This window comes from Mustela nivalis (genome assembly GCF_964662115.1).
Source record: "Mustela nivalis genome assembly, chromosome: 10".
Taxonomy (NCBI): Eukaryota; Metazoa; Chordata; class Mammalia; order Carnivora; family Mustelidae; genus Mustela; species Mustela nivalis.
The window spans coordinates 34,456,962-34,595,557 of NC_139029.1; the positions used below are offsets into that span (position 1 = coordinate 34,456,962).

The window sequence follows — 138,596 nt, forward strand, 5'->3', positions numbered from 1 at the left end:
GATTTGTGAGGACTTAGAAAACTGGATCACTCAAACATTGCTGGTGCGAATGTAAAATGGTACAGCCACACTGGAAAATATTTTGTCCGTTTTTAACTTTTAGGTATTTATTTTAAAGATTTATTTATTTATTGGGGAGAGGAAGGGGCAGAGGGAGAGAATATCTAAACAGATTCCTGCTGAGCCCAGAGACGGGTGTGTGTGTGGGGGTGTCTCAATCTCGTGATCTCTTATGAGATCAGAACCTGAGCAGAAACCAAGAGTTAACAGTTGCCATCTTGGGTCTGTACCCCAGAGAATGAAGACATGTTCACACAAAAATCTACACACAAATAATTATAGCAGCTCATAATAGCCAACGTTGCAAACAACCCAGATGTAATTAAATAACCTGAGGTACATCTGTACCATAGAATACTGCTCAGCAATAATAAAGAGCAAATTTTTACATGTAATTCAACAATACAGATGGATCTCTGGAGAATTATGCAGACTGAAAAGCCAATTTTAAAAAGTTGCATACTATATGATTCCATTTATATAACATTTTTGAAATGATGGAAGGATAGAAATGGAGAACAGATTACTGATTGTCAAGGAGTAAGGAGGGGGTAGGGGTGGGAAAGAAGTGGATGTGGTTATGGAAGGTCAACATGATAGATCATTGGGTGGTGATGGAAATGTTCTGTATCATGACTGTATTACTGATAATACCTTGGTTGTGATTGTTGTATGATAGTTTTACAAGATACCATTATGGGTGGGGAAAGGGTATATAGAATCTCTCTGTATTATTTCTCACAACTGCATTTGAATCTGCAATTATCTCAAAATAAGACATTTAATTAAAAAGATCAGGGGCACCTGGGTGGCTCAGTAGTTAAGTGTCTGCCTTCACCTCAAGTCATGATCCCAGGGTCCTGGGATTGAGCCCACATCAGGGTCCTTGCTTGGTGGGAAGCCTGCTTCTCCCTTTCCCACTCTCCCTGCTTGTGTTTCCTTTCTCACTGTGTCTCTCTCTGTCAAATAAATAAATAAATAATCTTTAAAAAAATAAAAAAGATCAGTAAGTGGGGCATCTGGATGGCTCAGTCAGTTGAGGGTCCAACTTTTGGTTTTGGCTCAGGTCATGATCTCAGGGTTGTGAGATGGAGCCAGCATCAGGTTTAGCACTGGGCAGGGAGTCAGCTTGGGATTCTCTCCCTCTCCCTCCCTCCACCATTAGCTCTCAAAAATAAATGAACAAAATCTTTAAAAAGATCAGTAAATAAAACATAATTTATTCTTCACCACCCAAATAATAATAGTTAGCATCCGAGGCAGATTTACCAGGAAGCTGAGGGTAAGTCAGGGCCCACCCACATAAGCCCTGGGAGTGCTGGAAGTTACTAGAGATTTGTAATCAGTGTTCTAACTGGGGAGAAGCCAGACTGTACCACGAAGCATTTCTAATCAATTGCCTAGAGAAATTTCAGAGGAAAGGCACCTAAACTTCCAAGATTCCATAATTGGGTACTCTTTTCCTCATTTCTAACCTAATATTAATATATGCACCTAATTTTATTTTATTAAAGATTATATTTATTTATTTGACAGACAGATATCATAAGTAGTCAGAGAGGCAGGCAGGGAGAGAGAGAGGAGGAAGCAGACTCTCTGCAGAGCAGAGAGGCTGACGTGGGGCTTGACCCTGGGATCATGACCCAAGCCAAAGGCAGAGGCCTTAACCCTCTGAGCCACCCAGGAGCCCCTATGTGCACTTAGTTTTAGAGGGTTCCAACAAGTACTTAACAAAAGGTTCAGGCCCCACCAAATCTGGATCTGACCCTCATTAGCAAGGTGGTTAAGAAGAGTGACCCTGGAGCCATACAACAGGTGTGACTCTAGACACGTTACTGGTTTCTCTGAGCCTGTTTCTTCATCTATAAAATGGGGACAAGAATAAACGTACCTCGTAGTTGTGAGTACTAAATAAATTATTATATCTCAGAAGCTTGGAAGCGCTTGGTAGTAAATGTTTTGTAGACACTATTAGTAAGCACCTAGGTTGTGCCTGGCGCTGTCCTGAGTACTTTATTTATATTTTATTTTTACTTTTTAAAGATTTTGTTTATTTATTTGACACAGAAAGAGATAGAGAGAGAAAGAGAGCATAAATAAAGGGAACAGCAGGCAGGCAGGCCAGCTGAGTGAGAGGGAGAAACAGGCTCCCCGGCCCAGACACGATGTGAGCCTCAATCCCAGGACCCCGGGATCAAGACCTGAGCCGAAGGTAGACACTCAACCAACTGAGCTACCCAGGCGCCCCTATTTATTTTAGAAAGTAAGAAAGAGAGAGAGAGAGAAGGAGGGAGGGGGTGAGGGACAGAGGGAGAGAGTCTTAAGTAAACTCCATGCTGAGTACAGAGGCTGAGATCACCATCGGAGTCAGAGGCTTAACTGCACCACCCAGGCGTCCCTAGAATGTACATTTTAGATATGAAGAAAGCGAAGTGTTGAGAGATTGAGTCATTAAGTCTCCATTCCCAGAATCACACTTCCACCAACATGATTTTGCTTAAGAAACGCAGCTTTCTGCAAGAAATGCCGGATCAAAGAATCACGTCTCCTGAGGGTGCTGTCACTGCCAGAGCAGTCCTGGTGGTAGGTAGTCGGGGCCAAAGACTCCTGCCACCCTCGGGGTGGGTGAGATCTGACTCCGACTCTGCATCACAGTTCCAGCCCCAGCACAGGGGAAGTGCAGACACGTGCAGTGTTTCATAATCCAAAACCTTCAGCAGACTGGCGGCAACTCCTCCACAGCCCAGTCGGATGCAAATGTCACTTCAATAGCCCGACTGCCCGGCTTGCCCCGCCCACCTCGCCCAACCGCTCCATCACTGTTGGCCCCGCCCATCTTCCTAAGTCCCACCTCCTAGCAGGTCCGTTTAGCCGCTACTTCGGCGCCCCCGCTCTGCAGTGACTGGAGCACTAGGCCCGCCCCCTTCCTGGGGTCGCGAGCGCCGAACGCATCGAACGCAGCCAATGGGCGGTGCGGGCGGCAGCACCGCGGGAGGTTCGATTCACTGGGCCTGGCGGGTCCGGAGACTCCTGGCGGCTGTTAACGCGCGTTTTGGGAAGAGGAAGGCTGAAGCTGGAGTGCTAGGGCTGGGATTCACTCTTGGTGTTCTTTCCAGCTCTTCCTGGTATTCTTCTCCCAAGTCCGGGTCTTTTACTTGTCCTGCCTGGACCCCTCCTCGAAATCCCCGAGTCTGGGCCTGGCTTCCGCGCTCCAGACCCGGGAAAAACCCCTGCGGATCGAGCGTCTCCCCTCCCCACGACTGGGATTTTCACCCAGGCCCCTCTCTCCTGGCCTGTGATTTCTTCCCCATCCCCCAGCCGCAACTACCCTTGCCTTCACGTCCACCTGGGACCATTATCCCGACTCCACTCTGCCCAGTCTGGTACTCCCATCTTCCTCTCCCCCGCCCCCTCCCCCATCCCAGTGCTTTACTCACCTTTGCTTGGCTACTTCCTCTTTGGTCTGCTCTTCGGCCTCGACTAACTGGCGACCAACACTCTCAGAGTTTGGGCCCAAACTCCAGCCTCTAGCTGGATTCCCTCCATCCATCCTCCCTCTTTAATTAGCCCATGCTTTCAATAAGACAGCAACAGTCGTTCTGCGTTCTCAACGGCTGGGTGCCTTTGGTCTTTGGCTGATGGATACTTGATGTTTTATGCTCCTGAGCCCAGGATGGTAAGTATGGGCCTAAGGGAGACTGGGTAGCCCTGTGTCTCGGCCTCTGGGTTCAGGCCGTGGGGTCTCTGGAAGTGCTGTTTCCATTTTCCCCTTACAGAGGAAGAGCTTAGCTCCTAGCCAGCTGGCCAAGAGAAAACCGGAAGGCAGATCTGGTGATGATGAAGACTGGCAGCCTGGGACAGTGGTGAGTACCCTGCCCTCCAGGGGACGGGACAGGTAGGGTGGAGGACTGTTTGGGCAGAAGGGAGTCTTGGACTTGGTTTCTGGGGTTATATGGAATGAACCTGGTCACTTCCAGAAAACTCTTTCAGTAAACTTTTACTTAGTGCTTACTATGTGTCAGACACTGAACAAGATAAAAACAACAACAACAAAAAACTTTGTCCTCAAGGTGCCCACTAGAAGTTAATATAGCCTTAGTTTTTCTGGTAGAGAAGCATATTACAAAGTAAAAGAGCAGATTGGGTCTGACCTTTTGGCTCCCTTGGGGAAAAAAATGGCTCCCCAATAGCAACTAGCTGCCTGTTCTTTTGCTCTTTGTCCTTTGCCCAGTATGGCAAAACAGTAGAGTATGTAGGGCCTGCCTTAGGGCCCTGAGCTCACTTGGGCCTAAATTAGAGGAGGGATGCCCTTCTAGTCCCTGCTCATACTCAAGTGCAGTATGTTTGACTTTGGATTGCATCCTGTGCTCTGTTGCTGCTTTTGAGGCTTTCTGGGGCTGACTGTGGGTAGGACCTATGTATACAAAAAAGCATATACTTAAGAGAGAGCAGTTCAAGAAGTAAGGGCTTGGGCACTGGAACTTTGGAGGAAGGGATTCACTAAAGAAGGTCTGGAAGGCAATTTTGGTCAGGGCCTGTATGTGAGAGGTGAAGGGGCTGGTGTTTCAGGTGTTTCTTGTAGGATCACTGACACTTCAAATACCTTGGCAAGCTGCTACAAACTTGCCTGTGGTTCCGTGGGGTCTTGCTCTGTAGTTGCAATGCTGCTGGTATATAGGGGGTTCCTTTTCCTGTGAGGGACAAGGCTGCCTCTTGCTACTTACAAGGATCTCAGACTTGAACTTGGGGCAGCACTTGGTGCAGCTGGGTTTAAATGGTGCTCTTTGCTCCTGAAAATGGTTTCAGTGCTAGTGACCTCCCTTGCCATGCTGTGGCTCACTTTATTCCCCTCATCCAGTGCCCCTCTTCAGATCAGACAAGGTCTGTAACCTCATTAGCTTCCAGTTTTCTCACCTGCTAAATAAGTATAATAATAAACGTTTATCATAGGACTACTATGAAGATGATGCACAATAATATATGTGAAGAATTTACTACAGTGCCCGGCATTTAATAAGCATTTTATTTTTATTTATTTTTTAAAAAGATTTTTAAATTTATTTATTTGACAGAGAGAGAGATCACAGACAGGCAGAGAGGCAGGCAGGGGGGGGGGGCAGGCTCTCCGCTGAGCAGAGAAGAGAGCCTGACATGGGGCTCTGTTCCAGGACCCTGAGGTCATGACCTGAGCCAAAGGCAGAGGCTTAACCCACTGAGCCATCCAGGCTCAGCATTTTAATGTTAATAAGCATTTTAATATAATAAGCATTTTAAATGTTAGCTGCCATTGTGGTGAACTCTGTGGTCTTCCAGACTTGACTCACCTTCCCCAATACTCTTCTAGACTCCCAAGAAACGGAAATCCAGCAGTGGGACTCAGAGCCAGGAGTGTTTCCTGTCTCCTTTTCGGAAACCTGTGATTCAACTAACCAGTCGACCACCCTGTTTGGATAGTAGTCAACATGTAAGTCAGAATTGCACCCTGCTGGTGAATGTGTGTGCCCTATGGAGGTACCTTTCTTGTTTTGTCTAGGGAGGCTTCTCCTGCTGAAGACTCCTCAGTGCTCTACAGAGTGGCCAGTGGTCAGACTTTGGTGGAGGCTTGGGGTCTGCCTTCAGCCTTAAGTGCCTGGCCTCTTTCCTTCAGGATGTGTGCCCGGCTTGGAGTCTCTGTTGTTTATAGTTATTTGGGCACCGGATCTTAGGTGGCTCAGATTCCTGAGGACATGAGGGTATAGGAAAGAGAAGGCTGCGGTAGGGTGTTGGAACCAGGGCCCTTATGCCAGTTTGGTCTCTCACTTAGCATATGGCTTTAAGAAGTATCAAAGTCCTACAGCTTCCACATGTTTCCTCTATTAAATTCAGTGTAATCCTACAGCATGTTCTATGCGTTCTCTCATGCAACTCATTTTTTTAAGATGTGAAAGCTGAGTCTCCAAGGGGTTAAGTAGCTTGCCCAGAATTACAGAGTAGTCACATCTGCTTAGCTTCACCAAAGCTTTTCCACCAAACTTTCTGAGGACAGTGGTATTGAGCTCTGACACTGAGCTCCAAAAACCTTTGGAATTTTTTCTTTCTTTCTTTCTCTCTCTCTCTCTTTCTTTCTTTCTTTTGGTGTGTGTTTTTTAAAAGATTTTATTTGAGAGTGAGAGCCTCTGTGCGCAAATGAGCTAGGGGGAGGGGTAGAGAGAAGCAGGCTCCCTGCTGAGCAGGGAGCCCCATGCAGGGCAATGCAGAGCTCTATCCCAGGACCCTGGAATGACCTGAGCTGAAGGCAGATGCTTAACTGAGCCACCCAAGCGCTCCTAAGAATTTACTGATAGTGAATATCTGGAAGCTTTCACCTTGGTGGGGAGGAGGGATGCTCTCCCTCTTCTGTCAGAAGGAAGGGATGGTATGAATTTGCAGTAACTAAATAAAGAAAGTGAGAGCATGCTCTCTCCCCTGCCTCTGCCAGTTTTATCAGACCAGATTCCTGGAGGCTGGTCATTGCAAGTCTTATAGGCTGCGTCCTCATGTTTTTGGCCAGGGATGCTCACATTGTCCTACACCAGTTGCGCAAGCTTGCAGTTCAAAGTCTTGCTTTTTAAAGCTGGATCACGACCTGAGCGTAAGACAGACCACTTAACTGACTGAGCTACCCAGGTGCCCAACCTTTGGAACTTCTTAAGTGATAAAGCAGTAAAGGTGTCTTTTACTATTTATGAAAAAAAAAAAAACAAAAAAAAACCCTTTTAACCACACCTGAGTTTATGTTAATGCGATTCATTTGTAAAGCAACTAACCTTGGTGGCTGGTTGCCTGGGGAACCAACATACCGGGGGCCAGTGTTTAATCAATTGTGCCTATGTATTGAAGCCTCCATAAAACTCCAAAAGGTCAGGGTTTGGAGAGCTTTTGAGCTGGTGAACAAGAATTCACCCACGAGGAAGAGGCATACCCCAAACTCCACAGGGACAGACTCTCCTGTGCTCAGGACTCTTCTAGACCTCACTCTATGTATTTCTTCATCTGGCTCTACATATCCTTTAGTATAAAGCCTTTGTGATAAATTGGTAATCCAGTAAGTAAACCTTTCCTGAGTTCTGTGGAGCTGCTCTAGAAAATTAATTGAATCCCAGGAGGGGGTTGGGACCCTCCAATTTATAGACTGTTGGTCCCAAGCACAGGGAGTAACGTGGATTTGGGATTGACGTCTGAAGTGGTGGGGGGAGGCAGTCCCATGTGACTGAGCCCCTAACCTTTGGCATTTGATGCTATCTTCAGGTAGGTAATGTTAGAATTAAGTTGTAGGATACGCAGGTGGTGCTTAATAATTGCTTGTGTGCGGAAACGCCATACATCTGGTGTCAAGTACTGTGGCGGAGTCAGGGAGACACAGGAGTCTTGTTTTTACTTTACAGGGACATTTTGAAGGAAAAATGGCAATAAGGTGAAAGGAATATGTAATGGGCATTAGTTATATGTGCATTCAGCAAACATTTTGTTTATTTATTTATTTGCTTATTTAAAATATACTTTTTTTTAAAGATTTTGTTTATTTGACAGAGATCCCAAGTAGGCAGGGAAGCAGTCAGAGAGAGAGAGAGAGGGAAGCAGGCTCCTTGCTGAGCAGAGAGCCTGACTCAGGGCTCTATCCCAGGACCCTGAGATCATGACCTGAGCTGAAGGCAGAGGCTTTAACCCACTGAGCCACCCAGGTGCCCCTAAAATGTACTTTTTAATTATTATTTTCATTTCTATTTATCTTTTTAAAAATATTTTATTTATTTGACAGACAGAGATCACAAGCAGGTAGAGAGGCAGGCAGAGAGAGAGGAGGAAGCAGGTTCCTTGCTGAGCAGAGAGCCCAATGTAGGGCTCCATCCCAGGACCCTGAGATCATGACCTGAGCTGAAGGCAGAGGCTTTAACCCACTGAACCACCCAGGTGCCCCTATTTATTTATTTTTAAAGATTTTTATTTATTTATTTAACAGGGAGAGAGAGAGAGAGAGCTCACAAGTAGGCAGAGAGGCAGGCAGAGAGTGGGGGAAACAGGCTCCTCGCTGAGCAGAAAGCTTGATGTGGGGCTCAATCCCAGGACCCTGAGATCATGACCTGAGCCGAAGGCAGAAGCTTAACCCACTGAGGCACACAGGCGCCCCTGTAATTTTTTTTTTTTTAAGATTTGTTTATTCAGCAGTGTGCAAGAGAGTGCACACATAAGCAGGGGGAGTTTGCAGGGAGAAGGAGAAGCAGGCTTCCTGCTAAGCAGGGAGCCCAGTGTGGGGCTTGATCCCAGAACCCAGGATCATGACCTGTTCTGAAGGCAGATGCTAAACCCACTGAGGCAGGCAAGTGGCCCTTACCAAACATTTAAAAACATTTTTACATAATACTTGATAAATACAAAGGAATATGTATATAACATATGAGATAGAAAACACAGAATAAACACCCATGAACCCACCATCCTGCACTAGAACATCACCAAAGTTATAATCCCTTTTCCCATCTTGACAGGTAACCACTGTCCTGAATCATCTTTATCATCCCTTTTGTGATAGTTGAACTATATATACATAATTCACTAAGTAATACACTGTTTAGTTGTTTACTGAGCCTTAAAAAATGGACACCTGGGTGGCTAGTCTGTTAAGTGTCTAACTCTTGGTTTAGGCTCAGGTCATGATCTAAGGGTAGTGAGATCAATCTCTGAGCTCAACGAAGAGTCTGTTTGAGATTCATTCTCTGTCTGCCCCTCCCCCTGCACACATGCTCTAGCTCTCAAATAATTTTTTTAAAAAGATTTATTTATTTATTTGACAGACAGAGATCACAAGTAGGCAGAGAGGCAGGCAGAGAGAGAGAGGGGAAGCAGGCTCCCCGCCGAGCAGAGAGCCTGATGTGGGACTCAATCCCAGCACCCTGGGATCATGACCTGAGCCGAAGGCAGAGGCTTTAACCCACTGAGCCACTCAGGGGCTCCTCAAATAAATCTTTTTTAAAAAAGCGTGTAAGGGCACCTGGGAGGCTTAGTTGTTAAGTGTCTGCCTTTGGCTCAGGTCACGATCCGAGGGTCCTGGGATCGAGCCCCGTATCAGGCTCTGTGCTTAGCAGAGAGCCTGCTTCTCCCTGTCCCTCTGCCTCTCCCCATGCTTGGGTTCTCTCTCTCACAAATAAATAAATAAATCTAAAAAAAAAAAAAAAGTGTGATTCTATGGGACTCTTTAGTATTCGTTCAAGATGTCCTATGTAAAAGTTATGTCATAATTGTAAGTGCAGTGCGAGTATACAAAAGGGGGTCTAACAGTCTGGAGGTTGGTGAACATGCCGATTAGGTTGAGTCCTCAAGGATAGGGGGATTCAGCCAGGTGGAGAGAGTGGGCAGTGATCTAGATAGAGGGGACCCTAAAGACAAAAGTGTCTCAGGCCCATCAAAATCATATATGCAGCCCTGGGGATGAGAGCACTTAGCCTTAAGGGTGATGAGTCTGCAGTCCTGTAGGACTGGGCTTGGGGATGGTTGCAAATACGGTAGGTGTGGAGCCTAGGAGGGAAGTAGGGTCTGGAAATATATTTGGGCTCCTTAGCATAGCGATGATATTTGACCCCTCCAAAGTGTATTGGAGTGTCAGTGAGCGCAGTCAGAGGAACTGAGGTGCAGCCCTGAGCCCTGAGGTACACTTACCTTTAAGGTAGGTAAGCAGAGAAAGAAGAGCTCCTCAGAGGACTGAGCATGAGGTTCTAAAGAGGCGGAATAGTTGGAAAGTGGCGTCATGGTAGTCGAAGGCAGAGAATATTTGAGAGGAAAGAGTGGCCAGCTCTGTCTAGCTAGGTAAGGATAGAAACAGGTCCACTGGAATTAAGGTCATGTAGGCTATTGGTGATTTTGGCTAGAGTCCTTTCAGAGGAGTGGAAGATTAGAAAGGGGAGACAGACACTCTAGAAGTTTGAAGGGGAGGACATAAGAGGTCAAAGGAATTTTTTTTTTTTTTAATTTATTTTAGAGAGTGTGCATGGGGTGGAGGGTAGAGAGGGAGAGAGAATCTCAAGCAGACTCTCTGCTGAGCATAGGACCCCCCCCATCCCAGCCCCCGATACACACACATAGCGCTTGATCCCAGGACCCTGAGAGTCATGATCTGAACTGAAATCAAGAGTCAGACACTTAACTCACTGAGCTACCCAGGTGCCCCAAAGGAATTTTTGTTTTTAAAATAGTTAAGTATGTTTTAAATGCTGGTGAGAGAGAGCTAGTGGAGAGGGAAAGGTTGAGATGTAGGAGAGTTCAGGCAGGACTGATAGAGTGAACCTCTGGAGGAGGCAGAACTGATAGAGTGAATCTCTGGAAGAGGGAACCTTTGACCTTGGTGGGGAGGAAGGATGCTCTGACCTACCAGAAGGAAGGGATGGTATGAATTTGCAGTAACAAAATAAAGCGAGCGCATGCTCTCTCCCCTGCCTCTGCCAGTTTTATGAGACCAGATTCCCAGAGACTGTCACTGCATGTCTCATAGGCTGTGTCCTCATGCTTTTGGCCAGGGATGCTCACATTCTCCCACACTGGTTACACAAGCTTGCAGTTCAAAGTCTTGCTTTTTAAATCTGGAACATAAATTCTTGGCTACTCAGAACCTCAAATCTAGCCTTATGTATTGACAATTTTGAAAGTAATATTTTAGTTTTGGGGGGCAGCTGGCTGGCTCAGTAGAGCATAAGAATCTCGATCTTGGGGTTATAGGTTCAAGCCCGTGTTGGGTGTAGAGATTACTTAAAACAAAACAAAACAAAACAAAACAAAAAACACCTGAAAATAATATTTCAGGTTTAGAATTGAAGCCAAATTAGAAAGGAAATTAGAATCCATCTCCTTCCTTTCCCTCTCTCTCATTTATTTATTTATGAGAGGGAGAGTGCCTGCCTGTGAGAGCTGGGGGAGGACAGAAGGAGAGAAGCAGACTCTCTGCTAAGTATGGAGCCCAATACGGTGCTGGGGGCTTGAATCAGGAGTCAGATGTTCACCTAGCAGCCACCCACGCACCCCATCCTTTTCTTCTCTTTTGATTTAAGGATGGCTTTGTGTTACCATTGTTCATATACAAGTTTTTCCTTTATCATTGCTATTGATAATTATAATCATGATAATTAAAAATAGTACAAGATTTTATTCAGCTGTAAAAAAACATGCAAATAAAGAATTTGGGCCTTTTTCCAAATACCCCCATCAAGTGGTTTAGTGGGTTGAAGTTCAGTTCTCCACATTTTTTTTTCCTACCTTCCAGTGGATTGTTAAATATATTCATTATGTTTTTCCTATTTAAAGTACACTGAGTTTCTAGAAATTTATAATCTTTATAGAAATGGGTCAGAATAAAAGTTAAAATTTCAGGGCAAGACAGGTTTGCTTTTTTCCCTCATAAAGTGCCTTTTTGCTCGAGGGGAATATTTTTCATTATTTCTTTTTCCACTGATGTATTCCCATTAAAACTACCTTTAGGGTTTCTGTTCTTATTTTCTCAGGCTTCAGCTCTTGTTTTGTTCATAGGCCATTGTAATTCCCCAGAGAGCTCAGGGATATATAGACCTGAAGACCAGGACTTTGTTGGGAGTGTTGGGAGTTGTCAGAGTTTACCCTGAAGCTGGCGCTGTGAACCCCCTCTGGCTGCTCTTCTGGCCCAGCCCCACTACCCAGTGCTGGTTCCAGGCTGAGGTGTTGGCACAGGCTTCCTGTAGGCTCTGAGGTGGAGGCACCAAGGCCACCCTTCTCTAGGAGCTATGTATGTTTGTTTCTTGTCACCCTTGTCCCACTTATTTATTTTGGTGATTTGTTTGCCCGCTCATGTCCTCTTTCTCATGTTGTTCCCTCTCTCACGCCTTCTGATGTGAAGCTGCTGACTCTGGGCTAATCCATATGGCTATCGTCAAACAGATTGTATTAGGAGGCCGCACTGCCCACTGGTTACAAGTAGGGGGTCTTGGAATGAGGGAAGTCCTGCACCTGTCATGATGGTCCTGTGACTTGGGAAAGTGACTTAACCACTCAGTGTCAATATGCCCATCTGGAAAATGGGGATACCAGGACCTCAGACTGCTGGTGGTGAGGATTCAATGGCAGCCTGAGTGCAGGCATCTTGTGAGTGCTTAGCTCTGCATCTGGTGTGCACTGTTAGTCATCGTTCCTGTTGGCATTTTTATTGCTATTAATATTATTTACTAATACTGTTACTATTAGTGAAAAAAAAAAAAGATTTATTTATTTTAGAAAGCAAGAAAGCATGTGTGAGTGGTGGGGGGAGAGGGAGAGAATCTGGAGCAGATTCTCCACTGAACATGGACCCCGATGTGTGGGACTCAATCCACGACCCTCAGATCAAGACTGACCAAAGCCAAGAGTCAGATGCTCAACCGACTAAGCCACCCAGGTGCCCCTAAATAGGCATTTTAGACTACATTTGTAAAAAATATTATCCCATAACATCTTTAATCAGTCCTGAATCCCTGTTTCTTCTCTTTCTTTTCAGGAAGCCTTTATTCGAAGCATTTTGTCAAAGCCTTTTAAAATCCCCATTCCAAATTATCAAGGTAAAAATGGAGACTTTCCTGTTTTTTTTAATCAGTCATGTATGAATGTATCTGAATAATTTAATACCTCTGCTTTTGTTAATACATGCTTACCTTGGAATTGAAGATGCCAGGCCGGTGGTGGTGGTGACACTCTTAGGGGCCTGCATGAAGGCTGTGTTTGATAGCTTCAGCAAGGCCTGCCATGACTAATGGCCCCTCACCTTGTGGGAGATATGTGCACTTGGGCAGCTCCTGGTGGACCCAGGTGGCTGATGGCCTCTGACAGTCAACCTTAGAAATGAGATGCTACTGAATTCACTCAGACTGCATGAAGCCTGGGCTCTGCGTAGGATATAACATTGTGCTAAAACTGGGGCAGGGGAGGGAAGAGACCAACTCTCAAGAGCTCTGTGTCTTGAAGGGCCCCTTTGGGTTCTAGACCTTTCTAGGATTGACTTGAGATGAACAAGACCTAGCCCTCCAGAAGTTTATAGTTAAATGGGAGAGGTCAAATGGGAAGAACCCTGATCTAAGGCAGACTGGAATAATGGTCAGATAGAAGTATGCAGCTGGGTTTGGAAAGGTTCTGGAAGAGAGAAGGTCATATGCAAGCTTGGGAAAGGTTATGTGAAAGATAGGCCTTTGAGCTGGGCCTGCTGATCTCTTTGATATAGATACTTTGATGACAGATTGTTGGTTTCTAGGTCCTCTGGGCTTTCGGGCATTGGGCCTCAAAAGGGCTGGGGTCCGCCGGGCCCTCCATGACCCCTTGGAAGAAGGTGCCTTGGTTTTGTATGAGCCTCCCCCACTGAGTGCCCATGACCAGCTGAAGCTTGACAAGTATGTATATTGATATTTCTTTCTTTCTTTTTTTTTTTTTTTTTTAAAGATTTTTTATTTATTTATTTGACAGAGAGAGATCACAAGTAGGCAGAGAGGCAGGCAGAGAGAGAGAGGAGGAAGCAGGCTCCTGCTGAGCAGAGAGCCCGATGCGGGACTCGATCCCAGGACCCTGAGATCATGACCTGAGCCGAAGGCAGCGGCTTACCCACCGAGCCACCCAGGCGCCCCCTGTATATTGATATTTCTTGAGTAGGTCTGTTAAGTGCACATACCTGGAAGGGCAGAGGGCATTTTGGTGTGATTTTTTTCCTTTGGAACTGGCATGTTTTCAGAGTGTGGGCATGACTGCTGCTCCACCATCCAGAGAGTGGGTAGGTAGAGAAGGAGAGAGTGTGGGGAAGAGCTTGTGGACATGTCTAGTTGATGGAGGTTCCTCACCCTTCCTGCCAGGCTTGTTCAGGGGAGCAGAAGGAATTGATGACATAGGGAACCCTCTCCTCACTTTCTAACTTGTGGAGCAAAATGGGCTGTGGTTTGGATTATCAGGCCACAAAGGCCCTCCCAGGCAGCTGCCTCTGTGGCTTCTGGGTCAGCAGGACACAACTTCCTGGGGGTATATCCTTGCACTTGTCTGAGCTCTATGTTTTCTTTGCTGTGTTTCCTCAGGGAAAAACTCCCTGTCCATGTGGTTGTTGATCCTGTCCTCAGTAAGGTCTTGCGGCCTCATCAGAGAGAGGTAAAGGGAGCTGGGGGGAAAGACATATGGGCTTGGAGGCTGCCACCCTGGGGCAGCAGCAGTGTGAATGCCAAAGTGGTCTGAGTGCTGTTATTCCCCAGGGAGTGAAGTTCCTGTGGGAGTGTGTCACCAGTCGGCGCATCCCCGGCAGCCACGGCTGCATCATGGCTGACGAGATGGGCCTGGGCAAGACGCTGCAGTGCATCACACTGATGTGGACGCTTTTGCGCCAGAGTCCAGAGTGCAAACCAGAAATTGACAAGGCAGTGGTGGTGTCACCCTCCAGCCTAGTGAAGAACTGGTACAATGAAGTTGGAAAATGGCTTGGAGGGAGGATCCAACCTCTGGCCATTGACGGAGGCTCTAAGGAAGAGATAGACCAAAAGCTGGGTATGGAGCCTTAACAGTTGGCCATGCTCTTCATTCAACTTGTTCCTTTCTCGTGTGTGTGCGCCCTGATGGCCAGCAGGCTGAGTGTAATGAGGGGGTGGAAGAGAATTCCCATGCAAAATAGTGGAAGTAGCCCTTTCCGGGCTACATTAAAGAACTGTCAAATTTTTTTTCTTTAAGATAGTCTAAGATTTTTTCCCTTGACGTGTTTCCTGCTGTAGAAGTATTCATGAACCAGCGTGGAGCCCGAGTGCCTTCTCCCATTCTCATCATTTCCTACGAGACGTTCCGTCTTCATGTTGGAGTCCTCCAGAAAGGGAGTGTTGGACTGGTCATATGTGATGAGGTACTTGACTCTCAGCAGTCTGGGTGATAGAAGAAAGTATTGAAATCTCCTCACTAAGAACTGCCAGCCAAGGGCTGTGTCAGTCACTGGGGATTTTTTTTTTTTGAGATTTTATTTATTCATTTAAGAGAGAAAGACCGCATTAATGAGATGAGTCAGGGGGCGGGAAGGGAAGACACCCAACTGACTGAGCCACCCAGGTGCCCTAGTCACTGGGGAATATTAAGGACAGAACTTGTTGCCTTAGAGGATGCAAGTGAGAGGGAGAGCCTTTGACACCAACCTGCCAATAGGGATTAAGCAGTGCTTAGACCTGCAAGGAGGGTGAGGTACTGTGGGCTGCTTGCCAGATAATATTCTTAGACCAAGGAAAGACTTTGAAGGACGAAAGGGATTTGGATGGCTGGGGAGACACAGTACAGTGTTTAGCAGAATAGGTTCTGGAGTCAGAGACTTTTATTCAAATTCTGGCTTTTATACTTACCAGTAAAATGATCTTGGACAAGTTATTTAACCACCTGATCCTCTGTTTCTGAGTCAGGAAAGGGGGTTAATCATACTTGTTTCATGGGATTATTGTGAGGAGTAAATGAGGTGAAGGAAGGAAAGCTTTTATCACAGTGCCTAGTATGTCATTAGACTGGTAATTATCATAAGACTTCTTTTGTTGTAGTGTGGGGGGATGCAAGTGAACAGAAACACAGAGGTAGGAAAGCCCAATGTGGACAGTCCATACACCTTAGAGTAGTCTGTGTTGACTCTCTGGGACAAAGGGAAATGGGGTAATGGTTACTGTTAGCCTTTTCCACTACTATGCATGAGTGGTGGTAGAGATGCTACTACCTAGAAAGGAATGAGGGTGGCTGGGAACTTCCTGGTATAAAGAATTTTCCGGGTTTTCAGGGTGCTTTGCTACTCTGAGGCTGCTACCATTGTTTGCACCTCTTGGGAAGAGTGAAGGCCACTTTGCACACCCCTGGGGCTTTAGTGCAGAGATGGCTGAAAGACTTGGTTCCATTTGTCAACTGATTGGCAAGCTTGACTGTGCTATGGGAACTACAGATTAGCTCAGTTATCTGGGGACTCTTGGGAGGTTGTAGAGAAGAAAGGGTTACTTTTGGAATGCCATCCTTGCTAGTTTTGATTTCTTTCCCAGTTGGGCTTTTGTCCTTAATAAAGAGTCCATCATTGTCAGGCATGGGTACCAACCTGTGACACTTTTTTTTTTCTTTTTAAAGATTTTATTTATTTGACAGAGATCATAAGTAGGCAGAGAGGCAGGCGGGGAGAGAGAGGAGAAGCAGGTTCCCTGCGGAGCAGAGAACCTAATGTGGGGCTCGATCCCAGGACCCTGGGATCCTGACCTGAGCCGAAGGCAGAGGCTTTAACCCACTGAGCCACCCAGATGCCCCCAACCTGTGACACTTTGATGGGCTGTTCCTTCTGGTAGGAGTAAAGGATTTAGCAGGTTGAGGTGGGTTATATGTGTGATAACCCAAAAAGCTCAGGGCCCTGGCCCATCTAGATTTTCTTCTGCTCTGTACTGTTTCTTTCCTTTTTCATTCCGTCCTGTTTTCTGAACTAACTATGCAGGCAAGGGCAGGCTGCTTCTTGGGCCACATTGCAGCATCCTGGCCCTCCTTTTTACTCCTCTACCTTTTTTTGTCAGCAATTTGTCAATTGTCAGAGATATGAGGAAGCCAGTCCTGAAAGATAGTCAGCCTATTGTAGGAGAAGTTTGTCAGTCTGTCCTGTTCAGACCCTGGAAAGAGAAGATGCCACCCCAGACTTTCATGCTCCCAGCACCCACTGTGCTCCTTCCGAGCTGATGCTTCATTTTTTTTTTTTTTTTAAAGATTTTATTTATTTGACTGACAGAGATCACAAGTAGGCAGAGAGGCAGGCAGAGAGAGGGTGGAAGCAGGCTCCCTGATGAATAGAGAGTCTGATGGGATGTGGGGCTCTATCCTAGGACCCTGGGATCATGACCTGAGCTGAAGGCAGAGGTTTAACCCACTGAGCCACCCAGGCGCCCCCTAGCTGATGCATCTTCGTGGCACACAGAAGTGTTGCATAGTAACTCTGTGTACAAAATCTTTGATCCTTACAGTAATGTGAGTTAGGGCAAAGTAGAAGACTTGGGGTCAGCCTTGGCTCTGCCACTTGGAAACATACTGTGCAGGTGAGACTGCTCAGAAACTCAGTTACTTCTCTAGTGAGTGGATGGCACAGGTCTACCCGAAAGGGACACGATCCAGATCAAGAGAGAAGATCTACGAAAGTATTTTGTAAAGTATATGAAGAGGCGAGGGATTGACATTGTTGTCACCTGATCTCAGTTTTAGAGGTTAGAAGAAGTGTGATGACTTGTCGAGTTGCTCCCTGACAGGACCTAGTGAGCTGGGACTTGAATCCAGGCCTGAGATTTTAAGACCTGGCTCTTATCCCTTATGGTCTTGGATATAACCCAAAACTTGGTGTAGGAAGCGTGGCTCAGGTATGGGAGGAGTGGCCCTGTGTGCCTTATCCAAACCCATATATGTTCCTTTATAAGATCTAGAACACACAGCAAGTCAGAAGAAACAGGCTGGGAAGATGCATAAAAAACAAGAATGCTACTCAGGGCTCATGTTTCAGAGAGAAAAGTGGCATTTAATCGTGATATCATTTTTTATTTTTAAAAAGGATAAGTGGAGAACTCTGCCAGAACAGAAATTCAGCAGCAGTTTATTAATAAGAGCTCTGATAGCCTTTCATCTGGCCAAACATTTGATTTGCTGAGTTGCCAGAGTTTGGCTGTTATTTTTATTTTTATTTTATTTTATTTTTAAATATTTTATTTATTTCTTTGTCAGAGAGAGAGAGAGAGAGCAAGAGAGCAAGCACAAGCAAGGAGAACAGTAGGTAGATGGAGAAGCAGGCTCCCTGTGGAGCAAGGAGCCTGATGTGGGACTCGATCCCGGGAACCTGGGATCATGACCTGAGCCAAAGGCAGATGCTTAATGACTGAGCCACCCAGGCATCCCTTTATTTTATTTTTAAAAAATATTTTATATTTATTTGATAGAGATACAGCGAGAGAGGGAATACAAGTAGGGGGTACTGGGATAGAGAGAAGCAGGCTTCCTGCTGAGCAAGGAGCCTGACGTGGTGCTCGATCGCAGGATCCTGGGATCATGACCTGAGTTGAAGGCAGACATGTAACAACTGAGCCACCCAGGTGCCACTTATTTTCATTTTTTAAAAAGATTTTATTTTGGGGGTGCCTCGGTGGCTCAGTCATTGGGCATCTGCCTTTGGTGCTGGTCATGATCCCAGGGACCTGGGATTGAGCCCTGCGTAGGGCTCCCTGATTTGCAGGGAGCCTGATTCTCCTTTTCCCACTCCTCCTGCTTGTATTCCCTCTCTCACAGTCTCTCTCTATCTCTGTTAAATAAATAAGTAAAATCTTTAATTAAAAAAAAAGTCATTAAGCATATCTGCCTTTGGCTTAGGTAATGATCTCATGTCCTGGGATCAAACTCCTTGTCAGGCTCCCTGCTTCCCATCAAGCAGGGAGCCTCTCCCTCAGCCTTTCCCCTTGCTTGTGTTCCCTCTCTCTCTGTCTAATAAATAAATAAAATCTTTAAAAAAAATTTTTTTTTTTAAAAAGATTTTATTTATTTGACAGATCACAAGTAGGCAGAGAGGCAGACAAAGAGAGAGAGAGGAGGAAGCAGGGTCCCTGCTGAGCAGAGATCCCGATGCAGGGCTCGATCCCACAACCCTGGGATCATGACCCGAGCTGAAGGCAGAGGCTTTAACCCCACTGAGCCACCTAGGCGCTCCTAAAAAAATTACAAAAAAAAAAAAAAAAAATTATTTTTAAGGCACCTGGGTGACTCAGTCAGTTGAGTATCTGACTCTTGATCTCAGCTCAGGTCTTGATCTCAGGGTCATGATTTTGGGCTCTGCACTGAGTATGGAGCCTACTTGAAAAAAAAGAAAGGTAATAGATTTTATTTTTAAACTATCTCTACACCCAGCTGGGGTTCAAACTCATTACCCTGAGATCAAGAGTAACATACTCTTCTGACTGAACCAGCCAGGCACCCCAGAGAGTTTGGGTTTTAAGTCTGAATGATGGTGGGAGGAGGTGGGTCTGGAGACCGGGTATTCCTACAGGGAGCTGGGATTGACTTTCCCTTCCACAGAGACCCACAGGAATATTGTGTTAACTCAGCTCATTTATTAGATTATTTATTAAGTGCCTGTTATGTGTCAGGTCCTGGGGGTCCCATGATGCCTGTCCTCAGGGAGCTTCAGTTGAGAGGGACCCAATTGTTGACACCTATTTCCGCATGGTCTTTTAGGTAATTTCCTCAAAAGTTTCATTTCCTTCGTGGGCTCCAGAGTCACAGCCTTCTCTGTTTCAGGGCTGGACCTTGGAGCCTCTAGTCATTTTTTTAATCTTTTTATTTGTTTTGGATGTCTTAAAAATTATTTTTAAATTAAGATGTAATTGACGTATAACATGGTATTCGTTTTAGGTATACAACATCCAGTCATTTTTAAAGTTGAAAATTCTAGGTCTAATAATTCTTTAATAGCAATGGTGGTTATTCGTTCATTTCATTCATCCAACATTTACTGAGTAGTTCTTTGTGTGGGGCTCTGTCCTCTGCACCAAGTTATATAAAGGCAAGTCTGACATGGTCTCTGCCTTAAGAAGTTCCTGTCTAGCTGAGGAGATTAAGTATAGTAGAATGTGATAAGTATTCTAGTATATATAGCGATACATGAGCTGCAGGGTAGTACAGTGCCCAGACTTTGGAAGCACATAGACCTGAGATCAAATCCTAGTTCTGGCACCTGTGTGGCTCATTCAGTTAGGCAGCTGCTTTCAGCTCGGGTCATGATCCCAGGGTCCTGGGATGGAGGCCCACATCAGGCTCCCTGCTTAGTGGAGAGCCTGCTTTTCTCACTCCCTCAGCCTGCCGCTCTGCCTACTTGTGCTCTCTCTCTCTCTCTTTCTATCTCTCTGTCAAATAAAAAAATAAAATCTTAAAAAAAAAAAATTCTAGTTCTGCTACTTTCTACTAGTGTGATTTAGGATAACTATTCACCTCTCCAAACTTCATTTTCTCTAAAATTCCCACTTAGTTGATTGCTCTCTGGATTACAGAAGAGACTATAGAGAAGTGCTTCTTATTAGTACAGTGCCTGCCACTTTGAAAAGATTCAGTAAACAGCTATTATGTTACAGGGTGCCACAGGAGTGTGGAAGTGGGAGAGGCTGACAGCCTGGGGTCACTGAGGAAGGCTTTGCATGGGAGGTGACATCTGAGGAATTTGCCTGTGGGAGAGAATTATGGGCAGAGGAATGACATGGGCAGAGAGGCCTAAGGAAATCCAGCGTTAGGAATGGGAAGGAGTTATAACTTCTTAGACTAAGACAAGCTGTGGAGACTTGTCAAGAGAAGTTACCTAGGGCCTTATTGAGAAGTGCTAAACTAATGAGCTTGGACTTGTTTCTGGAGGCAGGAGGGTCAATGGAGGTTCTGTATCTGATTGCATAGCATAGCACAAGGCTGACCAGAGGGGGAGCATGCTGACTTGTTTGTTCATTCTTTCACAGGTGTTTTCATTTTGAGTGCCTTGCCCGGTATGGACTAAAATGGGGACTTCGGGTAGAAGAGGCACAGGCCTGATCTTGCCCATGTGGTTCTTGGGGAAAGAGGGAGGACCATAGGGTCCTTTACAACTAAGAAAAAGCCTTAAAAAAGAGAGAAGTAACAGTGGTGTGTATGGAGTGGTGAGTGACAGGGAGAATAGGGATTGGAGAACAGATGCAAAAGGAGGCAAAGAGAGGCTCTTCAGGTATATGAGCTGCGGATTCTGCAGGGTGAGGGAAGGAGGAGGCTGGGCTAAAGTCCTTTAGCTCTGACAGCCTAGACATGGCCTCTACACCAATCCAGAAGGCATCTGGCTCAGTAGGGTCTGGGCTGGTTGGGCTGATGGGGAGGGAGGATTCCCTGAAAACAAGGGTCTAGAACAAGGTTGAATGTCTCTGAAGAGGGTAAGCAAACTGCTAAGGCTCTGAAGGTTGGGGCAGGGAAAAGGAGGGGAGGTAACAGAATCCAGGGAATCCTTGCTTTATGAATGTAGCACTGATGGTCTGGAAACTGAAGATCTGACTATTTTCCCTAACAAGCAGGTCAGTTCTCCCTCTTGCTGTGCCTTGCTCGGTTCCCAAGGCCCAGGACCTGTAATGTTTATGATTCCTCTTTTCCTGTCTACACAAGACTTTGCTATCATTAGGGATGCCACATCACGCCTAGGCCTAAGTGAGAATTAATTTCCTTGCAGGGACACAGACTTAAGAACTCTGAGAATCAGACATACCAGGCATTGGACAGCTTGAACACCAGCCGGCGGGTGCTTATCTCTGGGACCCCCATCCAGAATGATCTCCTTGAGTATTTCAGCTTGGTACATTTTGTTAATTCAGGCATTCTGGGTAAGAAACCAGCCTTTTCTGCTACATTGGAGAGGAGCCTTGCTTTGGCCTTGGAAGTGTAACTCTAGTTGAAGAGAGAAAGGGGAGAATGCTATTTATATGTAGGTCACTAGGTACTCTTGGAGGAAAACTCCTTTTGTCACGGAGTAGCTTAGCCACTGGAGACCTTGTTTCTACTGAACAACTCAGCAGGGCCCACACCCGCCAATTTTCCTACCACAGAGGTGGTAGGGCTATGCATGATGTGTCACTATGAGTTGGGCATGGAAATACTACCTCTAGGCATTTTTGCTCATCACATCCTAGCTGCCTTGCAAGAGCTTTGGCCTCAGAGCAGACTGTCCTGGGCAGGTTTTGTTTCTTAACTACTTGTTGATAAACAATTCATTGTCATTAAATGTGCTTACATTGTTGTGCAACCATCACCACTGTCCATCTCCAGAACTTTTTTATCTTGCAGATCTGAACCTCTGCCCATTAAACAATAACTCCCCCTGTCCCATTCCCCTCAGCTTCTGGCAACCACAGGTGGGTAGTTCTTGCACATAAGTATCTGTGGGAGGGTTTGCTAGTGCCACCCCAACTTGTCAGTGCTCAGGAAGATAACTTTAGTAAAGAACCAGCTAAGCAGCAAGAGTTTCATAAAGCGAACACATTTGTGTAACCACTATCAGATCAATTACTGCCACCATCTCTGTGACACCGCTTCTTTTTTTTTTTTTTAAATTAGAGAGCACACAGGTGGGGAGGGGCAGAGGGAGAGGGAGAGAGCAGATGAGCGCAAGCCCAGTGTGGAGCTTGATCCTACAACCCTGATATTATGACCCAAGCCAAAATCCGGAGTCAGATGCCCAACAAACTGAGCCACCCAAGTGCCCCTAGCAGCATGCTTGCCCCCCCCTTTTTAAAGATTTTATTTATTTATTTGACAGAGACACAGTGAGAGAGGAAACACAAGCAGGGGGAGTGGGAGAGGGAGAGGCAGGCTTCCTGCCAAGCAGGGAGCCTGATGCAGGACTTGATCTCAGGACCCTGGGATCATGACCTGAGCCAAAGGCAGGTGCTTAAAGACTGAGCCACCCAGGCACTCTGCCGCAACCCCTTCTCATCGCTGTTCTCTCTTTTTCCCCCAGAAATAAACACTCTTCTGACACTTGAGATTGTTTTGTTGTTGTTGTTTTTAAGATTTTTTATTTATTTATTTGACAGAGATCACAAGTAGGCAGAGAGAGAGGGGGAAGCAGGCTCCCTGCTGAGCAGAGAGCCCGATGTGGGGCTCGATCCCAGGACCCTGGGATCATGACCTGAGCTGAAAGCAGAGGCTTTAACCCACCGAGCCACTCAGGCACCCCTCGAGATTGGTTTTTGCCTATTTTTTACTATACAGTAATATATTCCTAATACAGTATTCCTAATACCATATATATTCCTTGACATCTGGTTACTTTTTTTTTTTTTCAACATTATGTTTATGAGATCCATGTGGTTGCTCATGGCAGTAGTTTGTTTTTCTTCTTTGTATACTATTCCTTTTTTTCTTCTTAAGAGAGGTAGAGAAAGAGGGAAGCAGAAGGGCAGAGGGAGAGGGGGAGAGAAAATCTTAGGTTCTACGCCCAGCATGGGCCCAATGCTGGGTTCCATCCCATAACCCTGAGATCACCACCCGAGCTAAAATCAAGAGTTGGATGCTTAACCTAACTGAGTCACCCATGTGCCCCAGTGCTATTCCATGTTCATGAATATACCAGAATTTATTTATCTGTTCTGTGGATGGACAGTTGAGTTTCCAGTTTTTATTCTTTTGAGCAATGATGCTATGAACATTCTTGTATGTCTTTACTTGAGCATGGTGTGCATTTCTCTTGTGTAAATACACATTCTCTGTCCTACAGGTGGAATTGCTGGGTGATATGTTATGCATGTGTTCAGCTCTAGTAGATAATGATTGTGCTAGTAATTCCAGTGTTGCTCCATCAGAGGTCAGCACATTTTTTCTTAAGGGGCTAAATAGTATTTTAGACTTTCAGGCCACACTGGCTCTGTTATAAGTATTCAGCTCTGCTACTGTAGCATGAAAGCAGCCATTGAATGTAAATGATTGGGCATGGTTGTGTTTTAATAAAACTTTATTTATAGAAACCGGTGCCTGGCCCATGCTGTAGTTTTCTGACCTCTGCTCTATATCATCACCGATATTTATCTTTTTTTTTTTAATTTAAATTTTTATTTTTAAAGATTTTATTTATTTATTTGACAGAGGGAGATCACAAGTAGGCAGAGAGAGAGGAGGAAGCAGGCTCCCTGCTGAGCAGAGAGTCCGATGCGGGGCTCGATCCCAGGACCTGAGATCATGACCTGAGCCGAAGGCAGCGGCTTAACCCACTGAGCCACACAGGCGCCCCCACCGATATTTATCTTAAGAGAAATTTTTAATTTTAGTCACTTTTTAAAAAAAGATTCTATTTATTTATTTGTGAGAGAGCTCGAGTGGGGAGGAGAGGATGAAGCAGGCTCCCGCTGAGCAAGAAGCCCGATATGGGGTTTGATTCTAGGACCCTGGGATCATGACCTGGGCTGAAGGCAGAGGCTTAATTGACTGAGCGGCCCAGGCGCCCCTAAAATTTTAGTCATTTTGGTGGCATTTGCCTAATGTTGAATAAAGCTGAACACCTTTTAATATGTTTATTGGCCATTTGAGATCCTCGTTTGTGAGATATTGGACTTTTTTTTATTCCTGGCCAAAAGAAAACCCTATACCCATTAGGCAGTCACTTCCTATTTCTCCTTACCTTCAAACTCTGATAAATACCAGTCTGTGTTCTGCTCTATGGACTTGCCTATTCTGGACATTTCATATAAATGGAATCATACAATATGTGACCTTTTGTGTTTGCCTTTTTTTTTAACTTAGTACAGTGTTTTGTCCACCATGTGGCGTGTATCTGTACTTCATTGCGCTGAGACCTGCTGCTTCATCTCCTAGAAGCAGCATATAGATGGGCTTTAAAAAAAAATTTGGTCTGACAATTGTATTGTCTTTTTAATTGGATTACTTGGTCCACTTATATTTGATGTAATTAGTTATATATTTGAGTTTTAATCTGTCTATGTGGCCTTTCAAGTCCCCACTTGCTTTGGTAGCTCTCTAATCCATTCAAACAGAGATTGCCTATAATTTGTCTGTCTCTGTTCTTGACAGGAAGGTGATCTGAAACAAAGTAGTCTGCCTCTATTGGCAGTGGGCTAATCATTCCTTTTTTACATTCTTTTTTTTTTTTTAATGATTTTATTTATTTATTAGACAGAGATCACAAGCAGCAGGCAGAGAGGCAGGCAGAGAGAGGGGAGGGAGCAGGCTCCTTGCTGAGCAGAGAGCCCGATGCAGGGCTTGATCCCAGGACCCTGGGATCATGACTTGTGCTGAAGGCAGAGGCTTTAACCCACTGAGCCACCCAGGTGCCCCTCTTTTTTTTTTTTTTAATTAAAAAATTTTTAATACAGTTCAAATCAGTGTGCCAGGTTCATTTCAGCTCCTTCACTGGCAAACCTGGGAGCTGGGATTGCTTTAGTTTCTCTGCCTTCTCTTTGTGATGACCAAGGTCTAAAGGTATCTGCTGATCAGCAGCAAGACCTTCATTTCTTCAGTTTTTTGCAGCATGGCTATCAGGGGCCCCCGGGGGAGCATGTGGCTGGCACAGCAAGTGATTAGAAGCGAGGACAGTAAAGAGTGAGACTCCCCCCATCCCCTCACCTTTTTTTTTTTTTTAACATTCTTTAGTGCTTTAATTTTCCCTTCTGTCTTGTCTTAGGAACTGCCCATGAGTTCAAGAAGCATTTTGAGTTGCCAATTTTGAAGGGTCGAGATGCGGCTGCCAGTGAGGCGGACAGACGGCTAGGAGAGGAGCGGCTGCGGGAGCTCACCAGCATTGTGAATAGGTAGTGGTAGGGCAGGTGGCTGGGCTGGGCAGCAGCACCTTTCTTCAGGATTTTCTCCCAAGTTAGGCCATCAGAATTGCCTCCTAAACCATCCAAGTCCAATCCTTTGGGGCCATGGCCTATAAAGGCTAGGATTCTAGGGAGTGGGATCTGTGTACTCTCCAGAGCCACTGAATAAATAGAGGTGTCTTGCAGGTCAGTTCCCTGCTTTCTTCCTGGCCAGGGCCCTGTAGTCTGTTTTTGGGCTGCTTAGCACCATTGAGGAAGCCTTTTCTGATGTTGCCAGACTCCCTGAGCCTTGAAGCATTGTTAGTACTTCAGACGCTTTCTGTCAGTTAATCTCAGAGCTAAAGCACCTTGTCAGGCCCCATAGCCTACTTTGACAGGTAGAAATAGAATCTGAAGGATGGGTGTAGCTCCCATACTAAGAGGGCTTTTCCATAGGGCCCGCATAGGGGACAAGTATATTTGGGACTGCTCTGTTGTAGATAATACACTTGATGATTTATATCCTGGAGTCCTGCCCCCTCCTCTTCCCAATTTTTTTTAGATGGTAGGAAGGAGAGTACTGTGTTTTAGGTACTACTCCTAGTTCTCAGGAGCTACTCCCTAGGTGCTTGATCCCTGTCCATCCTGGTTTGCCAGGAGGTACGAGCTTAATTTCATTGAACCTTGGACCATGTGGTATTTGCGCGAGTATAAGCAGAAATTCCCCTAAGGACTTAGTGGTTTGCAGCTTGCTTTCCCTGTCTGAATACCAGGCTCAATGGGGAAGTCTTGACCTTCTCTTGAAGACCAACTAAACTTTTGAAGAGGAAGACAAAGCATTGTCAAAAGCTAGATTGTTTGAAAGGGTCTTTGTTTCATGACTGAGACCCTTATAAAGATATATTTGCCATAGGGCTGATGGGTCTCTGACATTTGATACTACAGAAGAGAGATAATCTTTTGGATTATTTGGGTGGTAGCTTTTATTCCAGTAGCTAGCATAGCATTTTTACCAGCCTCTTGCCTTTTTACCTGTCTCCCCAGGTGTCTGATACGGAGGACATCTGATATCCTGTCTAAATATCTGCCTGTGAAGATCGAGCAGGTGGTTTGTTGTAGGTACTGAACTCAACTGAGGGGTGTAGAGTGAGTGTGGTAAGAAAGAAAAAAAAAGCTCAGCCCGTGAGGCATGGCTGGGCTCTCACATTGTCTTCAGGGCAGAAGTATGGTCCACAGCCTTTCCCACTGACCCAGCTACCTTTTTTTCAGGCTGACACCCCTTCAGACTGAATTGTACAAGAGGTTTCTGAGACAAGCCAAGCCAGCCGAAGAGTTGCGTGAGGGCAAAATGACTATGTCATCCCTTTCTTCCATAACCTTACTAAAGAAGCTTTGTAATCGTGAGTTGGGTCCATGTCCTGGGGTTCTCTGAGAGAGTGAGCAAGGCAAGGGTAGGTTCCGGTATGGTTCAGACACCTTCCAGACTTGGCTAGAGTCCTCATAAAGGCCACATGTGATTCTAGCCCTCCCTGAGGTATGAACCCTAATTGTGTACTCTGTAAACCAGACCCTTTGTTTTGAAAGGTTTGGCATATTCCCTGCCCAGCCCATACTTGATGCTTGGTATATGGGACTCTTGTGTGAGTATGCGCACACACATATGTGCAAATAAAATGTTGGACTGGAGGAAAAATAACAAACCTTGCCCTCGCTGGTATAGTTCCCTTTTTGTTGGGAGAGCGCACTAGTGAGCAATGTGGTCCCAGATGGAACTGACTAGATACTGGGATTTGGAGCCAAGCAAGTCTGATGCTGAGGAAGGTCTTGCTGGGTAGGCTTCTAGAGGGGGTTCCAGTGAGCACTGAAGTGGAAACTTCTGAAAGCACTATAGCTGGCATTTTGCATTTTGCTTGTGGTTTGTCCCCCCGCCTCCAGATCCAGCTCTAATCTATGACAAGTGTGTGGAAGAGGAGGATGGCTTTGAAGGTGCTTTGGAAATATTTCCCCCTGGTTATAGCTCCAAGGCTCTAGAGCCCCAGCTGTCGGGTAAGCCAGTCTTTGGGTTCCTCTGAGAGAAGGAGTGGGAGATTGTCTCTGTGCTAGATGTATCCTTGTCTCAAGGTATGATATCAGGAGTAAGACTCCTGGGGCATTGGGATGGCCTGCTGGGGGCTAATAGTTGCTGATTTCTCCAGGTAAGATGCTGGTCCTTGATTACATTCTGGCAGTGACCCGAAGCCGCAGCAGTGACAAAGTAGTGCTGGTGTCCAATTACACTCAGACACTGGATCTCTTTGAGAAGCTCTGCCGGGCCCGAAGGTAGGGAAGGGCCTCATCAGTTTGCCAAAGCAGTGTCTCCCCGACCATCCTGCTATGCAGAGTAGGTGTTCTGACTGGTGCATATGGACCAAGACACGGGTATGGTAGGGGCTTCCCAGAAAATATCTGTTCTCTTATTGTTGTGATGGTCCCAGCTCCATCTTCAGGCAGAATAGCCCCTGGTCCTGCCCCAGGTACTTCCAGAGGACAGAGTTCTGGCTTTTAGCTCCCTGCTCATCCCTTTGTGAATTTAGGGCCTCAAGCTGTAGATGAGTAGCCTCAAGCATGGTTCAGTTCCTTTGGTAGCAGGGCTCTGCTTCCTTTTTGGGTTTTGATCTTTGGATTCCCCTTCAGGTACTTATATGTCCGCTTGGATGGCACAATGTCCATTAAGAAGCGAGCCAAGGTCGTGGAGCGCTTTAACAATCCGTCGGTAAATGTACAGCCCCTGTTCCTACACTACCAGTGCAGTAACACCAGAGTCAAGGGGTGATGGAGAAACTATAAGGGTGCTCTGCTTTAGGGTCTCTTTTCTCCCCCTTTTCGGGTGGGTGTGGTGGGGTTCGGCAAGTTAGTGATAGCTGGGCTGGGAAATTGGCAAGCAGACAAATTGATGGTTCTTACAGCATGAGAGTACAAATGTGTGAGAGAGAACAGTCTGCTGGACTGAATAGGATTCCAGTTCAGGCTCTAAGAGGTTCTTTTTCTCCTGCTTCCTCTCTTTCCAGAGCCCTGACTTTGTCTTCATGCTGAGCAGCAAAGCTGGTGGCTGTGGCCTCAATCTCATTGGGGCTAACCGACTGGTCATGTTTGACCCTGACTGGAACCCGGCCAATGATGAACAAGCCATGGCCCGGGTCTGGCGTGACGGTCAAAAGAAGACATGCTATATCTATCGCCTGCTGTCTGTAAGGATGGTGACAGTGGTCATAGTAGGGGTGGGTCATGGAAGAAGTCCTTCAGGACCTTCTTGGGTTGTTTGTCAGTACCTCTCGTTGGCCCCTCTGCCTCTCGCAGTGGCCAGGCTATGCAGCTTAGCCAGAGCCCTTTATTCTTCTGTTCTTTCTTCCTCTCTCCACCCCATTCCTTCAAAACCTTTACTATGCCATCTGGATACCTGTTCAGTGGTTAACAAACTCTCCTGTGATCACCTTCCTTTCCCAGGACACCTGCTTTGCCTCATGCTTGATTTCTGCCATGCCACTTGCCTTGTAATCTTCTCACACTCCATGTGTCCCATGGGGCTAAGAGGTATTGGCATTCTCCAAGTTCTCAGTCATCATTCAGGCCATCCACACTATAGTTCTCTTTTAAAGCTCATGTTATCTCACTTGACTACTTTTTTTCCTTGTTATACTTCTCTATTCTATGCTATTTTCCTAATTCATTGATGACTTTGGATACCAGTGCAGTCTTCATTTTTCCCCAGATCATCTTGACTTTTAGGGACTATGCAGTTTTCTAGCACTCTGGCCCTCATGTTTCCTTGACCTCCTAATGAGCTCTTTAACTCCCCATTTAATTACTCCCAGGGCCACACTCCAGAACTTTAATAGTGCCAAAACTATACATAGTTCCAAACATTAATAGCTATCTTTCTAGTCTCACTTCCTGTCCTTCCAGCTTTCTCATACCTCCTACATCTGCTTCAAACTAATGTTCCTAGTACCCCACCTTCCCCCAGTCTGGCTCGACTTCTCTTTCTGTTTGGTCTGATTCTTACTGTGTATTCTTTCAGCCACTCTTTCTGTAAAATCTTCTCCACTTGGATCATTACAACTATTTTCAGGTTCTGCACCACGTACAATTTGCAGGTACAGATCAGAACTAGCACAAATTCACATATTCCATTTTGGACTGGGCCATATCACTGCTAGCCTTCACCACTTCCCTCAAGTTTCTTACCTAACCCTGTCTGTCATTCTTTTTGCAGAGACCTTATCTTCTACTTCAAAGAGAAAACATAGGCTACCGGGCTTGAATTCTCTAGCCTCTCTTTTGTAAATCTCTACACCTGGCTCTTCTCCTCCCATCTCAGAGGAAGATCATTTCCTTCTTTTCTGCGGCTCATCATTCTAGCTTTGCCCTAGACTCTTTCCTTTCCTTTCTTAGTTGATTAAGTTTTCTTTTATTTCCCTGGGTCTACAAACATGCTCAAGTAGCTCTCATCTGAAAACAGTTTCTTAAGCCTCCATCCAATTGTAGCTACTACTTTGGGTTACTTTCCATTCATTCATAGTCACGTTTTTCCAAAGCTAACATAAAAACTACAAACTAACTTCACTTCCTCATCTTCTACTCACTCATCAGACCAGTTATGCCACCAAACCTGCTTTTGAATGTACTACTGGCTTCCTAATTGCCAAAACAATTGTGTTTTTTCCTATGAATCTGACACTGTTTACCACTAATCCTCAAAATTCTATTCTCTCTAGAAATTCCACTCTGGTTTTCCCACCTCTTGTGATTACATACACTCATTATATTGGCAAATCTCTAAATTTTTAGCCTGGATCTCTTACCTGAGTTCTAGACCCATATTTCCATTACCTGTTTTACAATTCCACTTGCCTGTTTTATGAACACTTTAGATGTATGGTGGACTAAATTCATTTTCTTTCTGAATTCTGTCATTTAATGGCTCCATTATCCAGCCAACCCAAATCTGGGTATCATCCTACTAGACCATTCTGTTTCCTAAAAACAAATTGTTATTTTTACTTTCTGGAAATTTCTTTAACTTGCTCTCTGTACCATGCTAAGGTCACAGTCCTATCACTTGGATATTGCAGCAGCTTCCTAATTCTTTACCTTTGGTCTTAATCTGTTCTTCATATATTGCTTCCAGAATAAACTTGGCAAAAATTCTGATTTTGCTTTTCATCACTTGCAGAACAATGCCAACCTCTCTCAGCCCGGCATCCATTATTTCTCCAGTATGACTTCTGCTGACTCTCAATCCCAGCTTGAGATTCCCACTCTACATTCCCACTGTCCCCCAGACAGGCTCAAGTTCTCACTCCTCTAGTAGGCCAGGCTTATTCCTTTGTTCCTACGTGGGACCTAGGAGCTTTCCCTTCTCTCTTTCCTTGTAGACCATCTATTCATGTTTTAAAATTCAACTTGAGGATAATCTTTCAAGCTTCCCAGCATTCCGCTCTACTACCATCCCTCTTTTGGGCCCTTGGGTATCCTATACAGGTTTTTATTATTGTACCGATTAGTTTTTGTCTCTCCCACCAGTCTGTGAGCTCAAGAACAGGGATTATATTTTATTCTTCTTTGTATCCTCATGCACAGGGCCTGGCCTAGGATACCTTAATGATATTTATTGAGAGAGAGAGACCTGGGCTTGGTGTGGAGCTCTGGTGAAGCTGCTGCAAACCTCAGCTCACTCTGAAGGAATTTAGCCAGGCCATTGAAACCCTCCATTTGTACAGAAAATATCCTGGGTGAGCAGACATGTACGAGTCATGTTCTCAAGAAATAGACTGGGAAAATGGGCTTAGCTAAGCAGATGTGTGGCTGTAGGATTTTGGGTTTTCTTTTATTTCTCCTTCTCTTGGGTGGCTATAGTTTCAACTCCTGGGTTTTCCTGCCCCATGTTTGGGGATGACTTAGCCATGTACCCTGGGTCTCCACACCCCAGGCCGGAACCATTGAGGAGAAGATCTTTCAGCGCCAGAGCCACAAGAAGGCACTGAGCAGCTGTGTGGTGGATGAGGAGCAGGACGTGGAGCGGCACTTCTCTCTGGGCGAGTTGAAGGAGCTGTTTACTCTCGATGAGGCTAGCCTTAGCGACACTCATGAAAGGTGCGTGGAATGCCCTTACTGGCATTACCTCTGAACTCCCTGCACAGCATGGAGATGGGCTCTATAGTCATCACAGCTCTGTTCTCTGCCCCCAGGCTGCGCTGCCGCCGCTGTGTCAACAACCACCAGGTCCGGCCACCCCCTGATGGTTCTGACTGTACTTCAGACCTGGCTCAGTGGAACCATAACACTGATAAGCGGGGGCTCAAGGATGAGGTACTCCAGGCTGCCTGGGATGCTGCCTCCACTGCCATCACATTCGTCTTCCACCAGCGTTCTCATGAAGAGCAGCGGGGCCTCCACTGATAAACCAGTTGGTCTGGGTATAGCTGTTAGAGGAAGGAGACAGGGAAAAGGGGCTCCTTGCCCCATAGGACCCTACTGAATTTTGTTCTCTGGGACAAAAATCATCAAGGAGGGCCACGTGATGTTTGCCCAAAGTTTATTTTATAAGAAAAACTTTTTTGGTTAAAAAAAAAAGAAAGGAATAAAGGTATGAAAGGGACTGAGGCCTGGGAGCAGCATGGTAAGCCCAGCGGAGAAGAGGCCTGGTAGTGGACACTCCTAAACTTCTCTAAAGCCTGGGTGCCTGCTTCGGGAAGGAAAGCAGGAACCTTGGGCAGGGGGGAGGGGAGCTGTCCTCAGTGACTGAGGAGCACTGTAACCTGGCCCAGGGTTCCCAGAGTACTGGGTAAGGGGCCCAGAGGCTCTACATCCAGTTGTGGGAATACCTTTGCTGAGCCCCATCAAGGCCACCAGGACCTCAGTGCAAGGGAAGAAGGAAAAAAGAGAAAAAAAGGTGGCAGAAAGAGAAAGACAGAATTGGTGTTTGGGAGTTCTGGGCAGCCCATGTCACAGCCCATGTCTCAGCCCCTGCAAGCTGATGGTACTGAGCATGGGCCTGTGAAGCATGGGCCCCATCACATGGTGCTGACATAATCTGCAAAGGCCTGGGATGAGTCCCACGAGTCGCTAACCACGTGGCAAGTGGCCCGGAGCCGCCGAATGGCTTCCCTGGCTGTGACTGCATCCTGGTCCAGCCAGTTCTGGAAGAGGCGCAGGTGACCAAAGGCTCCACGGCCCCAGCGCTCCAGCCGCTTGGCGAACTCCAGAAGGCCATCTGGCTTGATGCAGTTGGAACTGGTAGGGGTGAGACAGATTAGACACCCAGGAAACAACTAATCCCTCTATCCCTGAAGCTCCGTCCCTTGTCCCTTCCCCCTCCCCATGTACCTGATGTCCAGCTGACACAGAGAGGAGGATGAATCCTCTGAGAAAACATCTGCCAGGGCCAGCAAGCCAGCATTCCCTGGGGAGAAGGGGAGAAATGTCTGTAACCACCCAACAGGGAATAAGGGTATCCCAATCCAGTTCTGGTAGAGAGAAGCCCAGCCTCCTGAAGCTCCAGCACACAACTATATTCCAACCCCCATGTTCCCAGTGGAGAGGCCTATGCCTTCATCCACTGAGTTTCTAAGTCCAAGGACTGGCTCCTTCCCCCTACCCCTTCCCAGGGCCCTGCCCCCACCCAGGCGGTTCCCGGGCAGCCGGAGGCCCTTCAGTGTGGAGTTGCCCTTCATAGCAGCAACCATCTCAGGCAGAAATTGGGCCGGGCGCTTCTCAAACAGACGGCAGAAGGAGAAGGTAATCTCTGTCAAGAGAAATTAGAATAAATTCTGATGGCTATCATTAGGACTTGGGGCTCCCCCTCCTGTCCCAATTGGCCCTAGCAAGAGGTGTGAACATTTTTAAAGAAGCCCAGAAAGAAGGGAATTTTCCAAGACCCCAAGCAAGACTGGAACTAAATCAGATTCAGACAAGAGACTGATCCCAGATACTTTGTTGGGAGGTTCTCTACATGAATGGTTCTCCATTTAATTTCCCCACCTCTATCTACTAACTGCCCTCTGCAGGAGTGGGCATTAGGGGCAAGTCTATAAGGGGAGGCTGACACAGCATATTTATCCTTAACCACCGCCATTTCTGCCAACCACTGAAAGGTAAGAAAAATTTGAGTGAGGCACTCTAAAAGTTAATAATTTTCCCATGTGTAGTACAGGAGGAATTGAGTTTGGGACCTTTTAGAAGGAAGATCATGCAGGTTCTACAGCAATTTTATAGTTGAAGATATAAGGCCAAGAGCAGAACTTGGCTTGCTCATTCAGTGAAACAGTGGCAGAGCCACAGTGAAGATCCAGGAATGTCCCAGGTTCTGGATGAAGAACTTACCTTGAAGAGTCAGATTCTGTAGCAAAAAGAGCACCTCGCTCTGACAGTCAGCCAGGTTCATGTCATGGAAGCTCAGCCTCTTCAGGGCCAGGTTGTACTCTGTGTGGGGGCAGAGGCCATAGACCTTAACTTTGCCAAAGAATGATGCAAGGTCTCCTGCCCTCCCTTTACCATTCTAGCTGGGTCCTACCTTTGAGTGTCTGTAACACAAGCCCAAAATCTTGGGGCGAGGCAAAGGTGGCACTATCCAGAGACAGCTGCTGCAGAGAACCTGAGGCCTTCAGTACAGAGCAGAGCAGTGGGGCTGGTTGGGCTCCCCGTGGAAATCCCATCTCCAGCTGTTCCAGGCAGTTTTCTGGATATGGTAGGGAGAAAAGGTTATCGCTGGCCATCTCCCTTCTTGTCCCCGAGTAGGTCCCATCCTGTTCTTTAGAGATTCACTAAAAAGTTCGATTCATTTACTTGTCATTGAGTATGCACTTCACATTAGGTACTGTGCTGGGTTCTGGGAACAGCACTAAATGAGATTTGGTCCTTGCCTTTCTGGAACTTTTAGTCCAGGAAGACTAGACTACTCAAGCAAGTAAGTGTGTGCAGAGTGGTGACATAGGAAACAGGACCTAAAGGAATATAAAGAGTGACCCAGACTGCCTTTCTAGAGACTAATCTGCCACAGTCACTTCCTACTGGGCTTATAGTGGTCTGGGCCCTCTTCAGGCCATGGTTATCTTTGAACAGCAGGCTCTAAAGAGGGATTGGATTTCATTCCCTTTTTGAGGAATGAGTTTACCAGGCCTGAACCAGAGGTTGTCCCACCTTCCTCAACTTCACATTTGTGTGGACACAAATGCACCTTCACATCTGTGTTGGGACACACACACACACACACACACACTGCTTCACCTGGTATCTCTTCATCTCCAATTATGTGGCTAGGGGGCCCTGCATTCCCTGGCACAGCAGGGTTGTCCCTCTGGCTGGGGTGATCCACGCGGATAGAGAGGACCCGCAGTAGGGGTAGGGCTCGCACAATGGCACGTGTCAGCTCCAGGATGGGCAGTGGTGAGAACAGATCACTGAGATGCAGGGCTCGGAGGCGGCATCCAGCCTGGCCTGACAGGGCCCTCAGACTGTCCAGCAGGCGGAAGATGTTAGAGCCCAGGCCTATGGCAGGAAAGAAGTTAGGTCAGTCATGTGGGAAAGTCAGTAGAAGTGACATTCAGAGACAAATCCAGATATTTCTGTTGATAACTGCTAAATTTCTTGAGCTTTGGATCAGGTTAGTTAAAATCATTTGTCTCAACCATTCATTGTCTTGCTTTCTCCTCAGGTAACCAGCAAACTGATGTCTACTGTACTGGGCCATGGCCCTACTATGACTGCATCAGTGAGGGCAGTCACAAAACAGAAGATAGTAACATGAGGAAGGGGGGAAGGGCATTTTGTGCTGCAGGCTGAATGACTGGCCCAGAAGGCAGCAGCAGTCTCTGGACTTTTCTTATAGGTCACATGGAACATTTGAAATCTCAGCGGTGGGTGGAGTGACAATGACCCAGTAGGGAATACTTTAAAGGATTAACTGGGTGGGAATAGAGCAAAAAAAAGGGTAACCACACCCTACAAAAGTGAGCAGAATCCAGAAGGGTTAGAGCAAAGGCTTAATGCCACAAAGCAATTATTATCTCCCCTTGGACTGAGGTTTCCTCTGGACTCATTCCTCCTGCTATACCTTACCCAGTACCTAGTAAATATAGTCTTTGCTAGACAGTGATGAGTAGCAGATCTCATTCCTGGCTATGTAGCCTGATGGACAACAAAAACGTGCGAGGGGAGCTGGGGAAGTAGGATATTGTGGAAACACAAAGGATGAGTACTTGGTACCCAGTCCAGCTTCTAACAGTAAAGACTTTCCAATTAAGTCCTAAAGAACACAAAGGAGACAGAGTGGCAGGTTCCAAGAACTGAAAAACACTCGGTGGGACTGGTGTGTAAAGTATGAGGGGAGAGGATGTTCAAGATGCCACTACGAAGGTAAGCAGGGGTGAGAACGCGAATGACCTGTAAGTAAATTAAGTATGTGACAGGAAACTCACTTAACTGCTTTGAGTGAGTGAATGAATGGCCTTTGCATTACAAAAAAAAAAAAAAAAAAAAAATGCTGGGGCAATGGTGTAGGGTGTAGACAGGGAGGAACTGTTGATGAATGCAAGTGAGAACAGTAGTTTGAATTAAGATGTGGAGATAAATAAGTGGATTTGAGAGATCTTAAAAATAGATGTGGTGCAAAAAAAAAAGAACCCAGCAGTCTTCTGGGCAGCTGAGAGCTGTAAGGTCACTGACAGAATAGGAGGATCAAGCCGAGGGGAGAAGATGCATTCAGGTTAGTTTACGAAATATCTAGTAGTCACCTGGCTGAAATGGTTCTAGAGTTTAGGAAAAAGATTTGGAGTGGACCCTTATCATAGATTGAGGAGTCTTCAGCATAGTTGGCTTTTGAAACCAAAAGAATGGACAAAACCATCCAGGACATATGTGTAAAATGGCAGAGCTCTGAGGAACTCAGAAGTAATGTCCAGAAGGGGAGAAGAAAAATTTTTGAGGTAGTGGAAATGAGAGTATTTCATGAAGGCTGTTTCATAGCAGCAAATGTTGCCAAGAATTAATATAAGAGGAGGACTGAAAAGTATGTATTGGACTTAGTGACAAGGAAGACCTTGGAGAAGGTAGGCAACATTGAGTTTAAAACCTTGGGATTCTGGAATCAGGTTGCCTGGGTTTGAATTCTGGCTCTACAATTTACTAGTGAGGTTACCCTGGGTAAGCCAGTTGACCTCATAGGGTTGTTGTAAGGATCCAATTAACAGAATACTTAAATTATGCCAGACACATATTAAGCAGTATATAAAAGTTAGTTATTACTAAGGCATTTGAGAAACAAGCTTTCCTAAGAAGGCAAGAGGGTATGGGTCCAGAGCACAGGTAATAGAGCTGCCCTAGTTAGAATGGCCATCTCCCATTGTGAAAGAGGAAAGGATGAGTGTAGATGTAGAATTCTGGGTTGGTTAACAAGCTGAAGTTCATGTGTGATGGCTTCTATGTTCTTTGAAGTAGGAAGTGAAGTCCTCTGCTGAGAAAGGAAAAGGGGGAAACATTTAGAAGTAGTGGAAAGGAATGGGAGCTAATGTTGCAAACACAGGATCCATGTAAGATTGAAGACTGAACGTATAGTAGCACCAGTCTGCACAGTGTGATTTTCTCCATCCGTGCTCAGCAAGTGACGGAGATTGGTGGATTTGCCCAGAGTTGAAGTTTGGCTAGCTGGGCACAGCCAGGCATGGGGAAGAACTGAGGACTGCTCCATAGATTGCTGGTCTGATAAAAATGTGTTCTATACCTTTTTGTCTATACAGCTGCTTTGACAGGACTGGGGGGACTCAACCTTAGCCCTGGCTGGGCCCTAAATACACTCCACTGCTCCCATCTGCCTGTGGATTGCCTACCATGGCTAAAATGTACCCCTTCTTTGGGCCCTCACTGCCTCTCAGGAACCTCTGCTTACAACTCTAAATCAAGCCTATAGACCTCATGTTCTTCCCCAGCAATGGAAGTCTGCCCCTATTTCAGGTGTGTGCTTTCCGTCCCACTGTGAAGCAGGCAGGGCCTCATGTGCAGCTGCTTGATCATACTCCCTATTCCCCTCCACAGGGCTGGGCACACGGCTGGTGCCGCTGTGAGACCCATCCCTGCCCCTGCAGGACACTCACCATTATAGGAGAGTGTGAGGCTCTCCAGAGACACCCAGGAGCTCAGCAGGTGGCACAGTGTCAGAGCTGCCTCTGTGGATAGCGGAACTGTGAACAGCTCCAAGGTGGAGATGCTGCGGAATCGCTGGGAGGCCTCCAGTGCTGGAAGCCCCAGGCAGCTGGGATCTGATCCATCCAGAGCTCCACAAGCCACTTCCCCGATCTCCATCTCTTCCCCATCCTCCTTCTCACCAGCCACAATGAAAACAAAGTCATACAGGTCTTCAGACTCTGCACCAGACCCCTGACGGGTGCGAGGACCCTTCTTCCCTGTAGCTCGCTTAAAACGCTTTAGGGGCTTAGGCTGTGGGGCTGAGCTAGCTGGAGCCCGTTTGGATGAGGATGTGGAAGAGGAGGCAGAGGCAGAGGAGCTGGTGGCTGGAGCAGAGGATGGCCGCTTGGTGCCAGGTGCCTCATGGGAAGTTGCCGGAGGGTGCAGATCCCTCTTGGGGTCTGTCCCACCTGCTGTCAGGCTCTCCTGTGTGCTCCGGCGTGTTACCCGGGTGGCAGGTGCAGCTCTGGCTATCTGCTTGGCTTCACTCTTCCGCCTAGAGGCCATCAGGGCTGCAGCACATCGCTCAGCAGCATCCCTGCGAGGCCTGCGTGAGCCCAGCAAGAGGGACCCTTCATCTCGGGATGGGGCCCGGCCTCGGGAGGCCTCTCCACAGAGGCGGCAAGGTGGGCCGCCAGGGCCTGGCTGCCAGAAGCCAGCACTCATGGTGAGGATAAGGATGAAAAGGGCTGACTCGGGCACAGGCCAGGAGTAGAGCGACACCTGGCTGACAGCCCCATGGTGAATAAGCTGATGCAGAAGCTGCCGGAGTGACTGCTGAGCAGCCACATCAGAGAACAGCAGGTGGCGGAACTTGAGGGTGTGCAGGGAACTGGCCAGGGTCTCCAGAACTCTGCGGTTGGGCTCGGCCACCAGCTCCGTCGCACCCTGCAGCATATTGCAGATGGTGAGCTGCCGGACATGGCGGGAGCTGTGCAGAAGAGGTGAGAAGCGCTGGTCGCAGAGACGCCTGTCAGAAGATACATCAATGGTCCCACGTAGAACATGGGAAAAAAAGGCTTCCATAAACTTGGCTCGCCAACAGGTCACACTCTGAAAGCAGAGAACATGCCAGACAGTTGTGATACTAAGAGGATACCCACTGAACCATCCTCATCCTGGGTTCCTCCCTTCAAATGGCTATCTGCTAAGCCAGGCAACATTCTAAATAATTTGCACTAATTCATTTAATGTTCACATCTTTGAGGTATTACTATTAGCCCCATTTTACAGGTAGGGAAAACAAGGCACAAAGGTTGGTTACTGCCTCTGGTTATACCGGTAAGTGGTAGAATCGAGACGGAACCCAGGAAATTTGATTCCAGAGATTTTGCTATAGTGCTTGCTTGCCATTCAAGTTAAACAATCCTGTAACTTCTCCATGTCTGTTTCTAGAACCTGATCCCAACTTTCCATTCTTACCATTAACCACCTTTGTTCAGACCCTTACCACCTCACACCTGACCACTTCATTAGCTTCCTGATTGTTCCCGTCATCTACTTTTCCCCTTCCCAAACTTCCGTGCAAGTCCACTGGATTCATCTTTGCAAAACACATCTGATTACCTTCTGCTTTAACCACACCCCCCTCCCAAATCTTTCCACAGCTGAGGGCTAATCTGAAGTTCCTCAGCCTGGCACAATATGGCCTCTGAGAAGCTTTATCTCCCACATCTTGCTTTGCTCTGGTCAAACTGATCATCTTACTGACCCAAACCTGCCTTCTGTGCCCTTTCCTATATCTGCCAGAAATGCTCTTCATTGCTGGCTTCCTGAGAGGACCTACTAACATTTTACTTTTTTTTTTTTTTTTTAAAGATTTTATTCATTTACTTGATAGAGATCACAAGTAGGCAGAGAGAGAGGAGGAAGCAGGCTCCCCACTGAGCAGAGCGCCCGATGTGGGGCTCGATTCCAGGCCCCTGGGATCATGACCTGAGCCGAAGGCAGAGGCCTTAACCCACTGAGCCACCAGGCGCCCCCTAACATTTTACTCTTGTTGAGGTTGTTCATCTCAGTGTCTCTTTGTATGCCCCCTTCTACTCCACTCCCTGTCTCCTGTGGGACTCCTCTGCTACTCCGATTATTCAGGTCTTAATCGTTGGTAGGCCTGTCTCATGGTGTACATGTTTTATCCCAACCAGATTAGAAATTCCTGGAGATCAGGGTCCAAATCTTAGGTTGGTTTTCTCCAAGGCAGTAGTTAATTGGCTTTGATCATATGAGACTTTATCAGAGTATTCCAGAACACTTAAGAAAAACTCTGAATCCAAGTATTTCTCAACCTTTGGTGCACATCAGAATTGACTGTGGAGCTTTTCTTTTTTGAAAATTAATATGCCAGGTATCTGGGAATTCTCTTATGTTGCATCTGCAGTAAGGCCCATGCGTCTGTGTTTTTAAACCTACCTCAGATGATTCTGATGTATGTAGGAGGTTTGCAATTACTGCTTACCGCCCCCCCCCCACCCCCACCACCAGAGGACACACAGTCTTTTAAGTCCCCATTCTCTCAGGCACAACAAAATCTGCTGACTCTGACACAGGTGTCATCTCTGCCACTATACTCAGGAATCTTGAACCTCTTCATCTGTAAAACGTGGATAATATCAATTGCTTCACAGGTTTGTTGTGAAGATCAAATGAGACAGTGCAAGTGAAGGCACTTTATAAACTGTAAAATACAAAATGTTATTTCTGTTACTGCTAATGGTAATAATTAGTCCAGATGGGCAATGTGAAATGGACTTGATGGAGGCAGAGCCTGTTAAGCAGGGTGCTTATTCAGCCGGCAGCAAAAGATATTGGGGGCCTGAGGTTCCCTAAAACTAAGGGACACTTCTCTTTCCCTACCTCTATGCATTCCCTCATACCAGAGGGACCCTTAATTTATATCAGAGGTTCTTGGTAGGAGTTGGATCCCTGTAGTTCTCAGCAAAAGTGGCATTCCCTTTGCCCTGGCTATTCCCCATAACACTGCCTGCTGTGGTAATAATTAGGAATGACTTCATGTTTGAACTGCATGGTAGCAAGAAGAGGGAAGGACGTCTCTCACCAGCAACAGTTTGGGGGCGCTGGGGGACCAGAAAAATATCTGGCAACAGAATCTCCATTCAGCCTCGAGTGGAAGCAGAGAGGGTACTCCTGAATCCTACCTCTAACACTTTCCTACACATTTGCTGGCCCACGCTCACAGCCTTGGAAAACACCTGCAGGTAATCTAGCAAAGCTTTAACTTCACAAGTGGAATATTCTAGGCCTAAAATATGGACAAAGATATGAACCAGGACACTGGCTATTTCTGACCATAGGGCATATGGAATATGTAGTTTAGGTAACTTAGTTTTTTTTTTTCCCCCCCATCTTATTGGTTGATGAAGACAGTGGAAGAGAATATTTGAAACTGGAACACCCCAGACAGGTGACAATTGGAGGGAGAACAGCATGACATAGTGATTAGGAGCAAGAGCTCCACAGCCACATTGCCTCAACTTGAATCCTGGGTCTGCCATTCACTAACTATAACCTCAGACAAGCCACTTTACCTCTTTCTGCCTCAGTTTCATCATCTGTAAAGTCAGAAAGTAACCTACCTACATCAGAGTTGTAAGAATTAAATGAGTAAAGTTAGTTACAACTATCTCAATTATGAGCTGACAGTAGTTCACTGCATTTTATTCCATCACCACCCCTTAGAAGAATCTCTGCTAAACTTCAAAGCTGAAAAATAGCTAATAGTTCAAGGCACTTATTTTGTGGACTTGTACACTATTGCTCAGGGAATGCAAAGTGATTTCAACATATTCTTTTGGGCAAGAGTAGGGGAAATGAGGCACCACCAAAGAGGTGAAATGACATTTGCCTACCAACACAAGTCCTTGGCCCATCCACAGCCTGATGGCTCAGGGACTAGTTGGGGAAGAAGTAGGTGTACAAACTAGGGAAGGCTAAACATTTTCTTTTACTAAACAGAGCAGCAAATGTTCAAAAACTATTGTCCACTATTTTTCTGATAACAGAAACATTGTTTGTGGAAAGATAAACAAAATCTGTAAACCCATTCTTTCCAGTATATGTAAATGTGAATAACTACAGATAATTGTTTCTATAACAGTGAGACAATTCTGAATAGTTTCAAATGCTGGGCTTTTAAAACATTATGCCACCGTGTCATCACATTTTTACCACCATGTATTTAGATGTTTGCAGAATATGACTTTATTAATATTTTAAAAATAGGAATGTACTATAATCAATTCCTGCATAATGAATAAACTTGCTAGCTTTTTGATATTAAGTTGTGTAATGAACATCCTGAAATAAATCTTCATGAGTATTTCAATTTTTATATACTATAAATTCTAGGAAATAGAATTTCTAGCCAAATAATATATATTGTATATAAATATATTTTATATTATATATACTTATTTTTATATAAGTATATAATATATATACTTATTTAAGAGTTATATACTTTCCCATTTTTTTACTATTGAGATTGAATATATTTTATTGAAGATTTTTGTATATTTTGTGACTTGTCCCAATCTTATTCTTTTAGGATAGTTTTTCTTATTCCCTCTATCCTCTTGTTTTACAAATATTGTTGCAAACATTCTTTCTTAGTTTATGTGCCTTTTAAATTGTGTTGGCATTTTATATGTCCAAATATAACCATGCTTGCTTTTTTGATTCTATCCATTTAATAATTAACACTCTCCAACTTGAGATTAAATAACCAATCACCTTTATTCTTTTTTTAGTTTTTCTGTGGTTTTACTTTTTACAATTTAATCATTAATCCATATAGAAATTATTTGAGTATATTGTAAAATGAGGCTTTTTTTTCCCCACATAGTTAACCAATAACCAGAGAATCCTTTATTGAATAAGCCTTCATTTCCCCATTGCTTTGTCTCAAGAATATCTATTTTATTCTATAGATCTCTTAAAACACATACAGTAGTACTACACTGTTTGAAATTCTATTTCTTTATAAGCAATCAGGGCTATCTCTATCTTGTTCACCACTGTATCCCTAGAACATAGCACAGTGCCTGGAATTGAGCAGGCATTCAGTAAGTGTTTCTGAATTATGAAGTTAAGGTTACTGTCATGTAAAAAAGAAGAAGGTACCCTTTGGAATGACCTCTGTCTAGGGGATTGTTAGGTTACCAAGCCTGGGGTTTCCCAAGCATTCTGAAATGCTCTGAGACAAGAAAAGATAACAAACTACCAGGAAGCCTGAGATAATACTGGAGAAAAAAAGCTTACTCTAAGATGATGTTCCGATCTCCATCATCTGCTAGTCAACCATACTGCTTGGGATGGTTGGGATGGTTGAGATTTGAAGTGAATCTCATACACCTTTAAGTTTCAGGAAACTGTTAGTGTTTCCTAATCTTGCATTCACTTTTCTTCCTCATAAGGCCTAATTCCTGTACATAGTGCCTGAGGACTTTCTTGGGCCTTAGGATTATCCTACTGAACTTTAGTAGGAGTTGTGTCCAGATCTAGAAGTGGAAAGCTGAAGGACATGGAGCTGAATTTTACTGAACCCAGTGCATCCCCAGAAATTAAATCTCCTGATAAGAACTTGTCTATTTATCATTTGGCCTCATCCACCATTTAAAGCCCAGTTCAAATACTACTTCCCAGGAAAGACTGTCATGCTCCCTTCTACCTCAACCTCCTTGCTACTGTCACACCACTTTCCCTACCATGCACAATATATTTGTTTGCAGGCTTCCCCGCTAAATGTGAGAGATTGGGACTGTGTCTGTGCTTCTAATACCTAACATAAGACCTGGTATATGGGAAGTTTAGTATATGTTTATTGAACTCAATCTGTGCTGTACTCTAGTTACGGAACAGCAGAAGAAATTCTGCTTAAATAAGAGCAAGTTATATCTGAACCAAAGAATAAGAGAATCTCAGGGTTAAAAGGAACCCTAAAGTCATCTTGTCCAACCTCTCTTAAAATGCTGATTTTCTTCTACAATACCCTTGTGTCAGGTAGTTATCTAGACTCAATTTGAACATTTAGAGATGGGAAGGTTACTTCTGGCATTAGCTTGTTTCATCACCAATAAGCTCAGAGCTTAAAAATTCTACATTCAGTTTAGCAGAAATTTATTCTTCTTTAGCTTCTATCAGAACAAGTCTATTAATCCCTCTTTTATGTGAGAATCATTCAAATATTCCAATAGTTCATGTTCCCCAACTCTTCTTTGTTCAGGAACAACATCTCCAGTCTTCCAAATGTGACTCACGTGATGTGGCCTTGACTTCTTTCTCCATATTCCAGGATAGCCTGACCACTGCAGAGCCACGCAGGCCTATCATCTCCCTTGTCCTTCAGCTTATATTATAGTTACATTGATTCACATAGCTCAGAGTAGAGTCATTATATCAGTAGCTTTAGCACATTGTTGACTAAACCCCCTTAATCTTTTTCGTACAAGTTGTTGCTAAGCCAGACCCCTCCACCTCCTACCCTGAGGTCATACAACTGGAATTTTTTAGACTTAAGTGAAAAATTGATTTATTCTGTTAAATTTCATTTGTCAGGTTTGACCACTGCTCCAGCCCTGTCCAGACATCTATGAATCTGGGTTCTGCCATCCATTGTGATCACTACCTTTCCCTGTTTTGTGTTACCTGCAAACATGGTGAGCAATCAAGTCAGTGACAAATGCCAAACGGAAAGACCTTGTGACAAGCCATCAGAGCCAAGAACCTGTGACAAGCCATCTCCTCCCAAATTCACTCCATCCCTGTCCCTGCACTTTACCAGTACCCAGTTTGTGTAAGCTATTCCTGCTTCCACTGTGCAAAGTCAGGCCAGAGTTCTACCTAGTGCCTTAACTTACTTCCAAACTGGAAGGCCTTGTCTTCATCAGTTCATCCCATAGTCGGCGCCAGATGGCCTGAGTGGAGAGGCCTGTGGGGAGAAATATCACATTGACTTGGCTGCTCTTGGGCCACCATGAGTGAAGCACATCAGCCTTTAATGTTGTCATTCTCTGGGTTCACAGGAGCAATAGAGCAGACTAGTAAAGAGTGATGGCTCTAAAGACAGCCTGGGTTTAAGTATCAGCAAACCACACTCTAGCTCTGTGACCCCGGGCAAGTTTACCTAATTTTTTTTTGTACCTCAGTTTCCTTATCTGCAAAATGTAATTAACAATAGCTATTTCAGGGGTGCCTGGGTGGCTCAGTGGGTTAAAGCCTCTGCCTTCGGCTCAGGACATGATCCTAGGGTCCTGGGATCAAGCCCCTCGTCGGGCTCTCTGCTCAGTGGGAAGCCTGCCTCCCCCTCTCTCTCTGCCTGCCTCTCTGCTTACTTGTGATCTCTGTCAAATAAATGGGTAAAATATTTAAAAAAAAAAATAGTTATTTCATAGAGTTGTTGAAAAGATTAAATGAGTTCTCCAGGTAAAGTGCACAGGACAGCACTTGTCACATCAGGATTAGTTAGATAAATGTTAGCTGTTAACAGATCTGCCCAATGAGAGGTTTGGAAGACAGCATGGTAAAATAGAAAAACAAAGATTCAGAAGATCTGGGCTTTTGTGGTGTGCCTGTGGTTTCACTTTTATTAGTATAGCTGGGATCATTACTTGCTTTGTGTTTCACTGGACACTCTGAGGAATCATGTAAGAAAGTAGGTATGAGGGTACTTTTTGAAAAGCTTTAAGTTCTATGTGGGTATCAGGTGTAATATTTACCTGAAGACATCATGGTGCCTTGCTTAAAATCACTGACTGAGAAACAGTGAGAAAGACACTTACCTTTCTTGAGGGCAGTTTCCTCAATCCTCTCCAAGTAATATATATTGAGCAGAGGTAAGATGCTCTGAAGTATTGGGCCTGGGAGGGCTACAAAAACCAAAACACAAAATTTACTTTTTTCTCTCAGAGTTCCAAGCATTATTTATCTTAATGGAAAGGAAAACAGAAGGGCTGACTTCTCATTTGGCAAATGGAACCTACAGAAGCTAACCTAAGTCTAACTCAAACTCTAGTCTACTTATCTTCAGCCACTTCGGTGGCAGCTGGAATTTCAGGGGCATTCACATCTTCAAGGGTGAGACAAAGCAAGCTGATATGCTCATTTAGGAGCTGGTCAGTTCACTTCTGCCTAGCATAATGAACCATTTAATCATTTTACTGCATTTAAAAAGTCCTACTGGATATGTGTCAAAGACATCCATCATAATCTGGCCCCTACTAACTTCTCCAGCTCCCTGCTTTGCCTCCTCTAGTTGAGCCATACTAAACTACTTTCCTCATTTACCTAACATGTTACACTGCTTTCTACCTCTATGCCTTTTTTGAGCTGCTCCCTACCAAGAATGTCCTTGCCATTTTCAGCATATCACCTACTCATCTTTCAAGTAGCATGTGCCCTTTATTAAGCCTTTCCTGAATTCCCTTCCCACTCTTCCAGGCTGGTGACTCCCATTCTTTGGGCCCTTGCAATATCCTGAACTAGGACTTTCCTATGAACAACAGATATAATTAGGCCAGAACTCTAAATTGAATATATCATAAAAACAAAACTTTTCTTGCTGATGTCCAGGTTGAGAAGCTTTACAATATTGTGGCTAAATGGTTCAGTCTCTAGAATTGGACAAAACTGGGTGAAATTTTGATTCTATTAATTATGAATACTTGGGCAAACTCACATCTTTAAGACTCTGTTTCCTCAATTTTAAAATGGAGGTAGTAATAACTACCTCACAATATTGTTATCAAAATTAAAATCTTTTAAAAATTAAAGAAGATCATGCCTATAATCTTTTAAAGAAATGCCTGGCCATAAGAAGCTCATTAAACGTTGTCTATTATTATTCTTATCTGTCAATAGCCTCTCTGTCCTTCCAAGAACAAGTCTTAGATCTTAGAGTATAATATATCTAAGGAAAATCTTTCAAAAACTTCTATTCTAGGGTCTCCCTTTATCTTTACTTGTAGAATAATTAAATCTTGATGTCCAAGAGTCTGATATTCTTTGTGCATAGTACTCAATGTACCTGCTGAATGAAAGTATGAATTCCCTAAACTATTACATTAATGTAGGCCCCTATTAAATTCAAGGTAAAGTCCAACCTCCATATCCTGGCATTCAAGATATAACATACCTATTCTACTTGTTTCCTCATTGTATTCTCCTTTCCTGCTCCCTCTACTCACTTTACCCTTCCCTCTCCCTACACAAAGCAACCCTAGTCCACCGCCTCCAGGAAGCCTTTCTTGGCTGTTAGCCCACATTGAGACCTTCCTCCAAAACCACTTCTTAGCAGGCCTCCTACTTGGCTCTCCTAAGAGGCCTAACTTGATTCAGCTTTTTCTCTGTGACTGTTTACCTAGGCTAGGCCCGTAGGAGCTCTTTCTCCTCTGTCCCTCCAATCTTCTCTGTTTAGCCATCTCCTCTCACAGCCACTGGGGAGTCTCATCCCCTATGATCCACAACCTCCTCTCTTCATTTCTCCATTCTTCTTAAGCCAGGCTCTTCCTTGCTTCTTTCCAGCCTACACCTTTAATGCTTCCTCTTCCCAACTCCGGGCCTTCACTCCCAGTCCTCCTCCCTCCTAGCCAAGTTTAGCATCCTAGAAGCTCCAAGCTGATACAGCCAATCTTCTCTGCCTTCTTCCACATTTTCCTGAGGACTTTTTTGAGCTCCCTGCCCAGTTCCACTGAGACTACTCCTTTTTCCCCATGGGTCAGCCTGACCCTTCTCCTTTCAGCTGTGGGCACAGGGCCTCCACAATCCCCTCCCCCTACCAGCTTGAGGACTTCTAACAGTCTGCCCCACTGCAGGAAGACACTTGGGCCCCTTCAGGATCAGTGCCCCACCCCCACCTCACCAAGGGCCTTCTCACATCCCTGGGCCTTCTTTAACCAGTCTCCACAGCCTTGGGGCTTATTCCTGGAGGCCCAACCCCCTCCCCCCAAACTTCAGGGCCTTTTCTTCACAACCACCTTCTCAGAGAGTAACCCCCCCAAAACCCCAATCCCAGGACCTCAAGCCCTCTCTCCTGACCTTACCGGGGCTTCCCTCCTCGCAAAGGCACTACCAGGACTCCGGAGGCCTTCTCCAGAACCCCACCCCTTCACCCCCTCAAGGTCTGAGGCCTTCTCTCCTGCCACTCCCTCCCCCTTCCCTGGGCCCTAGGCCCGGCCTGGATCTCCTCAGTCAACTTCAGCCCTGGCCTCTGGACCCCACCCCCTCACACCACCAGTCTGTCAGGCCCAAGGCCTCCCTCATCCCCTATGCGGGCAGGCCTACCCCCCAGAGCCTTCACTCTCCTCTCTTTCACGCTCCCCATCAGTGTTCACAAGGCCGACCCGAGCTGTTCTCATCAGCTGCCGATCTGGGTCCAGCGCGCCCATCCCAAAGCCGGGCCTCCGCGTGCCCACCGACTGCGGGCCTCCTCTCCCGGTGCGACCCTGCTCGCGCCGGCCCGACCTAATCCCAGGCCCAACAGCCGGCCTCGTCAGCTTGTCCTCCCCAGCCCCTCGGCCCGGCAGCGCGGGCCCGCCTTGGCCGCTCGGCCTGGGCGCCCTGAGCCCGAGCCGGGCCGTCGGTCCCCGGCAGCTTTCAGACCCGGGGCCTCCTTTCGCTCGCACTCAGCCCGAGGCCTCCTAGCGGCGACGCGCCCCCTCCCATTCGGGATCCCCGGGCCGTCGCCCCGCCTGGGGCCTCCCTGGCCCTTCCCGCCCGTCCGTCATTCGAGTCTCCTTCGGTTGCTGACCCGCTCCAGCCTCCCTTCTTCACCCGCTCCGGGCCCTTCCTCCGCTCAGGCCAATACGAGTGGCCTCCGGCGCTCCCTGCCCTGCCCGTCAGTCCAGCGCTCCAGCAAATTGGCACCCGAGGCCCGGGTCGTCAGTGCGCTCCCTTCAACCCCGGGTCGCCCGACAGGCCTCGGCGCCCCAAGCCCTTCGGCCTCTCCGCCAGCCCCTCGCTCTCCAATCCACTGGGCTGCTTTCGCCCACCAGCCTAGTCTCCGGAGTCTCGGCACCCGCGGTCTGTCAAGCAGACGCTGGAGGCCCCGCGCGTCAGTCAGGCTAGGTGGCCCCAGGCCTGGACTCCTTGCCTTAGGCCGGGCCTCCCAAGCTCGGCCCCCGCCCCCAAGCAGCAGGGCCATCCTTGCCCGTCGCTTCGACATCCGAGACTCCCCAGCCCGGCCCGACCCGATCGTCAGTTCGGTGCCCGCGGCCGGCCCGTCATTCCAGCTTCTGTCTCCCGGGCCCTGCCAGTCTGGCCCCAGACCGGGCCTCCTGGCCTCGCCCCCCGCGCCCCCCAGCCAGGCCGCAGTGCGCGTCCACCTGCCGATTTGGTCCCCGCCTTTACTCTGTCTAGCCGGGTCAGGCACGGAATTCATGTTCCAACCCGACGGTGTGGCTTCCAGCGCCCCGGGCTGGGCCTTGCCCCAGGCCTCCCGGCCTCGCCCCCCGCGCCCCCCGGCCGCTGGGCCGCCTCCGCTCGTTGCCAGAGGTAGCCCCTCACCCCGCGACTTACCCCACACCCCGCTCTCCAGAACCCCCATATGGGCGCTCACCGCCCGCCCGCACAGCTCGAACAGGGCGGGGGGAGCGCTGGGGCCCGAGGCCGAGCTCTTCGCTGGCGCCGCCTCCCGGGACGTGGCCTCCATGGTCGTTGCCGCCGCTACCTCACAGAACCAGCAACTCCGGGCGCGCCAGGCCTCGGGCGCCGCCATCTTGGGGAGGTGCGCGAGCCCGAGAGTGGCACCCGCGGACCGCCATCTTGAAAAGGTCAGCAGTTAGGACGGTTTCATCAGCGATGTGGGTAAGACCGGGAACTGCGCTAAAGGAACATCGAATAAATCCGCATTCTTTCCAAGTCTCCTAGAAGCCAATATTTTAAATAAATATGCAGATCTATGTAGTTGACACTGGCGCGATTAAGGGGACATTACTTAGCAACTCCTCCTCAGGTGCAAATACCAGCTCCCCCTATCCCTTGCGTTTGGACGGTAGTATATGCCAATCCGAGCGTGTGTTCGCGACTACGACGAGTCTGCCGCACTTCCGGCCAGATCGCCGGATATCCGCTGAGTGACCCTTACAAGTCCTTCTTGATCCTGAAGTGGAATAGGTGCCGCTGTTGCTGCTGGTGTTGAATTCAGAACCGTAGCGGGTCATGGGGCTGGAGGACGAGCGAAAGATGCTGACCGGGTCCGGAGATCCCAAGGAGGTAAGGAAAGGCGACCGACCCGACCCTCTTCACTGCCCTGAGGCTCAAGACCTACCCCGCCAACACACACCCGCGCCCCTGTTGGCCCTAGATCGCCCCTAGAGTTTTCATGGTCACGATTGCTAGTTCCCTCGACCCTTCCCCAGAATTTGTCTACTCATCTTGGACAAGTAGATAACCACCCCTTTTCTGGGCTTGGTTTCCCCATTCTGTGAATGAGGTGAAGGTGTAACAACAGCGAAAATGCTGGGTCGCCTAAACTTTTGTAAAAACAGTCTATTTTTAGCCAACCAGACGACCTGAGACCCTGGTTTGACAGGTTTAGAGGTCAAGCCGACCGGTCATAGTGCTTCTCTCCCCTCAGGTCAGGAATCCTGCCACATCTTCGATGGAGGCTCCGGAGATCTGGCCTTAACGCTAGTTTCTGTGAAGAAGTGGTTTCTTTTTTTTTTGGTAGGAGTGGGGGTGGGAGGTATATTTGGGGAATATGCCAGTATAACTGCGATGATGGAAGAGGGAGCTCTATCCCGGAATAAGAATACCGGTATGATAATTATTGACTGCTTACTATTCCCAAGTCTTTATATGACTAATTCATTTAAGCCACACGGTAGTCCTACGAGGTAAGTATTGGCTACTATTATTATGGTCTTTTTACAGATGAAAAACTAGAAAGGCTAAATATCTTCTCTAAGGACCACTCTTTTAATCATGGATGGGGTAGTTGAACCCAAGCAGCATGGTTTCAGAGCCAAGACTTAGCCATGGTGCTACCCAGCTTTTCAGAGGTCATCTAGCTTTTGGTTTTCAATCACATTTCCTATCCTTTGTTCTCAAGTCATTTCGGGGTAGCTGTTCTGGGTTTATGGGTTCCGAATAGTTGGAAACTAGTTTATCCCATGATTTTTCCCTAGTGTTACTATTTTCAGAAAGGGAACCAGAACAAAATGGAGCCAGCCTCAGGAAGTTTAGCAGGAAGTATACCAGAAAGTTCAGTAGGGCTCACCACAGCAGTTGAAAAAAAGGTAGTCAGTTTTAAAATTAAGAAAGCTGAGGTCTTTGGGTTGCCTGGGTGGCTCAGTCAAGCATCTGCCTTTGGCTCAGGTCATGATTCTGGAGTCCTGGGACCTAGCCCTGCATCTGGCTCCCTGCTGAGTGGGGAACCTGCTTCTCCCTCTCCCTCTGCTGCTCCCCCCTGCTTGTCTTCTGTGTATCAAAAAAATAAAATCTTAAAAGAAAAGAAAACAACTTTTATGAAGAACATATACTTTTTGGGCATTCTTTTTATTTAGTGTGACCTTGGTTTGATTTGTGTCATTGACTAGAAATTTTACATAAAGCAGTCCATATTCAGACTTAGTATTTGGAGTTGTTTTTCCAAAACATGCCATGATACTTTTGACACAAAATTATGAAAATGATCTATGTAGTAGCATTGCTAATAGTGAAATGATACAAAGGTCTTGCTTCTAGGATTCTTTTTTTGTTTTGTTTTGTTTTTTGTTTTTGCTTCTAGGATTCTAATTTCAGGTTTCTGAGGCAAAATAAATGATCTCAATTTTTTGGAAAAACTTTTTCAGTATGAGTTTTTTTAAAGAGCAGTGTTAGGAAACTAATGAAAAACTAGAGTTTGACATCCCCCAAATCTTCATGTTTAGAAGAGATCTTTGCTAATTGCGATAATAAATAGCATGAATTATAGTTGAACTTGCCTTAGCCCTCCCAGCTTACATGAGGTTTGGTCTCTTCTGCAAAGGGCATGGTTGAGAATGAAGCAGATTGTGTTGTTGGAATTTTGAAAACATGAGGGATTGCTGAGTTTTTATTTTCCTGTATACTTTTTTCTTCTCTTCCCCCAGGTGTGGGTATGTGCACGTGCAGGCAGGCAAACAGCTTACTCTTGACAGGTTAAAATATTGATCAGATTTTCCTGTGCCCCAGATTTTGGCCTATAATGATGCTCCCACAGGGACTTTTTTACACTGCCCTCCTTGGAAGAAAGGAAACTAAATTTGAGGTTGTATGCTTGAATCAGAAGTAGATAGGTGAGAATACTGGTGTTTGACAACTTGTGAATGGAGTGCGTACTCTAGACCTTTGATTGACTTAATGCTGATAATCTGCTTAGTCCTGGGGTCAAAGAGCAGTGACTGTAAACTAATCTAAAAACTAACCGTTTCTAGCTAGTTAAGCTCTGGCTAAAGAAAAGTTTAGGTTTGGCCATTTTTGTATTCCCAGTTCCAGTTCAGAGTCTAGAAAAAATGTTAGTTTTCCTCTTAACTTTGTTTAGTACTTTGTAAGTACTAAATCGAGCTGTTTCTCATAATATTAGGGCCTACCAGAATTTCAAACAAAATAAGTTATATAAGTGAACATCAGCTCGAATCTGTATCAGAATATTTCTCAATGGGGCACCAGCTGGTTCAGTCAATAGAGCATGTGACTCTTGATCTTAGGTGGTGGGTTCAAGCTCCACGTTCATCATCATAGAGCTTTAAAACCAAAATAATTAATGTTGCTAACTCTAAACTGGGAGCCCTTAAGGAGCTGTTGTGATTAATCAAATTACAGATATGAAAGTACTTTATAAACTTTATTTTAAAGATTTTATTTGAGAGAGAAACCAAGAGGGAACCAAGCAAGGCGGGGAGCAGGAGGAGAGGGAGCAGCAGACTCCCCTTGAGCAGGGAACCCGATGTGGGGCTGGACATGGGGCTGGATCCCAGGATGGTGGGATTACCACCTGAGCAGAAGATGGAAGCTTAACCAGCTGAGCCACCCAGTGCCCTACTTTATAAACTTCAGTGTCCTACACACTAGGTTGTTGCTAATGAATGTCAGATAGTGTGTCCTTGTACTCAGGGTTTGTATTAATTACGTATGGTAAGTTTACAGGCATGGAGACAACTGTTTTTGAAAGAAGAGTTTATTATGAGTCCCAAGAGAAGGCGGGGAGGGCCACACCAATCAGAGCCACCTGGAGAAGGGCCTGGATCCCCAGAAAGAGCAAGGGAAACCAGACTCTTGCTTTCTTTCTTTTTTTGTTTTTTTATTTTTTTAAATTTTTTTTTTAAGATTTTATTTATTTATTTGACAGAGAGAGATCACAAGTAGGCAGAGAGGCAGGCAGAGAGAGAGAGAGGAGGAAGCAGGCTTCCTGCTGAGCAGAGAGCCCGATGCGGGACTCGATCCCAGGACCCTGAGATCATGACCTGAGCCGAAGGCAGCGGCTTAGCCCACTGAGCCACCCAGGCGCCCAGACTCTTGCTTTCTGAGGGAAAGAGTGGGTGAGTCAGGATAGGCAAGCTCTGGCAAGTTTAGGATTGGATTATTTGGGTAATTTCTATGGGTTCTGGGATATAGGTGTGGTCCCTAGCTGTTTGGTAGGGTATTTAGGGCAGGAGCAATAATTGGTTTAGTTTGGGAGATACAGGAAGTGATTGGTGATAGGGGTTTGGATTGATTGGTTCACATATGAAGGGTGTGTCCCCTGGCAGGGGCTTTCTCCCGGATTAGCAAAGCCCCTAAAATGTGAAAGCATCATAAAATTACAAAAAAATTTAAAACAACTAATACAGTGTTTATCCTCAGTAATTACATCAGTATGATTTAGTAATATGTGTCCTAAGTTGCTGCTGACATTAATCTTGTTTTCCTTTTGTAGGAGGAAGAGGAGGAGGAGGAATTAGTGGTAAGAGCCATCTAAGGTTTGGAACCATCTCAGTAAAAGGAAGTTTGAACTTAATGAAAACTCCAAGGGCATTTTAAGGAGTCTTTATTTGACACCTTGAAGAGAGTGGAAATGGAAGAAGCCTTTAACACTTCTTGTGCTGTGGGGTGTTTGGTGGGTGTGGGTCTGGGAAGCTGAGTCTTCTGGGTTTGGAGCTTCTTCAGTCATGGTGTCAGGGAGCAGAGCAGCATCTTGAGGGCCTGGTATTCAGTTATCTGTCTGCTCTTTGCTGTTTAATAAAGAACTCAGGAAGGAACTTTTCTTATACAGTCCTTCTCCATGTTAACATTGCCTTTCTAGCTGGGCAGCTGGGGTACATAGGCCTGGCTGTCATATGAGGGGAATTCAAATTCACAGACATCACATATCCCCAAATGCTGTGTTAACATGTAAGGCCTCCTATAGATATACTTCAAGTTTGGCTAGGTTTCCTTTACCACCTTGTTTTTCAGATAGGACTGAGGCTTTCAGTGCATACTGGCAACCTTGGAAGGCAGGAATGTGAAACTTTCCCCTACTACTTAGCATCAGAATTGAATGGGAGACCCCATTCTCCCATTTCTGGCGGCAGTGTGGCTCTGCCAGCTGGCCTTCTGCACGGTAATTCAGAGGCAGCACCTTGGTTTGGTGGTTGTGTTAATCAAAGCAGATGGTTTGTGGGTCTCCTCCTAAAACCCCCCATATCCGTTCTTTTCTGTGTTTCTTCTTCAGGATCCCCTAACAACAGTGAGAGAGCAATGCGAGCAGCTGGAGAAATGTGTAAAGGCTCGGGAGCGGCTAGAGATGTGTGACCAGCGTGTATCCTCCAGGTCACAGACAGAGGAGGATTGCACGGAGGAGCTCTTTGACTTCCTGCATGCAAGGGACCACTGCGTAAGTCAGCCTAATCAGGGAGGGGAAAGCTTAGTGGCCAGGCAGACTTGGTGCTGACAGCTTCTCCATACTAGGGGCAGATCCAGCAATAAGCATTCACTTACTGGCCCATATATGTTAGGTACGGTGCTGAGCACTTTACATAAATAATCCACCTAATTCTGCTACTTTCCTGGACATAGGTCTCATTAGCCCCATTTTACAGATAAGAAACTGAGGCTTAAAGAAGAGAAATGATGTCCCAACTTGGACTGCAAAACATTGGGGAAGCTGGACTTTGTACCTTTAAGCAGCAGGCTATTCTTTAAAATCATTTATATTCTCCAGTATGTCTTGTATGTGCTAGTTGGTCCAAAAAGTTTTCTTTTATTTATTTATTTATGTTAAGATTTTATTTATTTGAGGGATGCCTGGGTGGCTCAGTTGGTTGGGCGGCTGCCTTCGGCTCAGGTCATGATCCCAGCGTCCTGGGATCGAGTCCCATATCGGGCTCCTTGATCAGTGGGGAGCCTGCTTCTCCCTTTGCCTCTGCCTGCCGTTCTATCTGCCTGTGCTCACTCTCTCTGACAAATAAATAAAAATCTTTAAAAAAAAAAAAAAAGATTTTATTTATTTGAGAGAGCAGAGGAAGGGGCAGAGGATAGGGGAGAAGCTGACTCCCTGCTGAGCAGGGAGCCCGACCCCTGACAGGGCTCAACCCCAGGACCATGGACTGAGCCACCCAGGTGCCCCCTTATTATTATATATATATATATATTTTTTTTTTTTTTCTTTAAGTAAATTTAACTCTCTTACATATGACAGACTTTTTTTTTTAAATTTTATTTAATTGGCAGAGAGATCACAAGTAGGCAGAGAGAAAGGGGAAAGCAGGCTCTCTGCTGAGCAGAGCCCGATGTGGGGCTTGATCCCAGGACCCCGAGATCATGGCCTGAGCTGAAGGCAGAGGCTTTATCCCACTGAGCCACCCAGGCGCCCCACATATGACAGATATTGTTTTTTTTTTTTTTTAAGATTTTATTTATTTATTTGACAGAGAGAAATCACAAGTAGATGGAGAGGCAGGCAGAGAGAGAGAGAGGAGGAAGCAGGCTTCCTGCTGAGCAGAGAGCCCGATGCGGGACTCGATCCCAGGACCCTGAGATCATGACCTGAGCCGAAGGCAGCGGCTTAGCCCACTGAGCCACCCAGGCGCCCCATGACAGATATTTTAAATAAATTACAGAGCAGGCAAAAGTTTGATGATTACTTATATTAAAACCAATTGGGGGGCGCCTGGGTGGCTCAGTGGTTTGGGCTGCTGCCTTTGGCTCGGGTCATGATCTCGGGGTCCTGGGATCGAGCCCCGCATCGGGCTCCCTGCTCCGCAGGAAGCCTGCTTCCCTCTCTCTCTCTCTCTGCCTGCCTCTCTGCCTACTTGTGATCTCCGTCTTTCAAATAAATAAATAAAATCTTTAAAAAAAAAAAAAAACCAATTGGTAGGGATAGGGCGGCTGGGTTATGGACATTGGGGAGGGTATGTGCTATGGTGAATTCTGTGAAGAAATGTGTAAGCCTGATGATTCACAGACCTGTACCCCTGGGACAAATAATGTATTATATGTTAATTAAAACAATTGGGTACTTAATAAGCATATGAAAGGTGCTTAACACCATTAGCTCTCAGGGAAATACAGATCAAAACCACGGTGATACACCAGTTCATACCTGCTAGGATGGGTATAATCAAAAAGATAGGGAGAAATGGGTGAAGGGGGTCAAAAGGGAAAAATAAATTACTCTTTTCCCCCTGAAAAAAGTTAATGATCTCCCCACTACCACCTTTATGCTTCAACAATCCTAGGGATGCTGGCTGACTCAGTTGGTAGAGCACGAAGCTCTTGATCTCAGGGTCTTAAGTTTAAGCCCCTGAATTGGGTGTAGAGCTTTCTGAAAGGGAGGAAAAAAAAACCATCCAGTATAGGTGTTTTAATTCTATGATATAGAGTGGAAATACACAAATGTACATATACCCCCGCCCCATTAAACACGTTGTGACAAGGAGGATATTTTATAAAGATAGAAAAATCCAACTGAGGGGCGCCTGGGTGGCTCAGTGGGTTAAGCCTCTGCCTTTGGCTCAGGTCATGATCCTGGGGTCCTGGGATCGAGCCCCGCATCGGGCTCTCTGCTCGGCGGGGAGCCTGCTTCCTCCTCTCTGCCTGCCTCTCTGCCTACTTGTGATCTCTGTCTGTCAAATAAATAAATAAAATTAAAAGAAAAAAAAAAGAAAAAAAATCTAACTGAAATCATACTGCCTAGAGATAACCATGTTTTCTCATATATACTATCAGATTTTTAAACAAAAATGGAATCCAAGTACATTTAATATAAAATATGAATAAAGGCATTATATTCCTTTTTCAACATAATTTTAGTGGAAAGAAGGAAAATTTATAAACAAAACATGCATCTGTAATTCTCCGTATCATTAAAAAAAACAGATTGGTGTTGTCAATATGGAGAAATTGCTGTTGGGGATGTAGATTGGTGTAGCCCTATAGAAAACAGTCTGGCAGTTCTTCAAAAAGTTAAACATAGGGGCACCTGTGTGGCTCAGTTGTTAAGCGTCTGCTTTCAGCTCAGGTCATGATCCCAAGGTCCTGGGATTGAGCCCTACATCGGGCTCCCCACTTGGTGGGAAGCCTGCTTTTCTCTCTCCCACTCCCCATGCTTGTGTTCCTGCTCTTGCTGTCTGTCTCTGTCAAACAAATAAATAAATAAATAGACCTTCATTTTAAAAAAAGTTAAACATCAAGTTAACATATGGTCTAGTAATTCTCCTAGGTATATATACTCAAGAGAAACGAAGACCTATGTCTGTATAAAAGCTTGTACACAAATATTCGTAGGAGCATTATTTATAATAGCCAGAAAGTGGAAACAACATAAATGTTCATCAGTTGATAAGTAAATAAAATGTAATATATCCATATAATGGAATATTATTTGGCAGTGAAAAGAAATGAAGCACTTTACTCAAAAAATTAAACTCTGCTATATGATCCAGCAATTTCACTTCTGCTTGTATACCCCGAAAGAACTGAGACTGTTCAGTTGAACAGGTATTTGTGCATGCATGTTTACAGTAGCATTCATAATAGCCAAAGGGTAGATGCAATCCAACTGTCCATTGTGGTATATACCTATAATGAAATATTTAGCCTTAAAAAGGGAAGAAACTCCGATGTGTTACAACCTGTATGAACCTTGAAGACATGCTAAGTTACATAAACCAATCACAAAAAGACAAATATGTCATTCCACTTACAAGGTACCTAGAGTAATCCAATTCATGGACAGTGGTATGGTGGATGCCAGGGGCTTCAGGGAAGGGGAAATGGGGAATTACTTAGTTTCAGTTTGGGAAGATGAAAAAATTCTGGAACTTGATAATTGCTGGACAGTATGAGTTACTTAATGCCACAGAACTATAGAGTTCAAAATAGTTAAAATGAGGGCCCCTGGCAGGCTCATTCAGTGGAACTTGTGACTCTTAATCTCGGGGTTTTGTCGTAGACTTTAGTTAAAATGGTAAATTGTATGTTATTTAACTTTCATGAGCCTAGCACTGGGTTGAAAGGTAGAAATGAGACAGGCACGATCCTTCCTTTATTTAGTTGAATCTGCATAGGGAGACAAGTAGAATACCTAACTCTTTGGGTATAACCTTCTCAGGATGGCCTTCACTAATCCTCTATTTAAAGCTGCTGATTCCCCCTACCCCCAACCCCTTTTTTATTTTCCTCGGGGCTTTTATCACTGTCAGAAGTTTACCTTAGGTGTATATTACATTTCTCTTACTAGTCTCTACGTTTCCTAAGAGAGATACTGCCTGGTTTCCATTGTAGCTCACTCAGCACCTAGAAGGGTAGCTGGCATATAGAAGATGTTATATAAATATTTGTTACATTAAAAAATATTGTGACACGGGAGGTATAAGTTCCTATGGGGAAGAATGAGGAGGGACAGATTTCTGTGGGCATAGGAGTTTGTTTAGAGATGGCTTACAAAGCATGACATGTAAACTAAGTTCTAAAGGAAACATAAAAGATTTCTTAAAAAGTAGAGAGTTCTGGGTAGAAGGGAGATCAATTCAGGTAACTGAAGTTAGTTCACTAGGGCTTAGGAGGGGTATGGGTGTGTGTGAATTCTGTGGAGAGAGGAGAGGCAGTATGCCAGATCATGGAGGACCTTGTAAGCTATGACATTAAAGCTGCAGTTGATGACCATCTTTTTTCCCCCTCATCTAGGTGGCCCACAAACTCTTCAACAGCTTGAAATAAATGTGCTTACTTCACCCCAGCCTTCATCACTCGGGCATCAGGATATTTCATGGTTTTGACCATGCCATTTCTTCCTTATAAGTGTAACTGTATGTTCATGTAAACCTCATGGATTTTGGCTTAGGCAAGTAACTTCTATGTAATTAGCTGTGATTCCTCTTAATAAAAGTCCAATGATCTGCAGACCTGCAGCTTCCTTTTCTTTTCTTTTTTTTATTTGGAAATTTTCAAACACAAGACTAGGTAGAACAATAATCAGCTCCCATGTACCCATCACCTAGCAAGCATGTATCTTTTTTTTTTTTTTTTAATGATTTACTTATTTGAGAGAGAGAGAATGTGCTGGGGGAGAGGACAGAAAAAATTTTTTTTAAGATTTTATTTGACAGAGATAGAGGACAGGCAGGCAGAGAGAGAGGGAGAAGCAGGCTCCCCACTGAGCAGGGAGCCTGATGTGGGACCCTCGGATCATGATCCGAGTGGAAGGCAGCAGCCACTTAACCAACTGAGCCACCCCAGGTGCCCCAAGGCAGCATTTTTCTTTAAAAAGATTTTTATTTATTTGAGAGTGAGTGAGAAAGAGTGTGTGCATGAATGCGGGGAGGGGCAGAGAGAGAAGCAGGCTCCATCCCAGGACCCTGGGACCATGATGTGACCTGAAGGCAGACGCTTAACTAACTGGGCCACCCAGGCACCCCTCAAGGTTGCTTTTGAAAAAATACACATTTTAAAAAGGAGTGAGAAGGATATAGATTTGTGAGGGGTGGGATACTGGATTCCAAGAATGGTCAGAGGGCAGTGCTGACAATGGGAAATTGGTTACATACGTACAATGGTGGGGAGTCACCTGGTAACTTAATATACTGGAAGTTAATAGGTGCTAGCAGAGAACAGAGTTACAAATAGGGGAAAGGAAAAAAACCAGAAAGAACCCAGCAGTGGTGAGGTATTGTATACTAAATAAATAGCTTACAATGTAAGTAAATATAGAGGCCAGTGTGTATGTAGGGAATACATACTTCTCTAGCTCAGCCCACAAAGAGGGCTTCACTCTAACAAAAGGAACCAGGGCTCCTTGGAGAAATGGATGATTCCAGGGCTGGCAAAGTACAAGATAAGCCTTGAATGTTTTGTTGTTTGTTGCAGAAAGAAGAAAATGCTCAAAGAACAATGGGGGCACATCAGAAGTACACAAATGCCACTAGCCAAATCTAGAACAATGTGAGCATCAAAATATATGATAGTCTGGATTTAAACTCACTGAATATAATAATTCATGAATCCATACTAATAAATGAATCAAAAGTTAGGTAAAGAAGGTGATACATACTAATTACAGAAGGAGAATATACACACAATAGCATAAATGAAAACTTACATTGCCACTAAGGAGACAATTTGAGGGACTATGCAAAAATGCAGTAAAGGGCTACTTGAACTTAGAAGCTCTTCCAATCTGTTGTCCTAGCTACAGGAATGGCCAGCATTTTCCCAGCCATTTCTGATTTAGAACCCATTTCACGGTGATGTATAATCTCACAAATACCTTTATAAAATGGTGGCATTGTATTTGTTGTATATAATCTGATTATTTCAAAAATCTCATTAAAATTTCAAACATACGACAAAGCTGAAATTTTATGGTGAACATCCCTAAACTCATTACTCAGATTTTAGTGAATGGCTAGTAATGTGTTCATCAGTGTTACCAGAGAAAGGAGGAATTACCCAGAGAAATAGCTCCAGAATTCTGCTTAGAGGATGCCTCTTGCTAAATATTAAGCTGCAAATGAATAGGGCAAAACTCTGTGTAGCCATTTAATGAACTACTGGGTACCTATAAACTGAATAATTCCCAAAGTTAACAGAAGGCTGAGAGATGTTTGAGTTTTGACCAACTAATGTGGGAAATTCCTATTGAACTTGTTGAACACCTGGAGCATTGAACTTGAACTCCAGAAGAGGGCGCATCAGCAGTAGTGGTAAAGTTAGCCCTAGAAAGAGGCCGCTCAAGATGGGCTATACCCTAACTTAAAAAGGAGCCTTGAAAGGATCAAGCTGATTCACAAAATACCTGACTACCTGCCAGAACAAAGTCCAAGGTGTTTTAAAAGAAGTCAACAAAATCTAGCCTTCAACAATGTAAATTTCACAAAACCAAGCATTAACTAAAAAATCCTGACATGCAAAAGAAAAGAGGCAAATGTGACCATAAGGAAAATGGTCAATAAAGACAGACACATGATGATGAGATGATTAGTAGACAAGGACTTTGAAAGCACTATTACAAATATGCTCAAGGATTTAATGGAAATGAACATAATGAGAGAAGTGGAAAACATAAAATGAGTCAAAATTTTTGGAGCTTAAAAGTACAATCTCTGGGGGATCCTGGTGACTCAAGTCAGTTAAGTGTCTGACTCTTGGTTTTGGCTCAGGTCATGATCTCAGGGTTGTGAGACTGAGCTCCAGATGGGTTTCTCGTTCAGCGCCAAGTCTATTTAAAATTCTCTCCCTTGGGGCGCCTGGGTGGCCCAGTGAGTTAAGCCTCTGCCTTCACCAGCTCAGGTCATAATCTCAGGGTCCTGGGATCAAGCCCTGCATCGACTCTGCTCAGCAGGGAGCCTGCTTTCCCTTCTTTCTCTGCCTGCTTCTCTGCCTACTTGTGACCTCTGTCTACCAAATAAGTAAAATCTTAAAAAAAAAAAATTCTCTCCCTTTCCCTCTTTCCCCCTTCACCTTGCCTCTAACTCAAGTGTTCTCTCTCTCTCAAAACAAAAAAAAATATCTGAAATTTAAAATTCACTTAACACTGGAAAAGATTACACATTGAAGAAGAAAAGAATAGGTATACTTGTAGATTCTTGAAGACACAGCAGCAGAAACTATAAAAACTTGAAACATAAGAGAAAAACACTAAAAATAGATGAACAAAGAAAAGGCAAGCTGTGAGATAGTATCAAATTGGCCCAGAAAAGAGGGGAGGGGTGGTTGGAGGGAAGAGAGAAAAAAATTTTTTTTACCAAAATTACTTTTTTTTTTTTTTTACTTATTTGTCAGAGAAAGCGAGAGCGAGCACAGGCAGACAGAGAGGCAGGCAGAGTCAGAGGGAGAAGCAGGCTCCCTGCAGAGCAAGGAGCCCGATGTGGGACTCGATCCCAGGACACCGGGATCATGACCTGAGCCGAAGGCAGCTGCTTAACCAACTGAGCCACCCAGGCGTCCCTTACCAAAATTACTTTAAAAAAGAAATTTATTTATTCATTTGAGAGAGCATGCATAGAGGGAGAATGAGAAAGAGGCTTCCTGCCGAGCAGGGAGCCCACTGCGGGGAATATGACCTGATCCAAAGGCAGACGTTTAACTACTGAGACACCCAGGTGCCCTGAGATTCTTTTTTTTAATTATTATTATTTTTTTAAGATTTTACTTATTTATTTGACAGACAGAGATCACAAGTAGGCAGAGAGAGAAGGGGAAGCAGGCTGCCTGCTGAGCAGAGAGCCCGATCTAGGGCTCGATCCCAGGACCCTGAGACCATGACCTGAGCGGAAGGCAGAGGCTTAACGCACTGAGCCACCCAGGTGCCCCTATTGCTAACCTTTTAAATAAATTTTTAAAATTAAATATCTATTCTATTTACCCATCTCTTTTCTTTTCTTTTTTTTTAAGATTTTATTTATTTATTTGTCAAAGAGAAAGCACAAGCAGGGGGGAGCTGCAGAGGGAGAGGGAGAAGCAGGCTCTCCACTGAGCAGGGATCCCTATCTGGGCCTTGATCCTAGGACCCTGGAATCCTGACTGAGCCAAAGGCAGATATTTAACAGCTGAGCCACCCAGGCACCCCTTGTTTCTTTCAAGTTCTTATTTATATTACATATATATATGTATATATATATATATATACATATATATATATATAGTAATTTAATGTAATATTGTGATCTCTCTCTGTCAAAAAATGAATACAATCTTTTAAACAAAAGGTAGTTAGCAATAAAAAAGAACACATTAAATAGAAAGAAATTATAAAGAAATCTATGAAATAGAAAGGAGAAAACCAACAAAGCCACAAACTGTTTCTTTGTAGAGTTCAATAAAATAAACCTCTAGAGTAGGCTGATAAAAGTACCCAAGAGAGGGGTGCCTGGGTGGCTCAGTCATTAAGTGTCTGCCTTCAGCTCAAGTCATGGGGTTCTGGGATTGAGCCCCACATCCCACTCTCTGCTCAGCGGGAGCCTGCTTCTCCCTCTCCCTCCGCTGTTCTCCTGGCTTGTGCATGCTCATGTGCCTGTGTGTTCTCTCCCTCTGTCTCTATCAAATAAATAAATAAAATCTTAAAAAAAAAAAAAAAGTACCCAAGAGGGAAGACACAAATTAGCAATATCAGTGATGAGAGAGGGGACATTACTATAGATCATACAAATCTGGTCAGTAGCTCTTTCTCTGTAAAGATACAGGTAGCAAATACTTTTGGATTGTGGGGCTTATGATCTCTAGAGCAACTATTCATCTCTGTTGTTGTAGTAGTAAAGGAACCACAGTAAATGAAAAGTGTGGCTGTGTAAAAATAAAGCAGTATTTCAAAAATGGGCTGGAGGCTAAATTTGGCTGTGCTGTAGTTTGACACCCCTTGCCTAAACACCAAAAGGAAGAAATGTGCCGGCTTACATGAAATGAACAAATTCTTTGAAAGTCTCAAGTTGTTAAAACTTACAAGAAGAACTAGAAAATCCAAACAGCCCTATATCAGGGTTTCTCAAATTTTAGCAGTCTTGACATTTTAGGCTAGAATATTCTTTATGGTGGGGGATAGGATTTGCAACAGTATTCCTGGCTTCAACCCACGAGATGCCAGAAGCACCATCTAGTTATAATAATCCCAAATATCTCCAGAAGTTACCAAGTGTCCCTTGGGGAAGGGGGCATCATCTCTGGTTCAAAGTCACTGCCCTGTATTAATGAAAGAAATAGAATTCATAATTAAAAACCTTCCCTTCCTCCTCACCCTGTACTCTCCACCCCTGCAAAATAAAAACAAAAACAAAAAACACCGAAACACCCAACTCCAGGCCCCGAATATCTCACTGCTGAATTCACAAGAATTTCAAAAAGAGAGGTGCCTGGCTGGCTCAGTTGGAAGAGCATGAGCCTGAGATTGTGAGTTTGAGCCACATATTGGGTGGAGAGATTATTTAAGTAAATAAAACTAAAATAATAATAATGGTTATTATTATTATTATTTAAAGAAGAAAGAATACCAATTCTATAAAAATTCTTTCAGAAAATAGAAGTAAAGGGATACTTCCCAAACTCATTTTTATGAGTTCAGCATTACCCTGACATCAAAATCAAAGATATTACAGAAAGAGAAAATTCAGGTCAATATCTTCCATGAACACAGATGCAAGAATGTAACAATATATAAAAAGAATAATACATCATGAATTTGTTTTTTTTTTTTTACAGGAATGCAAAGTTGGTTCATCATTGAAAATCAGTCAATATAATTTAACATATTAACATTAACAATAAAGCAGAAAAAACATGATCAACTCAATAAATGCAGGAAAAGCATTAGAAGAAAGTCAACCACCATTCATGGTTTTTTAAAATCTTAGCAAATTAGGAAAGAAGGCAACTTTCTCAATCTAGTAAAGGACACCTGTTGTAAAAAAAAAAATAACACAAAAAAACCCCTATAGTTAATGATGAACTACTGAATGCTTTCCCTCCAAAGAATGGGCACAAAATTCATTCTACTTAAAAAAAAAAAAAAAAGTCAGTCTACTATTACCCCCTGTATTGAACAGTGTACTGTAAATTATAAACAGTAAAATAATCCAAAAGAAAAAAAAGGAATTCAGACTGGAAAGAAGTAAAGTGTCTTTATAGAAGACAAAACCTCGTGCATAGAAAAGGTGAAAATATTTCCAGAAAAGTTACCAAAACACAATTTAGCTTAGCAGGGTCTCAGGATATAAGATCAATAGACAAAAATCAATCATATTTTAATGGCATTTTCTTGAAAAATGAACAAAGTAAGCCTGTCACTTCAAGAAAAACAATTGATAGTACTAGTTGCCAGACATAAAAATTGAGCTTTCAAGTAAAATTAGGATTTGGAGGGGTGCCTGGCTGGCTCAGTTAGTAGAGTGTGCAACTCTTGACCTCAGGATTGTGGGTTTGAGCCCCACATTGGGCATAGCGATTATTTAAAATAAATAAATAAAATAAAATAAATTAGGATTTTGAAAAACTTGCACCCATTACTGTGAACTTAACAGCTTTCTAATATTTCAAGACTTTTCTTTTCTGATGAGATCAGTAGTGATATTAACAAATGTGGTTTTTGATATTGTATAATGAAATGTGAAAACATATGGAAGATAAGCAGGATGCAGTGAACTTGATAATTTCCAAATAACCACTGTATGATGTGACAGAATCAAGCTTGGGTAAAAGATTCATTCTAACTACAAGACAGATCAATGGATCTCTGTAACAGAGTTTGAAAAGTCCTTTGATACGGTTTCAGATTCCACACTGCCACTAACTTTTAAGAAAACTACCACATGTTAAACTTTGACACAGTATCTAAGAATATTCAGTTATCTACACAGGCTATTAAAATATTCCTCTTGGGGGGACGCCTGGGTGGCTCAGTGGGTTAGGCCACTGTCTTCGGCTCCGGTCGTGATCCCAGGGTCCTGGGATCGAGCCCCGGGTCGGGCTCTCTGCTCAGCAGGGAGCCTGCTTCCTCCTCTCTCTCTGCCTGTCTCTCTGCCTGCTTGTCATCTCTCTCTGTCAAATAAATAAATAAAATCTTTAAAAAAAAAAAATCCTCTTGGGGCGCCTGGTTGGCTCAGTGGGAAGAGTGTGTAACTCTTGATCTCAGGGTCATGAGTTCAAGCCCTAAGTTGGGTGAAGAGATTTCTAAACACAAATAAAAATTTTTAAAAAATACCCCTCTCTTTTCAATCTATCTATCTGTGTGAGGCTGGATTTTCTACATATACTTCCACTAGAACAACAATGAGAATCTAACTTTCTATTAAGCCAGACATTAATTTGCCAGAGATTTGTAAAATAATGAATCTGTAACTGTTCTAAATTTCTTTTAGATAACTCTGTTTTTCATAAAGATATCTATATTAACATGCAATGGATTTACTATTGTTATTTTTAATGAATATAAAAAATTTTTTGCTTTCATATCTAATCTGGCAAATATTGATAGACGAAACAAATAAAAATTAATAATTCTTAATTTTTAAGAATGTAAAAGGGGGGGTTTCTGGGTGGGTCAGTTGGTTAAGCATCTGCCTTGGTCTCAGGTCGTGATCCCAGGCATAGGGCTCCCTGCTCAGTGAGGAGTCTGCCTCTCCCTCTCCCTCAGCCCCTCCACCTCCTACCCGCTCATGCTCTCTCTCTCTCAAGTAAATTAAAATCTTGAAAAAAAAATTTTTTTTAAAGAGTGTAAAGGGGTCCCAAGACCAAAATTTTGAGAATGACTGATATAGTCCAACCCTCTCTCTCTTGATCCCTTATTTTATAGATGGGCAAAATGAGGAGGCTGGGGGTTTGGGGGTCCTTCCTAGGGAATGGTGATTGTGGTCCTGACACTCCATATTTGGTATAAACCTTTGAGAACAGGTATTCTGGGACATCTCTTGTTTAGTGTATTGGAGCTGTTCCCTGGATCCTTATCTGGATTTTAATAATATGAGCAGTTCTTTTTTTCATTTCCTTTTCTTCCCTCTTTCCTTTCCTTTCCTTTCTTTTCTTTCTTTCTCTCTTTCTCTTTCTTTTTATTTCCATCTTTATTTCGGTGCAAAAAGGTGTTTTTATTATAGCATGGGGACAGTACTGGTGGGGAGAAAGAGCTGCCATGAACTTTTTTTTAAAAAGCCTTTTCTCTATGCACGTATCTCCCTCCATCTCTTACAACTGCTAGGTCCCTGTAACAAACTTCTCATCTTTCACTCACTCATTCATTCAATCAATATTTATTGAGACCCAAATATGTGCCATCCACAGTCCTAGGTGCTGATAATTCAACAATGAATAAACGAAATCCTTGATTTTTAAAATCTTATATTCTAGTAAGGGGAAAAACAGTAAGAAAAGTTGTCCAGAACTTGTAAATGGGAAGAAGAGAATTATTGGGGGCTCCTTCACCATAGTGCTAAGGTACACCTTTTATAGATTTTATATTGACCAGGCTACTGCAGAACTTTGAAGGGGTAAAGGTAAACTTGTGGAAAACCAATGGCAATGCAAATGATTCCCAGCCATGGTAATGTAATTGAATTTTGATCAGTAGAGATGGAACTGATTTCTATGTCATAGAAGCAATAATCCCAAACATCACAGTTTATTACTTAATAAGATATGAATGTTTTTGCAACTATTAGCAAATTCATTTCAGTATCCCTTTGCCAATAGTCTAAATCTCTGAAACTCAAAGTTTCATTTGAACAAGTCTTACCATCTAACTGGTTCCCTCATTATTTACGATAATAACGGAGGAAGAGTTTATTATGATGAATAAAATCTTTGGCATGTGTTCATTTTATCTTTATATAAGAATTATGCTTTAAATCTTTTGAAAATTATAGTTTAGCAGACTGTGTGAAAAAATACATATAATAAAAAAGCAGGTTAAGAGGACAGCTGTTTACTGGTGGTGTAGCATGTACTAGTTGAAATAGATGGGGCCAATCAATCAAGAAGTCCTGTAATTCCCTCTGAATTGTAAGTGGAATCAATCCTTTTCTATCTTCACTGGCACTACACTAATCCAGAACTACTCTCATCTGATTTCCCTGACCTAATCCTATTTACTCCAATCATCTACTATTTTCTTTTTTTAGTGATAAACACAAGATTCTACTTGTGATATTTAAGGTTTTTGGTAACTACTCCTGTAAATGTGGAAATAAAGGTGTATGTTTTTCACTGGAACTTTACAACTCACACTAAGAATAATAGAGTTTGAGGGGCGCCTGGGAGGCTCAGTCGTTCAGCCTCTGTCTTAGGCTCAGGTCATGATTCCACGGTACTGCTCAGGACCTTCCCGAGCCGCAGGGAAGCCTGCTTTCTTCCTCTCCCACTCTCCCTGCTTGTGTTCCCTCTCTCACTATTTCTCTCCCTGTCAAATAAATAAATCTTAAAAAAAAAAAAAAAGATTTTATTTATTTATTTGAGAGAGAGAGAGAGCACAAGCAGGGAGAGGGCCAGAGGGAGAAGCAGACTCCCGGATGAGCAGGAAGCCCAATGGGGGATTCCATCCCAGGACTCCAGGATCATGACCTGAGCCAAAAAGGCAGTCACTTAACCAAGTGAGCCACCCAGGTGCCCCCAAATAAATAAAATCTCAAAAAAAAAAAAAAAAAAAAAGAAGAAGAAGAATACAGTTTGAGCAAAGGTTAAACATTCCCTCATTCATATGTAGCTTTGACATTTCACAATCCATAAAATACTGCAAATGCTCAAGTGCTACAAGGGTTCTTCACACTTCTCATTTTCTATGGCACCGAAAAGATTGCTGTCTAAAAATCAGATGGCTGGGGCGCCTGGGTGGCTCAGTGGTTTGGGCTGCTGCCTTCGGCTCGGGTCAAGATCTCAGGGTCCTGGGATCGAGCCCCGCATCGGGCTCTCTGCTCCGCAGGAAGCCTGCTTCCCTCTTTCTCTCTCTCTGCCTGCCTCTCTGCCTACTTGTGATCTCTGTCTGTCAAATAAATAAATAAAATCTTTAAAAAAAAATCAGATGGCTGATTACTTTTAAATACTTAAGCTCCTCTGGCTGAAAGCTCACATCTGTACTTCTGACTCAGTACCTAGAGATAAGAGGTCCCCACAACCCCCTCCTTGGGCGCTAGCAAATTGCTGGAGGAGGTTATAGATCTCAGGAGACTCGTTTCTCACTAGATCACTGGTTTATTATTAACGGATAACTTAGGGCAGTCAGATGGAAGAGATGCACAGTGCAAGGTATAGACAGGGAAAGGACACGAGGCTTCCATGCGCTCTCCCAGCCCTTCGGTATATTCACCAACCGGTAACCTCCCAGATGATCATTTTTGAAAACACCTATTTGATCATATCCTTCCCTTCTAATTGGCTCCCTATGGTGGAGTCAACTTTTGTGGCGCCTACAGCTTACACAATTTGAGGGCCCTCTTTAAGAAAAACAATACAATATTAAGGACAGGACCTTGGAAGGGGCATTGCAAATGACAGGTTCTGAAACTTCAAGCTTAGTTAGCTTCTCTATAAATCCGCCTCAGCCCACAAATCTGTCCTCGTTTTTCTCCACCTTAGACTCTTTCTCCGTGCAACTTCTGGTTGGAAGGTCCTTCCCGCCCCTTTTTGCCTGGCTAACTCTTTCAGTACTCAACTGCCAGCTCCTAGTCCTCTCCTATCCCCCAACTGGATTAGAGGCCTTTACGGAGTCTCTCCCAATGCTCCAGGTATTGGCATCTCTTTCTGTGCCAGCGGTTGCTCTTTCCCAACACCCACAGATTCCTGGCGGAGCCGGGTTTGCACCTGTTTTACAAAGGTGGGCTGATTCCCGGAAGAGAGACCGCCGCAGTTCCCTCCTCTTTTCGCCCCGATTGGCGCCACCATCTCTCCGGAACCCGCGAGTCCGCCGTCGCGGTTCCGGTCGGAATTACTCGGCGGCGCACGCTGATATGGCTGCGCTGGTTGTGAGAAGCGCTCGGGACGTGCTGAAGCGTGCACACCTCGCGACCATCCCGCGGAGACATCGACATAAGAAGAAATGGGTAAGGTCCGGCCGTTGGCCCAGGAGGGAACAGCGACAGCAGCCTTTTGCCGGGAAACTTGTTCAGCCCCGCACTTCCACCCCTCGGACTGGTTCGCAACTCCGACGCCGTTGGAACGCCTTCGGCCTCTTTTCCCCGCCCCTCAGGAGGCGTCACTAGGCTCCTCCCTTTCACGTCTGTTACGTTTTCTCTTCTATCCGCCCTTTTGTTTCGTCACAAGGCTTGGGCGGTCGCTCGCGTAAAGTCTCTGCCCTCCCGACTCCGCCCCTCTAAGTTACGTCATCACCGCCGCCCACATTCTTTCAGTTATGTCACCGCCCCTTGTTCCCCGGCTCTCGGTTACCTTCCCCTTGGCCCCCACTACCCCTTCCACTTCCCCTCCTCCCTCTCCCCTCCCTCCCTCCCCTTCCTTCCTACCCCTTTTCCCTCTATCTCCCTCCCTCCATGACCTCTTCTCCGCCTTTCCTCTTAGAACTTTCAGCCCGGCCGCCCTCACCTCTCGAAAAATGTTTTAGCGACAGCCCCTACCTTGCTGGGTCTTCGCCGCCCTCCGGGAAAGGATTCAACCCCATCCTCACCCTCGAGCTGCCTCTCGCGCCCAGGAAAGGTTACAGTGATCACCCTGACCACGCTCCTGGCCTTTCCCCAAACCCAGGCAAAGTGTGTAGCGACTCCCCTCTCCCCCTGGAGTCTCCCAACTTCTCCAGAGACCCATTCTGTGGCCTCACCTGTAGGCCTGGAATTTCTTCCCTAATCGCCACGCCCCCCTCCCTACCCCCACCTCCTCCCTCCCCACCTCCACAGCCTCCCCTGCGCCCCGGGAGATGTTCTTTTGAACCCTGTTCTCCACTCCTTGGAAGGCCTTTCTGCCGCGAGCCTATCCTCTCGTGTTCGCCCCCTTCGAGCCCTTGTTTTGATCGGTTCAGCCTTCTGGGGTCACCCCCTGTTCGTCCACGGAGCCCTTATTGCAGCTGGATCAGTCCCCCGAGAATACCGCGTCCCTGTCCCCGAAGCCCTTGCGTTGACGAGCAGACTTACCTCTGCTATTGTGGTGGATACCCTTCAGCCCTGATAACTAGCCCGGGGACTTCCCCTTCTCTTCCTCATCGGCCCTTGAGAACCAGTCCCGTGACTTCTCCTATGCTCCCTCATGGGCCTTTGGAAACTGGCCACGTGATTTCATCTTCCCTTACTCCTGGGTCCCAGGGAACTTGCCCCATCACTTCACCTACTCTTACTCATAGGCCCCTGGGAACTGCCCTCGTTATTTCACCTCCTCTTGCTCACCGGGCAGTGGAAATTAGATCTGTAGTTTCCCCACCCCTTTCTCACAGGGTTTTGGAAACTGGGCCCGTGATCTCCCCTCTGCTTTGTCCCTGGTCTTCAGGCAGAAGTTACAATGACCCTCCACCTTCCCCAACATCTTCCACACTCACTGACAGCTTTTGCCATAGCTTACTTAAGCCTCCAGACCCTTGTGAACCTAAACCACAGCTTGACCTGTCCCTTGGGAAAAATTGCTGTGGCTCCCCACTTTCTTCTCAGGCAGGCAAATCTGGCTCTCCCAGCTCACCTCAGGAGGGCTCTTTTCACTATTCCCATATTTCTCAAGAGACCCACATACCTGCCCCTGGGAGCCCGTGTTGTGCCCTCCGCCTGCCTGCTCGGAGTACTTGTTCTCCTTGCTCACCTCAGTCCCAGGCTCCCGTGAAGCCTTGCTTTGAGTCCATTTTCACCTGGGAGACTGGTGGGAACTCTTGCCTCTTTGTAGAGCCAGGCACTGCAATTTCTTGTCCTCCCTGCCCCAAGGAACCACCTCTTTCCCTAACCTCTCATTGTCCTTATTCTGTCTTCTCCTTCCCTTCACCCCTGAGCAACCAGTTTATATCTCCACCCCAGTCACCCCCCCGCAGAAGCTATAACGAACCCCCTCTTCCTACCCCAGCTGGCCCACAAGTGAAGTCCCCCAAATCCGCAGAGTTAAAACAACCACGTGCTCTCCACAGATGTCGCTCCCTGATCATCCCTCTCCAGCACACTACTCTTGACCTCCCCAGACCCCCCAAGGCCTGTGCCTCTCCTCCACCTCCCTCCCACCCTTCTGGTCCTTCTTGTACAGTGACATCCTTTACCACTTGCTCAAATCCCTGCCCTAAAGAACTTCCCCAAGGAACTCCCTTACCTACTGTGATCCCTAGAACTCTTAAACCTGTTCTCCCCACTTGTCTTCCCCTTCGCCTTCCTTTTTGTCCCGTTCCGCCCAGTAGTTGCGTTCAGAGCACCTCCTGCGGAATTCCTGTAGGACCCCCGTGTAGTACCCATATATATTCTGTGGTTCCCCCGACCTCTGATCCTTGCCCACTCCTTGGTCCCCCTCAGTGTCATAAACTGACCATGGTGCCCCCCTGTGGCATCTTTAGCGCTCCCAGGGGCCCACCCCAACCTCATCGCCAGCCTGTGCCACCTCCCTGTTCCACCCACATCTATTCTTTTATCCCATTGCGAACACCCTTTGATCCTCAAAGTTTACCCATTGCCCCCCAAGCCCGGGGCCATCCTATGGCCTGTGATACTATGCCCTGTGGCCTCCATGTCTACTCTGTGGCTCCTCGAGGCTGCTGCAAAGAGCCCCCCAAGGTTCCCTATAGCTGTCCTTTGCCTTCGACGAAGAATTCCAGCTGTAGCACTGATCTCAGCTGTAGTTCAGCTATTGTTATCAGTGAGTGCCAGAGTAGTGACAACCAGAGCAAAAATACCCACCAAGGCAGAAATCGGAGCCAGGCTGTGAATACCCACCACCCCAGAAGAAGTAGAAGCCAAAGCAAGAGTCTTCGTCCTCAAAGAAGTCAGAGCCGGAATGGGAGTCCCAGTAGCAAGAGAAGTCGGAGCCCGAGCAGTAGTCCCCACCAAAGCCCAAGTCAGGATAAGAGCGAGGGTCTTCAATGTAGTGGAAATCAGGGCCAGAGTGAGAGTTCTCAACGGAGCAAAGGCCAGGGCATGGGCAAGAGTACCCTCCATGACAAAAGTCAGAATGGAAATAAGAGTCCTCGCCACGGCAAAAGGCGGGGCCGCAGCAAAAGTCCCCACCAGAGCAGGAGCCGGAGCAAGAGTCCTCGCCCTGCCAAAAGTCATGGTCGGAACAAAAGTCCCCGCCGTAACAAGAAATGAGGGCCAGAGGAAGATTTCTGCCCAAACCAAAATATGGGCCATAGCGAAATGAACAGACAGTAATAGGACTAGCCCAAGAGGACTAGTAATAGCCCAAGTGAGGATCCCAGCTGTGGCAACGTGGACAGAACTGAGGACCCCTCAGATGACGTCTTCATTTTCCTTTTAATCTGTTTATGCTCTGCAAGCCCAAATCCCGTCCGTCTCTGCTCCCCCCATAGAAGTCCCCATTTTGGTTTACACCACAAGGTTTCTAGGAGGCCTACTTGTCCCACCTTCCTAGGCTCTAGGAACTCTCCCCAAATGACCCTCAACTCTGTGATTCTCAGCATTATGGTGTCAGTCACCGCATGACTGTAGGTAAGTTACCTTTCTCTCTCCATCAAATGTGGAAGGTTGATATCTTTTGTATCCCACTGAGCTGTCTGCCTTTTTTGGAGCTCACATAAGCTAGGAGGCAAGAAAGTGCTTTAGAGGATGGAAATGGCTGTTCAAAAAGAAAGCATCTTTTGTTTTTAAGGTTGAGGCTTCCCCCAGGGCCTTCATAGTTTCTTCCAGCCTTCTGTAGGCTCTCCTCAAGAGTCCTATCCTGAGCTCCCATTCTCTTAAGTTCTTATTCCCAGGCCTTAAGGATTCCCCCTTTCTTGGTGACCCACCCGCATATGCCGTTGTGAGAGCTGCAGCTTGCTTTCTCACAGCCTGAGATAGAAAGGCCTGCTCCCTAATACTTTTCTCTTTCATACTTCTTTTCTGGACGGCAGAGGCAGGATGCAAACACAGGAGTGGGCAGTGGCTGGATCCGTGTTTGCTGCAGGGCTCTGAGCTATTGATGAGGTCAGGTGGTAGGGGAGAGGTAAGTCTGGAAGATCAATAAGCCCGTTCTTTTTCTTTCAGGCTGCCACAGAGCCCAAATTTCCTGCCACTCAACTGGCTCTGCAGAATTTTGACATGACCTACAGCGTGCAATTTGGTGATCTCTGGCCATCCATCCGGGTCAGTCTCCTTTCAGAGCAGAAGTACGGTGCACTGGTCAATAACTTTGCTGCCTGGGATCATGTGAGTGATGAGCTGGAGCAACTGAGGGCCAGGGACTTTGTGAAGGAAGCCATCTCCCACGGGGAACTGGAGCCTCATGGTGACCAAACTCCAACTCCAGCCTCTGGGGCCTACAGCCCGAACCTTCGATGCTTCACTTTTGCCAGAGGGGATGTCAGTCGGTTCCCTCCTGCCAGGTAGGATCTGGGGCTGTCCTGAGTGTGCTCGAAGTCGACAGAAAGAGACCCAGCTCTTGTCCTGTTTCATAAGGATCATAATATTGCTGATATTTATTGAGTGCTTATATATGCTAGGTTTTCTTTAAGTGTTGTATGTGCATTATCTCCTTTTGTTCTGCCAGCAGCCCTCTGAGGTAGGTAATATTATTTCTCTTTTCCATTTGAGGAGATAGGTGCAGAGAAGTTAAGGCACTTGCTTGCTTTAGGTCCCTGAGATAGCAGGTTGGTATGGCTCATGCTTAGATCTAGGCAGTTTGACCCCAGAACCTGCTCTGCTGCACCCTATGGAAGACAGCCATCTCTAACTTGCACACTTACTGTACCCTCTGCAGTTAAAATGTGTATTTTTTTACAACTGCCTTCTCATTTTGCCCTCATAGCCACCCATCCAGTTGAGGACAAGTAACCTCCTGATACAAGACAACGAGTGAGACTTACCTAGGGACACAAAAGTTAGTTCCAGAGGGGTTGGTGGTGAGGGGACTTCTGGTCTTCTTATCCCGTGCTCAGCTGAAGCTCTCATGGAGCAGTTTGTCTTCCTAGTGAGGAAGACAACAATTAAGAAATTATTTATAATTGTGATAAGTGCTCCAAAGAAAAAGTACAAGATGCTATGAAGTTTTATAATTAGGAGCTCTAACCCAGTCTTTTCTGAGGAAATGAAATTTAAGCTAAGACCTGAGAATGAGTAGGCATTAAAGCTGGTGGCATGGGGATGGGGATGGGAGGCTATAGAAGCTGGCAAAAGCCAGGCTTTGTAGGTCTTCTAGGCCATTTGGGATTTCGTACTTTTTCTCTAAAAGACAGGAGGAGCCATGAAAAGGTTTCTTTTTTAAAGATTTTATTCATTTATTTGACAGACATAGAACACAAGTAGGCAGAGAGGCAGGCAGAGAGAGAGAGAGAGAAGCAGGCTCTGCACTGAGCAGAGAGCCCGATGCGGGGCTCGATCCCAGGACCCTGGGATCATGACCTGAGCCAAAGGCAGAGGCTCTAACCCACTGAGCCACCCAGGCGCCCCAGCCATGAAAAGTTTTAAGGTGGGGAATGACATGCTCAGATTTGGATTTTTTTAAAATTCTGACTGCTGTGTGGAAAACTGATTGGAGAGGGGCAAGTCCGTGAATGACATATGAAATGGGGATGTAAATTAGGAAGGTTTTGCAATGGTTCTAGTTACTGGCTGGAGGGAAGGCTGCATGCTTAGGAAAACTAGGAGGTAAGGGTAGAAGAGTATGTGGGGGGGGGCATGTGTGGGAATCTTGAATGCTAGGAAGCTACAGGTTGAGAGAAGGAATTTTTTTATTATTGTTAACATATAATGAATTACTTATCTCAGGGGTACAGGTCTGTAATTCATCAGTCTTACACAATTCACAGTGCTCACCATAGCACATACCCTCCCTAGTATCCATCACCCAGCCACCCCATCCCTCCCACTCTCCTCCACTCCAGCAACCTTCAGTTTGTTTCCTGCAATTAAGAGTCTGTTGTGGTCTGTCTCCCTCTCTGGTTTCTTCCCATTTCATTTTTTCCTCTCTTCCCCCATGATCCTCTGCTTCTTTTCTCAAATTTCACAAATCAGTGAAATCATGTGATGATTTTCTTTCTCTGATTGATTTATTTCACTTAGCATAGTACCCTCTAGTTCCATTCATGTCACTGCAAATGACAAGATTTCAATCTTTTGATGATTGCATAATATTCCATTGTATATATATACCATATCTTCTATATCCATTCATCTGTTGATGGACATCTAGGCTCTTTCCATAGTTTGGCTGTTGTGGACATTGCCGCTATAAACTTTGGGGTGCACATGCCTGGAAGAAGGGGATTTTGATGGCCCAGGGTTGCTTCTAAATGGCTGGACTTTCCAGGGCTGGATGGCTTCAGACCATGTACCCTATAGTCCATGTTGTGGTAAATTGCCAAGATCTGTTCTAGAGAACCACTGGAAAGGGTTTCTGAGTAGGGGAAAGGAAATAATGTACAGTGGTTATAAGCATAGGCTTTGGAGTCAGGAAAACCTAGATTTGGGATTTGCCTTCATCACTTATTAGACATGTAGCTTTGGATAACTGACTCTTGGTTTCCTTACTGGAAACTCATCTGGAAAATAATGGCACCGATACTCTAGCTCATATTTGGCTACTGTTCTAAGCACTTAACCTCTATTAATTCCTTTAAACCTCACAATAATCTTATCTTTTTTTTTTTTTAAGATTTTATTTATTGATCCGACAGAGAGAGATCACAAGTAGGCAGAGAGGCAGTCAGAGAGAGAGAGAGGAGGAAGCAGGCTCCCCACTGAGCAGAGAGCCTGACACGGGGCTCAATCCCAGGACCCTGAGATCATGACCTGAGCCGAAGGCAGAGGCTTTAATCCACTGAGCCACCCAGGCGCCCCTGGTAGGCACTCTTATTACAGATGAGGACATTGCTGCACAGATAAGTTGAATAATTTGCTAGGCACACAGTTGTTGAGCAGCTGGGTTGGATTTGAGATTCAGATGGTCTGGCTCTGGAATCTGTGTTCTTCTGCCTCGCAGGTTCCTAGTGAGGACTAAGTTAAGTGATGGATCTGAGACACTAGTACAGCACCTACAGTATAGCACTCACAAACAGTACCTCTTGTTGCTGGTATTCTCATCAAAGTTATGCTTCAGGAAGATCATGTTACTAAATTGAAGTGAGAGGGAGATAGATTGGGGCAGGATTGGAGATCAGTTTGGAGGCATCGATTTTAGGCAGAACCATGGACACAGCACCTGTGGTTTACCAAGTTGCCTGAGGTGCTTGGCTTTTACCCAGAGAGGTTTGGGTTTCCTTCTTGTCTTGATAGGCTCCGTATAAATCAAGGGAGCCCTAATCTCTTAGGAGGTCAAAGATGTATTTAGGGAGTCCAGGAATTTCCTGAAAAAGTGTTGTGCCCCCCGCTTTTTTTGGGAAAGAGGGACTTTAGCTTTCAGCAGATTTCAAAATTGTCTGTGAACCAAAAAAAGGTTGAGTGATGCTTCCAAAAGGAAGGAACTGATAAGAATAGGTTTCTTAGACCTGTGCTAGTATGACAGGAATTTTGTGCTTTTCTCAGATTTCTTATCATTCTCTTCCATGAGGCATGAGGCACACAGTTTCAGGGACAATCCAAGTGTGATTTGACTTTGAAAATATCCCATCATAGTCTGAGCTTACTTGTGAAGGTGTCACAACCTCAAGCCTGGGGACGTAGCTCTTATAGTGGACCCTCAGTGGTGCTGTATCTCTTGTCTTGTAGCATTTTTCTTCCAGAGCCTTCCTGTCAGGGCAGGTTTCTGTCTCCTTGAATCTGTCTCCAGTGGCTGAGCTGTATCTCAGGCAGGAGAGTGACTTATGACAACCCGCCTGGGAGTGAGGTGTCCTGTGACCATTAGGTTGCTATCTGTTGTCCCTCTGTCTCGACTCATATGGTTCCTGCCTGTCTTCATGCCTTGGACTCTTATCACAGCCTTCTCACTGGTGTCTATTTCTAATTTGTTCTTTCTAGCCTGCCTAGCTTTCTAAAACTCTATTCAGATGATCATGTCCCTTTCTTTACAGATTTGGTAATTGCCTGCCTGTTACAGTCCAGACTCCTTAAAATAGGGTTTAAGGCTTTTTATAACCTGGCCTCTGTTTTTCAACTTCAATTTCTTTCACCTTGTATTTCTTTCTTTTTTTTTTTTAAAGATTTTATTTATTTATTTATTTGACAGAGAGAAATCACAGTAGATGGAGAGGCAGACAGAGAGAGACAGAGGGAAGCAGGCTCCCCGCTGAGCAGAGAGCCCGATGTGGGACTCGATCCCAGCACCCTGAGATCATGACCTGAGCCGAAGGCAGCAGCTTAAACCACTGAGCCACCCAGGCGCCCCTCACCTTGTATTTCTACTACACCAGATTTCTCATCGTTTTTGAAAGGAGCTATGAGTTTGCCTCCTTCCATGCCTTTGCTTGTTCTTCTTTCTGCTCTTGGAATGCTCTTGTTTCTTCCTCCCTTCCTCCCTTCTTCCCCTTTCTTACCTAATGAGGGCTTATTTCTTCATCAGGCCTGACTCAGGTAACTGTGAGAGGCACAGTTGATGGCCTTCTTCTCTAAACCCACGAAGCATTTTGTGTCTTAATATGTGATCCAATAAGACTGAATTCCTCCTATATGCTAGGTGGCGTTTCATGTGCTGGGGTTATTATAGTGAACAAAGTCTCTGCCTTCATTCTAAAGAGGGAGAGGGAGGAGAGTGCACACACTTACACACACACACACACACATCTGTATAGGTAAAGTGAACAACAAGTGCTTCAGAGAAAAGTACTGTCACATAGAGAGGTAATGGGAGTAAGGGGTACTATTTTTAGATAGAATAGTCAAGGAATGCCAGTGCCTCTCTGATGAGATAACTTTTGTGGAGAGAACTTTAAGGAGAGACTGAAAAAAATGAGGAATCAAATCAGGGCTGTTTGGGAACAGTTTTGCGGGCAGAAAGTAGAGCAGCTATAAAAGCCTTAGACTGGAGTATGCCTGGCTTAATTAAGGCAGGGCAAGATGGCTAGCTTGGCTGGATTGAAGTAAATTGATCTGTGGGTTGGTTTTTGTTTTTTTGGGTTTTTTAAAAGATTTTATTTTTAAGTGATCTCTGTACCCAGTGTGGGGCTCAAACCGACAACCCCAGAAGCACCTCGGTTGCTCAGTTGGTTAGGCCACTGGCTCTTGGCTTCTTGGGTCCTGGTATTGGGCCCCACATCTGGCTCTGCACTCAGCACCAGTCAGCTTGTCCCTCTCCCTCCCACCTTGCTTCTCCCCCCAACACCCTAACACATGCCATGCACTCTCTATTTCTCTCTAATAAATAAATAAAATACTTAAAACAACAAAAAACTCCACAACCCTGAGATCGAGTTGCATGCTCTACTGCCTGAGCCAGCCAGACATCCCTCGATCTGTGTTTTCAGGGTCCCTCTGGCTGCAGTGGGGATGAATGAGTGAGGGAGTGGGTCTGAGAAATGAATTTTTGCGGAGTAGAACTCAGTAGCCCCTAAGGGCATGGACTTGGTGGCCTTGACTTCCACTGGGTCTCCTGACTTGGTATTAGACTCTCAGGTGGTCTCCTCTCTTCTAGGCTTGGCAGCCTGGGTGTCATGGACTACTATCTGATGGATGCTGCTTCCTTGCTGCCTGTCCTGGCCCTTGGCCTCCAGCCCGGCGACACTGTGCTTGACCTATGTGCAGCGCCCGGGGGAAAGACACTAGCACTGCTTCAGACTGGCTGTTGCCGTAAGTCAGAGGGCTGGTGCCTTGGGGTGGGAGGGGTCCCTACCTCACCCAGCCAGGGACCTCCCGAATAGGCTGGGCTCTAGTCCCAGGGTCAAAGAGGGTATAGTGCTCGCTTGCTAAGGTGGTGTATTTTTGTTTGCAGTTTTCTCCTCTTTTCCTCTGTCAGTTGGCCAAGAAAGGTTGCTGAGCCGAGCAAGGTCTCTGAAGGCAGATTCAAGCAGGGCCCTGATCAATCTACACATGACAGCTTCATTCCTCTGTATCTGTTTACTTTGGTCTCTAAGATTAAGTTCATTTCCTTCATCTGTCAACGAAAGCAGTAAGATCTGGCTTCAGCGTCCCTTTATAGCGTTAGGTCATTCTTCCCCAGAATGTGCTCCAGCCACATTCTGCTACTCGGTGTGATTTGAATCAGCCTCCATCTTTTGTTCATGTTACATTTTCTGTCTAGAATACCCTCCACCCTATCCCAGCTAGCCTGCCTGTAGCCTTTGAGCTTTCAAGCCTCAGCTCAAGTGTGCCACCTCCTGGAAGTCTTCCCTCCTGACCTCTGCAAAGTGATGCCCGTCTCCTTATGCTCCCGTGCAGTGGGTTTCACCCTTGCAACTGTTGGCACTGTTAGCCTTGCATCAGAACTTTACCTGGTATGCATCTTCTCCCTCTTCAAGAATGAACTCCTGGGCGACAGGCCCAAGTCTTATTCATCTCAAAATGCAGCCCCCGGCTCAGGCCATGTGCACTGGAAGTGTTCTTTTCGGCTATCTACTGGCTGACATCCCACCTTTATTTATTTATTTTTTTAAAAAGACTTATTTATTTGACAGACAGAGATCACCAGGCCATGTGCACTGGAAGTGTTCTTTTCGGCTATCTACTGGCTGACATCCCACCTTTATTTATTTATTTTTTTAAAAAGACTTATTTATTTGACAGACAGAGATCACAAGTAGGCAGAGAGGCAGGCAGAGAGAGAGGGGGAAGCAGGCTCCCCACTGAGCAGAGAGCCTGGTGTGGGGCTCAATCCCAGGACCCTGAGATCATGGCCTGAGCTGAAGGCAGAGGCTTAACCCACTCAGCCACCCAGGCACCCTGACATCCCATTTTTTAAAAGACAGTGTTTTTTCCATGGAGACCTGAGAAATATCCAGACGGGGGCTGTTGTTTTTCTACTCATGCAGGAGGTCAGCCAGGCTCCTCTTGCCTTATGCCCTAGCTTTTTTTGGGGGTGCTGACCCCTTCTCTTCTAGTTTTCGTCAGCCAACTTGCACAGTTAGGGTTGGCTTCCAGCCTCATGGTCAGCCCTGTGGGTGATTGCAAGATACCACATTTGATCTTACCTTCTGGAAGTGCAGAGGGAGAGGAGAAATAGTGTTGATATGGTTTAATGAGTCCAGTGCAGGAGGTTCCAGCCTCTGTGCCAGGCTGTGCTGATCTGCCCGAGTGCTGCGGGAATCCTTGAGAAAGGGGATGAGTAAGGTGGGGTTACTTGGAAGAGGAGGAACTTGCACTAAGAGGAAGGAGAAGGGCTGAGGAGAAGTCATTGAGAGTTGTTCTTCTAAGGTGTACTAAATTACCAGCACCTTGTTCCCATCCCAACTCCTTATCCAAGGGAGTCCTTCATCCCAGTGAAAGAAGGAAACTTGGAGTTTCTCTAGTTTAGCCCCCCTCCTATTTTAGGGAAGGGGAAGTTGAATCCTGAGGAGAGTAAATAATTTAACTTTTATCCAAGTTGGAGATAGAGCCCTAACTGGAACCCAGCTTTTCTGTTCTCGGTTCATGTCTTTCTGCAAATTCCTCCTGAGCAGAGAATCCAATTTCTACCTCTTTAAGTGCCCTCAAAAATTGAGACTCTATGCCTTTGTGGGAACACTAAGCTCATTCATGGTAGTGATCGCTCCCATAAGGTATAAGGTATGTACTCTAGGTTTTCATCATTGTTTCTGACTTTTCCCTTTCACTTCTTGACTCTGAGGCCAGGTATCAATCACCATTTATCATCAAGCTTGAGGTAATGTTTATTCTTACAGGAGAGCCAAGAGCAAATTGAACTATTTCTTGAACTTTGTGTTTATCACAAAAGGGAAAGTGAAAGTGGAAGATAGATGGTGAATCAGTTAGGATTAGGTTTGGTCATATACAATAGAAAATGACTGGCTTAAAGAAGAAAAGTTTTTCTCTCTTATGTAAGAGAGCTGGGACATAGGCAATCCAGGGGTGGTATGGTGTCTCCACAATCATCAGGGATTTGGGCTCCCTCTTTCTTTTTGCAGCCTATTTTATTTCTGGCTTCCCTTCTCAAGATTGCTTCATGGTCCAGGATGGTTGCTAGAACTCCAGTTATCACATTCAGATTCAAGGCAGGAAGAAAAGATGTGGTAAAAGGGGCACACCAAATAGTGTTAGCTTCTTTTAAACATCTTCCCATAAGTCCCACACCATAATTATGCCTACAATTCATTGACTTAGTCCTAACTTGGTTATAGAAGGAGGCTGAGAAATAGGGCACATTGCTCCCCTTTCCCTCAGATAAAATTGGGAGTTCTATTACTAAAGAATGAGGAAAATAAATTTTGGTAAGTGTGTAGTATCTGCCAAAGATGAAGAGAGAGACACATTTCAGAAAAGCAGGAGAGGGCATACTTACTTAGAAATATTCATACTTGGTCTGCTTTATTTATTTATTTACATATCCTTTCTGGCCTGGGTTTGTGATTGCCTTTGCAGCTCCTACTCAAGAGTGTCTAGTACTGTGCTGTATACATAATAAATATTTCTACTCCACTTGCCTCTGCCTCTGGGGTCTGCATTGATTGGCTATTCCCAAGAATTGGTCTGACTCTTCATTAGCACCATTGCTGGTAGGATGTTTTGTTTGTTCTTTATTCTCACAGGTATAAACTATCCCTACTACCTACAACCACTTAAAGATTCAGTGCAATCCCTATCAAGGTTCCAATGACATTTTTTTCCAGAATTAGGAAAAACAATGCTAAAATTTATATTCCCACAGGCAATCTCGCTGCCAATGATCTGTCCACTTCTCGAACAGGCAGACTTCAGAGGGTCCTTCACAGCTATGTGCCTCAAAATATCAGGGATAGAAATCGAGTTCGAGTCACCTCATGGGATGGCAGGAAGTGGGGAGAACTGGAGGGGGACACCTATGATCGGGTGAGTGATTCCTGACCTGAGACATCCATCTGGCCAAATCTGGTCTCCCCATTCCAGCTCCAGACCCTCAGCAGGGAGGGTCCAGTCCTCCATATTTGAGGATGGAGAGCCATTTCTGGACCTGGCCCGCTCTCCATGGGTGATTGGGAGAACACAGCTATCTGCACAATTGTTGGTAATATCTTCATTAGAGATAATTAGCAGGAAAGAGGTTGAACCTGATTGATTGGGAAAAGAGTTAGTAGACTCTCAACTCACTTGGTTGCTCAGAAACTCTGATTAAAATGAGTATGAATAAGCTAATTTATTTTTGAGTATTAATATAGCACATGGTGCAAAATTCAGAAGGTACAAAAGGGTATTTAGTGAGAGGTATCCTTCACTTTTACTCCTGTCTCAGGGCTGTCTCCTTCCTCTCCCTACAGATGACCATTGTTCATATTTTCTTCTGTATCCTTTAAGATGTATCCTTTGTGGATACACAAATACAAATCTGTGTGGTTCTTTTTTTTTTTTTTTTAACAGCGTATGCATGTGTGCATGTGAGCAGGGCAAGGGGCAGAGGGAGAGAGAGAATCTCAAGCAGATTTCACACTCAGCCCAGAACCTGATGAAGGGCTCAATCTCACGACCTTGAGATCATGGCCTGAGCCAAAATCAAAAGTTGGATGCCCAACTGACTGAGCCACCCAGGTGCCCCAATGTGTGTGTATTTTCGAAAAAAGGAGTGGTGGTATATTATTCTCACTGTTTGGTATTTGTAGTTTTTTCATTTAATAATGTACCCTGGGGTTCAATCCTTTTCAGCTTTATGTTTTTTAAGTATCATTGCTAGATAAGTTTATATGCATCTAAGATTGGACAGAGGGTACTAAATCTTAACTCTCTGTGGAGGTTACATCGGCTTCATTTCTACTGGTAATGCGGAAGAGTACCGTGTTCTCAAATCCTGTCACCACTCGTGTTACTAGATGTTTTGGGTTTTGCCAAACTGATAAGCATCTAATTTACATTCTCTTATTATGAATGATGTTGAAAGTCATTTCCTGTTTTATTTTTTATTTATTTATTTATTTATTTTTAAAGATTTTATTTATTTATTTGACAGAGACAGATTACAAGTAGGCAGAGAGGCAGGCAGAGAGAGAGAGGAGGAAGCAGGCTCCCTGCTGAGCAGAGAGCCCGATGCGGGACTCGATCCCAGGACCCTGAGATCATGACCTGAGCCGAAGGCAGGGGCTTAACCCACTGAGCCACCCAGGCGTCCCTCATTTCCTGTTTTAAAGTTATTTGCATTTTCTTTTAATTGGCATATTCTAAAGGTATTTATTAAAACATATACTTCTAAAAATATAAAAAATATATAGCTATTGTCTCTCTGTTATCATTTGACCCGTTGATCTAATCTGTCCAGTTCTCACCATTCTGGTTCAACCACTCTAAGAAATTGAAAGACCAAATTTATAGAATCTTGGCTAGGCTTAAGAGTCCTGCTTCTTCTTTTTTTTTTTTTTTAATTAACATATAATGAATTATTTGCCCCAGGGGTACGGGTTTGTGAATCATCAGGCTTACACATTTCACAGCACTCACCATAGCACATACCTTCCCCAATGTCCATAACCCAGCCACCCTATCCCTCCCCCACCAATCCCCCAGCAACCCTGAGGCCTGCTTCTTGCCTGTGTTTCTGCTTTACTAAAATGCACAGATGTCTTCCATAGCTGATTTTTTTGGAAATGTAAATATAGGACTTTTTCTTTTGTCTTAATTTTTGTTTTCGTCTCTTGTGCCTAGCACAGAGTATAGGCTCATAATGAATGCATGAATGATTTTATATTTATTACTTTAAAGCTTTTCCACATTGGATATGTTTCAGCAAAAAATAATTTTGAATCCTGATGCTGTTATTCAATCTATCAACTACCTTCTGGGCATTCTATCACCTGTAAATAGGATGTTTCATTCAAATAGCTAAGGACAGAGGCAAGGAAAGAGCCCTAAAGCATGAAAGACTTCTTTCTAGGAGCACCTGGCTGGCTCAGTTGATAGAACACAGCATTTTTATTTATTTATTTATTTATTTGACAGAGAGAGAGAGAGGGAACACAAGCGGGGGGAGTGGGAGAGGGAGAAGCAGGCTTCCCCCCATGAGCAGGGAGCCTGATGTGGGGCTTGATCCCAAGACCCTGGGATTATGAACTGAGCTGAAGGCAGAAGCTTTCTGAGCCACCCAGGCACCCTGGAACACAGGATTCTTGATTTCAAGTGTTGTAGGTTCGAGCCCCATGTTGGTGGTAGTGGTTACTTAAAAATAAAATCTTGGAAAGAAAATGGAAGCCGTCTTTCTAGATCAATATCAGTTATTTAATTATAGTTATTTGGGTATTGGCTTTTCTTTTTGACCAGCCATGAGTAGACCTAAATATACTGTTTTCCCACTCATTATTTCACAGCTGTCTACCAGGTGAAAATGAGAAGCTTTGTCGGTTACTCTGCAATGGAAGGATGGGCAGAGAGAGCACTGTGGGAAGCCTCTTAGGGCAGGGCCTAGGGGAGGGAGCCTATAAGGAGCTCTAATACTGTACTAATACTCTAATACTCTAATACTATACCCTGTACTGCTGGGCAGGTGCTGGTGGATGTGCCCTGTACCACAGACCGCCACTCCCTTCATGAGGAGGAGAACAATATCTTTCAGCGGTCGAGGAAGAAGGAGCGGCAGATGTTGCCTATGCTTCAGTTGCAGCTGCTCGCGTGAGTAACAGATTTACAGAAACTCGGGACTTTGTGCCACAGTGCTCCGGTGGGGCTGGTCACCTGGGGGATTGGAAGTTCTTGCCACAACCATCACCCACAGAAGGGCCTTCTGACTGAAGAATACCTGGAAGAGACAGACATGATAGGAGGGTCCTTTGGAGCATGAAAAGCCTATGCGGTAGGACACACATGGGGTGGGTTGCACAAATTCACTACGTTACCTTACCTCCATGCTAGTCCCATTCCCAGTGAGTAGCACAAGCTTGAAAGCTTGAAAAAATGACTAACGTCAAGGGTCTGTAGGGCTGGTAAGGGCTCAGTGCATAACTAGCATCAGAGTTTGGACCATAGGGACACCTGGGTGGCTCCGTCAGTTGGGCATCTATCTGCCTTTGGCTCAGGGCATGATCCCAGGGTCCTGAGATTGAGTGCCACATCAGGCTGCTGGCTTGACGGGAAGCCTACTTCTCCCTCTGCCTGCCACTCCCCTTGTTTGTGTGCTCACTCGCTCTCTCTAACAAATAAATAAATAAATCTAAAAAAAAAAAAAAAGGAGTTTGGACCATAACCAGAGTCAGAGTTCAGGGGATTGCTTCCAGAGGAGAGCCCATGGAGTAAGGCTGGGTTGCTCTCTGCTTTGAGAAAGACTCTTCCGGTGGTATCTCTGTGGAAGGGACTTGAGAAGCTAACACAGCTGCCCATCCCTCAGTAGACTCCGCTATCCATGCTTCCAGCTCCCCCCTGTTGTCCTTCTGCTTCTGAGAAGCTCAGTAGTCTCTGCTTTTCTCTGTTTCTGGTTTCAGGGCTGGACTGCTTGCCACCAAGCCAGGAGGCCATGTTGTCTATTCTACCTGCTCGCTCTCGCACTTACAGAACGAATATGTAGTGCAAGGCACCGTTGAGTTCCTGGCCAATCAGTACAGCATCAAGGTTCAGGTGGAAGACCTGAGTCACTTCCGAAAGCTTTTCATGGACACATTTTCTTTCTTCCCATCCTGTCAGGTTGGGGAGCTGGTAATCCCAAACCTCTTGGCCAATTTTGGGCCCATGTACTTTTGCAAAATGTGTAGACTGAAATAGCATCACCCTGTTCCCCAAGTCCTGGTGTAGGAAGGTAAAGGGTATACTCCCATGGAGGCACCAGAAACTGAGACCAGTGGCAAAGATGCACTCTGGGTCCTGTCTCCATCCTGTTCAAGTCTTTCTATAGACAGTTTTCAGCATTAGAAAATAGGAGTTTTTCTGTCCTGCTGTCCAGTTGTGGCACATGAGCAGGTTCCTAACTCCCTTATTATACCTCCCCCCATTTCTAAGCCTATGCTAAAAGTTCCTGCTCCATTAAGAGCTTAGGGGAGGAGGCAGTGAGCAGGCCTAAACTTTCAGCTGTAGACTGGGGAAGAAGCATTTAGCCAATAAAACTGTTGAAGCTCCATTGAGCTGAGGCTGTAGTTGGGGCCTCCTGTCAGCGCGAGTACTCTTAGTGCCATTTGTCCCAGCTCCTGTTACTGAGCACCAGCTCCTAGGGCCCAACGCCCAGGAACTCAGCTTGGTGGCAGACCTCTGGTTACAGAGCACCTCTCACACTGGAAGTGACTTCTGTGTGTGATCAGTCTTCAGCAACCGATGGGCCCAAACAGACCTCTGTAGTTCCATAGTTCAGCTGGCCCATGATCTAATTTAAGGAACTAGCAACTCTCAATGGTAAACCAATCATGATAATCTGCTTACATGCACCAAGAAAGCTCTCCCGAGCTGCCAATTCCTTCTGTGGTCCACAGCTCTGCTGCCCCGTGTGGCTGGGGAAGCTGCTGCCGCCCCAGGGCTGTGATCCTCTGCTGTGTGTTTCTGCCCTGTTCATTCATGTAGCAAGCGTTTCTGGAGCTCCCGTCTGACAGATAGCCAGGGAGCTGTTAGAGGTGGAGTGGTATATGGGACTGTGGGCCGTGAGACTCCTCTTCCTCCTTCACAGGAACTCTCCTCCTTTTGCTTTCTGAGCTCGTAGGCAGGCATCTCTTGATATCTTTTTCTGTTATGTTATGCTTTTTTTTTTTTTTTAAATTCCTGATCTGTGGCTGAGCTCTGCTTCCAGTGGTTTGGCCCAGCCCCAAATCCCTCAGAGCTCTTCCCCAGCAGCACAGGGCCGCCCTTCCTCACGGATGTGAAGGTTATATTCACGGATGTGAAGGTTATATTAAAGGTCAGCAATATTACTTCATTGCTGACTGCATGCTAATTATGTTGTCTTTGTAACTCAGCATAAGGAAGGTAATCCCTCAATGGCAGGGATATTAAAAATTGCTTATGATCACTTGCAAAATACTGCTTTTTTTAATTAAAATTTTTTTTTCTGAAAATGGTCTTTTGGCAGAAAAGGGAGCATAATTTTAGAATACTCATGTTCTTAGTGCCTCCCACTTTCTTTATCCCTCCTCTTCCTCTTTCTGTCACTCATTTTGTTCTTTATGCCTTTCCTGCTGATCGTTGTTTTGGTATTAGAGGTGTCAGCTGAGAAGGATTTTGGATAAGGTTAAGCCTTTTCTCCTCTTGGGACTTGCATTGTAACTGAGGGCCCTGAAAGATCTTTCAGACTCAAAGTCAAGTGGAACTAGGAAAATGGAGCTCCAGGGAGTAGGACTCTAATTAGCCTCCATCTGTGGTGTGTGGCCCCTGCCCGCTGTTTACTCCCAGTACTGGCTGAGGCTGGGAGGCGTCGGGTCCCTGGGTTTCTGCCCTTGGCCTCCCGGGTATCCAGCCTGGTGCTGACAGAATGCTAAGCAGTGCTAATTCAAGAAGAGATTGGGTCTCCTGCCCCTGGGGTCCCAGTCCATCTGGGGACAGACTGACTCAGGTTGGAAAAGCAAAGAACTAGTTTTGAAAATAGTTAATTAGCTCCTATGATTGAACATTTACTTACCCTACAGCCCAGTTATTCCAATACTGGGGATAAATCCAGAAGGACACCAGAATATCTGTACAAGAATGTTCATAGCAATCCCAAAAGGAAATGCAAATGGCCATGAGCAGCAGAGTGGACAAAGTTAACTGGAATATTCACACAATGGGAGATTATATGACTGTCAGATGAGCCCCAGTGACACATAACAATATGGATAAATCTTTATAATATTAAATGAAAAAAAGTTCAGTCCCAAAAGATTAAATGTAGCATGATGCCTCTAAAAAAAAAAGAAAAACTTATAAGAATTTGTTATTATTTACATACAATATAATCAATTTTAAATGTACTGTTTAATGAATTTTGACAATTATAATATCACCAGGACACCTGGGTGGCTCAGTGGGTTAAAGTCTCTGCCTTAGGCTCAGGTCATGATCCCAGGGTCCTGGGATAGAGTCCCTCATGAGGATCTCTGCTCAACAGGGAGCCTTCTTCCCCCTCTCTCTGCCTGTCAAATAAATAAATAAATAAATAAAATCTGAAAATAATATAATCACCATCACTATCAAAATATAGAAAATAATTCTGTCTTCTAAAAAACTTCCCTGGGACACCTGGGTAGCTCAGTCAGTTGTGTGTGCCTTCAGCTCAGGTCATGATCCCAGAGTCCCAGGATCAAGTCCTGTGTTGGGCTCCCTGTTTCTTGGGGAGCCTGCTTCTCCCTCTCCCACTCCCTCTGCTGCGTTCCCTCTCTCTGCTGTGTCTCTCTCTCTGTCAAATAAATAAATAAAGTCTTTAAAAAAAAAAAGATTCCTTATATTCCTTTGAACTTCCCCCTTCCCCCATCCTTGGTCCCAGGAAATCACTGCTTCCTATCACTATAATTTAGCCTATTCTAGAAGCCCTAATGTGCCATTTAAAGTCTGAAGCTCCCCTGATGGCTCCCAAGGTCACTTTCTTTACTGTTTACTTATGGTGAATAAGTAAACCTACTGCTTTACTAATGGTCTATAACTGGCCTAAGTGGTTACCTGTGTCTGGCTTGATTTCATGGCCAGAGTAGCCTAAAACCTAGAATTTGAGCTCTCTCAAAGCCAAGATTCCTTACAAAGATCATGGTGATTCAAACAAAAGAATGCTTTGTTCCACATCCTTGCTAATACTTGGTATTGTAAGTTTTTAAAACTATATTTCAGGGGGTGTGTCTGAGTATCTCATTGTGGTTTTAATTTGTATCTATCTCATGTTTTAGAATTAAACACAACTAAGAATTTAAAAACATTTTTAATGAACACATACGCCATGAAACTGTGTAAAAAGGACGGAAGGGTTCTCACCGTGGCATTCAGGTAGGGGGACAGGATGGAGCTGGAGAAAACATAGTTAGATTAGGTTATTGTCAATTAAATTAGTAAAAAGCTATTTATAAAAGTATGTTGTACATGATAAAAATGATTAAAATGTGTCATAAAAAAAGGATTATGATTAATCCAATTTTGTGCACATGATGACCAAAAAATAGAGGGTAGAAAACCAGCTCCCGAAGTATAAGAGTGCCAAATGTGTGGGGCACCTGGGTGGCTCAGTGGGTTAAGCTGCTGCCTTCGGCTCAGGTCATGATCTCAGGGTCCTGGGATCGAGTTCCGCATCCGGCTCTCTGCTCAGTAGGGAGCCTGCTTCCCTCTTTCTCTCTCTGCCTGCCTCTCCATCTACTTGTGATTTCTCTCTGTCAAATAAATAAATAAAAAATCTAAAAAAAAAAAAAAAAAAAAGAGTGCCAAATGTGGCTTGATATGGGTTGTGGGAGGGGCTCTATCTGGAGACCTGGAAGCTTATCAGTGTTGCCTCAGTCTTCCTGTGGCTTCCCCTTTCTGTGTGGCCTCCACTAGCCCATCCTTCACAGAGGACCAAGTGTTGGGGCAGCTGTGGGGTCACATTGGAGAGATGGCTTGAGTCTGTGGTTTTCACCTTGTGAGGGGCAGGAGTCATAAATCTGTCTGAGAGACTGGTAAAAGCTTTGGCATTCTCGGGAAAAATGCTTTTTACACATAGTCTCAGGGGTTTGGGCACTCCCTAAAGATCATCCGCAAACCCCAAGTTAAAAACCTTTAGAAAAAAAAAACCTACCAAAAACTTTGGATTAGAAGGGCTCAGGATTTGAGGGTCTTTAGAGGAGGGTAAGGCGCGGCAGGCAGAACCCCGATGGCTAACTCAAATCACCACTCTGTCTTCTGCCAACCTCCTTTTTGTCCCCATGGGCGTTCTTCACCTCCCAACACATCGCTGCCATGGGCCCTGCTGCCCAGGCTGGACTGCGGCTACTCTTGCCGCCTTATTCGTAATAGCAGTGGCAGTAATGGGTGTTGCGTGTTGAGCAGGTGTCTGTCCCAGACCGATGCTAAGCATTGCTTTATAGGCATCATTGTTTCTTACCCTCACAAAACCCCTGAGGGATAGGTACTCTTTATAGTTCCATTTTAGAGATCAAGAAACAAGCTTAGACCACTAAAGTAATTCTTCTTTTATTTTTTTGGTCTTTTATTCTTTTAGTCAAAAAACTTTCACAAGACATATTTTGATACATAATTTGTTAGGGAAGCAATGATTGTCTAATTGTGGATATGACCTTGTGTACATTTCAGCTTTTAGGTAAAATATGGGGATGTCCTATCTCACCAATGGCTTTCCTAAGGTAACTTTCTTCCATAGATAATTTACTCATTTTTTTAAAAGATTTTATTTATTTGAGAGAGAGAGAGAGAGACAGAGAGATAGAGATAGCAAGAGAGAGCACAAATGGGGAGGAGAGGCAGAAGCAGACTCCCTGCCAAACAGGGAGCCCAATGTGGGGCTTGATCCCAGGGCCCTGGGATCATAACCTGAGCCAAAAGCAGATGCTTAACTGAGCTACCCAGGTGTCCTGCTAATTTACTTATTTTATACTAATTTTCAGTAATCCCCTTAACAATCCCCTAGGATGGGAAGCCATCCTAGGATTTTTTTTTTTTTTAAAGATTTTATTTATTTGACAGACAGAGATCACAAGGAGGCAGAGAGGCAGGCAGAGAGAGAGAGAGAGGGAAGCAGGCTCCCTGCTGAGCAGAGAGCCCGATGCGGGACTCGATCCCAGGACCCTGAGATCATGACCTGAGCCGAAGGCAGCGGCTTAACCCACTGAGCCACCCAGGCGCCCCCATCCTAGGATTTTTAAGCTAGAAAATAATCTGATCGGATTTCCATTTGGCCTCCCACTGGGAATATAATTATCAATAGTATTTGCTGAACGAGGAAATTAGATAACTGGCTGAACGAAGCATACTTCTGAAGGTCAGTCCTCTCCTTCAGCTGACTCAGCCTTCTTTTCTCTGAGTGGGAATTGCTGAATGCCAAGCAGCTCAGACTGCATTTTGAGGCGACATATTAGAAGGTACATTGCCAAATGGGCGGAGCCTGAGGAGAGTGACCAGGTTGGAGAGGAAACTGAAAGTCTCAGCCTGGGAAGAGGGAATTGAGAGTATTACCCCAGGATAGGGGAACACCTGGGCAAGGGAGATGCCATCTCTCAGTACGAATGTTCTGAGGCAGAGTGGGCAGAGGTGTTTTAAGTGTCCCCAGGGGCAGAGCTGGGGGCAGTGGAGAGAAGGTGTAGAGGGCCAGATTGCTGGTCACCGTAAGAAATCTTTTTTTTTTTTTTAAAGATTATTTATTTGACAGAGAGATCACAAGTAGGCAGAGAGGCAGGCAGAGAGAGAGAGAGAGAGAGAGGAGGAAGCAGGCTCCCTGCTGAGCAGAGAGCCTGATGCGGGACTTGATCTCAGGACCCTGAGATCATGACCTGAGCCGAAGGCAGCAGCTTAACCCACTGAGCCACCCAGGCACCCCAAGAAATCTTTAAACTAGTGTTTTCTCCCCCTCCCCCATCCCAGATTTTATTTATTTATGTAGGTTTTATTTATTAACTTGACAAAGAGCGAGAGAGCACAAGCAAGGGGAGCAGCAGAGGAAGAGGGAGAACTAGGCTCCCCGCTGAGCAAGGAGCCAGATGTGGGGCTTGATCCCAGGACCCTGGGATCATGACCTGAGCCAAAGGCAGATGCTTACCCGACTGAGCCACCCAGGCGTCCCTTTCTTAGATTTTATTTTTAAGTAATCTTTACACCCAACATAGGGCTCCTGGTACAGTTGGCTTCTGTCTGCTTCTCTAACCTTGTATTCCGCAAGGAATTCCACAGTCACACACGCCATGGACTGAGCCAGCCAGGTGCCCCCAAGCTAGTGTTTTCTGAGCTCTGGTTCACAACCATGATTCATCAGTGGCTATGAAATCCGTTCTGTGGGTATGGAGGACAGTAGGACTTTTCACAGACACCTAGTTACTCATCTGCCTGGGTCCTCAGCAGAGCTGCCTTCCACATTCCCTGTGCGGTTAGGCACGGCCATGTGACTTGTTTTATGAAATATTAGCAGAAACGGTATTTTTCTTCCACATTTCTGGATGGAACCTTTGAGCGCGAGCCTCAGATTTGCCATGTTCTTCCCACCATGGGAACATTGGTTGAGATGGAAGCTGCATCAGCTTGGGTATCAGACTGTGTTAAGCGGAGCCCCCATGGACCTGCATGAGGCATGTGGTGAGAGTGAAAAACAGCTGGGGTTGTGTGAAGCCACTGAGAATTTGTGTTGTCACTGAAGTAGATCTCAGCCTATCCTGCAGCGGGCACAGACCAGCTTCTCATTTTTAGTGAAAGAGATTAGAATAGAAGATACCAGAAGTACCCCAATGTGTAGTGACAGTCAGCAGATCAGTGAGTGACTGGGTGGGCTGGGGGAGGATAAGATTGGGGAGCAAAGATAAAAGAATGGGCAGATAAAATATGAGAGGGACTTGGATGGATCCATGATGATTATGTACTGCAAACTGAGGAATGTGAGGAACTCCGTCATCTGTATCTGAGGGTACAGGATGGAACAATGAACAAACCTTAGTAAAGGTGCTGGTGGTGTGTGTTTCCTAGGAAGTGGAGTCAGATGGCCTCCTAGGAATCCTTTCCCCTGATCCTGAGGGCTGACTGGTCAGGAGAGGGAGTGTGACCAGGAAGTGGGCAGGTAATTTGGGATTCCTACAATATCAATGTCCTTTTCTCTCCCCCCGTCCCCCGCTCTTTGTCTGTTCTAGTGGACCGGAGTCACTCAGCTGCTTTCTTTTCTGTTCCTTTCAAGCCCTGATGCCTTTAGTGGTTGCCCTTCCCAGATTGGGGCACTTTATTTCCAGAGTATTTTTCCAGACTTGAACCTGGACTATTATTTATTGAGGATGGCAAGGATAGACCCCAAAGTCTCCACAGTTCCAAGCAGTGCTGTCTGTATTCCCATGACTGTCCTCATGGCCCATGCCTATTTGGATCTTCCCCCAGAGCTCCCCAGGAGAAGACCTGGGCTCCCCCTGGTATCTTGAACTGTTTCTCCCTTTTATTGTTTGATATCACCTGCTTTTGATATTCTAAGAATTTTACTTTTTTTTCCAGTTTGCCAATAAAAACCTATTTTTCTTTTATTTTTTTAAAATATTTTATTTATTTATTTGACAGAGAGAGATCACAAGCAGGCAGAGAGGCAGGCAGAGGGAGAGGAGGAAGCAGGCTCCCCGCTGAGCAGAGAGCCCGATGCGGGACTCGATCCCAGGACTCTGAGATCATGACCTGAGCCGAAGGCAGCGGCTTAACCCACTGAGCCACCCAGGCGCCCCCTTATTTTTCTTTTAAAAATAGTTTTTTTCCTGTTATTTTAATGGAGAAGGTAATTGTGTGCTTTATCTGCCATGTGGAACCGAGACCTCTGAAATGGGTCTTAAAGGATGAATAGAAGTTAACCAGGCATTGTGTGTTGCAGAGTAGGGGTAGATGGAAGAAGAGTACTGAGGAACACTGGGCATTAGAGGTCAAGGGAATAGTGTGTTCAAAGGAGAGGACAACACTGGGGCCAAGTGTTTGAGGAAGGCTGAGAAGTTAACCTTTCTTCATACTCATGCTCATTCCATCAGCTTGCCAGAATCATCAGCTACTGAGTTTTAACCCCCTCTGTATGTTTACCCAACCCACAGAACCAAATGTGGGCATCTGCTAGAACCATGGGCTGTCCTAGATGTCCCTTTTGGTGACGGAAATTCTAAGCAGGTGGTTGCCCACTAGGGAAGAAGCCAGAGGGCTTCATGGCTGCATGTCCAGACTGCCAGCAGGGTGACATCAGAGTCCCCACAGACAACAGCTCTGCCCCTGCTGGTTTCAAGGGGATTCACGTCGTCGGTGGAGCCGGGAATCGCACAGGTCCCAGCCCTGGAGAGCCAAGGGCAAGGAGCCAAGTGAGAGGAGGACTCTTGGGGTTGTACTGTGGCTCATCAGCAGGCAGCCCTGGAACTTATGGGGGGGATGCTGGAAAGAGAGAAGGACCAGAATCCCCTGAGGGAACCCTGGGTGGCAGATTTGTTTTAGACACAAAGAAATTCGATCCATCTCTGGTCCAAATTTTGAATGTCTCTCAAAGGGATACTGATCTGCTTTACAAAAGTCCTCTTCACTTTGCAAAATGAGTCCCCAGTTGAGCTCTAACACAAATTTATGATAGGATTTTATCTACATGCAACCTACCAAGAATATGCTGTCCGTGAGATAAGAAGTAAATGTGTGATAATGGCCTAACTACCAGTGCTTCTCAGGAAGGGAGGCATGTGCTTTTCTGCACGTCTGGCTTTCAGAAACTGGTTTGCCACCCACGAGGTGTTGTCTCCCACGCCATCTTGGAGAGAAGAGCTTATGGCACAGGAGCTGACTCAACGCTCATACTGATGTCACCAGATCCAAGTGAAAAACATGCAGCTTTCGGGATCAAAATAAAAATGTTGCCCCTAGTAAAATTGCTACTGCTATAGTTTATTTCTAGTCACGTTTTATTGTCTTCTACAACCTTTGCTAGATGTTGGGCCCTGTTTTAGACACTTTCCAAATATTAACTCATTTAATAATTCTCATAACCAATGAGGTAGTGCAGTATCCCCAGGTTACAGATAAGGCAACTCAGGGACAGAATGGCGAGGAAACTTACCCCACGGTTTCAAATACTTTTAGGAGAGAGAGTGTAGCATTGTGTGAATGTCCAAGTGGGTTAAGAAAAACAAGTTTAAGGGGAGATGAGGTTGATGTGTTTCCAAGCTAACCAAAAGGAACTTTTAATAAGTCTAATGTCTGTGTCCATATTCCAGAGGCAGCAGTTCTCAAAGATCCAGGTTTGCCTAAAGGTTATCCCCTTGCCCCCTGCTCCCCGCGCTGGCTATGTAGCACTGAGCAAGTCGCTAGTTGTCTGTGGTCCTCGGTTATTCGTGTGGGCAATAGGGATCAGGAGGTAGATCCGTTAGCTGTTGCTTTGTGACAGATTCACCTCAAAATTAGTGGTTTCAACACTATTTTTTATTTTCTGAGTCTACCTGGGGGCTGGGCTTGGCTAGGCTCACTCATGTATCAGCTCGCAAGTGGCTCTGGTTATCTTGGCAGGGTACTGTCCGTTGTGTAAGGGCCTGAGCAGGGACGACTGGGCGAGTAGGTTCCACCACATGTGGTCTCATCATCTGGCAATCTAGCTTGTGACTTGTTCTCATGGTAGTGGTAGGGTTTCAGGAAAGGGAGGGAAAATTCTCTTGCAGCCTCAGCTCAGAACTAGGACAACACTCCTTGCACACACTTTCTTTTAGTTAAAGCAAGCCACAAAGGTCGACCCAGGTTTCCAAGGGTGAGGAAATAGATTCCACCTCCTGAAGGGAGGAGCTACGAAGTGATTCTGCAAAAAGCACAGATCTAGAAATGGGTGGAGTCTTGGGATCATTTATGTAATCCACTTACTGCAGGAGATAGACTCCCCTAACCCAGAGCACAGTGTTGGGGTAGTGAGGGCCTTTAAGGTACTAAGGAGGCTCAGACAGCTGAGGTCAAAGGCTTGATAGTGCTTGGGAAATGATAAAGCGCCCCACAATTAGTGCTTCTGAGCGTGGTGTCCCACATCACCTGGTGGGGGGATGGTAAGTTCCTTGAAGTAGGGCTGTGTCCCTCTCCGGTTCTCCTCTTCGGGACTGAAAGTCTCACCTACGTGAAAGGAAATGCAGAAGCTGAGCAGTTACTGGCAACCAGGGCACAATCTGTGTTCTCACCCTCAGAACAAAGACAGACTTTAAAGCCTCTGGAATCTGAGAATCTCCCTTCCCTTCTGCAAGCTCTCCTTCCCCTTCTTGCAACCCTGCTCCCACCTCCAAGGGGACTTGGCAGGGTATTACCAGTCTTCCCCACAACTGAGGACTCACAAGGATGACTTACTGAAGGTGACCAACTAATGGAGGACCCCCAAACCTGCTCAGGGAACCCACCAGCACCTGCCTGAGGGGCTGTCCGTAAGAGCAACTCACCTGACACCATACCCCCTGCTGTGTGACTCCCAGAATGGTATGGTATTGACAGATGCTTTTTGGATAACAGAGGCAGAGCCCTGGAAATCTACCCCACCCCACCCCCATCCTCGGATCTGCCTGCTCTTCCATTCTATGGCCTCTGCTCCCACTCCTTTTCCAAGTTACCTTCCCCAAACACTGGTAAGATTGCATCACATTCCTGCTTTCTCATGAGCTGATGTTTATTGAGCTCTGACAAAGGGCAGGGTGCTATTCTAACCTCTTCCCTTGATTTAACTCAATCTTCCCAATTCTGTGAGGTAGTTGCTGGCATTATTCCCCATTTTCCAGATAAAGAAACTGAGGCACAAGAGGCTAAAGTGACTTATTCAAGGTTACTTGTAAGTAATTTGTAAGTTACTTTGTAAGCAAGTAGCAAACTTCAGATTTGAACACAGGCAGTCTGGTTCCTGAGCTTGAGCTCCTCAGGCTAGAAAACCCCTCTTTGTGGGTCTCTATTTTTTTTTTTTTAAATAATAATAACAATAATAATATAATGATCAAGATACATGGGATCCTTACTGTATGTTGGGTCCTGTTCTGGCTGTATTAGGTGCATTAACTCATTTGATTCTTATAATAGTACTAGCGAACTGGGGGAGGGGGAGAGCCATTATTGTTACACAACAGGGATGGGTTGCCAGACACTTTAACCTCAGAGCCAAGCTTTATACATCTGTACTATCTGCTGCCCCAAGCCCAAGGGCCCAGGATCCAAAGGCTCTCTGGGTTTCTGAAGTATGATCTCTGCATTTCCACCAAAGGATCTCTTTTGTCTCTTGATCTATGCACATTTTTTCCTTCCCAACCAGACCTTGAGCTCCACAAGGCCAGATCTGAAGTTTGGTACTTGCCTCAGTTTCCCCAGCTCACAGCAAGAGGCCTATCAAATAGTAGCAGGGGTCAGTGGCAGCCTGCTGAATGAAATCACAGAATGTCAGAAGGTGAAGGGATCCTCTCTCAGAGGAATGAAGTGGCCCCGCTCCATGACCTGCACATTAGAATTGGTCCGGGACTTGCTGCCCTGGCTTCCAGACGCCACCCAGATACCCCCAGATCTGTTTTATAAATTAAATCCTGTTTAATATGCCTCCAGGAAGCTACTACTGAGCAGACATCATCATAGCCAAGAAATACAAGTGAATATTTTGTGAACAGTGTTCCTAAATTAACAAATTGTTGCCCAACTCACAGCAGGTTGCAAATTTGGGTGATTAAGCCTTAGAATGGCCAAAGTGTCCCTATAACTATAATCTTAGTTTCTCTTTCTTGAGAGGGAGTGTGTGTCAGGAAGAATGCTTATTTTGCAAAAGGGAAATCTGAGGGACACCTGGGTGGCTCAGTTGCTTAAATGTCTGCCTTAGGCTTAGGTTGTGATCCCAGGGTCCCAGGATCCCAGGGTCCTGCTCAGCCTGCTCCTTCCTCTGTCTGCCACTCCCCGTGCTTGTGCTCTATCTGACAAATAAATAAATACAATCTTTTAAAAAAGGTTGGGGGAAATTGAATCACCTCAGGTCACCCAGAAATTGAAGCGTTGAGGGCTGTAATCCCTTTATTCTATCAGGAAATGGGGTGGGATGACCTTGCAAGACCTACTTCAGATTGGAGTTTCCATCATCCTGCATTGTCAGCTTTCCTAGGCAAATTTACAAAGGGCTATGAGTGCTGAGTAGGAACTCAGCAGCATTCAACTGGGGTTGAAGACTTAGAAACACAAGGCTTTGGACCCCTCCAGAATACACTCAAGAGCCTGACAGCAACTTACTGGACCCCGAGGTCCAGATTCTTCCAATGCATGTGTGAAAACTCATAAAAGGAAACTTCATTTTTTATTATATATATATATTTTAAAGATTTTATTTATTTACTTGACAGAGAGAAATTACAAGTACACTGAGAGGCAGGCAGAGAGAGAGAGAGAGAAGGAAGCAGGCTCCCTGCTGAGCAGAGAGCCCGATGCGGGACTCGATCCCAGGACCCCGAGATCATGACCTGAGCTGAAGGCAGCGGCTTAACCCACTGAGCCACCCAGGCGCCCCTGTTATTATATTTTTAAGGGAAACTCTACACCGCAATATGGGGCTCAAACTCACCACCGCAAGATCAAGAGTTGGATGCTCTAGCAACTGAGCCAGCCAGGTGCCCCAGGAAATCTCATTTAAAGTGGAATCACCAGGCCAGAGGGAAGAGCTGTCACACCTTCTCTCTCCTCAATGGCAGACCCAACCAGAAGTGACATACCTTACCAATTCACACTATTTTAATACATAGCTGGAGGAAAAAAGATTTTCTCCTCCCCCAGCAACACCTCAGCCAATGAGAGAATATCATAATTCAGCCAATGAAAAGCCACTATACTTCAAATTTCCAGTGGACTTCTTGTTTCTAATAGCGCCTCCTAATTTCCCCCTTCTCCCTGTAAAAGAGCTGTCCTCTCCTTTGTTCCCTGGACTTGCCTGTGGCTTTTGGCCTGACTAGGTTGTCAGGAGTTGCAACTCTCTGCTATTCTGGAATAAATCATTTTGCTGTTAAAATAACTGATAGTTTTATTTATTTCTTTCTTTATTTATTTTAAAAAAGATTTTATTTATTTATTTGACAGACAGAGATCACAAGTAGGCAGAAAGGCAGGCAGAAGGAGAGGGGGAAGCAGGCGCCCTGCTGAGCAGAGAGCCTGACCTCTGGTTGGAGCCCAGGACCCTGGGATCATGACCTGAGCTGAAGGCAGAGGCTTTAACCCGTGGAGCCACCCAGGTGCCCCAAGTTTTATTTATTTTTAAACATTTATTTTATTATCTTAGAGAGAGAGGGAGGAGAGGCACAGAGGGAGAGGAAGAGAATCTCAAGTAGACTCCGAGTGTGGCAGTGGTGGTGGGGCTCATCCCCCCCAACAGTGAGATCCCCACCTGAGCCAAAAATCAGGAGTCAGCGGACTCACCCACTGAGCCATCCAGGCAACCCACTGATAGTTTTTAGGCTCTTCACAGGCGGGCCTTTCATTCGGTCAATAAAGTAGGAGGGCCTACTATGTTCCAGGAGCCAATCCTAAAGGACCTCGTAGACTGCTCACAATCCCGTGAGATAGGCATTTTCACCATCCCCCTTTTACATGTTAAGGCACAGATTCAGAGAAGTAAACCTAGAACTGGAGTACCAGCAGAGCATTTAACCAGCAGACAGCATTTCCAACCACAAAGCACATTCCCACCCCGCACCCCACAGAGTTTCTCTTCCAGGAGCAGTAATGGTGGTAAAGCATGATGGTTAAGAGCAATGGTTTGAGATTGGAGCTGAGTTTTCAGTCCCCATTCAGCCATGTGTGTGGCCCACAGAAGTCATTGAACCCCTCTTGTCTTCAGTTACCTCAGCTATAAAATAAGGATAATAAAAACGCCTTCCTCGTAGGTCCGTGGGAGGACGAGATAAAGCGCATAAACATAAAGTCCTATGAGACATGCCTGGGTGGGAGTATTTTGTTTGTGTATGTAACACCCCCACCCCCCACCCCACCCCACCCCGCCCAATGAAGAGTGCTGGGTCCCCAGACTCCGGGTCGGGAGTCCTCTCACTGCTCTCTGGATGTATAATCCAGGAGGGCCCATGACTGGAGAATGGTGACTCTGGGAAAGCCAGTCTGCAGGAGGTGGCTGGGCAAAACAAATGATGGGTAGTCTGGACATGAAGAGCCCTGGGAGAGAGAGATGGGGTTCCAGGGTTGGGAAAACGGAAGGGGCAGCAGGTGGGCTCCCCACGGGACTTCCTGGGCCCTTCCCTCCTGGTGCCCCTGGGAGCCCCGAGCATGGGAGAGGTGGGCACCCGGGGAAGGTCTCCTGGAAAGATGCTTCTGAATTGTTTGCAGGGATTAATCAGGTCAGCGAACCCCATCAGTCGATCTCTGCTCCCTGTCCTCTTGGCAGTCCTTTGCCGCGGGGGGCTCCGGCTAGTCACGTCTTCGGGAGCTGGGGTCGTGGGGCGGCTGGGGGAAGCGGTTGGCCCTCCCGCCCCTCTCGGCTGGGTGCGGGCTTGCCCTTGACCGTTGCGCGCGTGCGGCCTCGGCCCGCTGCCAAGCAACAGCGCGCTTCCCCGCGGGCTGGCGGCAGCGCTGCGCTCCTCCCGCCCCTTCCGCGCAGGCGGGCGCGGGATCCTGGGCAGATCCAGGCCGGGTTTTGAGGCGGCACGCGCGCGTGCTGATTCCTCGTCTGTCGCTCCTGGCATCGGTCGGCCGCAGGAGATCATGGTACTGGACGAACTGTGGGCCGCGCTGTCTGGCGCCTCCGGGGCTGCCCTGGCCTGCTGCTTCGTGGCAGCGGCCGTGGCCCTGCGCTGGTCAAGCCGCCGGCCCGCGCGGCGCGCGGCGGCCCGGGCGCGACAGAGGCAGCAGGCAGCCCTGGAGACCATGGATAAGGCGGCTCAGCGCTTCCGCCTCCAGGTGACCGCTCGAGTCCGGTGTGTGGGGGGAGGCACAGGGCGGGGGTATCCCTAGCCGCATTTTCAGGCGCACTGGCGCGGGGCGGGGGAGCAGGTGGCGAGCAGCGCAGGTTTTACTTTCGGAACCCCTCCACGCCCTAATGCATTCCATACTCTTTCCGAGTCAGGTAGAGCCAGCCGTGGGGAGAGTCAGGAAAACGAAAGGGACAGGGCAGGTCATGAAAGGACATCACTGCACTGAGTCAAGAGGAGCTTTGCTCAGTACCAAAGAATCTCAAGATTGTTGGGACACTAAAATGCAAGCCTGAGAACCATTAGGATGCTCGGGTTTAGGACTTCAGAATCATGGGACGCCTGGGTGACTGACTCAGTCGTTAAGGGTCTGTCTTCGGCTCAGGTCATGATCCCAGGATCCTGGGATTGAACCCCCGCTTGGGCCCCCACATCGGGGCTCGTTGCTCAGGGGGAAGCCTGCTTCTCCCTCTCCCACTCCCCCTGCTTGTGTTCTCTCTCTCTCTCTCTCTGTCAAATACATAAAATCTTAACAACAAAAACAAAAACAACAGAAAGACTTGGGAATCAGAGGGTGATGGCCAAGGAAATGTGGAGCACTCACAGTTCGAAGTGGTTAATTGTGCATGATGATCCTGAAAGCCAGCCAGGGAAGGACTTGCCTAAGTGCAAAGGGGACCAGGCTGGAACAGTTTCCCCAGCTCCTGCAGCCCAGGTGTTGTTCTAACCACTGATAGGCCCCTTTCCTTGAGCTGGTGTAATTCTAGCCCTTCCCTGGATGATCTGTCAACAAGCTTTTCTCCTTCCGGATCAGCTCAGTGTGTGTTTAGGCCCCAGGGAGGGGCCTAGAGGAGGGGACTTTCTCTCCAGGTGTTTGAGGCACAGGACCCAGGTAGAAGTCAAAATGATAAGTTCCAAGAGATGTTCTTATGTACGGAGAGAGGAAAAACTTGCCACAATCATTTGTGAGGGTTTGTGTTTGAGAGGATTCAGATCTGACAGGTGGGAAAGCATTCCAGGTGACTGGGGACACAATAGGAATCAGGAGGATGGAGTCACAGAAAATTGCACTTAGCAGATGCTCTGCTGCGGCAAGTGATTTTAGAGTTGGGGCAGAGCTGGAACTAGAACCTAGACGCCCAGTGGGACTCTCTAGCCTCATTCCAGCCTGGGAGAATTGGGGGGGGGGGAATAATAGGTAGGGAGACCCGGCCTTGGGATGCCAGGCTCAGGGTCACCTGGGTGGCTCAGTCATTAAGCATCTGCCTTCAGCTCAGGTCATGATCTCAGAGTCCTGGGATCAAGCTCCGACTGGGCCCAACATCGGGCTCCCTGCTCAGCGAGAAGCCTGCGTCTCCCTCTCCCATTCCCCCTGCTTGTATTGCTTCTCTCTCTGTGTCAAATAAACAAATAAAATCTTAAAAAAAAAAAAAAAAGAAAAAAGAAAAAAGAAAAAAGAAAAAAAAGTATGCCAGGCCCAGGGCGCAGCCTTGATCACAGTGAGGTTTTAGATGGTATGAATTTACTCCATACTGCTCCCGGGCCAGGATATGTCATATTTATTTATTTGCTGATATAAATATGTATCTGGTTCCAGCCTCTATTCATCAAGCTGGCTGAAAAGCCATCAGTCAGTTCTTAGAGCGTCAGCCCAGACAGGCCACTGACCCTAACTGAGCCCAAGTTCTTCACTGTCTAGTCCTCCTCTTCTGGCTGAACTCTACGGTGCCCCACTCGCGGATCCTTGCAGTGCTGCCTGGCTCGGCCTGGTACCCTCCGATGCTCCCCAGGCCCCTGTTCTGCAACAAAAGCCAGAATGCTGCCAGCTGGTTCTCCTAGCAAGAACTGTGTGGGGGTAGCTTCAGGGATCAGCCCACGGTTCCCACCTGCTGAACCTGCCTCCTCGTCACAAGAAACCCACCTGCTAGCAGGAGAGTGAGGTGGTAGAAGGATGGGCCTTCCTTCACTTCAGCTCCAGGCGCCAGCATCTACAGTTTCCCTCTGGAGCAACTGCCCTTCATTTTTTATTTTATTTTATTTTATTACTTTTTTTAAAAGATTATTTATTTATTTATTTGACACAGAGAGAGATCACAAGTAGACAGAGAGGCAGGCAGAGAAAGAGGGAAGCCGCCTCCCCGCTGAGCAGAGAGCCCGATGCGGGGTTCGATCCCAGGACCCTGAGATCATGACTTGAGCTGAAGGCAGAGGCTCTAACCCACTGAGCCACCCAGGCACCCCTGCCCTTCATTATTTTCAAGAACAAAACCTTCCAGGGTAGAAGATTTGGCTCTGAAATAGAAAATGCTGTTTTTGCACCAGGCAAGAAAGCCTGGCCTCAGAACATCAATGCTTGGCTTTTCCAGGCAGGTAAACAGTGAAATTTACCTTTTGATTTTCCAGTGACTGTGGGGGAGATAGCAGTGTCTCAGTAGTCTCACTGGTGTGAACAATTCTCAAAGGGATGGGATCTTTTTTTTTTTTTTAAATATTTTATTTATTTATTTATTTGACAGAGAGATCACAATTAGGCAGAGAGGTGGGCAGAGAGAGAGGAAGGAAAGCAGGCTCCCTGTTGAGCAGGGAGCCCGATGTGGGGCTCGATCCCAGGACCCTGGGTTCATGACCCAGCCGAAGGCAGAGGCTTTAATCCACTGAGCCACCCAGGTGCCCCAAAGGCATGGGGTCTTGATGACAGTAGCTCTGAAGGCGCTGAGGGCAGTTAAGAGGGAGGTGGTTTAGCTGAACTCAGTCCCTTGGAACTTTGGGTCTAGCTCCTTTCTCCTTCCTGCGCCCGGATGCCTTTCTGCTTGGCTCTGGAGTCCCTGGATGATGGGGATGTGGGATTTGAGGCTGTTTCAGCAGCCTTTCTTTTGGGGCTTTTTCAGCCCAGCCCCAAATAGCAAGGGGCAGGAAGTTCAGCAGGGCCCTGCGCAGGCCCTGGGGGGATTACAGGAGCTGGTAGTACAGGTCTGGCCTGATGGACTGGGAGCCGGGAGCCCGGATGCCTCCAGGGTTCCCAGGCATCGCTGGAGGATGACTCTCCTAAGTCATCACAAAACGGTTCACCTCTCTCGACCTTGAGCAACTCTACAGTCAGGCCTGTTTCTGGTAACTCTCTGTTGACCCTGTGAGGCTTAATCTGTAACAACCCTTTGGCCACCTTTCCCCACCCACCCTGCCCCCTGAATGAGTTTTAATATCCTTTCTAGGCCGAAGAGAGGGACTAGCACGCATGGAATATGATGGTTGGGAGAGACATACCAGAGCACTGGCTCACGCCTCTGTGCCTTTGCCCTCATCACTTACAACCCGTTTTGTCAGAACCCCACTGGTCTTAACAAGCACCACGTCTTTCCATTGGATCTGACCTGTAGTTCCATCTCCTGGGCTTCTCCAAGCCCCACTCGAACCTAACTTTAAAGGGAAATGATTCAGTAGATGAATTATTCGTTGAGACCAGGATCCGTTGCCTCCATAACCAAAGGGAAAAGATATCTTGAAATAGAACAGACATGATAAAAACCATGAGGGAAAAAGAAAAAGACGTGGAGGACCACGGAGGATCCCAGAAATTAGAGCAGTAGGGACCTCAAGGAGAAAAACAGCTAGTGGGGGGCAGCCGTTCAGCGATAGCTCTAGTATCCGTCCCTGGAAAAAGAACGCTACAGGTGTCTGCTGTTCTCTGTTAGAATTCGTTTGTACACATCTCTGCATTCTCCATTCAAATGTCACTGCCCCCGTGTTTGTGGACTGGCCTCTTGGAGGCGCAGACTTTCCTGGGTGTCTTGTGAAACAGGGAATGTCTCAGCTGCCTGATAACTAGCTGAAGACTTAAAAAAAAAAACAAGCATTAGCAACGGTGTCATCAGCCATCTGCATTCAAGAACAAAGGACAGAGTTAAAATTTGTGCTGAGAATGGAGAGAGCTTGCTGACAGCTTCGAATTGAGGCACACAGGGGCTCTTGGTGTCTTGTCGCAAGGTGGGAAATGGTGGTGACCAGACTGTTGGTGGTAATTACCCTAGTGGTGGGGGGGGAGCTCTTCGCTGGCTTTTACTTTCTTCGCCATACTGTTAGGCATTCTTTTCTACAGTGAGCACATTTATATAATCAGGAAAAAAAGAGCCATTTTGCTATTTCCGTCATCAAGTGAGCAAGGCAAGGTGTAGTTAGTAAGTATTGTGCATATAGCATGACTCCTTTGTGCCTACATATATAAATAATTACATACATGCTGGGTTTTTCATAAACATTTTTTTTTCTCTAAGTTTTCATTAGAAACCATTAACTCTGGTTTCCTTTTTCAGTAGAGGGACTGGTCAGGGTGGTCCTCGGGGTGGGTGGGGAAAGTGTTCATTTTTCATTTTGTGTCTCCTTTTAAGAAATATATCACCAGCGGGGACACACCTGGGTGGCTCAGTTGGTTGAATGTCTGCCTTCAGCTCAGGTCATGATCCCGAGGTCCTGGGATTGAGCCCCTTGTCAGGCTCCTTCCTCAGCAGAGAGCCTGCTTCTCCATCTGCCTGATGCTCCCTCTGCTTGTGCTTTCTATCTCTCTCTCACTCAAATAAATAAATGAAATATTAAAAAAAAAAAAGAAATATATCACCAGGGATTATCAAGTGTGTGTGGAGAGATCACAGATTCATTTTTTTTCTTCTTTGTGGCACCCTGTATTATATATATATATCCCAAGTAAGTAATATATCTGTTTAACAAATGAAGGCTGGGGGTAGAGTGTTCTTGCTGTTAAGGCCCAGGTGCCAAGGACTTGTGGAGGGTATGAGTAGGCGATGTCTCAGGGAGGGGTGCGGAGGGGTCTGACCGGTGCCTGAAAGCACCTCCTGGCAAAGCCCTGGGCTTGTGCTGTGACAGGGACCTGCAGGGTAGGGGCAGGGACTGATTGGCTTTGCACTTTGGCTTGGCAGGAAGGGTGATGGGTGGGGCAAGCCTTGGGCAAGGCAGGCAGTTAGGTGGCCCCTGTGTGAGCGAAGAGAAAAAGACTGGTCACTGGCAAGGGTCTTGGTAGAGAGGATGGAGAAGTGGCCGTGTTCCAGAGCTACTTAGTGGGCACAGTGACTGACTGGATTTGGCTGTGGGTGGGAGGGAGAAAGTGCAGTCTGGGATGACTCTTTTGTCCTCATGTACCACCTAGAGAGATGGCAGCCCTTCCCCGAGCAAGGGTGCACGGAGCAGGAGCCGGTGGAAAGCGGGGGGGCAGTGAGCTCCGGGGGAAGGACACAGGGGTGGGTGGCAATGGGAATGGCCCCTGAACACCACAGCTCGATTGGGTCGGGCTGGATGGAGGGTCCAGAGGCCATGGGGTAGGTGGAGAGCCTGACTGGAAGCCACAAGAGGATTCACTTCTCCCAGCATCAGGGAGGAAACAAGAGGAAACTGTCTCTTCCCACATCTGGCTCCTTCTCATCCTTCAGGTCACAGCCGAAAGAAACGTCACCTGCCAGGCCTGACCATCCCGTCTGAGCCAGTCCTCTGCTGTGTCCGTCACAGCAGTGTGTACTTGCCTTCTTGCACTTTCCATGAGCTGTCCATCATTTATTAACTTGTTTCTTTTCTTGAGTGTGGGTTCTCTGAAAGCGGGGACTTGTCTGTCTTGGTTACCTCCAAATGCATAACCCTTAACTTAGTCCTGGGCACACAGTAAGTGCTCAGAACATGTCTGTTGACTGACTGAATAAAGGGATGACAGAAGTAGCAGAGAAGCAGGAGAAAACCAGAGGAAGTCGAAGGGAGCCAGTGTGTGGTCTCAATACGTTTGAATCCCTCAAGTGGATGAAGACATGGAGTGAAGAACAGAATCAAGTATCTCTTGGATTTGGCAAGAGGAGAGCCCAGGCCGGAGTGGGGCTGGGAAGTGGTGGCTGTGATTCAGAGATCCTCCTCTAGCTGTTTTTGCTCACTGGCTCTGTACCATTGAGGAGGGAGCGAGCTGGGTTTGCAGGCAGGGACTGACCTCAGAGACTCTGGGAGCCTTCCAGGCCTGGCAGTCATGTGTCTGAAAAATTGTCCCCCCTCCTTCTGAGAGCTCTTCTCTCACCGCACATACCTGTGTGTCCTGCACCCCCACCCCACGCACCACAATGGGTTTTATTTTCTTCAAGTTATTTCTCACTGACTCAGACTCTTGTTTACTTTTTCATTACCTGCTCACTTCCCAAAGCATGAACTTCTTGTCTTTTTTGTTCAGTTGTATCCCCAGGCCTAGTTTGGTGCTTGGTACAGAGCAGACACCTAATACATATCTGGAAAGAAGGGGAAAAAAAAATCCTTCTTTAGCCCCAACCACCCCAGAATAGTGTCTTCTTTTTCTTCTTCCTTTTTTTTTTTTTTTTTTTTTTGTACAATGTCTTCTTTTTCTTCTTCCTTTTTTTTTTTTTTTTTTTGTACAATGTCTTCTTTTTCTTCTTCCTTTTTTTTTTGCCTCCCCTGCCAGGGGTTAGATGTGGGTGGCTAGATGCAGGTGGATAGCCAGTAGACGGGCTATGCTGAGTGGGCAGAGAACCGTAGTTTACCTGTATGGGCCTAGGTGACGCATTTAGCCTCTCAGGGCTTTGGTTTCTTTACCTGTGCAATAGGAATGGTAACAAGATTTAATCAACACCCAGAGTGTACCAGTATGGGGGCTATAGGCAGTTGTTAGTGGTGGGGGTTTGTAATGATTTTATAACATTCTCATAACATAACATTTCAGCCTGGGCGTGGCCTTTCCCAGGGCAGCCTCTCCCATAACCTTCTGGAAGAGATATATCTCTACTGTCTGTAGGTGGCAAGGACCTGCCTAGGCTGGGCCACATGTCAGGTGTCAGAGCAGCAGGTGGGCGTGTCTATCGTAGATTCCCACATGACAGTGAGCATCTGCTTTGCCAGGTGTGGGGACTTAGGGGCACTGGGCCACATGTGTCTGCTGTTAGCACTTGGGGCATATGTGGAGAGGGGTTACTTACCTGGGGTGTCTTTTCAGAACCCTGACCTGGACTCAGAGGCCTTGCTGGCCCTGCCCCTGACCCAGCTGGTGCAGAAGTTACACAGTGGGGAGCTGTCCCCTGAGGCTGCACTCTTCACCTATGTTGGAAAGGTAAGGCCTGGACCCCAGGGATCCTCCCTCTCTCTGCAAAGGCTGTGGGGAAAAACCTGGCCTGGAGTTCGTCTCTCTGAGGGCCAGGGTGGGACAGTGCCAGGGGCTACCAGGAGCTGCGTGAGGGAGAGAGAAATAGAGAGAAAGAGAGGAGAAAGAGAGAGAAGCGCTGACTCTGTGTGTGTGCTTCTGTGGGGGCGACACAGAGCATGTTGTCTTAGCTTAAGAGCCTGGCGTTCAGCCCAGACTTCCCTCTCCCGCCCGCCTCCACCCCATCGGTCACCAAGTGTGGTCTGTTCTCTTTCTATAGCTCTCTCCAGTCCAATCCCTGGTCCCCATGCCGCCAGCAGCCATCTCCCTCCATGATGGAGCACCAGCCTCCTGGCTGGATGCCCTCTCAGGTTTCCAGTTCTTCAAACTCTGCTCTTCGGCTCCTTGCTGACTCCAGCATCCTGTCTGGCCAAGGCCTTCTGGAGGGTGGGCCTCAGTAGCTCCACAAGTCCTGCCTTGTGCGGGACTCCCTTTACCTGGAAGGCTCTTCTCCCTCTTCTTTGCCCCATCTGAGGCAACAGGCACTGCCAGCTGAACCTTTGGGGCTCAGAGAAGGAGATCCTCTTTCAGGGATCTGACCCTCCTCCCCTCCTAACCTGAATTAGGGTTCCCTCTTCAGTGCTCACTTTTTAACACATTTCTCTGGGTGTTTTTGCACTTGCCTTGGCCTCTTGCTGGGTCAACATGGGTCCCTTGTGGACAGAGCTTGTCTTACTTGTCTTTATACTTAGTGCCGGGCCCTCTGTCTTTTCACGTAGTAAGTGTTCCTTGAAACCAAGGGAAGGAAAGAAAGAGTTGGGCTTTGTGAGTTCCTTGCTTGTGGTTTCTCTGTGCTTTGTGAGTTCTTTGCCTGTGGTTTCTCGAAGCAGAGTGTGTGGCAGTGCGTATGACCACTAAGCCGATCCATGGGCGTGAGCGACAGCTGGGTGAATGACAGCTACTGAGCGAGGGGGAGGGAGGCTGACAATGGAGGGAGGACCCTGGACCCCTGCCCTGGATGCTCCGAGGGGACACAGGCAGGCTCAGCAGACCAATGTGTCTCCTCTTTCAGTGTCCCTGAAAAGTGGCTGCCCTACCTTTTCACCTACAGATCTCACGGGCTGAGGTGTGGCAGTGCAGTCCACACCCATTTTCCTCAGATGTCTCACAGGGACAGCAGTATCATTTCCTTTTAGGCAAGCTCCCACTCCTTTAACTGATAGGTATCAGCCAGTTGCTCCGTGTGACTTGATTATCAGATTCAAGAGTTTCCGGGGTTGGGGAGGCTTAGCTGGGGCTGGTGTGGGCCAGGCCTAGGGCAGGAGAGAAACTGCTGGCCTCTGGGAGGCTGGCAGCTGGGTCTATCTGTGCTCTGTGCTGACTCCCAGTGTGACCTGAGGTGGGGACCTGCCCTTGTCTGCTTCACTGACAGAGATGTGGCTTAGAGGTCAAAGGTCATCTCCCTCCCAGCTCATCCCCTCTGGGGAGTGTCTGAGGCCAGTGCTTGTTGCTCCTTTGGGTGCCTGGGTTGGGCCCTGGCCCTGGAGGTGCTCTCTCTATCTTGGGGGTTGAGGCCAGATGCTGCCAGGGTGACGCTGGGGCTAGATGTCCCGGATGAGGTGGGTGCTGGGCTCTCAATTATTCTCCATGCTCCTGGCTCTGGGCTTTGTTGCTGGTCACCCTTTCCCTGTGTAGACTTAAAGAGGCCAATTTTATATAATGTATATTTGACCACAGCTAAAAACAAAAGCCAGAGTCACTCTGCCCTGTGTCCATTTCTCCCTCCTCCAGGCCTGGGAAGTAAACAAAGGAACCAACTGTGTGACTACCTACCTGGCAGACTGTGAGACTCAGCTGTCCCAGGCCCCACGGCGGGGCCTGCTCTATGGCGTTCCTGTGAGCCTCAAGGAGTGCTTCAGCTGCAAGGTGTGCCCCACCTCCTGTCTGGCTCTGACCCCCACCCCACTCCTGCACCCCTGTCCCTGTCAGCTGGCTCTGCCTCCTGGCTTACCTGGGGCCCTCCAAGGCTTAGCCTTGGCCCGCAGGATGGCGGTGGCAGTGGGTCCTGGGCCGCTGAAGGGCCCCTGAGGTGTCAGCCACAGCCCTCTGGTGCTGGTCCCTCCCTCCAGGGCCATGACTCCACGCTGGGCTTGAGTCTGAACGAGAGCGTGCCCGCAGAGTGTGACAGTGTGGTGGTGCAGGTCCTGAAGCTACAAGGCGCCGTGCCCTTTGTGCACACCAACGTCCCTCAGTCCATGTTCAGGTGGGCTCGTGCATGGGCGGGGCCAGGGACTCTGGCCCCAGTGCACCCGGGCTGACCTGTTCCTGCTTCCCCCAGCTATGACTGCAGTAACCCCCTCTTTGGCCAGACCTTGAATCCGTGGAAGCCCTCCAAAAGCCCAGGAGGCTCCTCCGGGGGTGAAGGGGCCCTTATTGGGGCTGGAGGCTCCCCGCTGGGCTTAGGCACTGACATTGGAGGCAGCATCCGCTTTCCCTCCTCCTTCTGTGGCATCTGTGGCCTCAAGCCCACGGCGAACCGTATCAGGTATGGTGTGGGTGGTGGGTGGAAGGAGCTTCTGGGTCTCATGCTGTGTGGTCTTAGTCTAGCTTCCAAACTCTTTAGGCCCCAGGCAGGGAGTCCCTTGCTGGGGTTTTGCTGGGAGGGAATGTCAGTGCCATTGGCCTTGGTTCCTAGTTTCCAAAGTGGTGAGAGTTCTAAGCTGCTGTGTGGGTTTGGGGTTGGGCAGAGGGTGACCATTTCCTGTTTCCGACATCTTGTGTTTCTTATCCAGCAAAAGTGGTCTGAAGGGCTGTGTCTATGGACAGGTAGCAGGTGAGGTCTGGGGTTCCCTCAGTGCCCTGGAGGAGGGGGGGTCTGCCTGATCCACCTCTGCTCCTGCCTCTCCTGGGGGCAGTGTTTGGCTCCCAGGCTAGTCTAGGTCTGAGTGCCTACCTCCTTGTCTCCGCTCACACTCCTGGGCCATGGCCTAGCCCTTGCTTGGACCCAGCCCCAGAGCCCATTAGGGCAGGGTGATCTTTCTTCCTTCCCCTCCCTGCCTTCACAGTGCAGATCTCAGTCGGCCCCATGGCCCGAGATGTGGAAAGCCTAGCACTGTGCCTTCGAGCACTGCTGTGTGAAGACATGTTCCGTCTGGACCCCACAGTGCCCCCGCTGCCCTTCAGGGAGGAGGTGAGCAGGGGGTGGGGTTGGGTGTGGGGTTGAGTTTGGCTGTTGCTGGTGCTCCGGAGCCCAGAGAGCAGCCCCAGGCACTGTGGGCAGGTCTTGGAGGCTCTGTCTCTTGAAAAGCACCCAAGGGTCTGAAGTTGGGCTCAGCTACTGCTCCAGAGAGCCGCCAGATGGAGCCCTTGCCCACCTATGGCAACCCTAGGACTTCTGAGGCTGGGCTGGGAGGCTTCCTTGGAGGAAAGATGCCCTGCTTCTGGCCTCAGCCTCACCTGCTGATCCTGAGAGATAGGAGTCACTTCTCAGCCCAAGAACCATTTGTAGGAGAACTAGGGTGTTTCTTGGCAGGCAGAAAATTTGGGCTGGGTGGGGTGAGCTCCCCCTCCCTAGCAGAGGTTATTCTAACCACTCAGTGGTTTAAGAACCCCTTCCTGGGGCGCCTGGATGGCTCAGAGGGTTAAACCTCTGCCTTCAGCTCAGGTCATGATCTCAGGGTCCTGGGATAGAGCCCTGTATCAGGCTTTCTGCTCTGCGGGGAGCCTGCTTCCCCTTCTCTCTCTGCCTGCCTCTGCCTACTTGTGATCTCTCTCTCTGACTCTGTGTCAAGTAAATAAATAATCTTAAAAAAAACACACACACAAAAAAACAACAAAAAAAAAACTCCTTCCTGAGAGGAAGGGAAGGAGGAAATGAGGTCCTTGTGATGTGGTCTGGAAAGAATTATCATGGGAGCCAAGACTTGCAATCCTGAAATAGGCAGTAGACTCCTCGACTCAGGAGACAGGTTACCTGGGTCCTGGACTTAGTCTTATCAGTCTGCGCTGGGTGGACTTGGGCGAGTTCCAGCCCGACTCCAGCCCGTTTGCCTATCTCCTTATCTAGACCCGAAGCCTCAGTTTCATCATATGGCTAGTGAGAATGCAGAGTCGTTGTGAAACGGTTTTGTGAAAGGGTCAGATGCAGAAAGGGTCAGCCTCTTTGGCACCCAGTTTTCTGGGGATCCGGGCTGCAACCTTGCAGCTGTGTTTGGGGCTGAGTAGCATCTCTGATCTCTGGGAGCCCTACACTGGGCCACCCTCTTGACTCGATTCTGATTCCGAGGTTTTGGTCCAGGTCTACACAAGCTCTCGGCCACTGCGTGTGGGGTATTATGAGACCGACAAATATACCATGCCCACCCCGGCCATGAAGCGGGCCGTGCTGGAGACGAAGCAGAGCCTTGAGGCTGCTGGCCACACGGTATGGCTGTGGGGACCTGGAAGTCCTGGTATGGCCCCTCCTTCAGGGAAACGTTCCTGGTACCCGTGACTGTCACCTGTCCCTAGTGTCCTTTCACCCATCACCCAAGGGATGGTTTTGTGGTTGGGATGGGAACGATGTCCCTGCAGGACCCGCAGATAGAGGGCTGATCAGAAGTGTGAGGTTACGTGGTGGCTGGGGAGCTCAGCTCTGTGCCGGGGATGAGGGAGCATTGCACTGGGAAGCTCCCGTCCACCATAAGCAGTGGTGCACACTGCCCAGGGGTTCCTGCCATCTGAGGACAGTGTGCTTGTGGTTTTCATCTGTTCATCTGAGACAAGTTTATGGGTAGCTTGACTCCTCTCATGATGTGAATTTTTAGGGAGTTTGCATGGGTCAGGACACCTGCCTTTGTGGCTCCAGGGAGGGCTCCCACGGCAGCAGGGCTGGTCCAACCCACCCTCAGGGCTGCCTGGGCAGCATGGAGGGTGGGGCATGGGAGTCAAGCGTTTCTCAAGGGCCCTTATACCCCTCAATCTTGCAGCTGGTTCCCTTCCTGCCAAGCAACATACCCCATGCTCTGGAGACCCTGTCAACCGGTGGGCTATTCAGTGATGGCGGCCACAGCTTCCTGCAGAACTTGTGAGTGATGTTGGCCTTTGGGCTCTGGGGTGGGGTCAGGACATGGGTAGACCCAGGGAGATCAGCTGGGTCCTGTTACTCCCTGGATGGGCTGCTCTGGTGGAAGATGGGGGCCAGGCCTCCACTGAACACAAAGAAGGTCCGAGCGTTCTGGGCAGGGACCTCACTGCCCCTCTAACTGTGCAGGTGGAGCCTGGAGATCCCTGGCCAGGGAGACTTTAGAAAGGCACCAGCTCGAGGGGAGGCTGAACTGAGCAGAGCCCAAGTGATGAAAACTCACTGGGAGAAGGGGGTGGGCAGGGGAGTTGCTTGTCTACTGGGGAAAGATTGAGAGATAAGCAAAGGGTGAAGCAAGAAGAGAGAGGTCTACACATCATGCTGTGACTTCAGGCTCCTCTGACTTGAGCCAAGCCTGTCTTTTGAGTACTTTTCTCTTCTGTAGAGTGGGTGGGTTGGATCAGACCTACTTTAAGGAACTTTGCAGAGCTCATGTTTATTTTTTTTATAGCCCTTTTTTTTTTAAAGATTTTTTTTTTTTATTTATCTGTTTGACAGATAGAGATCACAGGTAGGCAGAGGGAGAGAGAGAGAGAGAGAGGAGGAAGCAGGTTCCCCGCTGAGCAGAGAGCCCGATGTGGGGCTCCATCCCAGGACCCTGGGACCATGACCCGAGCCGAAGGCAGAGGCTTTAACCCACTGAGCCACCCAGGTGCCCCTTTATAGCCCTTTTTAAAAAAGATTTTATTTATTTATTTGACAGAAAGTGAGATCACAAGTAGGCAGAGAGGCAGGCAGAAAGAGAGAGGATGAAGCAGGCTCCCTGCTGAGCAGAGAGCCTGATTCGGAGCTCGATCCCAGGACCCTGAGATCATGACCTGAGCTGAAGACAGAGGCTTTAACCCACTGAGCCACCCAGGCACCCCTATAGCTCGTTAAAAAAAAAAAAAAAAAAGATTTTATTTATTTGTTTGACACACACAGAGAGAGAGAGAGATCACAAGCAGGAGGAGAGGCAGAAGGAGAGGGAGAAGAGCCCCATACAGGACTCCCCATACGGGACTCAATCCCAGGATTCTGGGATCATGACCTGAGCCAAAGGCAGACACTTAACCAACTGAGTCAGCCAGGCATCCCAGAGCTCATTAGAGAAGCTGGTTCCATTTAGAAGCTTCCAGTCCTTAAGGGTTGACAGAGGTGCAAGAAAGACCTGTGACGCTACCTCCTGCTGATGTGGGCTCAGCTGATGAGACCTCTGGTTGTGGCTGAGTAGGGTCCAGGCCTCCGCACAAGGGGCTGCCCCTCACTCTGGCTCTGGGGATAAAGCCCTAGGGTCGGCCTCCTGAGACCTTTCCCCAAGCTCTAGAGCTAGAGACAGCCTCAGAAATAAGAGTCATTACGGCTCCACTTATCTCTCTAGGCCCGCATCTGCATCAGTAGGGGATGCCCTCAGTGTCAGGTCCTGGCCGGGGAAATGTTGCCCTCGTGGAGTCCTTATCACTTTGAGCTGAGTGAGCCAGGGAGGGAGATGCAGAGTCCTGCCTCAAGAAGCTCCAGGGATATGGAGTGGAGTCCGGGTGTCCCAAATGATAAGCAGAAACAAGTCCTATGTCTAAACGGAGGCAGGTAGGGGGCACCTGGGTGGCTTAGTCAGTTAAGCGTCTGCCTTCGGCTCAGGTCAGGATCCTGGGGTCCTGGGATCAAGTCCCATGTCAGGCTTCCTGCTCAATGGGGAGCTTGCTTCTCCCTCTGCCTCTGCCCCCCATCCCAGGGGCACTCTCTGTCTCAAATAAATAAATACAATCTTTTTAAAAAATAAAAAATACCCCTGAAACAGATAATACATTATATGTTAATTTTTAAAAATACATAAATAATAAATAAATAAAAGGAGGCAGATAGGGGTGCCTGGCTAGCTCAGTCCATACAACATGGGACTCTTGATCCCGGGGTTGTGAATTTGAATCCCATGTTGGGTATAGAGATTACTTAAAGAAAAAAAAGAAAATCTTAAAAAAAAAGAAAAAAAAAAAGGAAAGAAGGCAGATGAAGGGGTTGGAGACCAGTGGTTACGAGTCTCGCGGAGGAGGGGGTTTCATAGAGTAGATGACATTGAGCTGGGGGTGCTGTGGGCAGGGGCAGGGCAGGAGGGAGGACCGGGGAGGGAGTGCTGGACTGGACCCTTTGTCTCCCAGCAAAGGTGATTTCGTGGACCCCTGCCTGGGGGACCTGATCCCCATTCTGAAGATACCAAGGTGGTTGAAAGGACTGCTGGCTTTCCTGCTGAAGCCTCTGGTGAGGGCACAGGAGCAGAGGGCTGGGGGGCGCTGGGAGGGAGCCTCTGGGGCTCTTCCCCTCTCGCCTTAGCGGCAAGCACAGCCTCCTCTTCTCTCTACCCCCCACCCAGACTCTTCTCCTCTCCCCATGCCCTGCAATCTTCAGCCAGTCACATGCTGAAAGAGGGGCTGACCTGGGACCTGGGGGAAGGGACAGAGGGAAGAGACACAGGTAGCTTGGCCTGAAGAAGGTTGTTGTCCACTCTCAGCCCAGAACTGAGTCACTGACACTGTTTTGTCCTTCGCAGCTCCCAAGGATGGCAGCTTTTCTTAACAGCATGAAGCCCCGGTAAGGACATTTCCTGTGCCTAGTTCCTGCCCCCCTCTTCTCCTGACTTGGGGTTAAATGGTTTCTGATGGGAAGAGCCAAGGGAAGTGGGTGCTGAGGCTGGAAGTGGCCCAGCCAGGGTGGCAACCTCTGTAGCTTTCAGATGGGACCTTGATGTTTGTCTTCGCAGAGTCTAGGTCCAGCTAGAGAGGAAGGGCCTGAAGGAGATCACAGAAAGAGACCAGGTGGAGAGGAGACCTGGCTAGATGGGGGTAGTAAGGACCAGGAAAGGAAGCATTGGGGAGGCCCAAGGTAGAGGGGGCTACTGAAGAAACTGTGAGATACCTGCTCTTAGAGGTCTGACAGGAGCTGAGCTGCACTGGGTCCTGCTGTCCCCTTAGTGGCTCCGGTGGGAAAAGCAGGCTATGAATCGCCTCATTTTTAGGCCCTGACATCTTGCGGACTTGCCCCTTCTCTCACTGCCAGGCATTCAGGACCTTTGACAACTCTGGTCTCTGGTATCCTAAGGGTCATTGGGAATTGGGCCTGATCTGGCCTGGCTCTGCTGTAAAGTCACCAAGTGACACAGTCTACATCCCTCGTGGGGCCTGTTTTTCTCCACAGGATGTGAACTTAGGGATTTGAACTTCTTTCCTGTGCTACCTTCCTCTCAGAGCTCCCCTAGTTGAGAACGGTCCATGGAGGAGTGAGATCTGGGAGGTGGTGTTAAGAGTAGGGGTCTGATGTTGCTACTCCCCATGGCTGTGACCTTGAGGGCCAGTGACCTCCTTTCTTCTGCCCAGGTCGGCTGGCAAGCTCTGGGAACTGCAGCATGAGATCGAGGTGAGGCCAGACCCCCTACTGACTAGAGTCAGGCAGGGTATGGGGTGGGATTGGAAAGAGCACCTGCCAGTGGGATCTCTTAGCCATGGTTCCCTCTGGACCCCTGGAGTGGTCTGTCATTTCCCCTTCCACTCCCTGGACTGGTCTGTTCTGGCCCTGCTCTCTGGTCCTCACTCACCTGGGTGCTCATCCGTGGGTGCTGGCTCAGTCTGCAGCATCTGTCCTGGATGCCCCCTTCACTGCCCCCTTCCCCCTTCCACCCCCAGTACTGTCCAGAACTAGTGGCCCTGCTCTGGCAGGAAAAATGATGTCTACAGTTCACATGGGAGGTAGAGCAGTGGAGGCCTCCTGGAAGCAGCTGTGCTAGATGCCCTGAGGACCTCCATCCCAGTGTGGCTTAATCCAGAGAAGGGGCAGGTGCTGGGCCCCCAGCCAGCCCCATCACTGTCCCTCCATTGAGGAGTCCATGCAATGGGCTGGGTCTGAGGGCTTCCCCTGGTGTGCTGGCCTCCTCCCAGGTGTTCCGCAACTCTGTGATTGCCCAGTGGAGAGCGCTGGACCTGGATGTGCTGCTCACTCCCATGCTGGGCCCTGCTCTGGACCTGAACGCCCCAGGCAAGGCCACAGGTGAGGTCAGCTGCCCCAGCACATATCTCGGACATCCCCACCCGCCTTTCCTCTTCTGTGAATTCAGCCCAGTGCCCAACAGGCTGCTGGGAAGTACGAGCGGAGCCTTGGGGAGGGTTGCACCCCTCCAGGAGGTCCCTGCCCTTGAGGAGCTCACAGTCCGACTGGCTGGAGAGATGGGAGTCATCTGGGAGCTCTGCATGCTGAAGTTGGAGATCTTGAGATCCAGAGCCTGTGGTTTGGGGAGGTGCAGTTTAAAGTCCAGATGGGATTTAGAAAAGCCAGGAAAAATAGGAACAAGGGTCCAGGTGGGGAAACTTCCTGGGCAAAGGCACAGGACAGGACTCAGCAGGCTCTCCAGCCTGCCCTGAATCTGGATCCCTGGGTTTTGTCATTCACTCAAGTCTGGGCTCTGGGAGATAGCCTGTCTCACTTGGTGGGGGCAGGGCTCCAGCTCCCTGTGGTCCCTTTCAGGCGCAGTCAGCTACACTCTGCTCTACAACTGCCTGGACTTCCCTGCGGGGGTGGTGCCTGTCACCTCGGTGACCGAAGACGACGAGGCCCAGATGGAACATTACAGGGGCTACTTTGGGGATATCTGGGACAATGTGGTACAGAAGGTGAGGCCACGGGGCCTGGCCTAGCCCCTGTGCACCCCCTTCCCCTGGACTCCCACCCATACCCCAACTCTGGCTGCTGGGAGGGATGCAGCATAAGCACGTGCAGTCCTTGCCTCTCTCCCCTCTTTCCCTCCCCTCCTCCCTCCTCCCCTCCCCTTCCCATTAAGTAAGCTCTACACCCAATGTGGGGCTCAACCTCACAACTCCAAGATCAGGAGTTGCAGGCTCTACTGGGTGAGCCAGCCAGGCTCCTCCTGGCAGTTCCCAGAAAGACTGCGGCCTGACTCTGCTGTGCTGCCCCTCCTCTCCAGCTGGGGTGCTCCCTGGTCCCTGGTGGGGTCCTGTCTCCATCGCCTTCCATCCCGGTACCTGTGTCCCCTGCAGGCCATGAAGAAAAGCGTGGGGATGCCCGTGGCCGTGCAGTGCGTGGCTCTGCCCTGGCAGGAAGAGTTGTGTCTGCGGTTCATGCGGGAGGTGGAGCGACTGATGACCCCTGAAAAGCAGCCATCCTGACTTCGGCCTGCCCATCCGTCTGGCTCCGGAGGACCTGAGACCCTCTTGGTCTGCGCCCAGCCTTGTCTGGGCACAGCTGCTGCCCTGGGAGGAGAAATTTGGCTTGGGGCAGAAGCTTCCCTGTCCCCCTCCCCCAACAAGAAGCACAGACCCCCTGAGTCTGGACCTTGCTCCCCATTCTGGTCCCCTCCCTCTGCCCTGACACCCCTCCTTGTGGCAGGCAGTGGGTATGACTTGGGCAGAAGCCCACTAACAATCAAGAAATGTTTCTAGTCTCTGTACTTTGTGGCTGTCATTGTTAGAGCACTGGGGGTTGAGCCATACTCGGGCCTTGGGCCTTGTCAGTCTCCTGGTTCCCAGCTCCCCACAGGAGAGACACTGGCTTCTTGTGGCCCCAGCACTTCCCTCTCCCCTACTCCCCCCACACTTAGACTAAACCCTACTTTGCTGGGCATTGCCCTTCTCTCTTTGCTCCTTCCCTCTGCTTTGCTCCTTCCCTCTTCTCTCTTTGCTCCTTCCCTCTGCTCCTTCCCTCTCCTTTCTGCTCCTCTGCCATTAAATCCTTTGAGGCCCTGCTCAGATCCCTCTTTCTTGAGAAGGCCTTCCCCCGTTCCTCTGGGTCCTGAAATAGGTGGGCTGTTTCTTCCCAGTCTATCCTGTGTAGTGGGCCTCTGTGGGCAGGTTTGCTTTTCTTAGGACACTGGCTCTCCTTGACTGCAGGGACCCTAATGTTATGTCTTTGTTCTTAGTGACTAGGGCTGGGCACCGGGCAGCAGGGAGTCTGGTGTTCTGGCCAGGAGGTGGCGCTGTTGGGAGCCCCCCCCCCCCCCCCCCCCCGAAAGCCCATAGGCCTTGGGAAGAGAGCACGAGACAAGGTGATCTGGTACAGAGTGCTCACAGGGCTGGCTAAGGACTGGATTGTTCTAGCTAGGCTTCCTGAAGGACCTGTGTTGAGTGTGGAAGGTTCCCAGAAGCTGAGATGGGAGTAAGGACATCCCAGGGCGAAGGAGCCATACACCCAGAGCTCATGAAGAGTTCAGTAGGCGGTAGTGCGGTAGTATTGAATGGGCAAAGGAGGAGCAGCAGAGATGTAGGTGGAGGCCAAACCAAGGTCGACTTTGAGGGTCAGTTCAGGAACTTGAATCGTGTCTCAAGGGCAACAGGGAGTTTTTATTTATTTATTTATTTTTTAAAGATTTATTTATTTGACAGAGAGAAATCACAAGTAGACAGGCAGCCAGAGAGAGAGAGAGAGGGAAGCAGGCTCCCTGCTGAGCAGACAGCCCGATGCGGGACTCGATCCCAGGACCCTGAGATCATGACCTGAGCCGAAGGCAGCGGCTTAATCCACTGAGCCACCCAGGCGCCCCAACAGAGAGTTTTTAAAGGATCCCACAGCTGCAGTGAAGAGAGTAGATTGGGCAACCAGAGCCTGGAGAGGGACGAGGAGGCTGCTCCATGTCCATGATCCTAGTCTGGGGAAGGGGGCATGGAGCCTGAGCTAGGCCATGGCCCAGGGGTAGGGAAAGAAGTGGTTTGGGAATTGACAGTTGGGATGGAAGTGAGTGGTCTCTGCTCAGAGTCTCACCTCTGCCCTATCTGTCAACCTCCCTCCTACACGACTACGTTGACTGGCGGGTGGGAGGGTGGCTAGTCTGTGACTAATCTGGGAACTTCTTGGCCCTCGTAAGCCAGAACTTACTCTCGCCTGGCCCCAGCCCTATCTCCCCTGTTTACTGCAGAAGATGTTTCTGAGCCTGAGCCCTCGGGTCAGGCACGTGCCCGGTTCTATCTGGCTCTTTTCAGGGCACCTTGCTTTCCCAAGGCTTCCTTCTCCTTCCTGACTTTTCTACTCCTTCAGAGGGGCTTTTTCTACCAGGTTATGTGCCCAGTGGCCACTGCACTGTCTGACAGTGGTGTCCCTGCCTCAGTAGGACCGGTTTCAGGGTAGACGCAAGGGCTGATCAGAGGGCCTAACTTACACGGGCACCTAGATCGGGATGGCCAGGTTGTTGGGCCCTGCCCAGATTCCTTGTAACTACTGTGTCATTTTGCCTCATATCATTCCCTAGAATCATCTGTACCCACCTCCCCTCCACCAAGCCTCTTACTCCTGCCCCATTTCTCTCTTTGATATCCTTGTGCCTTTTTTTTTTTTTTTTTTACTTTTAAAAAGATTTATTTATTGGTGATGGGAGCAGTTGGGTGGCTCAGTCAGTTAAACATCTGCCTTTGGCTCAGGTCATGATCCCAGAGTCTGGCTCCTTGCTCAGCAAGGAGTCTGCTTCTCCCTCTCCCTCTGTCCTTTCCCTCCCGCTCATGCTTCCTCCCACCCCATAAAGAAATAAAATCTTAAAAAGATTACTTATTGTAGAGAGTACACATGCATGAGTGGGGTGGGGGGGTGTTGGGCAGAGGGAGAGAGAGAGAATCCTCAGGCAGGCTCCCCACCAGGCAAGGAGCCCAACCGCAGGGGTGGGGTGGAGGGTGGTGCAGAGGGCCAGATCTCAAGACCTTGATATCATGACATGAGCTGAAATCAAGGGTCAGCCGCTTAACTGACTGAACCACCCAGGTGCTCCAGTATCCTTGTGCTCTTAGACACAAGGCTGTAAGATGGGGGTGCCTGTGCTCTTCCCTTCACTGCTTCACTGCTTCACCCTTTGAGCCCCAGTGTGGCCTCACCCAACCCTGGGCTCAGTGGGTGCTGGAGCTCTACCAAGACTGACTCCCAACCTTGAGAGGCTCGGGGACTTATGGGGATGGTTAGCCATTAACATGAATGCATCTGCTCCCTGGGAGATCAGGGCTTGGGGAAAGGTTATACAAAGGGACAAATGCTGCCAAGGGGTGGGGGAGGTGGTTGCTATGGCCAGGAAGCAGCCACTGAGTCCTGTTTCCATTGCTATGCTAGCATTCTAGTCCACGCCACATGACTGTCCCCTGGACAACACAGTAACCTAACTGGGCTTCTCTGCCTCCCTCCACACCTGTTCCCTAGCCCATTTCCCGTGCAGTTGCCAGAGGGATGCTTTGAAAGTGTAAATCAGATAGAGTCACTTGTCTCAAGACCTAATGGTTTCCCATCCCAGCCAGAATAAAGTCCAGTCTCCTCCTGTATCTTGCAAGGCTCTGTGGGTCATGGCCCTAGCTTACCTCTCCAGCCTCCTCTAGCGTGTCTCTTCTCATTCCTTGTACTCCAGCCACATGAGCACCTTTCCGTTTCTGTATCTTCGCCAGCTGGTGGTCCCTGCTCCAGAGCCTTTGTGTCACACTGGTGCCCCACTACTTGGAACACTCCACTCTAGACTGCTCTTCTCCAACTGTCCTTTCGATCGGAGTTGGGTGACCTTTCTAAAAGCCATTCTGATCATGCCTGAAACCTTTAGCATCATTTGTGTTCTGTCAGACTCCTGGTTCTGACCCCGAGGCCATGCCTTTCCCAAACAGGCGGCTGAGCACTCTGGTCTCCACCCCTTCCTGAGTGCCCACATCCCAGTGTGGCCCTTGGGGGGTGCTTGGGACAGTGTGCACAGCTCCCACCCCCACACAGTTTGCTTTTGCTCACTGTACTTGCTCTTCCTCACATCTGCACCTACAGAGCTCCCACTTATCCAAGGAGAAGGTAGTCTGCCCTCTGGCAGGCTGTGTGAAAAGGGCTTCTTTGTGTTTCTGTCCATACTCCAGACCTGGGGCCATGTCTTCATAATAAAGTCCAACGTCTGTTAGCCTCTGGAGTTGCTAGCCCATTATCCCATGGGGAAAAAAATGGACCTTATTACTTCCATTTTATAGGTGGGGAAACAAGTTCAAAAACGGTTGCTAATTTGTTCAAGGCCAAAGACTTGCACGGAGATTTGAAGCCACGAAGCCAAACTTTAGTATCTGCTTTCCTCTTTTGCAAGTCATCCCAAGAACACACCCTCAACATCCCAGGTTAACCAGGTTCTGGGCTCGGGACCACAAATACTGTTCCATTCCACAGAAGCAAGTTCCATTCATGGTGCCACTCTGCTAGTGTGTTTCTCTAGGAGGTTCTGTCATGTCCCTGTCTACCCCCCCTTCCTCTCCCTGGGGTTGTGATCATTGGAATTTAGGACACTGTGAAAATAGCTTCTCTTTGTCCCTGTTGAGCCACATCTTCTGGGATCATCCCAGGGCTTCAGCCTATTGAGAACCTTTGGGATCCTGGCTCTGTGGGCCACTCCAGCTCTGCCTCTCAGCTCGTGCATCCATAAATCTGAGCACTAGACCCCTTTAACTTCATCTAACTCACTAATAAATGTATTGATCAGATCAGGGCCAAGGAAGGACCCTGGGGTGTGTCATTCCAGGCCACCCACTGGAGCAATCTGACCTGCCACACCTCTAACAGACTCCCGCAATACCACGTCCTGAGTCTGCCAGCCCTCCTGGGCTGCTGCCTCCCCAAGTTTCCCACCCCCTGGTTTGGGAGCGCTGACCCTGGATGCCTTCGGTAGGGGAGGCCATTTGGGGTCGGGGTGTGTGGGGTTTGCTCTTGTGTGTCCAGCACTCACCACAGTGCCTGGTACTCACTAGGTACCTAGTGAAGACTTGTGGTTTTGTTTTTATTTTTTTGAGAGATTGAGTGGGGGGATTGGGGGAGCAGAGGGAGAGAGAGAATCCCAGTCTGACTCCAGGCCCAGTGCAGAGCCAGACATGGGATTTAATCTCACAATCCTGAGATCACCACCCTGAGATCATGAGCTGAGCTGAAATCAAGCCCTTGGATACTTAACTAATTGAGCTGCCCAGGTGCTCCCTCTTCTTTTTTTCTTTTTTTTTAATTAATGAGAGAGACTTAAGCAAGTTAGGAAGAAGGCAGCAGAAACACACAGAAGAAAAGGTGGGAATGAAGAACTCAGTCTGCCCATTGTTCCTCCATTTAAGGAGTACTACCAAGCACCTGCTCTGTGCCAGGCATTTTTGAAAAGGGCTGACAACGTCCTTGCTTATCGAACTTAATTTCTAGAGAGGGAGGTAAGGAATAAGTAAACAAGGTGATTTCAGCTAGTAAGTGCGATGAAGAAATAAAATGGGGTGATGTGCTAATGGAGGGATGCAACTTGAGGAGGGATCACGATTAAGGTGCTGTCAAGGGTGTGGGTGCCGGATGGCCTAGGAGAGCTGAGCCATCAGGGAGAGCCAGGGTTCAGCGAGGGAGGCCTTGGTATGGGGGAGGGAAATAGTCTGAAAGGAGGAAGAAGGACCTGGGGAGTTTGCCAATGTCAGGGGCTAGTCCCTGAGACCCGTTCATCACCTGGGGTTACCCAGGTGACTAATAGGCCAAATGCCACCTGGCCCTGGGCAACTCTCCAGAGCTCGGACTCAATATTACCAACCACAAACACCTCCTTCCCACCAATTCTGCTTCTAACTTCACAGTCTTAAGGGTGGGGCCATCACTCTCCCGGGCAGCCACTCCTCTCTCCCCTCCTGGCTGGGCCAGAAGATCCAGCAAGAGCCAGAGGGCTCCCAAACGAGTCCCTCCTGCTCTGCAGCCCTATAACTTCCCATTATTTCTGCTCCTCCTCTGGGAAACCACTGGTGCCTCCTTACCTCCACAGCCCTATATTTCTCTCCACTGCCCCCCGCCCAACCTACCAGGAGCTCCTGGAACAAGGAGACGATGGGAAATGAGTCTGGAAGGGAGAACCAGTCGGCTGGGGAGTCTGGACTCCCAAGATCATGGATGTGGCCTTGTGTTACAATCAGGAATGAGAGCCTAGCGAGGGTAACAGAGGCCGGGGTTAGGACTCTGCCTGCCCACCTCGATTCTCACTTCCTGGCATCATCTCCCCAGAGGCTGATGCCTTCAGAGCCTCCCAGGGGTCTCTGCTTGCTTCTCTGCCTGGACACCAGATGCCCTCCAGAGTGAACCTATTCAGTCCACCTCAATACAGCCTGTGAACTGTGTTCAGGGGGTGGGCAATTACTCTGGAAGGAACGGGAAACCCCAGGGACAGCTCCATTAAGAACTGCTGTGGGTCAGATCAGGGGAGCTAGTGGGGTGTTTGAGGGTGGGATCGGGGAGAAGGGTGTGGGGAGGTCTGATCAGAGCCTGGTCACCTCCCCAGCTGCAAGCTTGGGCTCCTCTCCATGCTTGTCTCTGCCTGAGCCTCTTCCTCTGCGTGGCCTGAGGTCCAATGGCTTTTGGCTCCAGGAATTCCACCTAGGGCTAAGCACTAGGTGGGAGGAGCTTGGATTCTGCTGCGTGCAGGGTCATGTGTGGTTTTTGCCCCTTGATGGGCCCACAGTGGGAGGGTGCTGGAGCATATAGCTGCCGGTGGACGAGCCAGCAGGGCTCTCAAGGAAGCAGGGGGCTCTACCCGCACAGGTTCCATAATGCCTGTCATAGCTTGGCTGATGATGCTCCTCCTGTTGGCCCTGCTGGGGGCCACCCGGCTCTGCTGGCTGCGTGCTCCCGCACGGAACAAGATCTCCAGGGCGCAGAAGCGTAGGGCAGTGGCCCTGCAGCAGATGGAGGCTCTGGCCCAGCGTCTCCGGCAGCAAGTGAGTGGACACCTATTCCGGAGGCTCCCCAGCCCTCCATCTCAAGAAGAGGGCTGGGGAGGATCCCATCTCAGGACTATTGTCCCGTCCCCTTCAGAAGACAAGGAGCCTGGGGCAGGAGGGGGGCAGTCCCCCATCCCCAGCTCTCCCCATGCTGGCTCTTTGTGGTACTGTCAGTTCCTCCTCCATCTGTGTACTTGGAACCCGTTGGGTTTGGGGGCCGTGCGTTTTCTTTGTCCTCCCAGCCCCCGCACGTGAGTCAGTAATGTGGTGGGTGAGCTTTTTGTTGAAATAAGATAAACTGATGGAAGCAGTTGGAGGCAGATGGTCTTCCTTCAGGTCTCTTTCCAGCCCCTGAGTACCTCCACACCCCACTGACACAGGAACCCTGGACTACACGTTCTCTGTCCAATCCCCCTGCCCCCGGGTTCTGCAAATGTTGGAGAACAGCTCATAGATGCAAAGCACAGGGCGGTCACTGGAGATACGGTCCTTCCAGGAAGCTCTGTGTCTTAAAAGGGACTTTTGACAGCTTAGGTAGGGATATTTCAAGGCACTGGAACAATCACCGTGGCTGGGCTGGGACTTGAAGGTGAAGGGACTGAGCCATGGGTGTCGCCGCAGAACCTGCCTAGAGTAGCAGAGAGTAAGGTGGGAAGGAGAGGCAGCCCACCTTTCCTTGTGCTTGGGGTCCACTGTGAGGTCTGGAAGACGTGACAGCCCCTTCCTGGGCTCCCCAACTACCCTATGAGGGGTGAGCTCATGGCATCTTAGGGTCCCCAACTGTGGCTGATGGTGGTGGACTCCCTGGGAGCCCTGGGAGTGGGGGTTGGGGACAGTGCCTGAGGAGCTATCCCCGTGCTCTGGAGTTCCTGAGTGTCCTCTGCCGTCCCCTGGATGGTGATTGATGGCCCCAAGGGGCAGCTTCTCTGCCCGAGCTGCTGCAGTTCCTGAGAATGTGTATTAATATTAATTGGGGCTAATTAGTTGGATAAATCAATCTGCCCCCCGAGAGCAGCTGCCCCTCCCTGGTTGGTGAGCAAGAAGTCTGGGCTAATGGGGTTGCTGTGGTGAATCAGTGTGATGGAGAAGATTCCCGTGTGTGTGTGTTCATATGCACGTGTGCATGTGAACATGCATGTACGTGTGCGTGCACTGTGGCGGATTTGGGTTCCCTTACCGCACACACCAGAACCTGCTTGTGGGTGTCTCCTGCTGGCTTTGATGGTGTGCTGGTTGAGTGGTGTGCCTGGGTGCATGCTGCCTGTGTTTGGTTATGGGCTTGTGGTACGTGTGCCTGGGTGGGTATGTATGTATTGTGTTACTGATGGGAATGTGTACATCTAGCTATGGATGGCTAGTTTGGGTCTGAGGTTTGGGTCTGAATTTTGGTTGAGCATGTACCTGTGTGGTCGGGTGTCTGATGTGTGAGGACATCTGCTTCTGTGTTGGTCTGGGCATGCTTAGTGTATGTGTGGGCGTCTAGTATGTAGAGCTCTTGGGCTGAGTACCTGGTGCGGGTGTGTGGGTCTGGTTGGCTGGAGGAGTGGAAGGGTTTTGGGGGGAGGTCACCCCTGGTGTCTCCAGCTTCCCCCCAAGGCTACAGACCTCTTGGCTTTCAGTACCTTACTCTTTCCCCAACAAAGCTACACAGGTCCTCACGGGCACCTTCCCCCTGCCAAGGATACCCTCAAGGCCTCAGGTGTCCAGCTTTACCTCCCAGGGAGGTAGGAGGCTGAGACATAGGCCAAACCCTGGCAGGATTCAAACAAATCCAGTTCAGTTCAGCTTAGCAAAATCTGACGGAGGTTTCCTCTGGGTCTTGCCTTTTGGTGGACCCTGGGGACAGATTCGTAATCAAAATGAATCTGACACCTGACTTTGACCTGCCTTAAAGATGCTTCTGGTCTGAATGTATCGTATCATGGTGGGAACAGAGCTATGCAAACTGCAACGGGAGGCAGCTCAGCTGAGTGTGGTGAAGGCCAAATGCTTGTGGAGCTATAGGACCCGGGAGGAAGGGCTTTGGGCCATCTGCAGAGGGTGGGGTGGGGAAGTCTTCACGGAGAGGTAGTGTTGGAGCTGAGCCTTACAGGATGTGCAGGAGTTTTCCAAAAGGAGGAAGGAAGAAGAAAGGCAATACCATAGAGAGAAAAGCCTGAGATAAGGCAGTGTTTCTGTAGAGCATGTAGAAAATAATACTCGTAGTCCACTGGGGTAAATGGACAAGCCACTCATGGCAGCAGGCTGCTAACTAGGAAGCTCTGGTCACCTCAGGGGGACATTAGCCTCCCGACCGTTGGAAGTTTCGACAATATTAAACATATTTCACAATTGCTTTGGAAATACTGGTAATACATCAATTAACTAAAACTCTAAGATATATTTTCTTTGACTTTTAAACCATCATAGGAGGCAGCACCCGTGAGTGTGGAAAAGGCCAGATGGGCCCATAGAGCCGTGGGACGTGGCAAGAGGGGGAGGGCACTTCTTGGTATTGAGTCCTTTCTTGACTTCTGCCAAACATGTAGCAATTGTACTCACAATCCTCCAGCCATTCTAACGCCGAGATTCTATATAATCAAACATCTCTATTGTCAACTAAGTCATAAACATTGTTTTTAGAATGTCGTCAGAAGGGGAGCCTGGGTGGCTCAGTCGGTTGAGCCTTCAGCTCAGGTCATGATCTCAGGGATCATGGGATTGAGTCCCACATCACTGGGCTCCCTGCTCAAGGGGGAGTCTGCCTCTTCTCTGTTTCTCCCTCTGCCTCTGTCTGCCGCCGCCCTTGCTCTCTCTCTATCTCTGTCAAATAAATAAAATCTTTAGAATGTCAAAATAAATTACAGCAATCTCGGGGCAACTGGGTGACTCAGTTGATTAAGTCTCCAACTCTTGGTTTTGGTTCAGGTCATGAAACCTCAGGGTTTGTGAGATTGAGCCCCGTGTCGGGCTCTGCACTCAACCCAGAGTCTGCCTGAGACGGTTTCTCCCTCTGCCCCTTCCCCTTGCTCTCTCTCTGTCTCAAATAAATAAATATATTTTTAAAGATTTTATTTATTTATTTGACAGAGAGAGACACAGTGAGAGAGGGAACACAAGCAGGGGGAGTGGGAGAGGGAGAAGCAGACCTCCTGCCGAGCAGGGAGCCTGATGTGGAACTCCATCCCAGGACCCTGGGATCATGACCTGAGCGGAAGGCAGACGTTTAACAACTGAGCCACTCAGGCGCCCCATAAATAAATAAATCTTTTAAAAAAAAATTACAGCTCTCTCAGTCTTATGAGCCTCCTGAGAAGTTGTGTAACAGGACAAATAGGAGTGTGGTAGTTGAGAGGAGGCGGGACTGTGTTTGAATCCTAACTCCGATCTGTACATATTATTTTATTTATTTTAAGGATTGATTTATTTGAGAGAAAGAGAGAGAGAGTGCACACAGGGGGCAAGAGGCAGAGGGAGAGGGGAGAGGGAGAGAGGGTCACAAGGAGACTCCGTGCTGAGCACAGAGCCTGACACTGGATCTCATGACCTTGAGATCACCGCATGAGCCGAAATCAAGTCAGTCGTCCAAACGACTGTGCCACTCAGGGACCCCTGACTCCTCTACTTAAAAAAACAAACAAACAAACAAACAAACAAACAAACAAACTCCTCCATGCCTTAACATCCTTATCTCTACAATTGGGTGTGATGATTAGAACTATAGTACTCATGTGAGTTCCTAATGTTTACGGTGGTGTACACAGCAAGTACTATCTATGCCAGAGGTCTGACTTCAGTAATAACAGAACGAATGTTGTTCTTGCTGGGCAGCTGTTTAGTGAGTTTCCATGAATTTGTTCTATTAGGTGCAAGGGACACTCAGCTGGGTGGGTGAATGTATTGCCAGGCCCTCGGAAGCCCCATCCATCCCGCCAAGTCCCTGGAGTGCCGGCCGTGTTGGCAGAGGAGTGGTCCCAGCGGCCACCTCCAGTGGCCCCCAGTAGCTCCCTCTGCCCGTTCTCCCCACCACTCTCCAGCTCCCTGAGAGGCTTCCATTTTTACAAGCAGCCATGTGAAGACAACTGCAGCGGAGTGGTAGCCTCAGGGGTCCAGCTGAACAGTGGACACTTGCCCACAGGGATGTCATCTCTCCAGGTAGACATGTAGGAATCAGGGGCTGACATGCAGGCTTGGTGGGCACCTGTGGGTCAGCATGTGCTGGGATGGTCCCTGGTGGGGCTTGCTGGGGCTCTTTAGGGCTGGGGTGAGCAGGGTGAGGGATGAGCACAGAATGGCTCTTCACAGTCCTTGAGCGAATCAGGGGCTGTGCCTAGAGTGTCCCTGCTGGGCAGAGCATTAATCTTTTACCTGCTGGACTGTGAAGAGAGGGCAGAGTCCCATGGCAGGGGCTAGGGCCGCTGGGGGTGGTGGGGCGCTTGTGGGAGTGGCTTTTTGGTAAGTGACTCAGAAGGATTTCATTTTAGCCACAACACAACCATTGTGGTGCCTTCTAGCCAAATGCCCACCATATTCTAGAAGGATCCATGTCTGGGCCCTTCTGAAAGTCCTTGTGGTGTACAGGAGGGGAGTTCCTTGCTCGGGCACTAAGGTGGCAAAATGGCACAACAAGTCAAGGGACTGGGAAGTATGGCTAGAACAGCAGAATATGGGAATGGGGCAGAGAGAGAGAAGGCTGGTGAAATGGGCCTCCCAGCACCCAGCAGGGAAAGGGCCTGGAACAGTGCTGGGCACCCAGGAAGTGCTTCATCGGAAAAGGCCTCCCTCCCCAAGAGCCATTTGAGAGTAGTGGTGAGGGGAGAGACAACTTAGGTTCAAGTCTCTCCATTTTTATGACTTTGGGCTAGAGAGTTAGCCTCTCTGCGTCCCAGTTGCCCTTATTGGTGAAGTGGAGAAAATGATAATAAAAGCTCCTATCCAAAGGTTTTCATGAGGATTTAATGTGCAGGCAGATTTGCTTAACAAAGCTCCTGGCCCCACAGGAAGTACTTGGTAAACGTGTATCTTGGTGTATCTCTACGCAAATGCACTTTACATGTTTACAGCGAAAGCCCTGAAAACCACTCTGAGGACAATGGTTTTGCAACTTTATTCTGAGGGCACTTGGGACCTATGGGTTTTATCTGAATAGGATCACCTAGGCTGTAGTGAAGAGGTTGGGCTGGAGCGGTAGATACCAGAGGCAGGGAGGCCAGTGTGGAGGCTGCTGAGAACACTGAGAGACAAGAGAAGGTTCTAGGCAAGAAGGAGTCTGGAGAGTCAGAGATGGGAGATATGAAGGAGGCAGAACCACCTAACAGTGACACATGGGGGTAAGAGAATGGTCACTGGGGCCAGAGTACCGCATGTAGATCCAGGCTCTGCCACTTAATGAGCCAAGTGTCTTTGGGCAAAGAGCTTTCTGGGCCACAGTGTCTTTTCCTACCGTAAAAAAAGAGAAAGCAATACGCCCTACCTCCTCAGGTAGGGAGTAAGGAGTGCCATGAGTTCATATACGTAAAATGCTTGGAATATAGCCTGCAACTCAGTAAGGGTTAGAACACATGTTCCGTATGATTGAGATAAGCTATCATGACTGTCTTCGGAGCTCAGATGTGAGGAAGTGATCCAGGATGATTCTGAGGATTATTGCTGTGGTGATGTGAGTATCATCGATTGGGAATTTCATGAAGAAGAACGGGTTTGACAAACAGTCAGTCCTGGGGTATCTGTGGATATGTGGGTCAGTAAATGGGTCTGAGGCATGGCAGGAAATAGGCCTGGGCTGTAGACACAGGGAAATCTGGGTATCCTTGGGACACGTCTGGTGGCTGAGGTCACCCAGGGAGGGCGGGCAGTAGGCAGAAAGGAGTCCAAGTTCTGAGGAGCAGCAACATTTATTTATAGAATAAAAGAGAGGAGAGGTTGAGAAGGAGCCGCCCGGGAGAGAAGGAAGCCAGGAGAGTTGAGGGCACAGAGAGTTTCCAGCAGGAAAGTGTCTGAGAGTCAGATGCTACCGAGGACTGCAAGATAGGGATTTAAGAAGAGTCCAGGAGATTTAACAACCAAGGAGACTGGGAGTCCCAAATCTCCCAGGAAAATTTCACCTTGTTTGGCACCTCACTCTCCAGACCAAGGAAGGACCATCGTGCTGTCTTCCCAGCTTGCAGGCATCAGAGTCTCAGCTGGGGCGCGGCAGGACAAAGGAAGACAACTTCACCTTCCTGAGTGCTTGCTGTGTGCTAGGCCCTTGTCATGCCACCGCTTGCCTCTGACAAGAGTCCTGAGGGGCTGGTGTCAGGCCTCACCTCATACCCTGAAGAAATGGGCTCAGAGCAGCTGGGTAACTCCTGATTGGCTTCTAGTCCTTTGTTCTTTGGAGGAACGCTGGCCACGGGAGGGAAGGGAACCCGCTGACCAGCAGAGAGTGTAGTCAAGGCTGGGGCCCAGCTCTCCTGCCCCTCAGGCTGGATCATCCCATCCCCAGGTCAGATCACCAGGAGTGAGAAGGCTGGATAGGAAGGAAAGGTGCCCCCCCGAAGGCAAACCATACAGAGATGAAGCCCACTTCCATAACCCCTGGGTTCCAAACGTGCAGCTAGAGTCACTCCCACTGCCATTGTGCCCCTTCTGGGTAGCAACACGAGGGAGCAGGCCTTCCTCTGTGCCAGGCCTCGGGCTGGGCACTGGGGAGGCAGACACAGAGGGAACATCTGCCCCGTGGGACTCTCATGCCAATCTGGAGCCCGTTCTGGAAATGTTCTTCATGCTAAGGGCGAGTCCAGGGGCATGGGCTGGGCACATGGATGGGTGAGCAACTGTGTGGGGATGTGATGTTGAGCATGTGCGAGTGAACTGGAGTGAATCAGTCATTGACCTCTGCCCTTCCTCTCCACAGGAGCCCTCCCTGGACCCCAAAGCCATCCTGGAGCTGCCCCTGGAGAGGCTGGCCCAGAAGCTGCAGAATGACGAGCTCAGTCTGGAGAGTGTCCTCTGTACCTACTTAGAGGAGGTGGCGGTTGGCTCTGGAGGGGGGTGGGGGTTCTCACCCATTGTCCTCCTCACAGGAGGTGGGGGATGGATAGAACATTGCAGCACTATGGCTGACAAGGGAGGGAGCGCATGCCACAGTCACCCACCATTTCTATTCTGCTCTGGGTCAGGATGGTGGGTGACTGAGTGCCCCATGTCTGGTCTCCCTCAATGTCGCTCAGGCACTGAAGGTACATAAGGAGGTAAACTGCCTCACGGATTTCCTGGGCGAGTGTGAGGAGCAACTGCAGGCATTGAAGAAGCTCCAGAAGACTGAGAGGGGCCTCCTCTATGGGGTCCCCATCAGCCTGAAGGACACCTATGACTGCAAGGTAGGCTATGAGGTGTATGTTCACACGTGTCCATGTATGTGCGTGTGACCCTACGTCACTGAGCCCATGAGCATCTGAGTGTGGGACATTGGGTGAGTTCCGTAATTGAAGGTCCACAATTAGAAAGTGGCCAGCTGGGATCTGAACCCAGGCGTCTGGCTCTGGCCCACCACGTTCTCCCGCCGCTCATGAATCCTCCTAAGGGCGCAGTGTCCACACATCTCAGAGGCCGTGACGATGTGTGGAATGGGAGCAGAGTGAGGAGAGCCTGTTCCCTGGGAAGTTGCATTCTGATCCCTAGGGCCTGGCCTTAATGTCACTTCCTTGCAGGGCCATGACTCTACGTGCGGCCTGGCCCAGTTCCTGGAGAAGCCAGCAGCCAAGGATGGGGTCATTGTGGAAGTGCTCAAGGCTCAGGGAGCTATTCCCTTCGTTAAGACCAACATCCCACAGACGCTGTTCAGGTCTCTGAAGTGGGTAGGCGGGGCTGGGTTTGGGGCCAGGCCCAGGACTGACAGCAACTTAAAGTCCGGGCTCAGGGTGGAGGGGTGAAGTGCGGACCAGTCACGCATGCTGTGAGGATCGAGGTTCTTGGGCATGTCTTTTCTGCCCTCTGAGCCTTGGCCTCCTCGTCTTGTAATGTGTGGGTGGACTTCATAGTCTCTACAGGCCCTCAGGCTCTGAGATTCTGAAGAGTTTCATCTCTGTGTTTATCCCAGCTTTTCTCTCCTCTCCCTTGGCATTTAGTGTACCTACTTTTGTGAGGAACCTGTTGCCAATTCTGACAGCAGGGCTGGGGGCTCCTGTCCTTAAGTTAGGAGCTGTGGTTGGTGTCCCCTCTTGGTGTTCCCTGCAGCAGTGGGCCCTCACCTCAGCCGTAAGGGAGACTGGGAGGGCTCAGCCCTGGGGAGGAGCTGGGGAGCCAAAGTGGGCCTGGGGTTGACTCCTGAGGGGGTCAGTCTCTTTGGGGAGACTTTCACCTCCCAGCTCCTTTTCTTCTGCTTCTGTCAGCTTTTATTGCAGCAACCCCATCTACGGACAGACCCTGCACCCTCTGAACTTGAAGAAGACACCTGGGGGCTCCTCAGGGGGTGAGGGAGTCATGCTGGCACAACGGGGTTCCATCCTGGGCATGGGGACAGACAGTGGGGGCAGCATCCGCATACCAGCCAGCTTTTGTGGTGTCTGTGGCTTGAGGACCACCGGATACCGCCTCAGGTACTTGGTGCTGGTGCTGGGGGGAGGGGGAGACTCAGCCCAGTCTAGGGGAACAGAGGCCTGCCTGGTACATCAACTCTTATCCACTCACCTCAGTACTCGGGGAAGCGGCTAAATGTAGGTGGGCTTCAAATAGCTCCTGCTTCAGTCCCAGATCAGCACACTATGTCTGGTATAGGTGGCAGGAGAAAAGGCCTTCCATACGCTCATTAAATTATTTGTTCATGAATTCATTCATCTTTACATCTACCCATTGACCTACCTGTTCCCTTAGTCACTCATTGGTCTATCCATTTTTCCATCTATCCATCCTTTGTCCATTCATCCATTTTTGCAGTCATCATCCCAGTCTCTAGCCATCAGTTAATTTCACTATTTATCCACCATTTAATTTATCTAACAGATATTTATTTATTTTTATTTTATTTTATTTTTATTTTTTTAAAGATTTTATTTATTTATTTGACAGAGAGAGATGACAAGCAGGCAGAGAGGCAGGCAGAGAGAGAGGAGGAAGCAGGCTCCCTGCCGAGCAGAGAGCCCGATTTGGGGCTCGATCCCAGGACCCTGGGATCATGACCCAAGCCGAACACAGTGGCTTAACCCACTGAGCCACCCAGGCGTCCCAATCTAACAGATATTTATTGAGTGTTTACTCTGTGACTAGTACCGTACTAGGAACTGGGGATATATCGATAAAAAAAAGGACAAACATCCCAACCCTTGGCAAATTCATATACATTCCTCCTTCCATTCGTTAGTTCATTCACTCATCCATCTCCCCATCCATCTGTTCATCGAGCCATCTATCTGTCCATCTGTATCCGCCTCTGATCCTTCATCCACCCATCTTTCAGGTCCTCCTCCCCAAATACCTGCACTGTGGTAGCCCGTGTGCTGGGGACACAGAACAGTCTCAGACCCGGTCCCTGCCCCTGTTGTGCTATTAGACATGCAAATGGCTGAGTCAGAAAGTGATGGGGCTCTAGGAGAGGGTCAAAGCTTGTGGAAATTCACAGGATGATACTGATCTTTTCTCCAACAGAGATTTCTTAAAAGCCTAGACCTTATACTTTCAGAGGCGGGGCAAGGGAAGGGAAGGCTTCCTGGAAGAGGCAGAATCTGAAGGTGGCTTTGAAGGATGGGTTTGCAGAGATGGTGTAGAGTCTAGAAGGCTGTAACCTGCGAGCAGCGTTCTTTGCCCGGAGCAGTATGTGTGTGTGGAAGGGCTAGAAGGGGACGCTGTGGAAGGAGTTGATACTGCAGAGCCTTGAAGGCCATCATAGAGGCTAGACTTGATGCTGTGGGTACTAGGGGTCACAGCAAGGTTGAAGCAACTCCTCTTGCTGGTGCTGGGGCCTGGGGGAGTGCTTGGCTGGCCTGTTCCTTCCTTCAAGCGCTGAGCTGGGCTCTGGGTGGGGGTGGGGTTTTGCAGCTACTCCGGAGTTGCAGATGCTGTCAAGGGTGAGAAATCTGGTAAGCAACCCGCTGTGCCTGTGGCTACACCCATCCAGAGACAACCCCGTAAGCCTTCCTCTCTCCCAAGGACATTTCACTCAGCACTATCTCACACAGACTTGCCCCACTGGTGATAAAGCAATCTGAAGGAACAGCATGTTTCCCAAGCGCCACCCTCCCACCCCCCAAACCCCTCCGTGAGAAGTGCTTCTTACAACCCAGCTTTAATCTTTCCTACTTGTCTCTTGACGCTCTGCCCCAGCTGAGATTCTCCTGTCAGGCACCTGAGCTGCTTTAGCAGTGTGCCGACTCTCCCTGTCCCCGGCCCCAGGACCCTGTGACCTGATCATGGCCCCAGGCCCCACCCTCTGATGCCAGGCAATGGGGATCCCCGGGAGCAGAAAGGATGAGAGGAATCTGCCTTGTTTCTGTTCAGTGACTACAGTGGCTGGCCCCATGGCCCGGGATGTGGAGAGCCTGGCGCTGTGTTTGCGAGCACTGCTAAGTGAAGACATGCACCGGCTGGACCCCACCGTGCCTTTTATGCCCTTCAGGGAGGAGGTAAGCTGGGTCTGGAGGGCTCCCACCTCTCCCCTCCTTTCCTTCCTCATTGACCTGTCTACCATCTGACTATCTTCTGTGAAGATTCTCTCCCCCAGCCCAAGGTACAATGACCAAGAAGCCCACATGATCAGTCATATTCACCTCCCATCCCTGCTGGACACCAGCTACTTTGGCCTCTCAGCTGCTTGGCACTGTAGTTAACACTGCCCCCCAGAGAGGGGCTCCAGACATGACACAGACATGATACTCAGCATGTCTGGTATCTGGTTAAGCTGGGCTTCCGGTCCTCTAGGTAACCTTGGCCAAGTCCCATCTCTTCCTAGGCCCCAGGCTCCCCAGTGGTGTGGTAAAGAGGTTGGACCGGAAGATTGCTCCAGGCCCTGCCAGCTTTGGCAGGCTTCATTTATGCATTAGTTTATTCAGTGACAATTATTGGAATCTACTATGTTCAGGCTCTTGGTAGTTCATCCTAATACTCGCTTTATAGAATGAGCATTGTGCTTCTCATTTACAGGGAAAGAAACTGAGGGGAAATGAAGTGACTTGCCTATGATCACAAAGCTGGAAACTGGCAGAGTTGGGCTTTGAATCCAGCCCTATCTGCTCTAGAACCCTCTCCATAGGGAGAGTCTCTGTCTACCATTCTGTTGATGTCTACTCATCTGATCTCTACACATGTCCAAATACAATCAACCTGTGATCATATTCTGTCATCCATTATTTGCCTCTACTAATTTCTCCATCTCCATCCTCTCCTGGCTGTTTTTTAGCTTAAAGGTCTTTGTGTCTATTCATCTACTTACTTCCTTACCTGTCCCCCCACCCCAACTCAATTCCAACCATCCATTCTTCCACCCACCCATCTATCCATTCAACCCTCTGCCCACCCACCCATTCATCATGTCATACATATGGCCACCTACTCATTCATGAATCTATATCTATCTACCTATCCACGTCATCCACCCAATCATTTGCCTATCCATTAGTCCTTCCAGGGGTTTCTCCAGAGGACCCAGAGCATGGAAAGTATATAGAGAGGCTCCAAGGGGGTCTTGGGGAGTTTCTGTAGATTCTCCCAGGCCCAAGGTGTAGGCCACAGCTGTGGTCCAAGGTCCCGGTCTGGCTCTTGAAGAGACCCACTCTCCTCTGAGAGCCCCACCCAGCCCCTCTTGCCCACAGGTGTACTCCAGTAACCAGCTCCTTCGAATTGGTTACTGTGAATCCGATGGCTTCACTCAGCCAACTCCTAGCATGGCCAGGGCCATGAGGCTCACCTCCAGACTTCTCCAGGATGCAGGACATCAGGTAGGCAGCCAGACTGGTGAGCATGCTGGGCTGGGCCATTCTTGGAGAGAAAGGAAGTTATATCTGAGTCTGAGCTGCTAACATCACCGTTTTTCCTCTATGCTTCCTGGGGAAAGCTGATGGGCTGCAGTGGGAGCAGAGTGGGCCCCCCTCCCCCAATGTGAGGAAGACATCAAGATTTTGCAGCTTCCCTCTTCAGGGGTGGGGATTCAGGGACTCACTCCTATAATTCCTATAGCTTGGGTTTCTGTTGCCTCCAACAGATGGCTGTGAGGAGATCTCAGTCCTCAAAAATCACCTTCCGCACCCCCCACCCCACCCCAGCCCCTGCCTCTCACAACCAGTGGCTTGTCCTGGTCATGCCTCCCTTTTGAGAATTGCTGGTTGACGACACATGGATCTATGCAATCTTGGGCCAATCTTTTAACCCCCCTGAGCCTCAGTTTTCTACCATATGAGGTGGCTGTGAAGATTCAGTGAAGCATGTGGTCTGAGACAGGACCGCAGTGAAGCAGGCAGGAAAGGAGGGCCGCTTGAATGCCATGGTCTCTCCGTGGGGGGTGAAGGAGTGGCATGGCAGCAGAGGGGCTCAGGTGGATGGAGAGGAGAGGTGATATCCTGTCCTCTCTTTAAATCCTGAAGGATGTAGGGGCGCCTGGGTGGCTCAGTCAGTTGAGTGTCTGCCTTCAGCTCAGGTCATGATCCCAAGGTCCTGGGATCGAGCCCCACATCAGGCTCCGTTCGAGGAGCCTGTTTCTCCCTCTCCCTCTGCCTGCTGCTATGCCTACTTGTGATCTCTCTCTCTCTCTCTGTCACATAAATAAATAAATAATTTTTTAAAAAGCCCTGAGGGATGCTGAGAATCCCTGGTGGGGTGAGTAGCACTCCAGGCCCTGACTCAGCCTCTGTCTCCCCAGATCATCCCCTTCTCCATCCCCCGTATAGAGTATGCTGTCCAACACCTGTTCATGGGAGGTCTGTTTGGCGATGGAGGGGCCACCCTTCTGGAGAAGCTGTATGTTTGTCGGGACTCAGATGTCGGGCGTGGGGCTGGGGATGGTGGTGCCCTGATGGGGATAGTGGTGCTGGGGATGGTGGTGCCCTGAGCCCTAGGAAGGGGCCACGTGGGCCTGCGCTGGTGGGATGCCTCTGGTTAATTGTGTGACCTTAAACAACAAGTCAGCAACCTGGGCTCCCTCTCCAGGATGCCCGTGTTCCAGGGGTGGTGCTGGTGGGAACAGATGCATTTCTTTGGTCTCACCTCCTTCCATGGCTTCCCTCCGGAGTGGGAGCTGGGTAGGTAGGAGGGCCGGTTGATGGCTGAAAGACTGTAACTGACTAGATACGTGTCTGTGGCTCCTCAGTGAGGGGGACATTGTGGACCCTTGCATAAAGACAACTGTCAACCTGCTCCGTCTGCCAGGCCTACTCAAAGGTTTCTTGGCCCGTATCCTGAAGTACAGAGTGAGTGTGGACCTGAGGTGGGGGAGCCGTTCAGGAGGGGAGAAGCCCAGAGAGAAGAAGGACTCAGAATGGGGCCCAGAGAGTGGTGGGGGCTCAGAGAAGAGGAACTGAAAGGGCTGATGGGGTCCAAAGGAGAGGGGTGCTTTCAGAGAGAGAGGGGTGCATCTCAGAAAAAAGAAGGGGTTTTAGAGAGAGGGTGGGGGGCTAAAGGCTAGAAAGGAGTAGAAGCTTCCATGTCAGTGTGCTGAATAGAGTTGCTTTTCCTGGACCCCGATTCTGGGCAGGCAGGTGTTGCCCTGTGGTTTCTGAATGGG

General features: G+C 47.7%; 6 protein-coding genes and 3 long non-coding RNA genes across 25 annotated transcripts in view; 6 read left to right on the forward strand and 3 right to left on the reverse strand.

The window, feature by feature from the left end:
* Positions 1 to 3,026: 3,026 nt before the first annotated feature.
* RAD54L (RAD54 like) lies at positions 3,027 to 31,983 on the forward strand. Of its 2 annotated transcripts, none has more exons than XM_082687253.1 (18): positions 3,027 to 3,736; positions 3,837 to 3,923; positions 5,405 to 5,524; positions 12,566 to 12,626; positions 13,313 to 13,448; positions 14,118 to 14,187; positions 14,289 to 14,577; positions 14,799 to 14,923; positions 21,272 to 21,422; positions 25,232 to 25,358; positions 26,391 to 26,465; positions 26,616 to 26,746; positions 27,282 to 27,392; positions 27,542 to 27,665; positions 28,020 to 28,098; positions 28,394 to 28,573; positions 31,315 to 31,478; positions 31,574 to 31,983. In XM_082687253.1, the coding sequence occupies exons 1-18, from the start codon at positions 3,710 to 3,712 to the stop codon at positions 31,782 to 31,784; spliced, it is 2,268 nt and encodes a 755-aa protein (XP_082543379.1). In that variant the 5' UTR covers positions 3,027 to 3,709; the 3' UTR covers positions 31,785 to 31,983. The 2 variants fall into 2 exon arrangements, 1 of the variants encoding a protein (XP_082543379.1); XR_014299734.1 differs by lacking the exon at positions 31,574 to 31,983 and adding an exon at positions 30,966 to 31,117 and having other exon boundaries at positions 3,051 to 3,736; positions 31,315 to 31,402.
* Positions 31,904 to 70,633, reverse strand: LRRC41 (leucine rich repeat containing 41). Of its 11 annotated transcripts, none has more exons than XR_014299732.1 (11): positions 49,092 to 49,411; positions 45,359 to 45,445; positions 44,438 to 44,508; positions 37,472 to 38,615; positions 34,611 to 34,871; positions 33,898 to 34,062; positions 33,708 to 33,806; positions 33,007 to 33,129; positions 32,712 to 32,787; positions 32,241 to 32,618; positions 31,904 to 32,165 (listed from the first exon to the last, which is right to left on the reverse strand). XR_014299732.1 is itself a non-coding variant. In XM_082687244.1 (11 exons), the coding sequence occupies exons 2-11, from the start codon at positions 49,288 to 49,290 to the stop codon at positions 32,399 to 32,401; spliced, it is 2,445 nt and encodes an 814-aa protein (XP_082543370.1). In that variant the 5' UTR covers positions 49,291 to 49,397; positions 70,544 to 70,633; the 3' UTR covers positions 31,904 to 32,398. The 11 variants fall into 11 exon arrangements, 9 of the variants coding, with proteins under 9 accessions (XP_082543370.1, XP_082543371.1, XP_082543368.1 ...); XR_014299733.1 differs by lacking the exon at positions 49,092 to 49,411 and adding an exon at positions 48,764 to 48,847; XM_082687244.1 differs by adding an exon at positions 70,544 to 70,633 and having other exon boundaries at positions 31,904 to 32,618; positions 49,092 to 49,397.
* On the forward strand, positions 34,878 to 41,904 carry LOC309842718. Its single transcript, XR_014299742.1, has 2 exons — positions 34,878 to 35,738; positions 37,118 to 41,904. It is a non-coding gene; the product is annotated as an uncharacterized lncRNA (long non-coding RNA).
* Positions 49,598 to 58,898, forward strand: UQCRH (ubiquinol-cytochrome c reductase hinge protein). 2 transcript variants are annotated; one of them, XM_082687344.1, is made up of 5 exons: positions 49,640 to 49,787; positions 53,452 to 53,478; positions 53,970 to 54,117; positions 54,229 to 54,390; positions 58,683 to 58,898. In XM_082687344.1, the coding sequence occupies exons 3-5, from the start codon at positions 54,055 to 54,057 to the stop codon at positions 58,713 to 58,715; spliced, it is 258 nt and encodes an 85-aa protein (XP_082543470.1). In that variant the 5' UTR covers positions 49,640 to 49,787; positions 53,452 to 53,478; positions 53,970 to 54,054; the 3' UTR covers positions 58,716 to 58,898. The 2 variants fall into 2 exon arrangements, with proteins under 2 accessions (XP_082543469.1, XP_082543470.1); XM_082687343.1 differs by lacking the exon at positions 53,970 to 54,117 and having other exon boundaries at positions 49,598 to 49,787.
* On the forward strand, positions 68,500 to 94,966 carry NSUN4 (NOP2/Sun RNA methyltransferase 4). 5 transcript variants are annotated; one of them, XM_082687239.1, is made up of 6 exons: positions 68,500 to 69,505; positions 73,568 to 73,905; positions 79,083 to 79,237; positions 82,248 to 82,408; positions 85,041 to 85,165; positions 94,819 to 94,966. In XM_082687239.1, exons 1-6 carry the CDS (start codon positions 68,954 to 68,956, stop codon positions 94,907 to 94,909), a joined length of 1,422 nt encoding a protein of 473 aa, XP_082543365.1. In that variant the 5' UTR covers positions 68,500 to 68,953; the 3' UTR covers positions 94,910 to 94,966. The 5 variants fall into 5 exon arrangements, 4 of the variants coding, with proteins under 4 accessions (XP_082543365.1, XP_082543366.1, XP_082543364.1 ...); XM_082687240.1 differs by lacking the exon at positions 94,819 to 94,966 and adding an exon at positions 93,083 to 93,621 and having other exon boundaries at positions 68,503 to 69,505; XM_082687238.1 differs by lacking the exon at positions 94,819 to 94,966 and adding an exon at positions 85,972 to 88,875 and having other exon boundaries at positions 68,503 to 69,505.
* Positions 88,274 to 102,998, reverse strand: LOC309842716. Its single transcript, XR_014299739.1, has 2 exons — positions 101,600 to 102,998; positions 88,274 to 89,435 (listed from the first exon to the last, which is right to left on the reverse strand). It is a non-coding gene; the product is annotated as an uncharacterized lncRNA (long non-coding RNA).
* On the reverse strand, positions 99,702 to 100,630 carry LOC309842722. The gene is made up of 2 exons (XR_014299746.1): positions 100,372 to 100,630; positions 99,702 to 100,243 (listed from the first exon to the last, which is right to left on the reverse strand). It is a non-coding gene; the product is annotated as an uncharacterized lncRNA (long non-coding RNA).
* Positions 100,638 to 118,674, forward strand: LOC309842690 (fatty-acid amide hydrolase 1). The gene is made up of 15 exons (XM_082687276.1): positions 100,638 to 100,984; positions 107,981 to 108,094; positions 109,916 to 110,050; positions 110,254 to 110,387; positions 110,463 to 110,669; positions 110,917 to 110,957; positions 111,190 to 111,314; positions 112,422 to 112,547; positions 113,092 to 113,189; positions 115,382 to 115,481; positions 115,771 to 115,811; positions 116,594 to 116,633; positions 117,152 to 117,260; positions 117,735 to 117,880; positions 118,265 to 118,674. The coding sequence occupies exons 1-15, from the start codon at positions 100,790 to 100,792 to the stop codon at positions 118,391 to 118,393; spliced, it is 1,740 nt and encodes a 579-aa protein (XP_082543402.1). The 5' UTR covers positions 100,638 to 100,789; the 3' UTR covers positions 118,394 to 118,674.
* Positions 118,675 to 124,660: 5,986 nt separating this feature from the next.
* Positions 124,661 to 138,596, forward strand: part of LOC309842691 (fatty-acid amide hydrolase 1-like) — a 19,068-nt gene continuing 5,132 nt past the window's right edge. The window contains exons 1-10 of the mRNA XM_082687277.1: positions 124,661 to 124,927; positions 131,805 to 131,918; positions 132,121 to 132,270; positions 132,601 to 132,734; positions 133,282 to 133,488; positions 134,924 to 134,964; positions 135,383 to 135,507; positions 136,693 to 136,818; positions 137,736 to 137,833; positions 138,183 to 138,282. Of these exons, the coding sequence (XP_082543403.1) occupies positions 124,760 to 124,927; positions 131,805 to 131,918; positions 132,121 to 132,270; positions 132,601 to 132,734; positions 133,282 to 133,488; positions 134,924 to 134,964; positions 135,383 to 135,507; positions 136,693 to 136,818; positions 137,736 to 137,833; positions 138,183 to 138,282 (1,263 nt within the window). The 5' untranslated portion in view covers positions 124,661 to 124,759. The remainder of the gene's footprint in view (positions 124,928 to 131,804; positions 131,919 to 132,120; positions 132,271 to 132,600; positions 132,735 to 133,281; positions 133,489 to 134,923; positions 134,965 to 135,382; positions 135,508 to 136,692; positions 136,819 to 137,735; positions 137,834 to 138,182; positions 138,283 to 138,596) is intronic.

Coding starts and splice junctions, on each gene's coding strand:
- RAD54L (XM_082687253.1), top strand. CDS start 3,710: ATGTTTTATGCTCCTGAGCCCAGGATG. Junction 13,449..14,117: donor GACCAGCTGAAGCTTGACAA/GTATGTATATTG, acceptor GTGTTTCCTCAG/GGAAAAACTCCCTGTCCATG. Junction 25,359..26,390: donor CTCACCAGCATTGTGAATAG/GTAGTGGTAGGG, acceptor CTGTCTCCCCAG/GTGTCTGATACGGAGGACAT.
- LRRC41 (XM_082687244.1), bottom strand. CDS start 49,290: ATGGCGGCGCCCGAGGCCTGGCGCGCCCGGAGTTGCTGGTTCTGTGAG. Junction 38,616..44,437: donor CAAGGCCTTCCAGTTTGGAA/GTAAGTTAAGGC, acceptor CTCTGCTTTCAG/AGTGTGACCTGTTGGCGAGC. Junction 33,807..33,897: donor TGTGTTACAGACACTCAAAG/GTAGGACCCAGC, acceptor GCCCCCACACAG/AGTACAACCTGGCCCTGAAG.
- UQCRH (XM_082687343.1), top strand. CDS start 49,734: ATGGGGCTGGAGGACGAGCGAAAGATGCTGACCGGGTCCGGAGATCCC. Junction 49,788..53,451: donor GGTCCGGAGATCCCAAGGAG/GTAAGGAAAGGC, acceptor TTCCTTTTGTAG/GAGGAAGAGGAGGAGGAGGA. Junction 53,479..54,228: donor AGGAGGAGGAGGAATTAGTG/GTAAGAGCCATC, acceptor TTTCTTCTTCAG/GATCCCCTAACAACAGTGAG.
- NSUN4 (XM_082687238.1), top strand. CDS start 68,954: ATGACAGGTTCTGAAACTTCAAGCTTAGTTAGCTTCTCTATAAATCCG. Junction 69,506..73,567: donor ATCGACATAAGAAGAAATGG/GTAAGGTCCGGC, acceptor TTTTTCTTTCAG/GCTGCCACAGAGCCCAAATT. Junction 73,906..79,082: donor AGTCGGTTCCCTCCTGCCAG/GTAGGATCTGGG, acceptor CCTCTCTTCTAG/GCTTGGCAGCCTGGGTGTCA.
- LOC309842690 (XM_082687276.1), top strand. CDS start 100,790: ATGGTACTGGACGAACTGTGGGCCGCGCTGTCTGGCGCCTCCGGGGCT. Junction 100,985..107,980: donor CTCAGCGCTTCCGCCTCCAG/GTGACCGCTCGA, acceptor GTGTCTTTTCAG/AACCCTGACCTGGACTCAGA. Junction 108,095..109,915: donor TCTTCACCTATGTTGGAAAG/GTAAGGCCTGGA, acceptor TCCCTCCTCCAG/GCCTGGGAAGTAAACAAAGG.